The sequence below is a fragment of the Brachyistius frenatus genome, unplaced genomic scaffold, assembly GCF_029030835.1.
Source record: "Brachyistius frenatus isolate BFR_SWC_R1_liver_20210118 unplaced genomic scaffold, ASM2903083v1 Contig_8, whole genome shotgun sequence".
NCBI classification, from domain to species: domain Eukaryota; kingdom Metazoa; phylum Chordata; class Actinopteri; family Embiotocidae; genus Brachyistius; species Brachyistius frenatus.
This window is the reverse complement of record NW_027210607.1, coordinates 3,652,501-3,760,177: the sequence shown is the minus strand read 5'-3', so window position 1 is coordinate 3,760,177 and position 107,677 is coordinate 3,652,501. Positions and strand designations below refer to the sequence as shown.

General features: G+C 41.7%; 7 protein-coding genes across 12 annotated transcripts in view; 5 read left to right on the top strand and 2 right to left on the bottom strand.

The window, feature by feature from the left end:
- The first annotated feature begins 9,002 nt into the window (after positions 1-9,002).
- LOC138615919 (protein SPMIP7) lies at positions 9,003-23,613 on the top strand. The gene is made up of 10 exons (XM_069689799.1): positions 9,003-9,420; positions 15,710-15,807; positions 17,415-17,497; positions 17,913-18,051; positions 18,458-18,477; positions 19,111-19,203; positions 19,274-19,315; positions 19,784-19,891; positions 20,222-20,317; positions 22,782-23,613. The coding sequence occupies exons 1-10, from the start codon at positions 9,003-9,005 to the stop codon at positions 22,930-22,932; spliced, it is 1,248 nt and encodes a 415-aa protein (XP_069545900.1). The 3' UTR covers positions 22,933-23,613.
- Positions 23,614-28,184: 4,571 nt separating this feature from the next.
- On the top strand, positions 28,185-45,418 carry ikzf1 (IKAROS family zinc finger 1 (Ikaros)). Of its 5 annotated transcripts, none has more exons than XM_069689890.1 (8): positions 28,185-28,316; positions 32,654-32,707; positions 32,877-32,990; positions 39,197-39,469; positions 40,997-41,164; positions 42,716-42,841; positions 43,302-43,433; positions 43,884-45,418. In XM_069689890.1, exons 2-8 carry the CDS (start codon positions 32,668-32,670, stop codon positions 44,585-44,587), a joined length of 1,557 nt encoding a protein of 518 aa, XP_069545991.1. In that variant the 5' UTR covers positions 28,185-28,316; positions 32,654-32,667; the 3' UTR covers positions 44,588-45,418. The 5 variants fall into 5 exon arrangements, with proteins under 5 accessions (XP_069545991.1, XP_069545990.1, XP_069545992.1 ...); XM_069689889.1 differs by having other exon boundaries at positions 43,299-43,433; XM_069689891.1 differs by lacking the exon at positions 43,302-43,433.
- A 4,398-nt stretch (positions 45,419-49,816) lies between these two features.
- On the bottom strand, positions 49,817-53,284 carry fignl1 (fidgetin-like 1). Of its 2 annotated transcripts, none has more exons than XM_069689779.1 (2): positions 53,223-53,284; positions 49,817-52,442 (listed from the first exon to the last, which is right to left on the bottom strand). In XM_069689779.1, the coding sequence occupies exon 2, from the start codon at positions 52,423-52,425 to the stop codon at positions 50,497-50,499; it is 1,929 nt and encodes a 642-aa protein (XP_069545880.1). In that variant the 5' UTR covers positions 52,426-52,442; positions 53,223-53,284; the 3' UTR covers positions 49,817-50,496. The 2 variants fall into 2 exon arrangements, with proteins under 2 accessions (XP_069545880.1, XP_069545879.1); XM_069689778.1 differs by lacking the exon at positions 53,223-53,284 and adding an exon at positions 53,141-53,221.
- Positions 53,285-54,045: 761 nt separating this feature from the next.
- ttl (tubulin tyrosine ligase) lies at positions 54,046-61,337 on the top strand. Its single transcript, XM_069689888.1, has 7 exons — positions 54,046-54,866; positions 55,109-55,187; positions 55,325-55,557; positions 55,913-56,048; positions 56,154-56,423; positions 57,550-57,693; positions 58,052-61,337. Exons 1-7 carry the CDS (start codon positions 54,698-54,700, stop codon positions 58,248-58,250), a joined length of 1,230 nt encoding a protein of 409 aa, XP_069545989.1. The 5' UTR covers positions 54,046-54,697; the 3' UTR covers positions 58,251-61,337.
- Positions 61,338-63,989: 2,652 nt separating this feature from the next.
- On the top strand, positions 63,990-72,040 carry polr1b (RNA polymerase I subunit B). The gene is made up of 15 exons (XM_069689925.1): positions 63,990-64,511; positions 65,768-65,935; positions 66,037-66,183; positions 66,277-66,409; positions 66,521-66,657; positions 66,930-67,153; positions 67,248-67,419; positions 68,128-68,299; positions 68,390-68,671; positions 68,779-68,912; positions 69,730-69,900; positions 69,989-70,145; positions 70,225-70,421; positions 70,508-70,758; positions 70,899-72,040. The coding sequence occupies exons 1-15, from the start codon at positions 64,335-64,337 to the stop codon at positions 71,779-71,781; spliced, it is 3,405 nt and encodes a 1,134-aa protein (XP_069546026.1). The 5' UTR covers positions 63,990-64,334; the 3' UTR covers positions 71,782-72,040.
- A 5-nt stretch (positions 72,041-72,045) lies between these two features.
- Positions 72,046-75,050, bottom strand: nanp (N-acetylneuraminic acid phosphatase). The gene is made up of 2 exons (XM_069689922.1): positions 74,946-75,050; positions 72,046-73,497 (listed from the first exon to the last, which is right to left on the bottom strand). The coding sequence occupies exons 1-2, from the start codon at positions 75,033-75,035 to the stop codon at positions 72,856-72,858; spliced, it is 732 nt and encodes a 243-aa protein (XP_069546023.1). The 5' UTR covers positions 75,036-75,050; the 3' UTR covers positions 72,046-72,855.
- Positions 75,051-105,539: 30,489 nt separating this feature from the next.
- Positions 105,540-107,677, top strand: part of cyp1b1 (cytochrome P450, family 1, subfamily B, polypeptide 1) — a 3,752-nt gene continuing 1,614 nt past the window's right edge. The window contains exons 1-3 of the mRNA XM_069689887.1: positions 105,540-105,793; positions 105,935-106,939; positions 107,538-107,677. The exon at positions 107,538-107,677 is cut by the window's right edge and continues 1,614 nt beyond it. Coding sequence (XP_069545988.1) covers positions 105,945-106,939; positions 107,538-107,677 — 1,135 coding nt within the window. The 5' untranslated portion in view covers positions 105,540-105,793; positions 105,935-105,944. The remainder of the gene's footprint in view (positions 105,794-105,934; positions 106,940-107,537) is intronic.

Sequence of the window (107,677 nt, the reverse complement as noted above, 5' to 3'; positions counted from 1 at the left end):
CGATGACTCACCATGGCCAGTTGAGGCGCGGGGTGATATTATGAGATGAGATAAATACCATCCTGTTTGTTTTTTTCCTTGTAGAAAACTTAAAAATATGTAATTTTGATCACCATTGATGATTTTTCAAGGTTTAATCAAAGCCAGGAGGGAGACTTTTATCACCTTGAAGTCGACAGAAATGGTAAATGAACTGCTTTTGTACGACACTTTTTTTGTACTTAACAATTAAAATGTTTCCCTCTTATTGAGCCATTCATACACCAGAGCAGCCAGAGGAGAAACTCCGGGTTCAATGTCTTTCCCAAGGACATGCCTGCATGTGGACCAAACCCCAACCCTGCAGCTCTCCACCGCTCTACCACCTGAGCTACAGTTGCTCCAAACACACTATGTTCATACATTGAGCAGGTCAGGCCTGAAGAGAAAGCCCGGACGGGGCCCACCTACAACCTCACATTACAGCAACAGTCCATTTGATGAGCTCTTGCTCGACTGATGACTTTAATTTTTGTTTTTGTTATTGTTGCCATTGTTGTTGTTGCGGTGGTATTTGCCCAACATTGGCAAATACATTTTCCACTTTCGCCAGTTGCACACTAAAATCAAATTTCACACTGCGCTCAATAAATAAATTGTGGTCTATCTCCACTGGAAATAACACAGAGATCCTCTCCAAGAAAGTCGCCCTGGACCGAAATCAACAGGAGCATTGCTCCAAAAAAAATAGCACTTTACCACTTTAATTATTATTGGGGAGGTTAAAAAATTATTCATACAATATGCTCAAATGGGACTCAAAATAATGTTCAACAGGTAGTTGTCTTGTTTAACTGGTGTCCAACTTTCAGATCCAAAATCTTTATGAAAGCCTTCATTTTGTTTTATGGTATGTAAGTCTTTACCATTATTTGGAGTCGATGACATTACAAATCACACAGATAAAAGGATAAATAAGTAGATGTTAGCATGCTATCCTTGATTTTGCAGAATTTTGATGACAGTAACCTTGAAAATGTAGATTTATATGTGTATGTTTTGTGCTAAGTGATCAAGAGATCATTTAGAAGCAGGATTGAAGCATGACGATGACCGTGCTGGGGTGCATGAACCTGCCAGCAAAAACCTGTGCTCAGAAATGTTGGAACAACCAAACGTCATTTGTTTACTATTTGTATTTGGGTATTTCTTACTGTGCTGAATAATCTATCTTTGGTATGTTCGAACTATTGAGCAAAAGCAAAAAAAAAAAAAAATGTGGTCATCTCTTCGTATCGATACTATGTTGTAAAAAAAAATTACAATTAATGTTATCTTATTTTAATTTGAATCTCAGCCTGTATAGCTGTATAAATGGGTCTATATTTGTCAAACACCAATGCATTTTAGAGGTCACGACTTAGAGACTCACCATATGTTGAGTCATAGTCAGAAAAAAACTAAAAGCCTAATAACTAAGACAAACTGACTTTATTTTTCCATGAGTCACGTGTTTTATCAGTATAGCCTTTTGCATTTCAAACCCGGTCGTCCCTTCTGGATATCTTTGTCAGCCAAGTCTTTCAAGAAAAACATGTAATGAATTTACTACACTCACTTGTGGGAAATGCTGTGAATATTTCCAATTTCTCCAAAAGCTGCTTAATAAAGTCCTCTAATGCACGAGTTGAATTTGTAAAGCCTCCTTCAGTTGTTTTTTTTTAACTGATAATAAGCCTCCTTTTGTTGTTTTATTGAATTATTATGTCACAATGCAATGCAAAATAGGAAAACAGTGATTTCATCAACATGCCAGCACCGGCTCCTCTTTAAAGCTCCGAATAAAGATGCAGTTTGATTGAAGCTTTAGAACAAACCACTTCAGTGACAAATTCAATCAAAAGTTTTGAAAGCACCAGTTTACTTTCATAATTTCTGTGACACGAGCTTGAGCACAAGTCAGTGGCCCTTTCTGTCTGCAATCTCATCAAATGCATTAAAAGCTCTTTGAGACCACGATTTGACCACAAGGTGAAAATGTTCCAGGAGCCCATAAAACAATTGTTCAGAGTGCAGGTTTCCTGCCTGCATCTCTGCCAGCCGGTGTTGTGAACTTTGATAAACGATATCTCCAGAAAGCAGCTCATTCAGCTCATGCTATCTCATGTAACACAGAGAAAGTCACTTTCCCATAATGATGCAGTAATCTACCCTCATGGACTCGTCACTCATTAGAAGTGAATAATTACATAGGACTGTGTTTTTTTGTTGCACATTTATCCTTGCAACAGGAGGATCTAGATGATAGCTGAAAGTTATGAATATTTAATGTCACATTTGCGTTTATTTCAATTTCAGAGGGAGCACTGAGCTTTTAACCAGAATCACTTTAAATAAAAGAAGGCTTATTATCTGTAAGTGCATTTAGGCTTTCTGCTTAATATGGGACTGTTATCAACAGCGTGGTTCATTAGTAGATTTCTGATTCTTCTTTCAGAGAGCCAGGACGTTTGAATGTCTGCTGTGAGAATACAGAGTAAATTCAAGCCTTCTGTTTCTCGGATAGCGAATTTATTCCTCCAGATTTCTCTGTCCTGAACATTAATTTCACTGGACAGCTGCTAAATGCTGGTAAAATGCTTTGAGGATTCTATTTGCACCTTCTGAAATGATTTCTAAGCACATCACCTCAAATCCATTAAATCCAGCTTTGAATCTCTTGACACTTCTGCGAGTCATCCTTGGAGCCACATGTAACATTCCCCTGTGATTACAACGCCCCTTGATCAATCTCAGTGAATCACTTCATGATTGAGCGCCTGAGTCTCCAGAGTCTAGGGCCTGAAATTGTCCTTTATAGATTCAGTATTATATCTCCAGCTCTCCTCCTCTGCCATTAGCTGGATATTCACATTTTCAATTTCACCTTTCTGCCTGGTCTTGCCTCCAGATGAGGGTGACAATCACCAACGCCATGTTCAATTGCCTTCCCATTCATACATCTGCGCCACACATCTCGCATGGTGACAGATATGTTTCAATTAACTACTACCAGGTCTTATAAAGACATCATGCGGGAACAAACACAAACCTTGGCTTTGTCTTAGAGTTAAGAAGCAATCTAAGCCTGGGGACAAGCAAATCTCCTACTTTCACGTTATGACAGGGAGTGGACAGGCGGCTGCGGGTTCAATCTGGCCCTATCCATCACGAGCTGTTATAGGCCAGGGAGCTGAGTGATAGGCCTTTAGAGCATCTTGGAGGACACCGTTTCAGCATTTCATCCACAACAGGCAGCCTTCGTCAATGTGACCTGCTTGCTGAACACTTTTGAAGGGTGGGTTCAATTGAGGAGCGCACCGCTGAGCCACGCACATCTGCATAAGTTGCTGTCAGACTGGAGATAGTATTGTGGATTGTTGGGTTATCATAAAGGAAGCAGCTTTTGTCTCGGCCCCGTGGAATACTAAGTGTTTGCATTTGCAACACAGCATTCATCCAGAGGTGTTCTTTTATTTTCCTCGGCCCTTGTATGGTAATTCATCATCCAGGTCTTGATACATGCTGCCAGTGTGCCCGGTGAATGTATTACCACTGGCTCACATGCTGCTGTAGGTTCCCTTAGGATATTTTGTTGTATATACAGTATGAAAACTATAAGGATGTCTGACCTCAATGCAAACAACCCTGCAGAATTTGTCTTTTGCTTTTCTGCCTTTCAAAAAAGAACATTAAAATTTCAACCTGACAGAGTGGAAATGGAGATTCAGACTGTGGGCGACCACTCAGTGGCTTCTTTACTCTGTTTAAGTTTCTAAAGCAGGTAATTTCACCTTGGTCAGGGGGAATGGAAACAGCCTAGGTAGGTGGGTAATGTGTTGTAGGTTTAATAATGGAAACTGTAGTCTCGAGGGACAAGTCCATCTTTCTGAACAACAGAGGAAGTCCATTACCTTCAGTGTGTATTTGTCTAATGCAACGTCTTATTTGAAATTGAAAATCAGAGATGTGTCACTAGGCACGGATCAAAAGCAGAGGTGGAGTGGTGACCTGTGCGTCACATTTAAACACCTTAAAGAAGAGCAAAAATATCCCTGTCATAGGTATGAAACAGCCTTCTGTATGACGTACGTCCATGTCCCTAAAAGAAGCACTAAAGTACCTCATCATCATCATCATCACTACCTTCATCATCACTACCTGTCATGTGTTCATTTCATTTTAAAGCTGAGGTTAAGTAATAGTGCAAGAAGTGGATATTGACAACATGCCCTTTTCATACAATTATCTTTTGTTTATTAACTTAGCATTTCGACCACTCTTACTTTGCGTTGCACAGCAGAACTAGCCTTAAATTTGCCTCTAGCTTGCAAAGTAAACTGTTTATCAGTTTTAGCCAACTTAGCAATTACTTAGCAAGTTAGTTCAAGTTTTCATTCATGGCTTTAAGTTATTTTACTTGTTTACTCACACCACATGTCGCAGAGCTGCAGAAACTGGAACTGGCAGTAAGGAAAATAAACCCAGTGGAAGTGAATGTTTTTATGTTCAGTATCACATTCATGAAGCTGCTGCACTTTAGCTAAAAACAAAGGCGTTCCCTTTCTGTCGTCCAAAGTTCATATTCCTGTCGTGCCGAGTTCTGCCAGCCTGCTGAGAACTGCATGCACCTCGGAGACCACAACAGCGACAAGGAACACTATCAGGCATTGTAAGGATTTGGCAAAGTAGTAGGCCTACTGTTTAAAAATGAAGTATCTTCTTTGTCGGGTTCTTTACGTAATGTTAAATTGTGCTGTTACATTTTTTTGTCTCCCATCAAACTTGGAGTTGAAGAGTCATACTGAGAGTTAAGGGGTGCATGCATTTTTGAGCAGGACAGATTGTAGCTGGTGGCAGTGCATCCCCTGTTATTTCAACTTAGGTCATTACAAAATGTAATGCAGTCACCATTAGTTGTTTGTTTTTTTGCTTCTGATTTATGTCAATGAGTGAACTAAACTCATTGTAAAATATTGAAAAATAATTGGAGAGGGATAATCGTGATCCCAATTCTATGCAAAAAAAAAAAAGATTCTCATTTTATCTAGAAGTGTGTGGCCTTAATCTGATGGAACAAACTAGACTTTCGAGACGACCGGTGTTTGAGTCTGTAAGAAAGCGCCATAGATTTAACTTGAGTAGTAACTTGCATGACCATCTTACTGTACTTACAGTACATAAAATCATGTATTTTACCCCAACCCATGATCTTTACCTAACCCTAATCATGAGGTCAGGCCCTCGGCAAAACCATAACACTGATGCAGGATCCTCTAGTGGACTAAAGTGTCTAGTGTGTAATCCACACTTTGGCGTGCTATCCGGTTGTACTCTGCTATGGTGTTCTGAGGTTGCCGCCTATTGTAATTGGAAGCTTATTGGTTCTTGCGGCAATAAACCTAGTAAAGAGCAGCATCACGACATTTTGAACACAAATATGTGGATATATTTTTACTATCACATTCATTATATATTTTCTATCTAGTTGAGCTACCCCACAATCACGACAGATGCCCACATGGGGCACAAACACCTTTATCGTTAGCTGGTTGGTAATCATCTGAGTGTTTTTCTATTTACTGGATATTTGTTTCCATGCATATTAAACAGTTCAAAATAGTTCATTTATAATAGTTACAAATATGTCTAACCGGAGTCATTTGCCTAATTATTTTTTTGTTGATTACTTTTGTTGTTCAAAAACATTCATCTTTGCATCATTATGTCTCCCTTTCACACTTAATAGTCCTCCATTTTAGGAAGCTCATGGGTGTGCTTCCTGGTAAACTAATTTGTTACTGTAATGATGTGACTGAGTCACCTATGTCAGTGACTGAATAGTTCTGTTTTTTTTTTTTCCACCAGTTATTTCCTGTGCAGCCCCAGCCTTCTTTCAAAACAGGGTCGGCCGTGTTATCCCAACTTACTCATGATTTACAGCTGCTTGTATATCTGCTGTAGTCAACGTATTCATCACTGAAAGTGACATTGCACTATGCTGACTCTCCCCTGGGGAATGTTAACATTAAGCATCATGCTCATGCAGCATCAAGATAGCCCGGAGAGTTCTCTGCGGGGGAGGAGTGTGTGTGAAAACTTCCATATTAAAAGCATTATAAGGAGCAGATTTTTCACTCCCACCTCCCTCATGAAAAATGTACAGCGGCATATTCATTACTTCATTGAGCTAACTGAGTGTGACAAGCGGAGAGCTGCAACAACCGAAGGCAGGGAAGCAGCGCTACAATAAAGCCTTAGGCCACTCTCTGAGGACATGGCTACCCCCGCCGCTTGTGGGAGCTTCATCTCTGCACTCTGTGTGGATTTTTCCAAGTGGTTGAGGGTGCCTGCCGCACAGAGCATGAGACAGAGTTCACTTCAGTCGGTTTGCCCTCTAATCCAATGCATGCATGCATGGTGAACGCGCAGTAATCAATTCACTGCCTTTACAGTGTGATGAAAATGGTCAATGAGCTATGACTTAGCTATAGAATGCTATAAATATGGTCATGCATTTTCATCAGTTTACAAAACATACGGACATAATCCCAGCACTGGATGCTTTAAGCATCAAATGTTGATGAGGCTCATTGTATGAACACTATTGCATAGCATGCATACAAAGAGGTGGCTGGCTATAGGTATGACTTTCATGAGAAATGGCCCTACCGGCATCCACAGGCACCTAATGCATCAAAGCTTTACACAGAAATAATATGCAATCATTAATATCTGTCAGTCATCTGGTCCCATTTTTCTGTTTAATTGTGTTGCAGCTCTGTTCTTGCAGTGATGAAAGATGCTGTCCCTTAATATTTTGGAGCATCCTCTCCACTCTGGGATGATCTATTCCCTGAGCCGCATCACCTCCCAGCCCTGGCTGTCTGATCCCGAGGTGTCAGACTGGGTCACCCTCAGCCCTGCTGTCTGATTAACAAAAATGATGCCCTGCCCACAGCAGCATCAGCCCATATTGTCTTCAGACAACCAACACGACAATTGTGACTTTGCTTTGATGACCCTCTGCAGCAAAAGCAGCAGCAGCACCAACAACAACGCCTCTTAATCCAAAGCAACAGTTTCTCTCAGATGAATGCAGCCGACACAAATTAGTGGCTGCAGCACTATAGCACTGGGTCTGGCACCATGGGCAAAGAGGGGAGATTTAAATAATTTCTAAGTCTGTGGAGGAGTCTAGAGAATGGCAGACAAGCTGACTAATAACACAGGATTCAGTAACAAGGGCTGCTCCGATGGTAATGACTCCTCACTCCAGAAATATCTGATTCCCTGCGAAAAGTACAGTCATCTCAGACTAAGGTTGGTATTTAAAATCCCGCAATAACGGAAAAAAATAAATACCTGGAATAATTGGGATACAGAGAACTGCGGGAACACAATATGATATATGAGGATTTATAGGTATGGGAATAATTAATGGACTCCAAATGCAATAAATCTTGTGGACCTATGTAACCCCATTCATTAGAAATGTGTGGAAATACCGAGCACAAGCTCATGAGATGTGAGTCTGATGCAACATATGCTACTTTTCTTTTCAGTCAGGAGAGTGATTTCAAAAGAAGGAGCCCACATTAGATCTCACAAGTGTCATTTGTGCTCTCCTTTTGTAGAGGAACATTGTGTGGGAGTCGGGCATATTCACCACTCAGTTATCAGAATTACTCTAATTAGGCTATTTTTAACACATCCTTTTCAACAGCTCTTGGGTGTTTACATTTGCTAATGACAGCCTGAGTAAAAATCATCTATCAGTAAGCATCACCATCATCGCCACTGACACATTTACATGAATTCTCTCTCAAGAAAAATGCTACCCAGCAAGGCTGCTTTCCCTATTTAAATATAAAGCATGCACATGTAGCTGCAGGATGCGCACCTATGTATTTATGTGGCATATTTATATTTTCACAATATATTTCAAACAACCTCAGCAGACTAATTAAAAGGCACTTGGTATTTCTGTTTTTTTTGTTGTTTTTTTGCTCCACTGAATATAAGACAGCTCTTTCAAGCTGGCACATTCACCAGATTAAACCCTTTGTAAAAACACTTTATGCCTCTATGTGATTTACATAATTTTCATTTAGTTTACTGTCAACTTTAAAAACATAGCTTACATTTGAAGTTCCTCAGTCAACTAACAGCACTTGGGGGCTGAGAAAGCAGCTTGTTTCGTCTGCACGCACACACAGTAAAATCATTCTATTAGTCCTGCAGGGACCTCAGGCCAACTCAGTTTTATGGTTATGGTCACCTTGTTGTACCATAATAGTATTTTTAAACTCATAATGTATCATCATAATATTACAACTGAGATGTGTATTTTTATGCCGTGATATTTTTGGTCTGTCATTTGAATTTATGAGGTACAGGGCTGCACGCACAGGCCTGTTTCTAATGGTTCCATCCGACAATACAGGCTCTATTCCGCCATCTAGCGGTCATATTTAGGAAACGCTATTAAAAATAGAAAATAACTCCCAACCCATCACAAGAAGGAATGTAGTATTCTCTCAGGAGAATCACCAAAACACATTTGTGTGGAGTAATTTTCCGAGGACAACAGTCGCCCCTGACGACAGATAAAATATTTTTATTTGGCCAGTGTGATAAATTGATTGTTGTAGGATGACAAAAAAGATAGCAGCTTAGAGGAAACACGATTAATTGTGAATGCTCCCCTGAGGTGAATCAGCACTGTGTGGTGTGCAGAATAGAAACCAGGGGATGTTTACGGGAACTAGGGGATGTTTACGGGAACTTTGTTCTCCATGACTGTAACAAATCCAGAATAAATGTTGTGTTCAGGTACGCGGAGCTGCGCCTACACAGCCAGGTCATGTGGCCTCTCTGCATGTCAGTAATTTGATCTCAGCAGAAAACACAGACGGTTTCTGAGCAACGAGCGCTCACTGCATAGACACACAGTCGCTCTGCGAGCTTCTCCAAAGGCAGCGATGACTGCAATTTTGGATCCCAACAAGCCGTTCTCCGCAGAGCTGCATGTCATCAGGCGGCTGAGCTCCAGTCTGCACCGTGGTGGTGGTAGAGATGGACTACAAACTGGACGTGCAGGTTCTACGAGACTTCACCCCCCTGCCGGGCATGTCGCCCTGGCTCCGTTACGAGATGACGTCCCCCTGTTGGACCCTTGCTGTGGTCAGCTCAGTGCTGGAGCTCAGGTGGACTTGGGGGTCAAAGGTCGACAGAAATTCATAGATTTCCATCATGTGGCGTCTGCTCTGTGGGTCCCTCCAGGTTTCAGAGACAGGCCTCAAACAGCCCCAAACCCCACCGTCTGTGTCGACTTGAGGGAGGACAAGGCCTGGAACTCCAGGAGGATCCCAGATGCAGCCGTCAGAGCGAGACTCAACGGTAAAACACTACAATCTCTTGTTCTTTAGGTCAGAGCAATGAAAATGGATAGTCAATCTACTGTAGAGTAGTCAATGCTGTCAGACTCGGCACCAATACAACTGTATTTGTGGGGCATAAGGTTACAGCGAGGAGGCACAAACTGCTGCTCAACAGCTCAATCCATCATGCAAATGCTTGACAACATGAGTTTGTATCCACAACCAACAGTCCAACTCCAAACCATGCTGCAAGTGTTTCTTTCACTTTCACCACACACACGCACGCACTGCACATGAATCATTGGGACACTATTTGAAATAGACTACATGGGCAACTCTAGTCCTTCCAAAATAAACTGAGACAGACCGAAAAGTAATTTCACATTTTGCAGCCAAGGCTGTTATCTTACAGTAAATAAAGAATCATGGCTTACCTTTAGAAGAGCTGCAGGCTTCTAGTGTTTGTACTGAACCGCCAGTGAATGTTGTCCCCCATCAGAGAAACGTAGTTTGTACCACTACTAAAAGGTCCAGTTGGTTCAGCTTTGAGAGGGACTTAAATCACAAATGCCCTACTGAGTGGATTGTTGTGGATGGGCCAAAACGTGGATGCATGTTATAAAGCAGTCAGTACTCTGGGTATCACCGTCACGTGTCTGTGGTACTTTGTTGAAGTCCAGTTGTCCAGTTCTGAAAGAGTGTTCTGCACACTCACAAAGGCATCCGATGTCCGAACTGATGACCTCAGTTGGAGCTTCCCATGGTGTCGGTATAAGGTATAATGATTTCATTTTCATTTCTGTTTGCCATTCAGGCTTTATTGCAATTGAATCCTTATAAAATGTCCAAAAAATTTAATTGGAGCCATGTTTATTTGAGGACTTTGCTGTTCGCTATGCCTGCTGTCTTAGTTAGCTTTAAGAAGGACAACTGTTGCACGGATGGTATTTATTAAAAGTTAATTTGGTTGTACATGTTCATGTTGCATTAATTTCTCTTTTAAGAAATTATCACAAACAATCTGTCACATAACAAACCTGGGGCATCTTGTAATCACAAGTAGGAGTGCTTGCTAATTGGTGTCTTCTTTGGTCAAAATACTGAATAATTCATACTGGTGGTCTTGTGCTCTGTTGAGTACTTAAAGGCAACAGGATTTATACACAATTCACAGACACTGGGAAAGTTCCAATTCAATTCAACTTTATTTATATAGCACCAAATCACAACATAGGTTATTTCATGGCACTTAACACATTAAAGTCCTGACAGCAAGACTTTACAATATTATACAGAGAAACCCAACAATTCAATAATTCCCACATAAGCTAAGGGGGAAAAAAAAACCCTCCTCTTTAGGGGAGAAAAAGCTCCAACAGAGGGAAGAAAAACTCCCTTTAACAGGAAGAAACCTCCGACAGAACCAGGCTCAGGGGTGGGCGGCCATCTGCCTTGACCAGTTGGGGTGAGAGGAGAGCAGAGAGAGAAAAGGACAGCATAGAGATAGAAGAGAAAAACTGTTGGTGGAGACGACAAGCGCAGGGCAGAGACATGCAGCTCCTTGACGAGACATCTGGAAAAGAAAGAAGAGAAACTATGTGAGCGAGGGAACTGAATGGAGACAACAGACAATAAGCAAAAACTATGGGAGAGAAAAAGATGGTGAGGTATGAGTCAGTTAAAGAGTAGGAGGAAAGAAAAGAAGCTCAGCATGTAACGAGGTCCCCCAGCAGCCTCGGCCTATAACAGCATAACTAAGGGTTGGTTCAGGTCTACCTGAGCCAGCCCTAACTATAGGCTTTATCAAAAAGGAACGTTTTGAGTCTAATCTTAAAGCTAGAGAGGGTTTCTGCCCCTCAAACACAAACTGGGAGTTGGTTCCACAGGAGAGGAGCCTGAAAACTGAAGTTCTCTGCCTCCCATTCTACTTCTGTAAACTCTAGGAACCACAAGTAGACCAGCGTACTGAGAGAGAAGTGCTCTGCTAGGATTATATGGTTCTATAAGATCTCTGAGATATGATGGAGCCTGGTCATGTCCGGCTTTGTAAGTCATCAAGAGAATTTTAAATTATATTCTTGATTTCACAGGAAGCCAGTGAAGAGAAGCTAAAACTGGAGAAATGTGATCTCTCGCTAAATCCCGTCAGTACTCTTGCTGCAGCATTTTGGATCAGCTGCAGGATTTTTAATGAGTAATTTGGACATCTTAACAGCAAGGAATTACAATAATCTAGTCTAGAAGTAACAAACGCATGAATGAGTTTTTCTGCGTCACGCTGAGGAAGGATTTTCCTGATTTTATTAATATTACGTAGATGAAAGAAGGCAGTTCTGGAGATTTTCTTTATATGGTGTCTAAAGGACAAATCCTCATCAAATATGACTCCAAGGTTCCTCACAGTTTTGCTGGAGGCCAAGACAACGTCATCTAGAGTAACTAAGTGATTACAGAAAGATTTTCTGAGGTGTTTAGGACCAAGTACAATAACTTCTGTTTTGTCTGAATTTAGAAGCAGGAAGTTTTTGGTCATCCAGGCCTTTATGTCTTTTAGACATTCTTCAAGTTTTACTAACTGTTTCATCTGGTTTTATAGAAAGATATAGCTGAGTGCCATCTGCATAACAATGGAAGTTAATGCAGTGCTTCCTGATGACATCTCCTAATGGAAGCATGTACAAAGTAAAAAGTATTGGGCCTAACACTTAGCCTTGTGGAACTCCATAAGTAACTCTTGTTTGCCTGGAAGATTCATTGTTGACATGGACAAACTGGAATCTATCTGATAAGTAGGATTTGAACCAGTCTAATGCAGTTCCTTTAATCCTTGTAATGTCTTCTAATCTCTGTAATAAGATCGTATGATCAATCGTATCAAAAGCAGCACTGAGGTCCAGAAGAACAAGTACAGAGACAAGTCCATTATCTGAGGCTAACAAAAGGTCGTTAGTAACTTTCACCAGAGCTGTTTCTGTGCTATGATGAACTCTGAAACCTGACTGAAAATCTTCAAACAGATCATTCCTTTGTAAATGATCACAAAGTTGATTTGCAACAACTTTTTCAAAGATTTTAGAAATAAAGGTCAGGTTGGAAATTGGTCTGTAGTTTCCTAAAACAGCTGGATCAAGAGTCGGCTTTTTAAGTAAAGGTTTAATTACAGCCACTTTAAAAGCCTGCGGTACATAGCCAGTTACAATAGATAGATTGATCTGATCTAATATGGAAGTATTAATTAAAGGGAAGACGTCCTTAAAAAGTTTAGTTGGGATGGGATCTAACAGACAGCTAGTGGATCCAGATGAAGAAATAATTCTAGTTAACTCAGAGAACTCAACAGGAGAGAAATGTTCCAAGTTTACATCTGGTCCTACAGTTGCTTCCAGGGTTGCTGTACTTAACATCACATCAGTGATGGTGGCAGGGAAGGTCTGCCCGATTCTCTCCCTAATAGTAAGAATTTTATTAGTAAAGAAGTTGATGAAGTCATTACTGCTGAGAGCTGAAGGAACAGAGGGCTCAACAGAACTGTGACTCTTTGTCAGCCTGCTACAGTGCTGAAAAGAAACCTGGGGTTGTTCTTGTTGTCCTCTATTAATGATGAATAGTATAAAGTCCTGGCCTTACAAAGAGTTTTCTTGTATAATATTAGACTATCCTTCCAGGCCAGGTGAAATTCTTCTAAATTAGTGGAACGCCATTTCCTTTCCAGCTTTCTAGTCGCCTGCCTAGCAGAGCGTAGTTCTGAGTTGTACCACGGAGACGCCTCCTCTGGTTCATTACTCTCTTCTTCAGAGGGGCGACATCATCTAGAGTTGTAGCAGAGATACTGCAGTGTTTTCTACCAGATGATCCACTTGTGTGGGACTAAGATCAACGTAGATGTCTTCCACTGCTTTAACACACGGCATTGAAGAGAATAAGCATGTAACTGCTTCCTTAAACTTGGCCACTGCATCATCTGACAGACATCTACTGTAGTGGGATTTATTCCCACATGCTGTGTAGTCTATTAATGTAACTTCAGATGTTAATAAGAAGTGGTCCGACAAAACAGGGTTTTGAGGAAATACAATTACATTTTCAGTTTCCATGCCATACGACAGAACCAGATGGAGGGTGTGGTTACCACAGTGACGGGGTTTATTTACATTCTGAGAAACGCCTATAGAATCTAATAATGAGCTGAAAGTAGAACTGAGGCTATCGTTGTCCACGTCAACATGAGTGTTAAAGTCTCCCACTATCATCACTTTATCTGAACTCAGCACTAAATCTGATCAAAAGTCAGAGAATTCAGTTAGAAACTCTGAATAAGGACCAGGTGGGCGATAAACAACAAGTATAATTGGTTTCTGTGCTTTCCAGTTTGGGTGTGAGAGACTAAGAGTCAAACTCTCAAATGATTTATAACTAAGTTTCAGCTTTGGATTAATTGATAAACTTGAGTGGAAGATTGCTGCCACTCCTCCTCCTCGGCCTGAATCTCTAGGAATATGATCATTAATATGACTGGGAGGAGTTGCTTCATTAATACTAACATATTCTTCCTGCTTCAGCCAAGTCTCTGTGAGACAGAGTAAATCAATCTAATGATCAGTTATCAAGTCATTTACTAACAAAGATTTAGACCAGAGAGATCTGATATTTAATAGTCCGCTTTTAATTGTCAGATTTTTTTGATCCATTAATTTGGTAGGATACATTTTTATTACATTTTTATTAATACATCTCTTCTTGAGTTTTTTAAATATAGGTGGTCTGGGTACAGACACAACCTCTACAGGATGTTGAATGTTTTGGGTGAGTTACAGCTCTAAAGAAGCTGCAGAGGAGCTGTAAGACTGCAACTCTGTGTCCTGGCCTCAACCCTGGATGTCAGGTTTTAGGGCTGTTAAGAGACATGGCCATGTTTCTAGAAAGAAGAGCTGCACCATCCAAAGTAGGATGGATGCCGTCTCTCCGGATCAGACCAGGTTTTCCCCAGAAACTATTCCAGTTGTCAATGAAGCCCACATTGTTAGTGGGACATCACCTCGACAACCAGCGGTGAAGTGAAGACGTACGGCTAAACATGTCATCACTAGTCCGGTTAGGAAGGGGTCCAGAGAAAACTACGGAGACCGACATTGTTTTTTTAAAGTTGCACACAGATTCAACATTAACTTTAGTGATCTCCGATTGGTGTAACCGGGTGTCGTTACTGCCGACGTTAATAACAATCTGACTGTATTTACGATTAGCCTTAGTCAGCAGTTTTAGGTTTGATTCAATTTCGCCCACTCTGGCCCCGGGAAGACATCTGACTCTGGCCCCGAGAAGACATCTGACTCTGGCCCCGGGAAGACATCCGACTCTGTCCCCGGGAAGACATCCGACTCTGTCCCCGGGAAGACATCCGACTCTGTCCCCGGGAAGACATCTGACTCTGGTCCCGGGAAGACATCTGACTCTGTCCCCGGGAAGACATTTGACTCTGTCCCCTGGAAGACATCTGTCTCTGGCCCCGAGAAGACATCTGTCTCTGGCCGCTGGTTTCACTAACTTCACGTTAAATAGAGTCTCCGATAACCAGAGTTGGTTTCTCAGCGGGTGTTTTGCCGAGTGGGGAAAATCGTTTGGAGACGTGAACCGTGGGCTTCTTCTTGGGACGAGGCCTCCTTCGCCCTGCCACCCGGCCGCCCGGCTGTCCGGGTGCTGCGGGGGACCGGCTGACTAAGAGCCTGTAGCCCTGGGCTGGTTATTTAGCATGGTGCACAGCTGTGATTCTAATTCTATGATCCTGGCCTCCAGAGCCCTAACTACACTACATTTATTACAGGTAGCATTATCATTAAGGGAGGCAGGGTCGTAACTAAACATGTCACACACAGAGCAGGAAAAACAAGAAGAGGTGGAGGGAGAGAGGGACGCCATTGCTAACTGCTAAGCTAGCAGTACCAAAACACCAAGTTAAGTGAACGTTGGTCAAAGTTTTAACAGTAGAATTGCTCAAGAAGAGCAAACGTGAGTTTTAATTTGAGATTAGAAGAAGTGTGGAGAGAGTTAAGATGCGTATAATTCAGGAAGAGAAGCTGAAATAGCAGAGAGAAGTAACACAATGTTTGTAGACAGGAAGTGACGCAATACGCTCAGCGTGACGTCAGACGAGAGGTCTCCTCTCAGTACCACTGTTTCAGCAGGGACCCTTGGCTGATTTCTGCCCCGGGGCCTCCTCCCAGTCTAATTTGACTTCAGAGCAGTTACTGCTGTGGATAGTTCAGTTTTCTGGTGTCTCAGAGATGAAGTTGTTGTCGTGTCATCCTAAGGGTCAACTAATCCTGTTAAGATTCAATCAGACTCAGTGAAGACACCAACTGGAGGGACGACGTACGGCAGTCTTCCTGATAAACATGCCGGACCACAGGTGGGTGACAACTAAGCCGCTTTCCTACCGAAGTGCACTGTGGTGTCCTCAGTTTGCTTGTTTTGAGGGAATGAGAAATTGAACACACATTAAATATTTCATTCATTTTTCCTGTTTAACTATGTGAGTTCATAAACACTCATTGATTTATAGACCTAATCTGCTTCAGTTCAAGCAGATTAGGTCTATAAATCAACACTGCAAATATTTTGGTTGAACCAATACTGCTGGCTTGGTTTCCAGACAAAGTAGTTATTGTCACACTTCCTCACATCACTGGCGAATTCATCACTTCCCTATCATAGCACGAGCACATATTAAATATGCAACAGTAATTCATAGAAGCATATCTCCCTTTGGGTTTCAGCACACGTGTTTAAAGCCTCTCATTAGTCTACTATTATGTGGGCAGGTGTTCACTTTGAGAACATAATCTTGCTTTATTATTTTTGTTTGAGAATCTGCTACTTGAAGTAATCATACTTACGTTGACATATATTAATGAGGAAAAGGAGAAGCTTTGCAGCACTCAGTTAAGTGTTGTCTAGTGGATGCAGGCTTGATTGATGCCTGTATTTAAGCAGTGTGAAGTGTGGGAGGAGAGTGGTGAACATGCTGCTGCTTGCTGATGTATAAAAACATCAAATTGTCTGATTGATTCATTCAGGTTTTGACTTAAGAGTGTATATCTGGATTTGTTTCTCTTTAGTCATTTAGACAACATCCTGATGTTTTGTGCTTTTAGACACACCAGCAGCATTGGCTTTAAAGATGGTAATTTCAGTCTGTTGGTTTCAGGCCAAAAGATCTCTAACTGTTGAATGGATTCCCATAAAATTTTATTTCAAACATTATTGTTCCCTATAGGATGAACTGTAATAATAATTCTGTGATAACCTGTGGTTTTATCTAGCGGCAGTATTATGTGATACTTTTTATTTAACCAAATACCTGCAAAACAAATGGCCTTCCCATCAGCTTCAGCTGTGCTGTGTTTAGTGATAACATGCCAACAATTGTTAGTAGCAAATGCGAACATGTTAATGCATTTAGTGGTAAACAAAGGGGACATATACCGTACACGCTATTTGGCTTTTTAGCATGTTAGCCACTGAGTTCAAAACATGGCTGTTTGCCAACCTGCAGCCTTGTAAAGCTGCTGGCATGGCATAAGTCTACCTCACTATGCATTTACATTCACTGCATGAATTTGAGCTAAGATAATGTTGTGCAGATTGTATCAAATATGGAGTCATTACAGATCTGCAAGTACCAGAGGTAATTTGTAAAGCTCATTGGGCTGGTGTTAGAGGCATTAGGCTGTTTATATTACAAGTTAATGGGGTACTTAACCATGTGGGATTTTAAGTGATGCTTCATTTGCACATGGATTTTTAATAATTTGCTGCTTACAAAAATCATACTCATGGAGTAAACACGCATAAGCTTCTTCTCGAAAAAGTACACATAAAGTAAGAAGGAAATCAACACAAATGATTTAAACATATTGATCTGCTTTTTTTTTTTTATAAGGTGGGCAAAAGATAAAACCATTGTCTAAATAATACGTCCATAGTATGATTTTTTTTTTTTTTTTTTTTTTTAAGGATGCCTTCGCTTCTCATTTGAGGCTGTGGACAGATGACCCACCAGCAGTTCACCGCTTCAGATACACTTCTGCAACACAGAGGTCAGTACACAGTGACCTTTAATTATTTCCTTTCAGTGTATTAAAGCTAACCAAAGCTCACCTCCCTCATGATCTGTTATATAAAGTCCACACGCAGCGTATTTTTGAGTTGAGGGTTATTGGGAGTGAATAGGTTGGATTTTGCGCTCCAGTGATGTCATCAGGGACCAATATATCCTCTTGTTGTGTTAACTGCTGCTCAATGAAATAATGCTGATGAAGTGCAACTTTGCTTCAAGCCTCGTGTAAGATTCAGCTCCCCTGTTAATAAGCTGTAGAATATACTTTGCACAATGAAGGAGGCTTTTAAAGATTTCAAATGGGAGCAAATGATCTTCGGGAATCAAGTTAATCAATTGCACTGAAGGCCCTCGGCTCACGGTTTCATGGCCAGAATTTTCCCATTTGTTTGCAGGAGTTATGAGGAAGTTGGTTGGGATATGAAGTTACCCCGGCGCTTGAAGGCACCAGAAACGACTCTGGAGAGATCAGCGGACCCAGTTCGTGAACGTCCCTCACCGAGGCGCTACGACAGCCGAGCTCAGCTGTGGCAGGTGAGCCATAGCAGACAAACAATGACTAAACACTGCCAAGGCTGGAGCTCAGTTGTTGTCTTTTCACCAGCTGTCGGCTCCAGGAGGTTTATACCTGTTCCCACAACTGACTGACGGAAATTAGTGTTGGTTCTGATTTCAGATGATTTCTGTTAAAAAACACCAGCTGAGCCAGACGGCCTCATCCTGCTGACCAAACCTCGGTTATCTTGTCCCTGTTGTCTTTAGCCATCACATGGACTGCTGATGATCAGCTGTGGTCCTGAATCCACTGTGGTCCTCCTCTGGGACTGTCACTGTTGCTGCTTTTGCAGTCACGACCAGCACTAGTTACAATTTATGATTATTTTGAAGCCTCAATTTTTTGGATTTCAGCTCCTGTTCTTGTAATTTTTATGTTTTTCAGTCAGTCAGCAACCGTCGTCAGTGACTCAACGTTAAAATGATGTTTGAAGATGCATCCACAGAAACAGTAAATCAGCAAGTGGAGCTTCAGAACTCAGCCGACACCTCACAGAACCACACTGGGCTAATCTGCCCACTCAGCCGTGACACTGCACAAATCCCTCACACTCTCTCTCTTTCTCTCTCTGTGTTTTTTTTCACCGTATTGATCCAGTTTGAGAAGCTCTCCACCTGGAAATGTCACGCTTGCTTCCCTTGTCCTGTCAGAAATTCACCAGTTAGCCTTTTGTACTGGGTGACATGTTCCTTCAGTACAATGAACATGTGCACTTTAGTTTATTATGAGTCAATCCCACATGCACCAACCTGATGCTGTTACTCACAAACCGTGTATTAATCCACAGCTGGACGTCCCAACAGGCACACTTTGTTGTTTTTTGTCTGTTAATGGGATTAGTTACAAACAGGAAGACTGTTACAACACTTGTCCTTTGATGTCTTCAAACAACGGGGTTAAGATTTCAGATGATGAAACACTGAATGCCACACTCATCAGTGATTGAGGTTTTTGAGTTTATAGTTTTCCAACATTAACATTGTCACACATCTACCAAAGACTGTGTTTATGTTGTAGGTGATAAATTCTGCTTAAAGACTTGTTGTTACTGTCCTCTCCAAGTCTGTGGGAGTTGAGTGGAACAGACGACAGCTTCGATCAAGGAACGATGCCAAGAAGCCCATATCATTGTAAGTTTTAAGCAATCAGTGAAAACTCGACTTGTCCTGGAGTTTAAAGCAACTTGGTTGTTTTTTTCAGCTGCAGTGGATGTCCGAGATCCGGTCAAATCCCTCTGTACACGTGAGTACAGATGTCTTGCATGTAGTTCTGTGCAAATGTTTCAGGCACTTTGGATGTTTAGTCAGTCCCATGTTTATTTTGCTGCATGACGATGACCTCAGACATTCAACCAGAGTCATAAAGAACCATCTTCAAAGATAGGACGAAAGAGTCTAGCAACACGTACTGTAGTACGGCCCCCACAGAGCGTTAATCTCAACATCATGGAGTCAGTGTGGGACATCGTGAAGACACAGAAGACAGTGAGACATCTTAAATCCACAGAGGAACTGTGGAAAGTTCTGTTTACTGAGCGTTGTACGAAGATAATTGACAAATTATTCTTATTTTTGAATGCGTTCTTCAGCGCCTAAACCTTTTGACCAGTACTGTGTGTATCAGCATGACTTCATGAAACCAGTTCCCAAGCCTGTTCTCTGAGAGCTGACCTTTGACCTGCTGCGTGTGTGGTTTCTCGTGTATTTGCAGCGGGACGATTGGCTCAGAAAACATGGATAACATTGACAACCGGGATGAAGACTTTGACCCTCTGACCCTGAAGAGGAGCATCGTGCCTCCGTACACACCAACAGCACGGTGACATACACCTCTATCACACACACACACACACACACACACACACACACACACACACACACACACACACACACACACACACACACACACACACACACACACACACACACACACACACACACACACACACACTGTGGATTCACTGCGGTTCCTCTGGGGCTTTCTTTCTTCAGCATGAAATTTATTTTACCCGTAAGCTATTTTTTTAATACACTCAGTCACAGATTCTGAAAGAGTGGGTATCTTTGAAATTCCTCTCACGGTGGGATAGTCAGCCTCCTGTAACAGATTCTGATATATATATTTTGTAAACTTATTTTTCTGTGCCAGCCGAAGCACCATCCCCGGCTACACTGGCAAGGCAGCCTATAACTCTGCTGCTGCTGCAGTCTGTGTCGCGGGGTCCCGTCCTGCAGGCTCCTCTGGGTGAGTCTTAACTCGGCTTCAGTTTGTATGAAGCCATTTTAAAGTGTTTGCTCAATCATTATTTTGACATTCAAAGAGTCAGAACAAAATAATCTTATTTTTGCAATTTTATTTTATAGAACAGAATATATGTTTTTATCTCATCATCTAGAAAAATCTGTCAACCTACAAAGAAAATGGAATTGTCCTCAAACTTACTTTTTTTAACTTTATGTTTTGAAAAGTATTTTCTTTTATCAACTGTAGCACACTGAGCTTTCTTTCTCCCACCAGGCCTCCTATATCCAAAATAAAAAAAATATTAAAATGAGTTTTAGACATAGAACAATTGTAACAAATGTCCACTGGAGGGCAATCTAATGCACTCCATTGACATCAGGTTTGATCTGACTTCACCAAACAGATGTTCTCAGATTAGAAAAATGAACTCAGAAATAATGGTAAACCTGTCTGAGCAAACCAATAATTTAAATGTTGACTAGTTATTTTAACAAGAATATCAATCATATTTACTCTATTTGACTTTTTAAAGAAAAGAAGCTAAGTAGTCCTTTTTCTAAGAGTACAACCTGCTTTACATTCTCTGCTCAACATGGGGAAGGTGTGGTCTATCTGGGAATTATACTGAAAATTAGAAAAATTTGCAGTGTTCATTGTCATTGGTAAATGGGCAAATAAGAGAAATACCGTGTCAAAGCATGATTAGACATAATGAATAATTATTGTTTTTTAATGTTCTTTATTTGATCTTTTCTTCTTTGTGCTATTACGTATTTAAGTGGCATTGCTTTAAAGCTTTGTAGGTATTTGCATCAGCTAACTATACCTCCTTTTTGCATGAGTGGGCTGGTGAGATACAACTCAATGGTCAGTTGGAAAAGGCTGCAGTAATTGGAAATGTTCAAAAAGAGTTTAAAAAACAAAACAATGGATGGCATTCCTGAAGAGAGACAGACAGGAAATACAAAGACTTGAAAAATTGATAAGAAAATGTCAAGAAGGTTCATTTCAGGCCAAAATTATTTCCCCTCCTCCTAAAACACTGAGTTCACAAACAATGATTCATACAGATTCTTCCAATCTCCACGACATTTGCAGTAGCTTACAATTTTTTTTAATTACTGCAGTTTTTCTGCAATAAATATACTTTATAGAAGCTATGCTGAAGGCATTACGAAACACATTGAGCCTTTCTAAATACAACTTTTTTCTGCCAACACAAATAACTCCTCATTTACAGTCAGCTCTTCCTCCTTTCCTCTCCTCATCAAAATAAACCACATAGTGGCTGACTGGAAAAAGGACAAAACTTGAAGTGAAAGGGTTTATGGGGAATGTGGTCTTAGTGTGGGAATTAGGCTACCAAATTTACATGTGGTCATCCACTCATCCACACAAATTATTATAAAAGCATTTAAAAACACTATTTCTTAGCGGGTGTGACCTATATGTTTTATATCACAGCCACAGTTTGTAAAGCTATGTCAGTTTTAAGACTCTTTTTTTCATTTTAAATTTTGTATTAAGTTTAAGCCCATCTATCTTTGAATTAAAAAAAATAAAATAAAAAAATTTCAATTAAAATGTTTCCACCTATTTGTCATGTGCGGTATTCTTATTATTACTGAAAGTGGTTACATGTGACTGTCTTTATTAGGTGTAGAAAAAAAAAATCATAATTTCCTTTCTTCCGCTTTCAATTTTCACCAATTCCTGCCATTTTGCTTAAAAAAGAAAGAAAAAAAAAGGCACATAAAACGCCACAGACTGCATCACTATTTTTGAAGAAAGGCGATGCAAAATCCAGCATTTTTTATTTCAACAATCACAAAAAAATCTGCTGAAGGGACTGAATATTGTTTCTGAGGAACTGCTACTGAAAAGCAACGAAAAATGATTCCTTTCCGAAAAACAAGTCTAAAAGTGTTTCAACAGTCAGTACAACAATGACAAGTTCTTTCACATATCTCGCTGTGTAGAGCAAACATGGCTGCCCTCTGGGAGTGTTGGCTGTCTGTTAGGGAGGCGTAAACCTGTTTCCTAGTTGGGCCCCAGTTTAGCAAACTTTACCGGCTTTTGGAGCAAGCATCTCCAGATGGCTGAATCCAGAGCAGCTCGTGGTAATGGTGGTTTTTCACAACCCAGATCCATTTTCCTGGTGCCCGACGCCCCCTGAGATCTGTTTCCTCTGCTGATTAGGCTGGCCTCCCATATTTTTTTCCCCAAACCAGAAAAAAGACAAGCACTTGGATTGATTAACTGTCTGGTGCAACGGTCAGACGTCGCCGGGATTTTTTTCTTGCCAGAGCTCAGTCATTACACAAGTGGCTATGGGTATTTTTTATGTGTCAGTCTGAAGCAGTCTTAGTTATTTGGTGTTTCACTATGAAGATTAGAGTTTGGTTCTTAAATCTAAAATGATGTATAAATTAATGACTAATTCATGATTAATTAATTCTCACAGGGCAATCGAAGAATCGGGGAGTTCTGCGTTTGGTCACGTGGCGCCCCTGTCCCGAATGGTGACCCCTACGTCCCCCCACAACCCCTTCCTGAGACCTGTGCTTCCTGCCTCACACACCAACACACGGGGAGACATTAGACAAAGCAGATGAGAAAGTTTTGAAGGTGCCAGCTTCCTATTTATGCCATCCAATCTGTTTATATGAATACGTCTATAATGATGTGATGTCAGTGACTGATTCGGAGAGAGTTGGAGAATAATGAGATCCCCCATTATCATAATTTCCCTGATTTAGATGAGTGGTTTTCTAACTCTGGGTAGTGAGCTTTTGCATTGTCCTCTTAAACATTTGCTCTCTCGCTCACTCACTCATTTACTGTGTGCGTGTGCGTGTGCGCGTGCGCGTGTGTGTGCGTGTCAGCCCACACACTGTTCCTGTCATGAAGGACAAAGAGAGGGACAAAAGGAGAAAATACAGAAGGAAAGTAAGGATTCTCTGCTCTAATGTTTCATATTTAACAGTATAAAAACTATAAAACATTTTGATATTGTAGCTCATTTGCTCAGGAAGTATTACACATTAAATACAGTGTGCAGTCTGCACCACACGCAGCGTTTAGAGGTGTTAGTTTTCTGTATGTGAATGTAATGCAAACATGATTATGAGATATCTGCCAGCTTTGGCTTTATGTCTGTGGTTTGTGCAGCTTCACGCTTATACAGGAAATAGGGATGAGCTACTTTTCCTGTTTCTCTTCATCTATAGTTTGTTTAGATTTACATTTCACAACGTTTTGTACTTGAACAAACTGCTGCTTTTGTGAGCAGTGAAGATTTGGTAAAGCACCCATCTGAATTATTTTTCATTCACTGCCATTATTCGAGGCACTGTAGTATCTTAGTCTTGTACTTCTGTTAAGTTTGAGGATTCAAGAGATAGATTTAAAAAAAGGAATGTTTAAATGTTTTTGATATCTTGTATGGACCAAACTCCAAAAAGAAGTGGATAGATCCTTCATTTCCCACAATGATGTTTGGTAGCAACTTTCATTAAACACCATGAAGACTATTTTTTACACTTTGCGAAGCTCCTTCGAGCCACAGAAGACTCCTGTTTTCTCCGGCTCTATAACACTCCTCATAAAAACCCTCATAAAGGTGAAATCTGTTACAGTTGCACAGTACTCAGAGAAGAAGTAATAACATTACTTCACTTGTTAGCAAAAGTAAGTTGTTACTTCGATCTTGCTGTAGAGCCAAGCTGCATCAGTGGTGTCATCTATAGCTGCAATAGTTTTTTTTTTGGTCATGCTAATTATGTGGTGAAAATCTGATATTGTAACAGCCTTAATTCACACAAACCTCCAACTCCAACAAATTTGGATGTTAACCGCCGTCCCACAACTCAAGCCGCTGCTCCAGTCTAACATGTCCCACATTACGTCCCTTTCTCCACTGAACACAGACAGAAACAACTATTATTAACCCTCCATCAAACTGCTCATCAGACAGAGCAGACGTTGACTCCTCAAGTAGCTTTATTGTTAACCTAATAGAGCCTTACTGGGTTTAGTAACTAATGTAATAATGGATTGCAGTCTGTTATACTAGGGGATCGTATTACCATAATGTGTCTCTGCCAACATGTTGAATTCCATCTTTCACTTCTGAGTTTTTAATCACACCAACGTACTGTGTACTGTACATTTGTTCAGATTTATCATTTCCTCTGCACTGTACTGTAATGAATCTCGAGAAAGCACCCTTCCTCTTGGCTTCATATCAGCCAACAGCTCTGTTAGTGATTGACGTCCACCAACCACCAATTCATGTGCTCGACGAACTTGACTTTAAAGGATCAGTGTGCAGGATTTAGTGGCATTTAATGGTGGGTTTATAGACTGCAACCAACTGAACACCTTACCCTCCTCTTCCAAACATGTGAGAGAATATACGGTGGACAAAGAACTAAAATAAAACCTGTGACAGGTCCTCTCTAGAGCCAGTGCTTGGTTTGTCCCTTCTGGGCTACTGCAGAAACATAACGGAGGCAACATGGTGACTCGGAGGAAGTATCATATGCAGATATGAAGGGCTTATTCTAAGATTTAAAAAAAAAAAAAAACGCAATCGTTAGTTTCAGGTGATAATACACTAATTAAGATATGAAGATTATATTTCATTTCTTTCAATTGAGCCCCATTAATCCTGCACACCAAACTTTTCAGCACATCATCAAATGATGGAGGTACCAGACTTTGCAAAGCTTTTTCAAAAATAATTTGTGATCAATTTATGACTTTTAAAGATTTTTAAAAATTAGGAAAATCATTTCACACTTTAGGGAATGTGGTTGTTCACTTTTCTTGTGAAGACTAAGACAATTACATAGATTCCCGTAACTGCTTAGATTAACTCACCATAACCACTGAAAACACTGTAAAACATCTTGCCTGACTTTGTCCATAGAAAACAGAATCCACCCACCAGCATCTGTAAAGCTTCGTGTGACAATCTGCAGCCTGTTTCGTTGTTTACCCGTTAGCCGTATTTACACTAAAAATAAAATAAGCTAATCCTCTGTGGACCGTTTTGCACTTATTTACCATACATATAGGAGAGTGGTATCAATCTTGTCGACTGCCTCTCTGAATTAAAGCCCCCAAAACTATCCTAGAGCCCAAGTAGCAATGTTTGTTGTTGCGTTTAAGATTAATATAACTGAGTGAGCCTTCTCATAGAAATAATAGCTCTTTGTTAAAAAAGCACCCATCTCCTCCTCCGCCCCAGATTTTCCAGCCTGTGGTCCGAATCTCATCATTGGGTCCTTTTCAAAACAGCCTCACAAACATCATGATTGATTCAGCCCCTATCCTCCAGGATCTCTCAATGCCTGCCTGGGCTCGAGATTAATTTCCTTTTCCTCATCTTAATTTTTACTCATCGCCTCTCCATAAAAAGGCTAAATGTCAAGCATGCCTGACTCCTTCTAGTGACACGTCTATTCCAGCAGATAATTACCATAAGGAAATTGATGCTTTAGTGTGCAGAGGGGAATTTAATTTACTCTGACATCCTCACAGCATAATGCATTCCTAAAGAAAGAGAGTTTCTCAGTTTGCAATTGACTTTTTAGATAAATTGGACTATTTAATGTGATTATCAGTCTTGAACGTCTTTGACTTATTAAGGTGTTGAAACCAATTAAGGGTTACATGCTGCTCGTGCTTCCAAATGTGAAACAGTGAATACTGCTTAAAGATCCATGAAATAAGAACCAGCTGCAGCCCATTGTTCGCTAGTCAACCGGCTACATTACCTGATGATGTTTTGGGACTTGCAAGGTAATGATATTAATTACAGCAACATGGCTTGCTTGAGGTTGTGGATTAACCAGAAGGAGCAGAGGCTGGCTTGATTTGTAGATCACGGTCTATACATGTATAATTTTAAATGCTGCAGAATTATAACAATCTTATAAAACCCTGATGTTTGTGGCTGTTTCTATGACAAGTCATATTTTTTTCCATTTAGTGAAAGTCAGATGTTTGGATGATAATCAGCAACTCAGCCAGCAGTGAGTATTGATCCCACTTCTGCAGGAACATCTTTAAACTCTTGAATCATTGTCCTTAACAGTATTTTGCCCCAGTGAGTGTATCTGCTGTGTCATTCAATGTGTATCTGTGGGTCATGGAAGATCACAGTCATGACGCGACACCCTTGCCAATAACGCTGAGTCACACTTGAGTCCATGCATTCCCTCTGCGTGGCCTCGGGATTCACCCATTCCTGCTGCTTTTTCATACCTACGTGTGTCAGACAACTGGCCTGGACCGTGAGGCTTTGAGGAAGTCGGCGAGCGTTGCAGCAATCCTCACACTGGCCGTGAAGACACTGCAGGCCACAGCGCTCCTGCTCAGAGTTCCTCCTTTTGCAACCAACTGCCTGAATGTTGTGCTTCTTAGGAGATAAGGGCAGCCTCCCACGAAAGGTGACTCAGCAATCCAGCGCACACGGCCTCTCCTGAGATAAGAGCTCCATTCGGGGCCCGAGGACAGCGGGATTCTGGGAAAAACAGTCACAAGCAGAGAAAACAGTGAATTGGAGGCACCACTTAAACTCCTGCAACTTAATCAACTGTATGTACGCTGCTGGAAGGAAGAAGCTCCGCCATTATTCTATGAAGTTCAAGTTGAACTACAGTAATTAAAGTAAAAGATCCCCTCCATCACATTCATATGAGACATTAATGGCAGGACATATCTGAAAATGAGTTCTTTCTTAGTCATACCACAAGTGTCACTCATTACTTATTTAGAATTTCCATCAATATTAATCCACAATTTATATTTCTTTTAATAAATTCAATTGGGGCATGTTCTATACATTTGCTGGAGAGACTGACACACTAATTGGCTTAATAAAAAAAAACCTAAAGTAGTTATGAAGTATCATAAGAGGCTCTGCAGAGGGATGCGGGGCTGCTGCAGTAGTTGAGTTCATCACTAGAAGTGATGCCTGAAGGAAAGAAGACTGATTGGAAAATGCAGACAGTAAACTTCATGTTTGCTTATGGTTTATTTTAATGTCTTTCAAGTCACTTCTGAGCAGTGTTGAATTTAGATGATTGGCTTTGCGTCCTAAATATCTCATTTAAAAGTTGCAGTTATGGCAGCTTCTTAAACTATCATATCTCTAAAGGGTTTGAGGCCAGTGGCACAGTATTTGTGTGTAAACTCCTGTGCACAAAACCAGAGGAAAAAAAACCCACGTCAGTTATTTAATGGCTCTCTGCCTGACGATCTTCTTCAGGACTGAACTCATAACTCTGGGGATGCTCTCTGTGTATGTGCATCTTAAAACAAAAAGTAATAAAGAGTCAGATCTAGAGGAAAAATAAACTATTTGCTGAGGACACCACCAGTGCACTGTGATGAGGCAGGACAGGAGGCTTCGACAGCGAAGGGACCAAAGAGAAAAGAGTGAAGTCAAATGGATGAAACATTAAAGAGAAAAAAAAACCTCATTACATGGGAACGAAAACACTTGTGTTAATTTCATGGACTACTTCAGCGTGCCAGAACAGGTGACAGAAGGGGAGCTGTCCAATATGCAAGTGAGGAGTCCCCCCCACACACACACACCCCCAAACCCCCAACCCCCAGTCAGCTTCCTCGGTGTGAATGAAATAAATAAACAATGAATGGTCCACTCTCCTCGCTCGCCTCATCCCATCTCATGCATGGCTGCCAGTAATGGTCTACTGGGTGTCAGCTTTTATTGGCACGGCACAAAGCAAGTGCCAAGGTTTTCGGTGGCTCGACTCCCCGCTGCAGACTGTGGATAAAAGCAAGCAAAATGCCTCAGCCGAGCTCAGAGACCTAGTCATGTTGGGCTGGAACGAGGAAGTGCAGTGGAGAGGGGAGGGACTCAGGGCGCAGCTCCATGGGGCCGCCGCGGCGCTGCGACCTTCTGCACATGGAGCCGGGGAGAGTTGGAAGAACTTCATACTGCAAACTCAAGGAATAGCAGGTAAAGTGACTTCCACCGCGCTTTTCAGCTCCACACTCATCTCTAAGGCTAGGTCAAGACCTCTAAACCGAGCTCGTATGCGCGCAAGATTTTTAGGAAACATTTGCGCCTGACTGGAAAAGACTCCTTGTAGTTTCGGTGCAGGTGCGCCGCAGCATCAAAATCCCGTTTGGTGCGCGTAATCTGCTGGCAGGGCATTTAACGGATCAACTAACAAGGGTATATTCAAAAATTAATTACGGCGAAATAGAGTAATTTTACCGTCTTACTTCTTCCGGTCGGTAATTTAAGGGAAGTTGTGGAAATGTTCCCCATTTTCCATGTGTCTTTTTCTTTTGGGAAAATATGGATAAATGATATCCCAATCACTTTGATTTCAATGAAAATGTGAAATTAATTTCAAAGACTTCCTATATTACGCGTGCGTCATTTTAACCCGTTTCACTGTTTTTCCTGTCCCGTTATAGCACCTGTTGCAACGGATGTGCGCACTTGTGTGTGTAAACTTCAGATAATGCCGCACACTCCAGAGTTTAATAAAATATTTAACAACACATTTTCATGAAAACATTTTTACTTTTTGATGAAGACACAAATTTGTTTACAGTGAAAAAAATGAAACCGTATGTAAAAATATTTGAGCGCTGCTTCAACAGGAAATAACTGCGCACCGAATAGTTGTATCTAAATAGCCTGTTTTCAGCTAAATGAATAATCGACCAATCTGATAATTTTCCATACCGTTAAAGTTTGTGTTCACCTGTTCACAGTCTCACTTAGTTGTTACACGTCTGTGTGAAGAGACGGAGAAATTCAGATGTAGGCTGGACTGATGAAACTTTTTACACTGCTCACACTGAAAGTTGTTCATCAACGCCCAGACCAAAAAAAAAAAAAAAAAAAAAAAAAAAAAAAATACTGTCAAACTGTTGAAGAAATAAATTGTTTTTTGTTTTTTTTAACATAAAACCTTAAATTCCTAGTGGCAAACTAATTACATAATATTTTACGCCTTGTTTGCATTTGCTCAAATTAACAATAATTTTAACTCAATCATAACTGTAACTATCTTTAAAGTGTGATGTAATGTCAGTGAGTTTGTCATTTATTTGTTCAAATCTTCAACTGTTTGACAGCACCTGCATTTGATATCATCTGTATATTTTTAATAAGTATAAATGCTTTTAACTATATTTTCAAACAAAGTGCTGTTCTTCTATAAGTTTGAAACATTGAAAATAACTTTATTACCTTTACTAATAATGTAATTTCACTAATATCAGACATAACATAATAAACGCAAACTAACACCTGCCAAAAAGTGAAAAAAAAGAGTTTGATTTCAGATGTTATAATGCGTAAATGAACCCCAGTACCTGCACAAATAGGACTTTTTCATTGCTGAGTTGGAAAGAGAAGTGCTGAAAGTCAGTCTGCAGATAGACATCTTTCTTGTCAGTCGAAACAGAAGTAAAGGAGGGGGAAGGGAGGGGTGGGGGCAGAGGAAGACAGACAGTTATTAAAATGATTGTACTGTGTGAATAGCAGAGTAGTGAAGTGTGTCAAATGCAAATGAAGGAAACTTCTCTCCAGAGCACCTTTTACTCTCCCCCTCGACCCCCTCCATATAGACTCCCAGAAACACATCTGCAAACAGTGTGTGCCCACTTCCACCCATACATTTCATGAATCGCCGATGACAATCTCTATATGAACAAAAGTGAGCATGCACCACATCGCTCGGCAGTGTAGGACAATTTCCTCTCCCTAATGGTCGATAAGAGGGCGCCCACAGCTTCATTACTTCTCATAAAACCCACGGGAGTCACAATTATTAATCCAGATATTTTCATTAATCGTCACTAAGTTTGCCTGAAGAGGAAACTTTTAGTGTGCGACTAGAAAGGATTAGAATTAAGGTCCTTTTTTTTTCATGCATCAGTGATGTCAGGTTTAGTGTGCAATAAATTATTCTATTTATGATATAACACTGCTATTTAAAGGGTTTAAATGTTTAATTGCTACCAAACATCTCATTACTCATAGGAACATATATAAAAATACAAATGCTAAATACAAAATGTTATTATTGATTTTTAATGTTTAATTGTTCCATTAAAGGTAGCAGAAGTGTTAAAGTAAGATAACTTTAACTTAAACTTTCAAAAGATGTCTTTTATTACGTCCTTTATTTCTATACGTGAGTGTTGATCCATGTATTCTAGTATTTCCAGTTTATTTTAAATAAGCATTATGTCAATTTTATCTACACACACACATGCAGCAGCGTTTAAGCTTTCTCCTGAGTATCCACACTTTGCTGGCGTGGTCCTCAGTATCTGTTAACGGTTGCGTTGTTTCTAATCCCCACCCTGCTCCCTGGTGTAGCTGTGCACCTCGCTATGAGCAGACGCCTCTATCCCCCCCAGCGCCCCCCCCTCCCCCCGACCCCACCACCATCCTCCCAAACACACACACAAACACAGACACATGAGGACGACCGAGAATTCTGTCAACCCACAAGCCTCTTCCTGCCTCTCCTCACATGACGTGTCGCGACCAAAACTGTTCCAGCCGCCCCGCGCGCTGTGTCAAAAGTCCTCTACGAATTCCATCTCAAAGATTCCACCTGCCCCTAGCTCGTATACTCACACACGCCAACGCACACACACACACAGTTCATTTCAGTTTGACGCGATTAAATTTACAATGAGCACCTGGTTTTTATCAAAAAACATATTTTCAAAACACGATTTATCACATAATACATGAGGCACAGAAATTAAAAGTTGAGGTACAAATAAAACTATATACAAAAAGTGTTTAAAATAGGACAGAAGTGTCAGTAACACGTAGAAAATACAAGCAGCATGAAACTAGTATCACTTTGTGCTTGAACAGAACAGCCACTTCCTGAATGTTCTCCACGCACTTTACTTTCCACATGCCTCTGCAAGTGGGTTGTGGCTGAATGTAGGAACTCTCTTTTCTTTTCTTTTTGTGTATTTCTGTCAAAGCCCCCCCGCCAACACATCCGTGTTTCCCTTTGCACCATCTGCCCAGAAAAAAAGGGCACATGAGAATATACCTCCCTCTGCCCCCGACCTCCAAACTCCAGATGCTGAAGAACGGCGCTGCAGAGTCGCAGCTCGGCACAGTAACACGCAACACCCCTGTGTTGTGCTGAACAAATCATCTGCACAAGTGACCTTTGCCCCCCCTTCTTCCCCCCCCCCCCCCCTTACACTTGCATCCTGGGCGTCTGCAGGCCGCCGAGTTCCCTGACTTCACTCCGCAGAACGCTGTGCGTTGCGACATAGCGGCCCGGTCGCTTCCCACTATTTGTTCCAAATGTGTGGAGCCATCTGTCAGTAAAACAGGAAGGCCTAGGTTCCCCTTCTCCCTTGGGCTCGTTTCGCTATTTTCGGGAGCTTCACTTCTCCCTGTGTGGCTGCTTGGACTGGGCAGCGGCCCCACTGAGGGCTTCTTGAAGTGGCGGAGCTGGGGCTGAGGCTGTCGGGCCCATCTGCTGCAGGCTTGAGGGCCATCCATTATTAATGGGGCCACGAGCATTGGTGACTCCTCAGATAGTCAGCCCTGGCCGGAGGATCGCTTCTGGACTCGACTGCCTCGTCTTGCTGAAAAAAAATTAATAAATAAGGAGAAGTTCTCTGTCCTTCGGCCTGCTTTTCTGCCTCTTTTCTTTCTCTGCACCTTCCTGCTGCTTTTGCTCCTCTGACTTCTTGCCCTCTCATTGCTATCTACTTCTCTGCCACCATATCTCGCTGCCTCCCTCTCTTCTTCTCTCTCTTTCACTCCCTCTCTTTGTTTCTGATTGTGGCTTGCATGTGTCTGCGCTCAGGCCGCGGGCTCAGCGATGCATGCTCAGTAAATTAGAGAGAACACGAGCGCCGATCAGCTGGGTACGGCAAACACCCGCATCCTCGGTGACCTGGGGCCAGTTAATTTTCTGCTTAATTTTGCGGCAGTCAGTTTGCATTTTTGGATGATTACGTGGCAGGAAATTAACAATAAATAACAAATGTGGTCTGAAAGCCCATTCCCAGCAACCCGCGGGCCCCATCAGCCGGAGCCAAGCCACTCTCCAAGCTCAGTCTCCCTGTCAGACTTGTAATGAAAATGTCTGTAATGCTTTGTAATGTAATGTGGGGGACAGTGGTGTGTCTGCGGCTGTGACAACAGTGATCTCACTGAGGTGACGGAGTCACGCCGAGAAGTACACCCTTTACTCCACTTGCGCTTTTTATAATGTTGTTTCCTCAGCCTACACTTGATTAAACTTATACACATCTACATCTCCATCTCTCTCCCATTAGAGTACCTGCACCGCATGGAGACGGAGGAGGCCCAGGAAATGGCCCAGATGCCAGGTAAAAGCTCACATACTGCATGATTGAGCCGTAGAGAGCACAAAGTAGATACAATAGGCCAACACGCAGCCTCTTACACAAGGCGGAGGTAATTCTGCTCCTCCTGAATGAATCGTGGCGAGGGGTTGCGTGGTGAGTGACGGCTGTTTGCTGGTGTGTGTCTCCCCAGGCAGGGACAGCCCCCCCGCCAACGAAGTGTCCGAGGAGGCAGAGGAGCCCATGGCGGTCCCTGAGGACCTGTCAGCCAGCTCCGCCCACCAGCAGAACAACAGAGGGGACAAAGGTATGAGGCAACTACCCACCAAACACACCCACATCCAGTCAGATCATCACTGATGCTTGTGTAAATTGTGTTAATTTGAGCGTGTGGTAGCTACATCAGGTCGAGTCTATCCCATGAAGCAGCAATCAAAAGGAATCCAAACTACTACAGAGCCTTCATTCCCAAAGCATCCAAATCAGTGTAAAACGGTTAAATGAAAGTCATGTCCGGATCAAAAACCTAACATATATATTAAAAAAGCATAAAGCATGTTTTTTTATAACTTAGTCCCATGCACATCCAGTGGGAGATATTTGCCGTTTCAAATCCCTTGGAAAAATTAATTTAAAGCTGTGAAGAGACACATTTAGGTCATTGGCAGGAAAGGTAAAAAAAGAAAAAAAAGAAAATCCCTTTGATCCATGGCATGTCATTAATAAGCCGAATCTTAAGGAATAGCTAATGTGGCCTTGATTTGAGTTTGCAAACAGCAAGCCAGGGAATATTATGGTGAAAATAAGGATGAAGTGAGCTGGAGGGACTCACAGCTGGAGGGACTCACAGCGGCGGCGCGTATTTATCTCATGTCTCCGAACATTGGTGGTTATTGAGAACAGGAAAGGCTCACTGGCTTCACATGACAGCAAGATGAATCGGACGTAATCAGTTAAATGATGGAGGCATAGATTGGTATCACTTTGAAGCACATCGTACCCACTTTTCAAAATATTAGGGACCATCACAGTTTCCGAGATGCTCTAAGACGAAATGAATCCAGGAGAGACCTTCATTTATAGATTTAACTTAGGACATCATTACACGTCACAAAAGTCAAACAAATAGGAAGTACAGATATAAAGTATCAGTTAAATTTAAGGAAAATTTTCAGTTAATGATTCAAAAGAGGTGCAATTATAGAATTTTTTTGTATTTCATAGTGAAAAAAAAAGAAAAGCTTTATGTCTCTAATTTAGCCATCCTATCAGTGTTTTTCCACCTATCCAGATAACGGAAAAGATTAGCAGCACACAGTCAAAAATAAGATGTGAGAGGAAACTGAAATAGGATGTGTAAGAGTTTCCTAAGAAGAACTTGCCATCAGACAGTTTCAACACTCCTGGAGAGATAAAGAGTTCAGGAACAAGGCCAAGCTCAGAGAGATCAGCGCATCACGACACCGCATAGGTCACACACCTGCACACACACACACACACACACACACACACACACACACACACACACACACACACACACACACACACACACACACACACACACACACACACACACACACACACACACACACACACACACACACACAAAGGTGCTCACTTCGATGTTACTGCTGTAGAGCTGCGACGGCATCTAAACAATTAAAACCAGTTAGGAAACATGTGTAGAGCCATGTTTGAGCTGAGGAAATGATAAAGTGGACTGACTTTCACTGGAAGCTTGTAAAGAGCGTAAAGAGGGCTCAGCTTGCAGCCTGCATGTATGACTATATGTAGTATATGTGAGTTTCTGTTCATTCCCCTCACGTGTGTGTGTGTGTGTGTGTGTGTGTGTGTGTGTGTGTGTGTGTGTGTGTGTGTGTGTGTGTGTGTGTGTGTGTGTGTGTGTGTGTGTGTGTGTGTGTGTGTGTGTGTGTGTGTGTGTGTCTATATAGGGACAGAGAAAAAGAAGAGAAGTGCAAGTATCTGGTACATCTATGCATGGCTGCCTCTGTGATAAAAGCCTGAACGAGTTATAATTATCACCCAGGATCATGTGTTACTCAGTTCTCTTTCTTGAAAAAATAAAAAAAACAGGGGGACTAAATGTGGGACACGGGGCCTTAAAGTATCGAAAGCTCAAAACCTCAAAACCCACGTTGTTTCCTGTTGCAAATAAGTCCTCACAGCCTGGGATCATCACTGTTGGTGCACATTCACAATGCTACTCTGAGAGGACTCTGAGCAGAGGAGAGGTTTATATGTCAAAGTGTCATCCACAATTTTCGGTCTCAATGTCGAGTGATTTAACACCCCCCCAAAAACAATATTGCTGTGTGAAGAGGAGATATATTCTGTTAAAGTCACAAGGATGTAAAATTACCCCTCACAACATCCCGGAGATATGATTTCTCTTTCACTTTCCGTGATTGAGACGGAGCCGCTGCTATTTCAGACAGTTGAGACTGAGCTGTCTAGTTCCTGAAAACATGGAGGCGAGTTACAGAAAAGAAATGAAAAAAAAACTGCGTGAGGGGAAAAGCAGGCTTTTTTTGGTGTTCCTGCAAGTTGTGTTGAGTGTGTTGCTGGCGCGGTTTAACACATGTGGTTCCACTACCTTGCACTCAGGGTTATTTTCAGGCAGTGAGAGCAGCACAAGTCAGTAACAGGAACCTCCAGCAGGCTCCCTGCGTTTCCCCGCTGCACAACTCACACGTTTGCTATGCTGCTTCCTATTAACTATTAATCTCCGTTACTATAACTACTTAATTTGCGTCTTTTCGAGCCTCTTATTAGTTGGTCGCTTCTCCCAGTGTTTGTCATTTCTCCATTCTCTGCCACAGCATGTGTTATCCCTTTGTTCTGTAACGGGGAGATTACTTCCACACATCAGGTTATAATCTTTTTATTGAGACCTGCTTTGTTTGTCTACTACATGATCTGACACCTGCTTCCCAAAACCAGCAAATCAGGATGTGTGATAATGACAATCATGATATAAAGTAAAAGCCTTCTTCCTACTCCCGATTTAGTCACAACTTCCCCAAATCCATGAGAAGTGGGTGGCAGCGCAGCGTTCATGGTTCCCTTCAGTTTAGCCGATAACCTGAAAGTCTTGTTAATGTTAAATGACAAGAAACCAACATAAAGATTTGATGTATTGCTTTGTTCTAAACTTTTAGTTTCCTGACAGTATAGTCCTGTTTTAGTGTTTATTCCTGGATCAGTTCTATATTTACATTTGCAGAGAAATCTACAGAAAAGTTCAATTAAAACATGTATTAATTTACATAAAAATATCAAGTACATTAATATTAAAAGGAAAAAGTTATTTTGCCACAAAATTGTGGTGGTCAGAAGTTTTGTGGCTAAAACATTAAATTAGAGCAAGCTCAACAAATGAAACTAACTTGATGCCTCCTGCACACAGTTACATCATCATTTAAGTGCTGATATCTGAAAAAAAAAAACCTTGGTGGTTGTAGTGAGAACGTTGTACATGTTTTTCAACACATGCAACATGGAGCCTGACTGTGGTTACTGTGCAGCTTGTAAGTCTCTTTTACATTTAAAATATGAAATGAGTGAGTAGGATACGTTCACAACTGGACTCAGCTTCTCAAAATGTTACAAAAGGTGTCAACATGTCTTCAGTTATTTTTCCTTTGGCACGAGGGAATATGCAAAGATTTTAAAAAAAGCTAAAGTAGCCAATTTAAAAAAAAAAAAAGAACTAAAACTGCAGCTTGAATAAGAGAAAATGTCATATTGACTTACCTGAACCTGAATGTGAAAGTGTGCACAAACAGTGAGCCAGCAGAGAAGTTTAAAGAGTTACCTTTACTGGACAACAGCTGATATTGTCATCTTATAGTAACCATACATTGGTAAAATAAATAGCAGATTAATGGTTACAATAGATAAAGCAACACAAACTGATAGATCGCTATAATAAATGTAAAATGGTTAATGTTTAGATTAGTTAAATGGTTCACATTTATTGATGAATTTTAGAAAACTAATTTCAAGATAGATTAGTTATGTAAAAGTAACTAGATAAAAAAAAAAAACTGATTAAGGTTATAATGATGAGTTGAAAATTGTGGATAAAAGGTTGAAATAGATTACGTTAGCCGAAAACAAATGAATGGTTCAAATTGTTAGCTAAATTAATGGATGACGAAATCATCCATTAAATAATGTTTGCTGTGTGACAGATAAATAGTTAAAAGGCCAATTAAAAGGATAACAGTTACAGTAGTTAACTAAAAAATGACAGAAAAAACGTGAAATAGTTAAAAGTATAAATAGGAAGTGAAAAAGCAAAAGTAATGACAAATGGTTGAAATATTGAATTAAAAGTAATGAATAAATCGTCCAAATTAATAGTTAAACTTTAGGGAAAACATTTAAAATATTTTTGCTTAAATAGATTAATGGTTAAAATAAACATTGTTGAGAGCTGCTGTATCTCTCGATGCCTTTAAAACTAGAAAACCTCGTCAGGGAAACGTTTCAACATATATTTAACATTCATTGTTACCGTCGTGGCACTCTCAAGACATTTTGGATGCATGTGTGGTATGTTTGTCAATTTAACACACAGTTCTGTAACATAACTCATCATCAGTATTACACCTAGAGGTTTTATTTTAAATAGAGAAGCATTTTTTTTCCTTCGTATGCACAGCTGGTGTCTCTCTTATCTCATCTCAGCTTGTCCAAAAAAATTCAACAGTCGAACAGATGAGCAGATTGTTTGTCATGAAAAAGAACATTTTTAAAATTGTGTGGAGATGAACGATTGGCTGGTGTGACTTTGATCGGAAAAGCGATCATCCACGTCTACACATCTACAACTACCCAGTTGTCTCTCTTCTTCCCGCCGTCTATGGCAAACATACAACAGGGGAGTTCTTCTCCCTCCGTGACTCTCGGTGAAAACAGACCTGTTTCAGTTACAGGCTGTTTTACAATTCCTTTCCCAGCTTCCCTTTCTGTCACTTCTCCATAATTCTTGGTATTTCAGTTAGACAGGCCCGGTTTCTAAAGCTTCCCCTTTTCCATAGATTCCTATATTTCATGATTTCCACTTCTTCCTCTTCTGTTGTACAAACAGAGGTAGAGGCGTGTGGAAATCAGGCTGCCACGGTGACATGCAAACCACAGGCTGGTAGCTGTGGGACATGCATGATCGGTCAGTTCTCTTAAATATTTCTAAAGATCTCTGGTGGGAAAAGAAAGGAGCTGGCAGTTCATGGCATGGGACACTTTTCTTTTCTGACCACTTTGGGAACATCAAAATAACATTCGAGACATTTTTCTGTTTCATAAACGTTAGTTAACATTCATCACTCATGCAGTATTTTCTTTCTGTATTTAAAAAAAAAAAAAAAAAGGTAAAAATGTCAAAAACGTAATTAAGCCGCCTGGAAATGAAGCTGACAGTGAAAAGGCCGCGTGTGAGTGAGTGTTTGTGTTCGTCTGTGTTCATCGCACTCTGCCGCTCTGACAGATACCGCGCTCGTCCCTAGTTTCACACTGCTTCCTGTGTCTCTGCTTCCTGTTTATGTTGCTGTCATTCGCTTCACCAAAGCGTGATTGTGATGATCGGTGTGTTTCTACATCTCATCACATGCTATCCACCTGTATATCCGTTTAAAGTATTCAACGCCGCTTTAACCAAAACAAATAGTCGAGCATAACTTTTAAATGTGCAGCTGCTGTTTGTTGAGTTTTTTAAGGCTGAATTAAGAAAAATAAAATAGGAGGCTAACGTTTTTGAAGTTTTGATGCAGCGTCCCGCTTCACATGAAGATGTCACAATGTGCACTAAAGGAGATTTGTCATTACAAAGCCATTGTCATCCTTCCCATTGTATAATGCTGTTTCAGTGTTATTACATACAGTGTCTATCCCAACAGAAGAGTTAAGAAATGAACCACACTGAATTAATTAAGGACACATTTTATCATACTGACAAAATAAGTCATTTTTCTCAGCTGCAAATCACAGTTTGTGTGCATCGTCATAGTCTTTATATGAGCGTGTAACTGATTTGGGTACGTAACATCTCTTCTGCAGGTTAAAAAAATAGGAATCTGCAAGTGAGACAAAACAAAAGTACAAATAAATATGGGACAAATGAAGATAAATGAGTAAAAAGGCTGAACAATAAGAGAGAAAAATGTAATTACCGAAATTCGATTTAATCACTGAAACAACAGAACTTGGTCAGGTAAAGTGTGCATAAAATTAGCAGCAATACTAAATAATAGACAGAATTACAAAATAACTTTTAGAAATTATATGTCTAAAAAGATTTATTTATGAGATATTAATTCACTGAGAGGACAGTGAGGCTTCAGCACAATACTAGAACAACTGTTCTCATGTCACAGTATCAATATTACTCTGATAAACTGCCCATCATCTTTAGTATTTAACATCATGACAGAAGCATGCTCGTATATTCTAAACCGTGGCCCCCCCACCCCTCCTTGCCCTCTTTTCCAGCCTGTAACATTAAAGTTGAGGCTCGCAGTGATGAGGAGAGTGGGCTGGCCTGTGACATGAATGGCGTGGAGGAGGAGGAGGAGTGCGCGGAAGACTTGCGCGTGATCGATTCCTCGGGGGCCAAGGTGAACGGCTCACAGCCGAGCCCCGAAGCCAAGGCCTTCTCCTCGGCCGGTGGTATCCGGCTGCCCAACGGGAAGCTCAAGTGCGATATCTGCGGGATAGTTTGCATTGGCCCCAATGTGTTGATGGTGCACAAGCGAAGCCACACCGGTAAGCCGCCTGCATCACTTCTTGCCCTTCCTTTGCACCCATGTTCACTGTTCGTATGAGAGGATGGACGAGAGAAAGGTGTCTGTTTGATGTATTTCTTTAGACTTGAAAAGCCCGAAAATAAATTGTTGTCCCCGACTGTTTTTTACACTAACACAAGCAGTATCTAGTAGCTTTGTGTCCTCTTTGAATACACTCAAACATTAGTGATAGATTCTTAGAAATAAACTTGCAGTCTCCCTTATACTCTCTTGTAGCTGTAGTTAATAGCACGCCTGCATTTGGCTGTATGCGCGCAGACCCTCCTTTCGTGCGTGAAATAGACTTTAAATATACCATTAGCATTCATTAATGTTCATCTAAAGGTCTCTGAATTACCACATGACAAGCTGATCAAGTTATTGTGCGATAAAGTAGCAAAGACAAACTTGGTCCAAAAACAAAAAAAACAAAAAACATGCCTCAGTTGAGAAACAGGATATCTGTTGCAATTAAATGGGATCTTCATGAAGCTACAATTATCTGACTATTAAAAGTTTTTCAAAATTCAAAATTGATATTCTATTGTAATGGAGCCAAACCAGTGGTGGGGAACATTTGTGAAAAAGGCACTTAACTGTCAAGCTTTAGAAACTAATGAAACTCAAAATGGAAGAAAGGAACACTAGACTAATGTAAATGCAAAAGAAAGTACAATAAAAGATATAATGAAGTGCCTCCTATTTAAATAGAAAATATTCTGTGGTGAGTCTTTGCTCCTGAAATGCATTTTTAATGAATTTCCTTTTTTATATATTTTTGCTGCTTCACTGGTGACTCTTATTTTATGGGGGGGGCCTTTGAAAAAAAAAGCCACATTAAAACGTTCTCACAGAATGCCACAACACTCGGAGAGACTGGATATTGGTTTATTCCAGAAGCGCTGATCAGGAAGACTGGCTCTCAACACAAAGTGTTTCCTTCGCTTTATTCAAATGAGGCTGAATTTGCATTGTGATGTGCCGCTCTTATTTTAGAGACGAAGAAGAGGAAAAAATGAGATTTTCAGATCAAATTGACCTAGGCAATGGTGCATTACGGAACTGGCAGGCTGAGTCTGAAAGGCTCTTGTTCGATCAGAGCGGCAGAAGTCGGTGGGGCAGGGGGAGCATGGAGAGATGGAGTGTCACTCTGCTGTGAAACCCTCCCACCGGCTGCTGGATCGCTCTCCGCCCCGGAGACGCTCCATCATCCAGCTTGTTCTGGCGCTCGGCGTGCTTGTAGTGCAGTGACCCCGCATTCCCGCTGCAGCCCGCTCGCTCATCCGCAGAGAACAAGACGGTGTGCTTTTATTGTTGTCAGTGGAGGCATCAAACAGAGTCAGATCAGTCTAATCAAGAAGAAACAACAAAATTATAAACTGATAAACATATAAAACCGGGTGCCATTGAAACATACAAATATTCTGTTTACAGTTTGCTGTCCTGTGTGTTTTTTCTGCACCTTTGCAGTAACGTGTGTGTCTTGTGTGTCTGCTCTCGTCCTCAGGAGAACGTCCGTTCCAGTGCAGCCAGTGCGGCGCCTCTTTCACCCAGAAGGGCAACCTGCTGCGTCACATCAAGCTGCATTCGGGGGAGAAGCCCTTCAAGTGTCACCTGTGCAGCTACGCCTGTCGCAGGAGGGACGCCCTCAGCGGCCATCTACGCACCCACTCGGGTCAGTACACAGCGAACACCCATATTAGTTCGAGGAACGCGGTTGGAAGCTTTCACAAAAGGCACGACAACTGCAGCGCGCGCAGCGAGACCTCAGAGTTATATAAGGGGAAGTTGACAGGGTGTTGATATGGTGTCACTTTTTGTTTTTTGCAAACGCTTTGCAGAAGTATGTGTTAATGAAATTTGGGTGTAAACAGTGCACTTGCTCTGAACAGTGAAATGCATATCATTTTTAAACTTGCATTAAGGTGCACATTGAGCTGCATTCACACAAAAATAGTGTGATGATAATTAAAGCATCACAATCTGGATAAAAGATCATTTGTCTGAACTACTTTTTGCCTCCACATCCTGGTGTGCACGCAGTAGAGGTGAATTCAATCAAAAGTAAAGCTGCTTGGAAAGTACCAGAGGCTTACAAACAGGGGTGGACTATGCAAATGATATTTAGGACAGGAGCACTATTTATGTTATTAATATGATTCTTATTATGTCACATGAATATACTTGTTATTGTCAACAAATCCCATGAAAAGATTTAAACTAACAGCCTGTCACTCAATTCCTCTGACTTCCCTCCTGACTGTGATCCTCAGCTCACTGGTTCCTTTGTTCAATAATGGTTTGAAAAGTTTCACTTATTAAAACAGATTTTTATCAATCATGTCTCCTTTAAAGAACATGTTTCATGTTGGACACCCGTGTAACTCTACAGCTCAGAGGAGTAAGCTGTGGTAATTGTTCAGGCCCAGTGTTGTAACCAGAAAGCTCCTCAAACAATTCTGACCAGACATCATTAGTATTTTTATTATTCATATGTACGTTTTTCATATTTCATTTATTCCATGGTTCATTTATATTTCAAATTTACACCACAACCGTTGATTCTTCTCTGTAAGGTCACATATAAGTTTCTGCTGAGGAAATATTCAATCCCTTGTTTTGTTTTTATTCTATTTTGTAAGTGGGAGAGAAATTACCCACCATGATACACTTTTTAAAAAATCTGGAATGTAAACTCAGCCACAATTATCTCCCAAATTGAGGACATGACCTCAGCAGTGTCTACAACAGACTCCTGCCATCCCAAAACACAGAGAAGGACCTCCCATAGACAGGGTTCATACAAATTGAGTCAAATATTCTGAAAAGTTACAGAAAAGTTGTAAAAAATGTATTGGTGAGAATGTGTAGTGATCACATGTCAATCAAAGAGTGGGCAGTACTACAGTCAGGTCCTTTTGTCAGTGACGTTTCTATAGGTGGTGCTCTTCCTCTGATCTCTGTTCACGCTTTCTACCGAGTCTCTCCTCTTCTACTTATTCCAGTTAAAGTGTGAATGTAACATCCATCCCCTCCTGTGGTTATCCAGGAAGTAGAAACCTGACATGTAAAACAGCAGATTAACTAAAGGCTATATAGTTGTTGTTGTTTTTTTTTTTTTTTTTTTAAATGAATTTAAACATGTCATGTGTCACTTTGATATCCGCCCTGACATCAAATATTGCACGGCTCTGTTTACACTCCTGTCATGACATTTGTCTTGCAGTTGGAAAGCCCCACAAGTGCGCTTACTGTGGGCGGAGCTACAAGCAGCGCAGCTCTCTCGAGGAGCACAAGGAGCGGTGTCACAACTACCTCCAGTGCATGGGGCTGCAGAACAGCATCTACACAGGTTGGTGCCTCTCGAGACGCGCACTTAACTTTCACACAAATCCAACGACCTACTTCACATCGAGCGCGGGACTGTGAGCACACAACAGCAGCGTAGATTGCTGACTGTGTTGCTAAGTGCACCAACAAAAAAAAGGTCAAGTTACTGTCATTTCTTTAGGTATCCAAAACATCTGCAGAGCTGATCACGTTGTTAGTATGAAATTCTGTTTTTTTATCCATATGTACTATGCAGTCATAAATTGATATTTTATATGTATTGTCATCTTTAAAGCTCTGCATTAAAACTTAGAGACACATCATCTGCCGTCATCTGTGAGCATGAACAAACTCTGTATTTATAGACCAAGTGCTTCACACGTGTCAGAAAACCCCATCAGGCATGTGTCATCACTTTAAATGAGACAAACTCTGAATTACTTTGACTCTGAAATCTACTTCTCTGTCTTGCTTTCCAGTAGTAAAGGAAGAAAGCAACCAGAATGAGCAGAGGGAAGACTTAAGCCAGACGGGATCTGACAGAGCCTTGGTGCTAGACAGACTAGCTAATAATGTAGCCAAACGTAAGAGCACTATGCCACAGAAGTTTGTTGGTAAGGGCTCCAATCTGCTTCCTTTTGTGTGAATACAATGTCGCTACTTTTTGCTGAAAGAAATACATGTAACATGCTGCACCTACGAGAGCTGCATACCTGAAGCTGCAATGTGATTTATGCTGGTTAGGTTTGTTTTCAGCTTTGCCACGCTGGCTCTGCACAGTGCATGCAGTACAGCCGGATCAGGGACTTGAATTTAATTGTTATCAGAAAAAACTGTTTTAATATTTACTATTATTTTTCTGTGCATTCATTTAACATTAAATCTTCATATTAAAATAGGGAGAAAAATAAAGTGTTAAGAGGCAAAGGAAATTATAATGATAAAGATCAACAACAACGGCGAGTTATTTTAAATCAGCTAGAGAGGCTCAGTGTGATGACAGGATGCAGGTGAAAGTGTGTCAGTAAACTGCGACCCTCACTCGGCTCTTCTGTCTCCCTCAGGAGACAAACGTCTGTCCGACCTCTCTTACGACGGCGGAGCAGGCGAGCTGATTCAGCCCCACGTCATCGACCAGGCCATCAACAGCGCCATCAGCTACCTGGGGGCCGAGTCGCTGCGGCCCCTGGTCCAGACGTCTCCGGCCTCCTCCTCCGACGTGGCTCTCGGCTCCATGTACTCCCTCCACAAGCCGCCGACAGAGGGCCACGTGGGGACGGGCTTGTCGGCCAAAGACAGTGCGGCGGAGAACCTGCTGCTGCTCTCCAACTCCAAGTCGGTGTCCAGCGAGAAGGACGGCTCGCCCAGCCAAAGCGGCCAGGACTCCACGGACACCGAGAGCAACAACGGGGACCGTCCGGGCGGAGCGGCCACGGGTCTCATCTACCTGACCAACCACATCACCTCCGGGGTGAGGAACGGCGTGCTGCCGCTGGTGAAGGAGGAGCAGCAGAGGCAGTACGAAGCCATCCGGGCCAGCATGGAGATGGCCTCCGAGGGCTTCAAAGTGGTGACGGCAGACGGGGAGCAGGTGAAGGCCCACCGCTGCGAACACTGCCGCGTCCTCTTCCTGGACCACGTCATGTACACCATCCACATGGGCTGCCACGGCTTCAGAGACCCCTTCGAGTGCAACCTCTGCGGTCACCGGAGTCAAGATCGATACGAGTTCTCCTCTCATATTACACGAGGGGAGCATCGCTACTGAGCCCCCCCAACAGACATGCACCTGCAATAAACGCATAGAAATACAAAATGTAAAATACACCGTTGATGTCTGTGTGTTGTGTTTTTATACCAGGCATGCATGTTTGTTGACCACAGATAAATGTATACAACTATTAAACTTTTTTTTTTTTTTTTTTCATTCGTTCTTGCTCAAAAAGAAAACCTTTTTTTTTTAATTTTTTTAAAGGAAACAAAATATTAAAAACAATACAGTTGTTTCCCTCCTAATGAAGCCTGTATTTACAGTTGCCATAAATATGAAATGTAAAAATGTGTTCTTTCTTTTGTGAAAAACAGTTAGAAACTTTGTTTTCTAGATTTAAAATAAGATTTACATCCATCCTTGTACCAACATCTGTTCTGAATAACAGAAAAAAAGATTCCCTCCGCAGGCGACGCCATCGTAACATTAAATACAATCAGTAAAAACTTCTCAATCTGTGTAGAGAAATCCACCGTTCTGTCTGAGGCCTGAACCTGCTCTTCTGTTTGTAAAAACCCACATTATTATTTATAAGAACATTTCCACGCCTGTCTGTTTTTGTATTTATTACAGTGATCGATGTTTGTCTCATAGAGTAGTGAAAGCTGGATCTTTTTCTGTTCAACTGTACTAAATGTGTATGAGGTGATCCATGACTGCTGCTGGAAGCTAGTTTTTCGTGTTATCAGAAGAAAATGTTATCCTGGACTTTTTGTTTTATACCTGAAGGCTAAGAATTGTTTGACTCATGAAATGAAAGTTGACCTCACTGGAAGGGAGCTTTATGCTTGCAAAATATCAATAAAGGATATTTTATATATGCACACAGAGTGGGGAAGTGTTTTGTCTTTCAAATGATGGACAAAGAAAAAACACTGATTGAAGAAAAGGATATTGTTTAACGAATGGAGGCAGCTACTTGGAATTATCTCTATATTTATATGTATGTTTATATGGCAAGAGTTTAATTTAGTGAACTACATTAACCCCCTGTCAAAGAATATGGAAATGTCTACAGTAAAGTGTTTGAAGTCTGTAGTAAATTAGGGTCACACTTAAGAAAGTGATTCTTGGATTTAACAGAAAGTTTCCACCATTTTTACCTTCTTTACTTTCTCAGACTTGCTGAAATAATTAAGTTTACGTGTCATTCAAGATGCTCAGCTCTACCTGTCAAAGAAAAGCCGAGAAAGAGGGAATGACTGGCATATGTGCAAACAAACACTGAGCACACTATAAGACAATTAAGAGTGAGACGAGGGCGAACACACACATCTCCACACACCGTACAATTAAGAACCGATATGTGGTTGCAAAGTGAAAAAAAAAAAAAAAAAAAGGCACATTTTATTCAAATATTCATTTCTTCTTCAGTGGTTTGTGGAAATAAAATGGTTTTTTTTCCTTATTATCTAATAAACTACCAGGAGGCCAACATACAGACCACACTGGGATCCTTGTGTTAAAGAGCTGGTAGCCAAGCAGGACACACAAAAAATGCTGTGCATGAGTGTGGAGACCCTTCACACACACACACACACACACACACACACACACACACACACACACACACACACACACACACACACACACACACACATACAAAAGCATGCATGGACATATGCCGCGTCCAAGAACCTGAAGAGTCCGGATGGGCCTCAGAGGCAGCAGCAGCGAGCTGGGACGGAGAGGATCAGCCACTGGAGCAGAAGGCCGGGGCCGGGGCTCTGAGGGCCAGGCTGTCTGGAGAGGCTCGGTCGGACCGGGCAGAGGAGCTCGGTGGCGTTGTCGCGGAGGCAGCCGCGTCCAGATGGCTGCTGTGTGATTTAGCAGAAACGGGAAGCAGCTGTGGCCAGCGCTGAGCCCCCCCCACACCCACACACACACACACACACACACACACACACACACACACACACACACACACACACACACACTTGACTGGGACCCAACAAGGGAGGAAGGGCATTTGCATGAGAGGGATAATTTGGCCAACCAAATCTGGCCCTGTCTGAATCCCAAATCTCACTTCCCCTTTCAGCCCTGCTGACTGAAATACTCCTTCAAGAGGCAGATTTACCCGATTCCAGTTGTGGGGTTAACGGCATCCAACAAGACGGTAGTGCTCAATATTAGCACACTTCACAGGACTGTGTCCCATTAATGGGACTCACAGGAATTAACTCACAGGAGACTTGGTTAATCTGGTCCTGTTTCTTTATTGCCTCTGTTTGTTTTTCTTCAAGTGGAAGTCTATTCAGGAACGTAAACTGATCATTTTAAAAATATTTCTTATTAGAAGAGTGACTGGAAAACTAGATACACTTGAATTAATGAAGGTCTATGATCTTAGACCAAGTGATGGAAAGTAGACTAATTAAACTTCTACCACACTTCATCTCCACCACTTTTATTTTACAGTTCCTTCTCAGATTAAGATGTTACATTAAATATTTTCGATCACAATATCAAAGAAGTGCTATCCAACCGGTCTGGCTCGTGACAGCTTACAATAAAGCAGTATGCGATTGGACCCCGTCACATTTCAGATGTCTGCGAGTTAACATTTCTACAAAAGACTCATTTCTCGTTTTCTTGTCGTATGCCAGTCAGTCCACCAGTTGATTGTGTTGAGAGCATTTTCACTCCTGAAAGTCTGGACCAAGATCTGGACTGAGGTTCATGTTTCAGTCACACTGTTGATCCCGTTTGTTTTTTGCGAGCACACTAAAGAACTTGACATACATCCCCACACATGAAGGCCCCATCCTCTCAGAAAATAAGTGAAAAGTTTTGGCATTTTTATGCATTTTTTTAAGCTGAGTATTGATTTCTGACGAGGTCAGTTCAAAAGTGGCCAGCAGAACGACAGGTGTGCACAAACTCAGGACGCCGTGAGATCCGATCTGCTCAGGCCACATTCGGAGGTGGTCTGGGACGCATGTGTCCTTGACCCAAGTCACATTTTTCCTCTCCTGGGCGTAAAATGAAAGTTGCCTTAGGTTTGGGCAAACATTACATTGTGTAAGTAATTTGGTTACATTACTTAAAAGAAATCAACAACGATTTCACGGATTCAAACACGGCTCTCCAGAGTGAAAGTCCTGAGATTGTTCTATATTTAGCCACCACCAACCTTGAATTTGCTAAGAGGCAACCATACTCAGGCCTTATCACCTTTGTACTCTGTCGCTGACCTCCCTTCTTTAATCCTCTTTTCACGCTTAGGTGAGGCAAAACGTGACGCTGGCGGCATCCTCCAGTACATTGATGTGTGTCCCACAGCTGTTCATTTAAATATGAAAGACCTGAACTTTAAATACTAATTTGGACTTTTATTTGGAGATACTTTTACTTCAGTAAATGTTCTTACATCAGCACTTCATGTATGCCTGAACATACCTGAACAATCTGATAACATTACCAAACAGACAGCTTACAGCACTTCTAATAAATCCTCACAAGAGGTTCAGGTTATACCGTTTTAAATTAATTCAAAATGTCAGCATTCAAGATATGAATAAGAAGCTTTGAGAATAGGCAGGAATGACCTTACAGTATGATGTGTGTGTTTGTGACCACTCAACGCCCCAGATGTGAGCACGGCTGCACAGCCGCAGACAAATTGAGCTACAAGCTCACACCATATGGCAGCGTCTTCAGTTCATACTCACTGGGCTCTATAGATCCCATCAGCACCAGAGGAATTCTGTGCATCTGTCCCGGTCCAGCTGTGAGGAGTCCCCGTGTTCGGAGCGGCCCGCGGGGGAGCTTGTGTGACTACTTTCACTGCTGGCTAATTCAACAAAGTTTCAACACAGTGGCCAACCACACCAGTCTGAAATATTTATCAGGGACTTGACAAAAAGATGAAAAATAAATGAAAGTCTTTTTTCATGGTCTTCCAGATTTTCTAAGATTTGTTCATTAAATTTATATGAGAATTTCATTTCATGTGTGCACAACCTATAATCGTCTCGGTCAGTGGTAGAGGATGTGTGAGCAGTGAGGCGTTCAGCTTGAAAAACACCATGTTAAAAATCTGATGACCAAACTACCTCTTGGTAAAGGACTCTTCAGTGTGTGCGTGTGCGTGCGTGTGCGCGCGTGTGTGTGTGTGTGTGTGTGTGTGTGTGTGTGTGTGTGTGTGTGTGTGTGTGTGCGCGCGTGTGTGTGCGCACGTGTTCGCGTGTGTGTGTGTGTCTCAGATCCACTGACACTGACAGCAGTAAAAAATAACTGGACAAATAGTCTCCATCAAATCTTAACCCTGAAGTCTATGTATAAAGATCATCGCTGAAACAACGGTGCACATGCTTATTGTGTGATGAAGGGGATGTATTGCAGTAACAGATTTTCCTGTTGAGTCTTAATCACCAACAGGAAGGGAGGCAAAGACTTCTTTTTTTTAACACGAGACCCAGGATACTTTCTCTGTGTTGCCCAACTTCCGCGGATATAATAAGCACAAACCAACATCAGGAACATTTCAGGACGATGAGACTCCATGACAAGCGGCCTCACCCGCTCAATAATCCTTCGAGGACTATGTGGTACTTTTTAACTGCCACTTTTTGTAAATTGATGTATTGATATGATTCCTTAACTCTAAGTAATTTTGGTTTTATTGTCTCTATTTGCCGCTCAATTTATGTGAGCTACCTGAGTTTCCCCCCATGAGGTTGAAGTGATCACACTGCCCTCTGTGGAGCAGATGGGAAGGAGGATCAGGAGCAGAAATGTCACGAAACACTGGGGAGGTTTAGACCTTTTTTTTTACCTACAAACATCCGGCTTTACAACACCTCAGCCAGGGACTCATGACCTGGACAGCTGCTTGTCCCGCTCCTCTCCTGTCTCTGATCTCCGTCTCCTCATTCGGTTGGACTGTGCATCAGCTCAGTCATGACTTCCAGGACTTTAAGGAACTCTGTTTACTTTTTCATCTATTTGTTTATTGATGGATTGATTTTTAGTAATCCTTCTGTTCTCAGCCCTGTTATTGAAATATTACCATGACTTTTGTTGGTTGTTTATTTTAATTGTTAATTTATTTATGTCTTTTAACTGTATTTTTATATATATATGGTCTACTGGATAAATGGATGAATAAGGCCTCTATCAATTTATCTAAGTATCGATTTAAGTATCTCTCTCTGTACCCATCCATCCATCCACTTACTGCTTGTATTTCAATTATGACACATAAACAAACTTTTGCAGATATGAGAGTTTTATTATAAATACAATTCAGGCCATGCAATCAACTGAAACAAACTCAACTAATGACAAAAGGTTAAGTCTTTACCTGCTGGACATGAAACAGGTGAGAATAACTCTGGAAAAGAATGATAAACATACTGAATGTTCATCCTTGAAGTGTTGCAAAAAAAAAAAAGGATGCAAATTGCTAGAAAGTTCTCCGCTTCCGTCTGGAACACAGTTATGTTTCCACCAAATCACAAAGCAACAGGAGAATCAGTGTGAACAAAAAAACAACGTGGCCATTACAAACGCCTGAAAGTCATTCGGATGCAGACTGTGGTGAGAACAAACGGTCTCAGCATGAGTGTACGGCTGCGTCACACACACACACACACACACACCTCTCTAAGCTCCATCGGGCTGAACAGAAGGAGGGATGTTAATGGGTCACAAAATATCCATCTGATCGTGTAGATTAACTGTGTCATTTAAAACAAACTGTTGGACACACACCAGGTGGGCAAATTAATAGAAACACCGGCTCGGTGTAATGAAATCTAACACATATCTCTGCATTTAGAGACGATAGTGCTTCTGTTAGTTTGTCCACCCACTCGATGTGCTTTGTGTGGAATAAAGAGCATGTTTAAGATCTTTAGAAGTATTTTCTTGAACAGCAGAAGATGACGAATGAGCCAAGTTTAACGTCCACATCCGAAGGTCTTATTCCACTCTTCATACAGCTCCAGGTCCTTCGCTGACACACTGGGTCGTACAGTCCTCAGGGCCTCCTGGAAGTCGCCGTAGAGGATTGGTCGCACCTGATCTGCAGTGATTGTGGCGATGTCACTGAGCTGGATGCTGCGTATGGGCCCCAGCGCTGCCTCTCGACACAGCTGAGTCATGTCGGCCCCGGAGAAGCCCCCCGTGGCCGTCACCACGCTCTCCAGCTCCTGCTCTCTCAGCTGGTTCTTCTCCCGGGCCATGAGGTTCGTCACTATCTGCCGTCGGGCGGCCGCCTCGGGCAGCGGGATGTACAAGCGTTTTGCCAGGCGTCGGCGGGCGGCCTCGTCGATCTCCTGGGGCCGGTTGGTGGCTCCCACCACCAGGATGCGGTCCTCATCTGCCGTGGCAGCCCCGTCCAGCTGAACCAGGAACTCTGTCTTGATCCTGCGTGATGAGTCGTGCTCCCCGTCTGTCCTCTGCGACAGCAGGGAGTCGATTTCATCAATGAAAATGACAGCAGGCTGGTGGCAGCGGGCGATGGCAAACAGGGCTCGCACCATTTTCTCTCCTTCGCCCACCCACTTGGATGTGAGTGATGAAGCGCTGATGCTGAAGAAGGTGGCACCTGATTGACAAGCAATACATTTTCCTATCAGAGTTTTCCCAGTGCCCGGGGGTCCAAACAGCAGGATGCCTTTGGGGGGACCACGGAGGCCTATAAAGATGTCGGGTCGCAGCATGGGCCAAACCACAATCTCCTTTATGGTGGTCTTGGCGAACTCCAGGCCTGCGATGTCGTCCCAGGCAACAGGAGGCCCGTGGTCCATGATCTCGCTCATGATCAGCTCGACGATCTTCGGCTCAAAGTTTTTCAGCCGCTCGTCCAGGATTTGAGGCTCCTGATTGGAATTACCACTTTCTTCCTCTTCCTGTCGCGGGATGGGTGACACAAATTTAGAAAAAGCACCTCGAGGCCTGTTAGCACCCAGAGACTTCTTCACAGTGGCGGCCATGCCAGGTGTCGGCCCTCTCTGGGGCTGATGGGATTGTTTTTTCTGCTGGTCCACGATGAACTGCTCTCGAGCCGTTTTGAAGTTGCTCCCGGCTCGCGGGTCAGCGGCACCTTGACCTCCGTGGTGCCCCCTGCCTCCGTCACCTCCGTCTGGACTGTAGAAATTCTTCCGCTTGCACTGATTGGAAGTGGGAAAGAAAGAGGACTGATGGTTCTGTGTGGCCCCTGCAGGGCCCGGGTTTACCTGTGGAACTAAAGGATGACTGAACACAGACTGTGGCCGGGCCGGAAGTCGGGAGAATAAATTTGGATTCCCCGAGACCCCATCAGAGCCTCGCGGCCTCTCGTCAGGAATATTTGCAGGATTACTGGCAGTGTTGTTGACCTCTGATTTCGGCTGCGGTGGTCCTCCAGCTTTAAACAATGCAGCCTCTGACCTGACGCCGGTAAAGGGAGCAGAGAGGGAGCTGCCTCTGCTCTCATGTCCCACAGGTACGTTAACATCTGCTGGTGCCACTCGGAAACCCCCCCCCGCTGTTCTCGCCTGAATCATCTTCTGCACGCTGGGCAGCTCCAGCACACTCTCCATGGTGAGGGACGACTCCCATTTGTCGCTGTGGTTCCTCTGACTGCGGGCCAGATGGAGCGCGCTCTCCGCATAGTTGTTCAGGCCGGTGCGGGGGTCGTCCGAGTCCAGCACTGCGGCGTAGCGCTCCGAGTAGGTCCTGAGCAGGCTGGCCATGCCGGCCTGAGAGAGCTGGGAGTTTGCCCATGCATACTGAATGGAGAGGATGTGGGCCCGGTAGGCATCGGCCGTCTGTTCAGGTGTGCAGTTGCCAGATGAAATGTCAAAGGACCTCCTCTGCCATTCGTCCAGGTGTGCGCCACTCATGCCTGGCCTGCTCCAGCCTGGTGAAGGAGAGGGGACCAGAGTTATTAAAAATACATGACCTCAGTGAGAGCCAAGGATCACATCACTCCTGACCCATACACACAGGAAGTTAGCGCTCATTGCATCACATTCAGCAGTACGTATTTACATTTGACACCAGGACCCTGCAGCGATTCAGTATTGCACTTGCGTAGTGTTCAGGGACTCCGAAGAACAGATTAAAATAAAGCACAATCACAATTCAAACAGCAGAGGCTGAAATATTGTGTCCTTTGTGGCAGAATTATGGGTCAATCTTTCGTCGTTGTCTCCTCCTCTGCCTGGAAAATGAACGTTTTTAACGTCACCCTTCAGTTTTGAAAGCAGGCTTTGTTATTCTCCATGAACCAGATGATATACTACCTCTATACAAAAAGCTTACTTTGACTAAACTCCTCCAGACCACGGAGAACAAAACAACTGCCTCCAAGTTACGAGTAGTTACTAATTACTACGTTTACTCGTAAAAGTTAATTATCAAGTTTAATGGATATGTGGCTTTACTACAGAGACTTTCACCACAAACGCTGCTGCACTGTTCCTTTAACTTCAGGTTCTCCTCCAGCTGACTGCCTCCATCACGTCCTCTATGGACCGGACCTGCTTAATTTGCTTACTAACAACACCCGGCAGCCCACAACGAGCCACGGCACTGAGTGTGAGGGACGTCACTTACTATCAGTGGTATCTTCTTATTATATTATGACAAAATAAAAAGGTGCCCCGCCGCTAACAACTTCAGCAGACTCAATGTTTACTTGTTGGAAGTTTAACTCGCCGTGTAGATCAGCGCCTTTTCCCGCCACCGGTTTCTTCTTCCTGCCGACTTCCTGTCTCGTTCCGATTCGGTATCAGAAAACCTACATTAGTGCCTTTTCAGCAGGGCGTTTATAAAATACAGGAAAACCGGCGCAAACAACTCATAATTATCTCTTTTAAATTAAGCTCGTTGACGTAAGATAAAAGCATCGTAACAATGAGGAAGAAAAACCGAAGCAAAAAACCGTTTTGAACATATTGGGACGGGGCACAAGAAGGGAGTGCTCCATTTATTCTCCGGCTCCGCCCAGTAACCGGTCAACGTCTATTAGTGTGGTATTATAACACTTCATAAAAAAACAACGTCTTGATAAATATGAGTGAATTATAAAGAACTGGACTTTCATACACAGTGGGGACCTTTTTCTTGAGTTTAGACCGCAGACTGTAGGTTTAAACGTTTCATTTCTCCGGACGGAGGTTGCAACGGGACTCAGGTTGTGCTTGCTGACACTGAGGTCGACACCGCCCTCTTGTGGGCAAAACACGCGAAACAATTACAGGTACGAAATGGTCACTGTCCCGCGCTGTATTCTGGGAAATGTAGTTCTCACAATATTAAAAAAATCCAATCAAACACTGAATTCGAGAGAAATAATTTGAAGAAAGTAAACTCACATGTACATTGTATTTAAAGGTGTGTGTGTTTGGAGTTATGGCGTATAAGAAACGATTCAACGTCAACTATCCGTGATATCAGAGAAGACGTAAACTACATTAACCACAACCGGGGAGCTTCGTGTTCGTGCCGTCGACAGTGGATGACAGCGGCTGCTGCTCAGCTCCGGAGAATAAAGCACACGCCGCCGCCGCCGGTGGGAGAATAGACTGTGTTTGTGATGCTGTGCAGCTAACAATTCAATTGTTTCACGCAGCCCACTGTTTACTACTACTGTCGCTGTCTCTGAGGACGGGGACCGGAAGACTTCCCGTGGACAACAGCTCGCAGGGGTCGCAGACCGTTAGCTGAAGCGTTAGCTCAACCGGAGACGCGATGTTCGTGAACCCAGACGGGACCGGGAGCCGGTAGGAGGTCGGTCGGTCGGTCGGTCACACCCTGGTCTGGGGACGCTGGAGGAACCCTGAGCGCCGAGGTCTATGATGCTGCAGTCATTCACATGTAATGGTGTTTTCTGTAAATACGTGTTAACCCCAGACTGCTGAATCGGAGCCTCGGAGCAGCAGTTTGAGTGGCTATGACTGACTCCTCCTCATCATCATCTTCATCATCATCATGGCACGGCCGGAGGAGATAACCCTGATCAGTCTGTCTGCTGCAGTGACAACCAGACAGCCGCACAAATAGCTATTTACACTTATTTAGCCGCTGAATCGTTATATATATAATTTTTATTATTATTATTATTATTTTTTTTTTATATGATACACTTCCCTTTGTAGTCTATGTGGCGCGATGAATACCCCGATGTACACTTTTGTTACCCGGGACGACAACAGCACTGTTTATGCGGAAGTTTCCAAAATCCTTCTCTCAACTGGACAATGGAAGAGGCTGAAGAGAGACAACCCCAGATTCAACCTGATGCTCGGGGAACGGAACAGATTGCCCTTCGGACGTCTGGGTAAATGATGTTTGTTTGTTTGTTTGTTTGTTTGTGTGTGCTGTGTTTGGTGTCCGCCCACTCGGGATGAGACTGCAGGGCTGCATCCTGTGGGAACACTGACTCTCTCATTTAAGATGTGCAGTCTGGCCTGTGTGTGTGTGTGTGTGTGTGTGTGTGTGTGTGTGTGTGTGTGTGTGTGTGTGTGTGTGTGTGTGTGTGTGGATGTTTGATTTGATCATTTCCTCACTCTGACTTTCCAGGACATGAACCAGGACTGGTGCAGCTGGTGAATTACTACAGAGGGGCAGACAAGCTGTGCAGGAAGGCCTCCTTGGTCAAGTGTGTATCTGTTTCTTCAATGGAAAATCTATAAATGTCTTGTGATGCCTTCATTTCATGTCACTAATTCACTCGTCTGTGAGTAAATTATTCAGGTGGGGATTGCATTAGCTGATCATTTCCTTCTTTTCCATTAGGTTAATAAAGACCAGCCCAGAGCTGTCCGACTCCAGTAACTGGTTTCCAGAGTCCTACATCATCTATCCCACTAACTTCAAAACGCCTGTGGCTCCAGCTACCAACGGCATCAGCCATCTGAAGAGCAACCCCAAGACAGATGAGCGGGAAGTTTTCTTGGCCTCCTATCATGCTAAAAAGGAAAGTGGGGAGGGTACGGTGTGGATAGCCAAGTCCTCCGCCGGAGCTAAAGGTAAAATCTTGTATCCATTTTTTCGACCGTTTAAATACTTGTCGGCCTCAGCCGGTCATTTTCCTTTTCATTTCTGCTTAGATCATTATCATAAAACATGACATGTTTTCTGGTTGTGAAAAGTCAAGCTTTGTAAAATGCAATAGTTTCCCTTGTTTAATACTGTTTAATGCCACCTACTGCTTGTATTATTTACCAGGACTAGGACAGACAGACAGTTGCTCAGAGCCGCATGTCAGGTTGCCTTTAACTTTCTCCTGAAGAATCGAACTGGAAGCTGACTTCAGTGTTGTGTCCTAAACTGAGGATGTGGCCTCAGTGGCAGCTCAACACATGTATGTTTTTGTTGCAACAGGTGCTGGTATTTTGATATCCCACGATGCTAATCAGCTGCTGGAGTACATTGACAATCAGGGACAAGTTCATGTTATTCAGAAGTACCTGGAGAAGCCGCTGCTGCTGGAGCCGGGACATCGGAAGTTTGACATCAGGCAGGTGTTTTTTTTAATGCAGAAGCAAACCCTACAGAGAAGCTGCTGGTGCATCTGGACTTTGTAACTTAGCTCTTTCTGTTGTGCTGCTGCTGCTGCTGCTAGGAGCTGGGTGGTGGTGGACCATCAGTATAACATCTATTTATACCGGGAGGGCGTGCTGCGGACCTCCTCGGAGCCCTACAACAGCTCGGACCTCCAGGACACGACCAGCCACCTGACCAACCACTGCATCCAGAAGGAGCAGTCGCAGAACTACGGCCGGTACGAGGAGGGGAACGAGATGTTCTTCGACGAGTTCAGACTGTACCTGCTGAACACTCACAACGTCACCCTGGAGGCCTCCATATTACCTCAGATCAAGCAGATCATAAAGTAGGTCTTCATCGGTTGTGTTGCTGATTTTATTTTTAGATCTCACCAAAGAAAAAGGAGAGCGTTGCTTTCTAATATCAAACTGAACGCACTGAAAGGCATCGCGCTTTTCAGATTGAAAGATCAGTCTGTGTTCCACCGCAAATAGAAAGAGGAGCATATTTATTTTACAGAAAAAAAACTGTAAGATCAGTCCTTGTAGACATTTTAAATAAACAACATATTCTTCTTTACTTTAAATTAGTTGGGCAGTACATTTCACTCCTCTAGATAGCTGGATACAAACAAACTGCGTTGTAGTTTGAGGACTTTTGGTGAATATGAAAACCGCTGATTTCAGTTTGTAAATACATGAGAAGTTTTCTGCTGCACGCCAAAAAGAATATCCTGATAATTGTGGGACTTTTATGGGACTCTTGAGGAAAAATAAAATAAAACAAAACCAAACATAACCCAGTTTCAGCAGTAATTACTAGTTTGCTCGCTTTCGGTTTACGTTTAGGACCACACAGGTAATTTTACGCCTTCGGTCCAGACTGAAATGTCTCAACAGCTTTGATGAATTGCTGTGAGATGTTGGACAGACGTTTGAATCCTGCTATCTTTGGGGATCCCCTGAGTTTTCCTTTAGTGCCGCGATGAGGTTAATATTGATGGATGATGGTGAAATATCTTTAGATTAGACCCTGAGATGAAAGTTGTTGCAGCTCTCTTAACTAATTTAGCATCATTATCAGGATTGATAATATCAAATTTTCTCCGTTACTTTGGTTTATTGTCAAATACCTGAAAAGCTCATGAGCTTCCCTGTAAGCTCAGCTGCATTTGGTGTTTGATACTAATTAGCAGATGCTGTCTCATATCTTAATGTAAGTCGCTGAGTTGCTACTGATGTTTATTAAGTACCTCCTATCATCATTTACAGGGAGAAGACCTGAGCAGGAAGCATTTTTACTTTTCATTATCCTTTCTAGAAGACAGTAGAAGTCTGCTCATTTCAACAATGACCTCACCCCTGAAATGTGTTCCTCGTTAAGTGCGTCGTGTCGGATGTGATATGAAGTTGTCCTTGTTTTGGTTTTAACAGCCAGGTGATCTGAGACGATTTTTGTGTCTGGTTTCACAGGAGCTGTCTGACGTGTATTGAGCCTGCAATCAGCACCAAGCACCTGTCCTACCAGAGCTTCCAGCTCTTTGGGTTCGACTTCATGGTGGACGAGAGCTTCAAAGTTTGGCTCATTGAGATCAATGGCGCTCCAGCCTGCGCACAGTCAGTACCACTTATGATCAAATGTTCCTTTCTCAGCATCAGTTGTGTCTGTCTTTACCACAGTTATTTTTCCATTTAGAAATATGTAAAGATTTCACATCGAACTAACGATAACAGCTGCAGAACAGACTGTTTATTTCAAGTAATTCTACTTCCGGGTGCAGTATCATAACTATGGCAACCAATTTGGATAAGATAAAAAAAAAAAAGAAAAGAGGATTGCCACCCGGGTGATCAGATCTGATCTGAACATTTGTAAAATATAATGTGGACAGTCTATCAAGAAGATCAGATTCTGAAATGTAAAAAAATCAGATTCACATACATGAACACCTCTACTGTCCTTTTCCTCCTCCAGGAAACTATATCCAGAACTTTGTCAAGGTATTGTGGATGTGGCCATTTCCAGCGTCTTCACCCTGAGCAGCGGCAGCGACTCCTCATCTGCCTCCTCTTCACCCTACTCCTCCTCCCCCTCCTCCATGTTCACCACCAACTCCTGCTCCTCCCCCAAACTGAGAGGGCCTCTTCACGTGGGTCCTTTCACCCGACTGTGAGCACACGCACAAAGGCCCCCCCTCGTCTCTTTGTGCGCTATAAGCTTCTTCCACGCTCTGTCCTCACTCCCGAACCGCAACCGAGAAGTAGCACACGTGGAATTCCCCATAATTCACGAGGGAATTCACTGAAGTGCAGAAGTGATCTCTGCTCTGCTTGATTATGCATATTACGAATGTGAGGATGGCGATGAAGTGTTCCTGTAAACGTCCTGTGAGTTTCTGAGTGAGGACAGACCTCCTTCCATCCTCCCTCAGCTCCACCTCCAGTGTCTCCCCGAGCAGCTGAACGGAGGTGGGAAGGATGCAGAGACGCTCCACCCGAGACTGTAGTGCCTTACATTTCCAACCACGCTCCCTTAAAAAGACTGCCAGTTAGCTTGCTCTGTTATAGTGACTCGTACTTGTTCTATAAGCCTTTGCACTGTTGCTCATGAAAAAAAAATAAAAAAAATCAGCGCGGTCGAAATCAGTCCACAAAAAACAGTATTAAACTTGACATGTGAGATCTTAGGGAACGTGAGGAGTTTTGAGTGCTGTTTTCTCATCAGACACGGTTCTTGTTTATTCAACCACTTTTGTTTAAATTTTTTTTTTATTGCTTCACCATGACCAATTAGTTTGAATGAGGAGGGCTAACAGTGATCAAGAAGCTGTTTAAACATTATCATGACTAATATACTAACCTTATGTGTCTGATGAGCCAAACATTCAAGATGTCAAGGTTTGCCTTGAACGATAACATTCCTCCTCACTTGACCATGTGGACGCGACATATTATTTACATTCAAGGCAGCTGGGTGCCACAAGTGAGCAGGGAGACCGTCTCCCAAGAAAAGCCAGGTTTAAGTCCGTCCCTACAAACTCCGCTCACCTCACGGTAGCAGAGAGGAAAGAGGGAAACGAGAGCTCCCAAAAGTTCTTCTGCTACGAGCAAATTTTTAGTGAATTACTTCAGAAAAGAGCATGTTTGTGTGACAGCATGTAGCATACAAGCCCCCCCAACAGCACCGTCTGCTGAGAAGAACTGCCGTGAAGTCTATGTTTTGTTTCTGATGTATGAAAAACCCGACTGTCATTGTGAAGTGTTGTGTGGGTTTTGTTCCTGAACTGTTGATATGAAAGTAGAGTAGACTGTACAGAGTGTCTTTTTGGTTGTTCAAAGCGTTTAAAGACCCCTTGAAATGAAACTGACTCGCCACTATAAAGCATAACAAAGCAGAGGAAGGCTAAAATATCCAACTCCACGCTTCACACACTGGTCTGTAAAACATGCCGTCATTACCAAAGAAAAGTCAGTAGCGCCGAGTGCGTCCGAGCACACGGTGCTTTCTACACTCTTCGTTTCACATTTAGCAGCGTTGCGTTTTATCTTCTTTTTTTTTTGTCTTGTTTCACAGGGTCCTTAAATATTTGCCGTTTCTTTGTAACTAAATCTCTTTAGTAGACGACACCTTTAGAGGTGTATCTATCCAACATGACTCGCGTCAGCGCTATTTTATGTTTGTTAGAAATGTTTGTTAGGTCTAGTTTTTCCCTCCTCGGATAGCTTGAAATGTCTGACGGCCGCACATCGAGGAGACAAATGCCGCGTTTCATCTGCACTTCAAATTATGTCTTTGTATGTGGTTTTAGTTGGAGCCCGACCGATACTGGAGTTTTGGGGCTGATGCCGAGATTAGAGACTCAAGAAAATTCTGATATTGGCCGATATTCTTTAAATATATTCTGTAGGTACAGTATAAATTAACTCGTGTTTTGCAATGACTCATCAAATGATGTTGTAAAACATTTTGACACTTGTGTCAAAATCGTGTAATTGGGACAGGCTTTGAAACAGTTTGCATCAGTGCACTGAAGCAGTAAACTACACTGGGAATTTAATTATTATAAATAACTATATAAAGAAAAACACTGATAGGGCAATTTCTAATTCACCCCAATCATCATTCTCTTCATTATGTTCTGTAAAAAGAGTTTTCATATCAGCCAACATGTGTGCTGATACTTGTGCACGTGTATCGAGGTCAATATATATCGTTCGGGCTTCAGTTTTGGAGGATGTGTGTCATCGTGTCATAATTTTGTGTTCTTTTAACCTCCGTTCAGACATGCGAGACTTCGCTTGCCATGTTGCGTGTAACATAAGTTAAGGGAAACCGTCAGCATTTATTTGTTTTGTTTTTATCACTGTTTACAAGAAGACTCTGAAGAATGAAGGGGGTGTAAGTGGCTGAATGTCAGAGATGGACTAATTCCCGGGATGTCCTAATCCCAGTCTCTGAGGACACGAGATGAAAGAGCCGTGCAGGTTGATTCATGTTTGAACGTTTGAGAGGAAGTTAATGAAAGTAGTAAATGGGTTTGTCTTAAAAACAAACTATCGGTATTGTTTTCGAATTCAATTTGTAGGGAAACGTCCATCAAAGGGAAGGGTGCCTTAGAGGGAATTGCATATTGATTTAAAAAAAAAAAAAAAAAAAAGCAATGGACCTCCAGTATTTAAAAGCACCTTCATTTCTTTGTACTGTGGTGAACAGGCCTCATTCATTACAAGACCTCTGTTCAATTCAATGATGTCATGCTCTCTTATCCAGAGTTTCTTTGCACATCAGATCATGTTTTTCTCATGTATTTTATATTTCTACGTCCTCATCTTTACCAAAGATAAAAATTCTGATGTATTTTCTGTGTCACTAATGTTTTGTAGTTGCTGGAATCTGGTCGATCGATTGGCAAACACTACAAACTCGGAGGGATGTGTGCTGTGTTTTTGTTAGGTGATGTTTTATCCGAACTCTTGCATGAACATTTGTCTTATCAGAAACAATATTAGTAGAATAAAAACATATTACTATCATCAAGCCTCTGTCCTTCATCCAAAATGTTGGGGTGTATCTCTAATACATATTTCTGGCTTTGAAGCAACACTGCACAAGCTGAGGGACACCTGTTTTTCCTGGACTGTGAATGCAGCTCACTTTTGTGACTGTGGGTAACATTCAGAATATGCAGGGTCACTGAAACATGTAGACTTTGATCTAATGATACAAAAACCCTGGAATAAAAGTGCACTTTTTATTTCTGGACTGGTTTAATTCTGTGGTGGTCTGAGGCTGGACTTTGATAGGTCAGTTACTGTATTTAAACCATTTTTTTATTGAAATTTCAAAAAATAATTAGTTGAACAACTCAAATCAGTTGAAGAGAAAGAAGAGAGGAAGAAGCTTTTGGTTCTTGTAAAAAAAAATACATTTGTTTGGGATTAATGTATCTTCTTTCATTTTTGTTTACAAGTCACCATTATTTCAATGATTGAATTTACTACTTATTAACTTTTCGGGTAATCATATGGTCTCCGTAATTCAATAATTGACATCATTGATAAAGGAATTTAATATTTTTTCCTGAAAAAACCCAAAACATAAATGATTACTTATGCTAATTGTTTAATTGTTGTCAGCTGTTTCATTGCTATACTGTTCTTGTTTTTAAAAAATATTTATACCATAGGTTACACTTTTTAAAGGCTTATTCCACCCAAATACTACTTTTTGTCCCGCAATTCCAAAGAATTCAAACAATGTGCATGTCTGTGTGTTACGTCCTCAGTGAAGATGTAAAATATGTTCCATTATAAATTGGTGCTTAAAGTTTCAACGTTATTTGTGAATAATAAGTCCCCGGGAGGCTGAGGCTGGAGGATCGTTGGAGCTCAGGAGCTCTGCGCTGCAGCGGACTGTGCCGATCGGGTGTCCGCGCTAAGCTCGGTATCGATATGGTTCTCCTGGGGGAGCCCGGGACCACCAGGTCGTCTAAGGAGGGGTGCACCGGTCCAGGTCGGAAACGGAGCAGGTCAAAGCCCCCGTGCCGCTCAGTAGTGGGATCGCGCCTGTGAATAGACGCCGTAGTGCAGCCTGAGGAATACAGCGGGACCCAGTCTTTTATACTCTTCTACAAACTACTGGGACAACACACACCATCAAACACCAACACTTTACATCTTCCAGCACCTTCAACACTCATTATCGAGCTTCTCTTTTCCATTAAAACCGCTGCTGTATGTTGGTCCAACAGCGCCTCCACCTGGAGGACAGGAGCAACGACACCAGTCACACCATCACTGCTGCTTCACTCATGTCGGCCTGTATTATACATTATCACTGATCTGTAATGAAGCCATTAGTCAACACTTTAAAACTAAGACAGCACTGGGATTGTTTATTCCTCAGGATGCGTGTGAAGGTTTTTCCTGAAGAAATTTGTAAAGTTTTAAAGACTCATTCAGCCCAAATATTATGTCAGGCCATTTAATTTGGTTGCTATAGTTACATATCAGTTTGTGTAATCACCTTAATTATCTCATTATCAGGTAAAAAAAAAAAGATGGAATAATGTGCTTTGGCCTTTACAGTCTCTAGATCTCAAGCAGATATTTGAGTCTGAAAGTTTATCATCTAATCAGTTGATTTTATTCATAATTATTTGACTGTATATTCATTTATTCTTTAGCATTTCTGTGCTTCTATAAAGTCCGATGTTTTAATGGCCTTCAAACCACCTTGTATAACATCTTGTATGAGGGACTTGTTTCGGTTAATGAGGGCCTTGTATGAGGATTGTTTGGTTGCTTGAGTTGCTTTTGATGAGGTTCTTTATCTTTTAATAAAAGCAGGTGAGACCTGATTCTCCTCTGATACACCTCGTTGGAAGATTTTGACTTGTTTCCATTATAATAGTATTTTTATCAACAACCTGCCAATTTAATACGTGTGGTTTTAAGTTAGAAGACAAGAAGACAGACACAAGGACGACTCTGTATACTTCATATATATATATATATATACACACGCATATATACTGCAATATTACATGTTGTTAAAGTATTGAAATCTCCTATCTGGCATTAAAACAGTATATGTGTGTGATATAGCCTACTGTAAGTGTCACAGCCTCATTGAGGACCTAAAACATTGAAATATGTTCCATCTTACAATCTTGTTACTGACTGATGTCTGCAGGATTCAACGTTATAAAGTTTCAACGTTATTTGTGAACAATCTGTAAAGTTGTTCAGTCAATGATCAGCCTTCAACACTTCACCTGCAGGATTTCTTTACGTCGCCAGATGCCGCTGGCGCGTGCTCCCTCATGACGTCACATTAATAAAAGCACAAACTCGGTATGAATGAAGAGCTCCTTCGCCGGGTGCGGTGGCGCGCGCCTGTAATCCAAGTCCCCGGGAGGCTGAGGCTGGAGGATCGTTGGAGCTCAGGAGCTCTGCGCTGCAGCGGACTGTGCCGATCGGGTGTCCGCGCTAAGCTCGGTATCGATATGGTTCTCCTGGGGGAGCCCGGGACCACCAGGTCGTCTAAGGAGGGGTGCACCGGTCCAGGTCGGAAACGGAGCAGGTCAAAGCCCCCGTGCCGCTCAGTAGTGGGATCGCGCCTGTGAATAGACGCCGTAGTGCAGCCTGAGGAATACAGCGGGACCCAGTCTTTTATACTCTTCTACAAACTACTGGGACAACACACACCATCAAACACCAACACTTTACATCTTCCAGCACCTTCAACACTCATTATCGAGCTTCTCTTTTCCATTAAAACCGCTGCTGTATGTTGGTCCAACAGCGCCTCCACCTGGAGGACAGGAGCAATGGTACTTATTATTTAATTAATTCTATGGAATAACTTATTTTTTTGATAAGTTTAAACAACTCGTAAAAACTTTATGTTAAATAATTTGGTTGTCTTTTTTTGTGTTTTATATTTCTAATAAGTTTAAATCCATCACAGTAGTTGCATAATCACCTTTAGCAGTTTTACTTTGAAACTAATCAGAGCACACGTCGATTAAAATGAAGAATTCTACATTTCTCAATATGCAGAATATACAGCGGCTATTATGACGTAAGAAATACACAACAGAAATGTTAACGGACACCACCAGATGGCGCTGACAGCATCAAAAGAGATGCATCCTGCAGTTAAACCAGCATTAAAGCAGCAGAAGAAGACTTCCTTTCCGGTGTAAGTGATATGCACTTCCCGTGTCAGTGTGCCCATGTGGTAAACAAGCACCATGGACTTTTCAATGAAGTGGAGTAAAATGCCCAAAGCTCCGAGTCTGAAGAACCTGACGGAGGGAAGGTTTGGCGAGCTGAAGGACACGCAGCACGCTGCTGTCCAGGACCTGACCAAAGCTCACATCGAGTCCTTTGACCAGGCGATGACCGACGGGCTGACCCGCCTCGTGCAGGTCAGTCAAACTCTCTCTTCACGAAGTTGTCAACAATATAAGAAGTATTCAAGTAATGATAATACTCCAATGTTAAGTTAAAGTCCTGCTTTTTAAACTTAAGCAAAACGTGTACATATTGTCAACAAAGTGTATTTAAAGTAAGCAAAAGTGCACACTCTGCAGTAAATGCTCCTTGTCAGTGTTTTATACCATATGTGATGTTTTTAAAAAAAATTAATATTACTATTGAATTTATGTGCGTTTTAATGCTGTTGTCTTGTGCTTATTTGAACTACTTTATGCACTGCTGTTCAGTTGTATCTACAGTGATGCTTCATATTTCATAAGGTTCTGTGTTTCTGTTTTGTAAGAACCATGTATCTCTGAAAACCTCAGAAAAACAGAGCATCTTCCAGAAAATCCAAGTGGGTTTTGAAATAGTTAATTGACCTTAAAAAGTAGAGGATTTTTCTCAGCCCACAAAAGAACATCTAATCCTTCAGTTTATCAGAAACATTCAAATTCAAAATCACTAAATTTAGATATTCGTAGTTGATACTAGCAGGAACAGTATAACACCTGTCATTTTAAAAGTAACTAAAGATGTCAAACAAATGTAGTGCAGGAACTTGTCCAATATTTGCCTCTGAGATTTAGTGGGGTGGAAGTATACATTTGTATTAAATGGAAATACTCAAGTAAAGTACAAGTACATCAACTTGTACTTAAGTAGATTATAACACTAATATAATAAGGTCATTACTAACCTCCAAGTACAGTGGCTTTTCTTAAAGTTAATGTCAGTTGAGACTCATGTAAGTCATGTTAACTTTTTAAAGTGGACTGCAGTTTGAAAATTAACAGGTAGCATACATTGTACTTATATCTTTAATGTTAAAAGCTCAAAACTTTTTATATTAAATATAATTTTATATTTAATATAAATTGCTTGTCGACCATCTAAGACATTCAGTGAAAGCAAATAAAGGAGTCCCTGCTGCTGCCTTTTCTTTGGTCATTATGTGAACAGCTTTTTTTCACAGCAGCCATTTTCACCTAAAATCCAGAACCACAGGGGAAGCAGGGTGAATGAAGAATGGCTCAAAGTGACCCAGAAAGCACAGCAAACAGACAGGGGAACCAGATGAACGTCTTATTACTGTTATCAATTCCACCTTCACTGTTCCTGCTCTGACAACTCGGTTTAGTTGCAGTCATGCTCGGCCTGCGTCTTCTCTTTGGTAAAGTTTCCTGTAACGTGACGTGTTCCTCAGGCCATCCCGCCGCTGGAGTTCACGTTCAAAAATGAGAGGATCAGCCTCACGTTTGTTGAAGCCGCCATCTTCAACCCGGTGGTGGCCAAAGGGTCCATCTGCAGGGAGATGAAGGTGTTCCCGGCCGAGTGCAGGGGGCGACGATGTTCTTACAGAGGAAAGCTCGTGGTAAGACAAGAATAAACCTGCTTTATTCTTCCAATTCACTGCTGACCTCCTGACATGATGACACATGTGTCAGAGCTTTGATTGGATGCGTGTCCTCTCAGGCAGACGTCAACTGGGCGGTCAACGGAATTCCCAAAGGCGTCATCAAGCAGTCCCTGGGTCACTTGCCAATCATGGTGAGGTCCAAGCTGTGTAACCTGCACGGCATGTCTCCGAAGCAGCTCGTAGAGCACCGTGAGGAGGCAGAGGTGGGTTTGGTAGTTCCTCTGGTAAACTGAGCAGGTATTAATTAATCGCAACCCGGTTACTGATTGTTGTTCAAACTCCATTTAACTACACAGGAAATGGGAGGTTATTTCATCGTGAATGGAATTGAGAAGGTTATCCGTATGCTGATAATGCCGAGAAGGAACTATCCGATCGTCATGTCACGACCCAAGTGGAAGAGCAGGGGTCAGGGGTACACTCAGTATGGTAAATACAACCTTAAAGATAATGTACAGTCACGGTGTAAACGACTCTCACTTAAACAATTAGAGCTGCATGTTTATTAAGATGGACGTCATCATATTTTTCTTCTCACAGGTATTTCTATGCGCTGTGTGAGAGAAGAGCACACAGCAATCAACATGAACCTACATTATCTGGAAAACGGGACTGTGATGCTGAACTTCATCTACCAGAAGGAGCTCTTCTTCCTCCCACTAGGCTTTGCACTGAAGGTATTAATCAGGGTTAACCCTGTTTTCTTTATTTTCAAATCATCACAATGACACCAGTTATTACTGCCAGAAACTGTAAAAATAGAAACTAATGTCAGGGTTTCAAATTTCCAACAGTCCATGAGGTGATCATGTGCACTTCAGGCTGAAACTTGAAATAGTGATATTTCAATTTTCATGATTTATTATAGAACATCTAATAATCAGCAATAGTAAGTATAACTCTTCTGGTGCCGTAATAATAACTGCTTATTTTCTCTTGTGGTCTTCAGGCCCTGGTGGACTTCACAGACTTCCAGATCTACCAGGAGCTGATCAAAGGCCTCGAGGACAATTCCTTCTACAAGACCTGTGCATCGGAGATGCTGCGCATAGTCTCGGAGGAGGGCTGCACCACCCACCGCAAGGTGCTCAACTACCTGGGAGAGCGCTTCAGGGTGAAGATGAACCTTCCTGAGTGGTACACTAACGAGCAGTGTGCCAACTTCCTGCTGAAGTGAGCTCTCAGGACACACGCAGCAACACACTGTAATATGTTTTCTGGTCCGTTTAGTAAAAGGACTTGTTTGTTTGTGTTCTGTTCAAATCAGTGAGTGTGTCTGCATCCACCTGAAGTCCGACGCGGGGAAGTTCTACCTGCTGTGTCTCATGACCCGCAAGCTTTTCGCATTTGCCAAGCATGAGTGCATGGAGGAAAACCCCGACAGCATCATGTGTCAGGAGGTGCTCACTCCTGGTCAGCTCTACCTCATGTTCCTCAAGGCAAGTCTTCTGAAGTTGGGCCCGGGACATACCGCCTGCCTGTGTGGTTGGCTGCTTCCTCACTGTTTGGCTGCGGCTCACTCACGAAAGAATGTGTTAGACATTCAGATGGAGCCTAGACGTCGACAGTACAGTAAAAGTTGTCCGTTTTAAGTAATGTTGCTGGTATGACGTCAGTCTCACTATCAGCAGATCTTTTTCATGTCTATTCTTACTGGAAGCGAAGTGCATCACATGTAAAAGAGGTGAGACAATGAAATTCCAGATGAAGCGCTACAGCAGCGTGACGCAACGCTTTTCTCTCACAGGTGGCGCGTTGCTGCTCTAAACTGTTAACAACAAACATGATCCATCGCGTACGCAGCGTGTCCGAGCCCTCAAACAGTCCGAGCCCTCAAACAGTCCTCACCACTGCTTGTACTTTCTCTTTCTCATGAGCTTGTAAAGATGGAATTATTAGTACTTGGTAAAGCAAACATTAAATTAGTATTGTCATGGATCAGTTTTATCAAACCCTTACAGAAATATTATAGTCATGTTTTTTCCCTTTTATTGAAGAAATCATCTATTTTTTACAACAAACTTTCCACTCTGTGGAAAACTGTATATTGAACTAAAGCAGCACATTTCTGTTCACACATTTGAAATGGCAACATCAAGTTTAATTTTCCATTTAAATCTGAAGTCATAAGTGATTTGTTTTCACAGGAGCGGTTGACTGCATGGTTGGTGTCCGTGAAGCTGGCCTTTGACAAAAGAGCCTGCAATCTGACCGGAAGATTGCTCAATGAAAATGTGATGAAGATGTTCAACATGGGCACCGATTTGACCAAACCTTTTGAGTATCTGCTGGCCACTGGGAACCTCCACTCCAAGACAGGTGCGGCCACCTGAGCTGAGTGTGACTCCATGTTACGGTTCAAAAGTTCAGTTCATCCGTTTAAAACAAATGTCCTCCGTCCTTCCACAGGTCTCGGCATGCTGCAGGACACGGGCCTGTGTGTCGTGGCCGACAAGCTCAACTTCATCCGCTACCTGTCGCACTTCCGCTGCGTGCACAGAGGAGCGGCGTTCGCCAAGATGAGGACCACGTCTGTCCGTAAGCTGCTGCCCGAGTCCTGGGGCTTCCTGTGTCCGGTCCACACTCCGGACGGAGAGCCGTGTGGACTCATGAACCACATGACAGCCAGCTGTGAAATAGTGGCACCCACGCTGGCCACCATGTCGCTGCCCGCTCTGCTCTGTTCACTCGGTGAGCACTAACTCCAGGCAACAATTCTACAAACACACAATGGACCGAAAGGAAGTCTGTAAGTTGAAATGTGTTGTTTAACATCTTCCCTGTCTCTGCTGCCTCAGGTGTTACTCCAGTGGATGGATCTCCTGGCCTCGCCTTTACAGACTGCTACCCTGTGATCCTGGATGGGGCTGTTGTAGGCTGGGTGGAGGCCGATTTAGCTTCAGCTTTGGTCGACTCACTGCGCAGGTTCAAGGTACGTTTACTATAGAAGGCATACAAGGTGCAATAAAAACAGTTGAGAGACTTGGTGTTGCGTGTGAATGCGGTGCACCAGAGTGACGCAGGGAGAAGATATAATCTTCACGAGGAAGGATTTCTAGTTACATTGCTTGATAAACATCAGCTCCTGAGTTACACACATTGTGTGCATGTGCAATTTCACAATGGATCTGAAACTTGAGAAGAGAGCGACCATCAGAATTTGTGTTAAAACTTTTGGGGAACAGAAAGACGTCACAGGGAATCAAATCTGGTGAGAACCTTGTGTGTTTTGAACCCACTGGGAGCAGACATGTTGTCATGCTGGAGAACCAGAGGGCTCCGTGTGGACAGTTTGACCCTGAGGGATGAATTCACAGAGTACAGCCCTGTGAATGAATAAAAACCCACCCGGTTGCTCCGGACGTGACGCGCCTTTTTTGGTCTTGAACGTCCTGCCCCTCTTGAAAGAGGAACACGAGTCACAATACCTCGCCCAGCTGTTTCCTTCATTGCTGTAGACGTTCCGAATCATTCCGTTCTGTTCCGGCCTCCGTTGCCGATTTACAGAGCGGGGCACAAAATCTATGTGAAATAGCGAATGTTCACGTACCAGCAGTCACAAAAACCTGCGTAACCCAGGTGCTGATGTTGCTCCAGCGACGTAACTTGGATTACTTAGTCGGGAAGGTTGCAGCTTCTCCTACTCTGTGCATGTCACGGTGCTGTGATCTCTTCAGTCGCCCCTTGTAAAGTGTCACCCAGCCATATTATTTGTGCGAAAAGCTGATGTTTACAACAAATATTTCCAGGTGCTAAGAGAGAAGAAGGTGCCTTCCTGGACAGAGATTGTTCTGGTTCCTAAAACAGGAAAGGCCAGTTTATATCCCGGCCTGTTCCTCTTCACAACATCGTGCCGCATGGTGCGCCCCGTACAAAATTTGGCTCTGGGCAAGCAAGAGTTGATCGGCACCTTTGAACAGGTACGTGTTGAATTGTAATTTTAAAAAGATGATATGGTGGTTATGAGATTTACAGTATACACCTGACATTTTTTCTGTCTTTTTTCAGCTTTACATCAATGTGGGAATCTTGGAGGAGGAGATTGAAGCAGGAGTAACCACACACCAGGAGCTCTTCCCTCACAGCATGCTCAGTGTGGTGGCAAGCTTCATCCCCTACTCAGACCACAACCAGAGTCCCAGGAACATGTACCAGTGTCAGATGAGTACGTCGCAGGCCACCGTTAACACTCACATACACACGGTGGAGATTGAAATATTTCAGTAACCTCGTTCTCTGTTCAGGTAAGCAGACTATGGGCTTCCCCCTGCACTCGTTCATGGATCGCTCCGACAACAAGCTGTACCGGCTGCAGACCCCTCAGAGCCCGCTGGTCCGGCCCCACATGTACGACCACTACAACCTGGACAACTACCCCAGCGGCACCAACGCCATCGTGGCCGTCATATCCTACACAGGCTACGACATGGAGGACGCGATGGTGAGTAAAACACAACGGTCCTAGTTCCACTCTCCTGACATGAATGAATATACGATATGAGTCCTGACCCACTGCGATTGTTTTAGATTGTGAACAAGTCATCGTGGGAGAGAGGCTTTGCCCACGGAAGCATCTACAAGACGGAGCTGGTGGACCTGGCAGACAAGGTGAGGGGAGAAGACAGCGTGGTGTTTGGGACCAAGCCAGGTGACCCCAAAGTCAGTGACAAGCTGGACGCGGATGGACTTCCTCACATTGGGTCGACACTTCAGTACGGAGACCCGTACTACAGCCACATCAACCTCAACACAGGCCAGGCCTCCGTCACCTTCTACAAGTAAGAGTCAGAATAATGTTCATCATCAGCTCCACACTTTCAATCTGAAATTAAGATTTTATTTTCATCTATACGTCTAAAAAACCAAATTCAGTAACATTGTCGATTTAATTCTGAACTTTTTCCTCTTCTGTTTGTAGGAGCCAGGAGCCCTGTGTTGTCGACAATATAAAGATCTGCAGCAACGACACTGGATCAGGCCATTTTAAACGGGTCTGCATCACCACGCGAGTGCCACGAAACCCCACCATCGGAGACAAGTTCGCCAGCCGCCACGGTCAGAAGGGCATCCTGAGCCGCCTGTGGCCCACAGAGGACATGCCCTTCACCGAGACCGGCATGTCCCCGGACATCCTGTTCAACCCGCACGGCTTCCCCTCTCGCATGACCATCGGGATGCTCATCGAGAGCATGGCCGGCAAGTCGGGCGCCCTGCACGGCCTGAGCCACGACGCCACGCCCTTCACCTTCTCCGATGAGAACTCAGCGCTCGAGTACTTCGGTGAAATGCTCCGGGCGGGAGGCTACAACTACTACGGCACGGAGCGGCTCTACAGCGGACTCAGCGGTCAGGAGCTGGAGGCCGACATCTTCATCGGCGTCGTCTACTACCAGCGGCTCCGTCACATGGTCTCTGACAAATTTCAGGTGAGGACCACGGGAGCACGAGACAAAGTGACCAATCAGCCGGTGGGAGGGAGGAACATCCAGGGAGGCATCCGGTTCGGGGAGATGGAGCGAGACGCCCTGCTGGCTCACGGCTCTTCGTTCTTGCTCCACGACCGGCTCTTCAACTGCTCGGACCGCTCCGTGGCTCAGGTGTGCGTCGACTGTGGCAGCCTCCTCTCGCCTCTGTTAGAGAAACCGCCGCCCTACTGGTCGGCCATGCGCCGCCGCCAGACTGTCTGCACCCTGTGTGGGAAAAGTGACTCCATTGACACGGTGTCCGTTCCTTATGTCTTCCGCTACTTTGTAGCTGAACTCGCTGCAATGAACATCAAAGTCAAATTAGATGTGAAGTGAATTTTACAAGAAGAAAAGTACAGATGCGTAGCTTATATATTAACCGGGCACAATCCAGAGAAAACTGTCAAACTTCTTTTTGTGGGTTTTGTTTTGTTTAAGCCACGATGTAAGAACCGCCAGCTGAGATGTTTTCCCTGTTGAGGGTTTTTTTTATTCATCAAGATTTTGCAAAAAAGATCAACTATGTGAGTATGATGATGTTGAATCTTTTAATGTACAGTCACTCTGAGTGTTGAATAAAACTGGTGTGCTACCACTGCTCTCTTCTTTAAGTGGATTCCGATCCATTAAGAAAAAGTATGACTATAACTAATTAAAAGATAAAGTCCTCAAATAGTATTGGAAACATTTCCTAAAATATCAAAAGAAAGTGTGACTGATATATTACAAGACTGGTGGCACAAGTTAAGGCTGGCTGATAGATATTTTATCATATGATAGAGTAGATTTCATTTACAGTCTTTTCTGGGTTCCAACAGCTACATTACAGTAAAGTTTCATGAACTTAGCAGACTCTGCTCTAGCTCCTCTTCCTCCTCTTCCTCCTCCTTCTGCTTCCCATCATGAGGATCCTTCACTCTGCCACATTCCCTTAAGGAGTTCAGACACCGATGGAGCTTTTGAATCAATACAAGTCGCTTTTTACTGAGGTGGAACTAACTTTACCATCAGTATATCATTTATTTGAATATTTAACAACCTGCTGTGTTTTACAAACGGTTTATGGAAAATAATAATGTGAAGAGCAACTGTAGTTTTCATTCAGAGTAAAAAAATATTTCCTTTTGAAATGTAGTGGAGTATTTAACAAGCTGAAAATAGAAATACTCAAAGTACATGTTTTTAAAAAAAAGAATTGTACTTAAGTTGAGGATCTTCCACCACTTTGTATAATAGTCAATACCCGAGTGTCCTGGCACCAGGCTAGTGTTTAAAATCATTTTAAAATAAAAAAAAGTACCCCTGTTGAAAGCTGAAAAATTATCATGACAGCCATCTTTAAATTAAAAAATACCCACAACATCCCACATGAAACGAAAGTCCTCATCATTCAGTCGTCACCAGTTGTCCTCACTGCAGTTGTGCCAGAATACGCGGCAGGTCCAGCACAGTGGGGATGGTGTAGTCTGGTTTCACTGAACCATCTGACACAACACCCTCTGCACTGCTAATCCAAACCGTGGCTCGTACTCCGGCATTAAAGCCCCCCTGAATATCTGTGTCCAGAGAGTCTCCCACCATAACACAGTCCCGGGCCTCCACCTGCAGCATGTTGAAACATAACGTGAAGATGGAGACGAACGGTTTCTGTTCTGCATGTTCTCCCCCGACCACGATGGCGTCGAAGAACTCCTCACATCTGACGGCCTCCACTTTCTCTCTCTGGGTCTGGGTCTCCCCGTTGGTCACCAGCAGCAGCTGGTATTTGCTGCGCAGCTGTTTCAGAAGGTTGCACACTTCAAGGGACAGACAGAGATGCTGCAGGCGACTGTTTTTCCACAGGTAGTAGCACTGAGCTGCCAGAGAGGGCGTGGAGCGACTGCCTACAGTCTCCTCGAGGCTTTCCTCCCAGTGATGCACACGGACATCATCTATGGATCTGCCAGCTGAGGGGTCAAAGCTCTCATGGAAAAGCTTCTGCTTGAACTTGTCACAGATGCTGCGGACGGTTTCATCATCGAGGCCCAGCGTTGTCTTCAAAAGCTCGCTGGTCTGGAAGGTTCACGCAAAACAGAAAATTGAATTTAGTGGTTTTCTGAAACAGTGCAAACAGTCAATAGTGGGAGAAGCCCGGGGACTGAGGACTCTTTAAGTGAGTCTGGGTTATAGCAACCTGCTACTATGTGTAAACATACATTTCTGATAAATAAATAAATAAAAGTAGGTACAAGTGTTAATAGCAGTCAGATCATTTAAAAAATAATAATAATAATAATAATAAAAAAAAATCACATATTTGATTTTATTTCTGTCAACCAAGCTACTCAAACTCAATCACAAACGGGCCGGATATGAAGTTCACTGGGGTCCGCACAGAATATCTTCTCAATTAATGGCTACAAATAACTCTTAATGTTAATACATATTAATACATTGGATAAACTAACCATGTACTTTTCTTTTATGTTATCAATTTCCGACAGCAAAATACAAGATGAAAACAGTAAAACAGTACAAGTCTGGTTATGATAGTATGAAAACTATTCCAAGCTGACATGAAGGGCTTATAGCTGGTTTACATCCATAATTGTTAAAGTCAAAAACTGTGAAACAGTATCCAGACAGGCATCTTAATGCGGGCCATGGATTATATCAAATGGGCTTTATCCATTGATCCATGTGAGTTTGAGTAGGTCTGTTGTGGACTGTACTTCAAGCCTATATGCCTATTTTCTATGACTATCAACGCCTGATTGTTTTGCAGTAAAAAAGAAAGAAAAAAGATGAGCACTTTTAGGCATTATGCGTTGAAATGATCAAATATGTGCACAGGGTTGCTGGTTACTTAATATAGAGATCATAAACTTTTTCTGGATTCGTGACTTCCTCTAAAACCCCATTCTGCCCTGGAGACAAGTATTCATATCGTGAAAGTAAAGTAATAACTTTACAATGTAAAAACTCCATTACAAATACAAATCCTGCTACTTCAGTAAAAGTGCATTTTAGTAGCAATAAAATACATTTCAAAGATCAAAAGTGTAAATACCCTAATTATAATACAGTGGTATATTATTGATTTGCATGCTTATTGTTAATGCATTAATAGGTAAGCAGCATTTTAATGTTGCAATTTGTCTGTGGAGCAAAGCTGGTTCACTGTGACACAGTCATGGTTGCAGTCGTATCTCAGTCCTACATTTACAATACAACAATGTAAAACGCCCCTCACGGCCACCGTACAAAATGCTATTCAATCGACCAGGAAGTACTGAACACAGCATATGCCCAGTTTTTATTTGAACTGTCGCTTAACTGAGTCATTAAAGCAGCCCGAATCGACCACATTCAATGACATGTTTCTTCATGTTTTTAGAGAAAGTTACCAACAAGTCGACGGTTTTTTTGTTGTTGTTGTTGTTTTTTTTGGCTGGCGTTACAAACTGCCTGCGGGAGTGGACTTCAAATGCCACACGAAACACGTGCAGACTCGACATCACCTGGTGTATCGCCACCGCACCGGCGCGACTCGTTTCAATGAGCGTGTTGTCCAAGTCAAACAGGATCGCCTTCACAGCCGGGTCGTCCATTACGCTGTCACTCCGCGTTCACGCCAAAACAACGCTGGTCGTTTGCGGAAGTACTGCCGGCTGCACAGGGGGCCGACGGGAGTTGTAGTTCCAGTAGATATTTAACACGTGTGACTTTCATCCTCGCGGTGGCGCTATTAGATCAAGATACAAACAATTCCTGCCAGCAGTAAATTCAGCTCTGTACACTATTTCAACCGACCCAGTAAGGAATTAATACCTTAAATTTGGCGCAAACCTTTACTGCGTCACTTAAAGGAAATGCAGCCTAATAACTAGGCCTGCATTTGTAAACAAAACTACAAATGTACAAATGTTACTTTTTCAAATATTTAACCTTAACGTTAATTTAAACAAATGAAAAATCGCAATAAAATTGTCTAAAATAATAATAATAAATAGCCTAGTATTAATCATAAACACTGAAACAATAAAAATCATCACGGGAATATTAAAGTCATTATTGGCTCCAAAATGGAGTTGTTTGCCTTATTGCACTGGGCTTCATGCATCATTTTCCATTGAAACGTTTTCTCTGATTACTACACTTTGTCTGTTTCCTGCTAATTTCTCTACAGAAACTAGGGGATTTTTTTTTTTTTTAGAAAGGTGATGATAATCAAAATGAACGGGAAACCATTAGTGTCAACCTTGACCAAAAATAAATGCCTTGCGTGACAGTGGACTGTGCATATTGCCAATTCGAAACACATATTCCGTGACATAAACTCTTTCAAAATAAAACCAATTCTCATGCAACCTGTCCTTTAACTCTATCTGTCATCTGGCAGTGAGCCAGAGGTTCATACGCAACAGTGTGCAGGCCTGTTGCACGATACTGTACCAAACCTAATCAGAAATCACAACAATACCTTCCCTCATTACCTGAGAGCATTCTGATTTCAGCTCAGGTGTTTGTGTCTTTAAGAGAAAGGTGGCCTCATTATTTCAATCACTAAATTACAAAAATGCCAGAGATAAATTATGAATCAAGAAATGGTGTAAGAGGCCTAACCTGCTATTATCTATCAGAACAAACAACACCTGTTGCTTGCATGCAAAGGATATGCTTGTTCAGATGACAAACATTCAGCAAATAAACTCCAAATGTTTTCTTTTTAAATGCCATGAACTTAAAAGGGGAAGCGAAACATAAACAGTGGATGTATGAAGAGCAAACTCACAAGTGTAAAGATGGAATTTCCCCTCTGATGTGGAGGAGGAGAAGGAGGAGAAGGAGGAGGAGGAGGAGGGAGAGAGAGAGAGAGAGAGAGAGAGAGAGAGAGAGAGAGAGAGAGAGAGAGAGAGAGAGAAAAAGGAGGCAAATTACTTCCCTAACAGTCCTCCTGTGACTCTTCCAAGAAAGTGGGGCCTGGTGTCTTTGTCTGCATGACACCATTCCTCTTTTATCTGCATGGGTGGCCGTGGCTGCACAGAGTCACACGCTATTTCTCAGCTGGGCACGAATCCCCCTTAAAGTGGAATTAAAGTCGTCATTCCTCTTCTTACAACCTCTTCGTAGCAGGAATATAACACCCGAGAATCTTTAATATGTCTTAATTTTCCACTCATCTATGAGGTAATAATGACCCTCCTTCTTTAGATTTGGAGTGTTGTCAGGCCTGGATGGGACCAGTGTAAGCCATAGATACAGGTGAGTCTTCAGGCCATCAGAGGAAGGAGCTTATTAGTTAGGAGTCAGAGGATTTGCCTGCTCTGACTTTTATTGGCCTGTCCTGAGCTCTACGTGACAACAGACATATAATAGGAAGTGTGAAGGTCATCAGATGTGAGGATTCTTTCACACAGAAATAGTTCATCTGCGTCACTCTTGACCAGGTGTCACCAAATTCATTATCTGCGATCATTGAACTGCACTAAATATTTAAAAACTCTTTAGTTTAGTTCTGAGAGATTTGGATCAAATATGCCGGCGATGCTGCTGCGATAACTTGGACTCAGTTGTCCTCTTTGAGGGTGCTTCCCTCAAATCCTGAAACCTTACCTCTGACACACACACACACACACACACACACACACACACACACACACACACACACACACACACACACACACACACACACACACACACACACACACACACACACACACACACACACACATAGATGTGAGATTTTATCATGGGCAGGGGAATGTATGAACTATAGTCTAAATAGAGAAACACTGGTGTGCTTAATGGCAGGTTGGCAACCTGCACGTACACACAAACAAAGACAACATGATCTGGGGCAGGATGGTGCCTCTTCAGGCGGTTATGCAATGCTCTCCACGATCAGGGAGCGATATGCTTTTCTGAGAAGCTAATGTGAATTGTGTGTTTGGGGCCTCCAGCGTTCTCTCACTCGTAAACATTGTGTCAGATCATGAGTTTGATCTGCTTAAGTCACTTGTGCCAATGGTGGCAACTTGGTGAGTCTGAAAAATTATAAATCAACATAAATGATCCATTTTGTTTAGTTTTCGTGGACACTGTGAGTGTTCCCGCTTATGAAAGACCTCCCTTGCCAGGAGCCCCCGTCTCTGTGCTGATACACCTGAGTTCTCCTGACCGGCCACTGAACCAGCGCAGCAGCAGGGAGGGAGGCAAGCTATGTGTGGTCACTGGAGTATAGCACTGAGAACCCAAACCCTGGAGGATCATCTCTCCACCGTCCTGCCCGGGACGATGTGAAGTCAGTATCCACAGTGAAGCATGTGAACTTGTACTACACACACTATGAGGATGAGATTCTTTTTAGACACTCACGTTTTAGGCACTCATGGATGTGGCACCGGTGTCTGAATTTGTTTAGTTGTGAAACAAGTTTGTCATCCATCAAAACTATAAACTGTATCATACAAATACAGTTCTCAAAATCTGAAATTAGTAAGTATTAGTAATGTGAAATTAGTAAATTCTACTGTTGTTTAGTAAACAAAGTATCTTCCAACCTCGCCCTTTTCAATGAAGGCTAAAAACCTTTAAAGAAAGAAAAAATATCTTGGAAAAAAAACTAAAAACAACAACAACTATGAGGTTTGTTACCTTCAAAAACACTAGATTCCACAGTTTCCATAATGCACCTCTATTATTCATAAAGTCTCCCTGCCTCTTTCCACCTCTTCCAAATCCCACACCTCCAATCTTTATCATAGATTTCATTTTGAAACTTTTTTCTTCTCCACGCTGAAGTCATGTCATCAGAGTACTTCAGCTACATAATGCAGGTAAATGAATATATAAAGGAAAGACACAAACTAAAATAAAGGTGAAGAACAACACACCAACAAATGTGCCAAATAACAACACAGTTGGAGGTAAAATGAACTTCAAGAGAACTTTATTATATGCATAGTCATTAAATAAAAAGTCAGAAAGTCAAAATAAAAAGTGTCTTTTCATCTTATAAGTGCAATTTCCATGTCATACTATGGCCTAAATATATCTAAAAGCATTGCGTAATTCATGTTTTGAAAGTAATAACTCAGAAAATGATAATTTTTTTCCCTCTTTTATTTATCAGTCTCTCCTTCCTGCAGCAGGGCCACAGAAAAAAATCCAACAAATTGCTGACAGATTTCTGAAAAATTGTCCTCCTGCTTCACTCACAACTTAACTGCCATCAACTGATCCCTCCGTTCCTGGTTTGTGTTTCAGCGGGAAATAAATCACGTGACATAAATGAATCAGGATGTTAATTCAAACTTAAAAAAAATTGCTGTGTAATTGTGACTTGAAATAATAATAATAATCTATGACTCTTGATTTCTGTCAGAGACCAACAAGTTGCAACAACCTCAGGAGCTCTTTGGCAGTGCTTTGCTGGCATGTCAGTGACAGTAATTATAATGTCCCAAGAGAAGTACATAAACAGCAAAGTCGGATCTGACAGAAATGTCTCTTAAAGACACAATAAACTTCCTTGAAAAGTAATGTTTTTTCTTTTTTTTACTTAAAAATAAAACACTATCATCTTTCAAGGTGTATTTTTAAAGCCAGAAATCTTATTTTAACTCTTAACTTGTGGTGATTTTGGTTAAAGGGACAGTGAAAATGTAGCTCTTTATACTTATTGACACATGTTTTTGTTTTTTTTACAATTTTAGATTACTCAGACCTCCAGCACACTCCATACACACTGATATAACAGAATAGGACTCATGCTGAGGTATGAGTAGCCTGGAGTAAATTGATACGAGCGTGCGTGTGATGGAGCTCCACTAACCCGGAGGAGTTGCACTAGAGCTTCTATATCACGTCACTGTATCCCAGTGGTGCAATTTTCAGGCTGACTGGATGAAGACGAGATGGGACAGGTTGAGACAGCTGACTGGGTGAAGCGGAGGATCAGAGGCTTGATGTTTCGAGGAAAACCACACCACAGACACAACCTGCGACTCGGGTGAACTGTAGCCTGGGAAAACCAATTTAATCTCATATTCTGAGTTCCAACAGTTCTGTAGTAAAAAATGTTAAAGGGTCTTTATAGTTTTTACAGTTTTAATCAATAGGTCTGGAGCTAAATGAATGCTTTATAAGAGCTCGGTTGTTTCGGGACACTGCAGGTTCAAGTGAGGCTAAAAAAATTAAATGAAGATCTAAATTCAACACTAGAAACAAAGTCGACTTCAGAGCCAACAAGCTGTCAGCTGAGTTTTGTCAGTAATCTGCGACTTTTGTTTCCTGTGTCATATTGAAACTCTGACATCATGGGTTTGCACACAACATTTATTCTGGAAAAACCCTTTGTGCCAGGTTATTTTGGAATGTTTCAATCAATTGACAGCAGCTCTGCTCTTTCAAGAAGTCCCGCGATTGCTCAAACAAGGTTTGAAACATGGAGCTTTGAAGTTGAACATAAAGTCTTACAAAATGTCTCAGTTTATATCATAAATGTCTACATGTAAATCAGTGATTTTCATCAATGTTGTAACCCAAATCTCAGGGATAATATGACAACTGACATTAAGCACGCTAAGAAATGTTATGCAATACAAAACAATTTTTTTCTTGCTTTCCTTAATTATTGTTAATTTTCTGTGAATTATTGGATATTCTATTGGAATTTAACCATTCTTTTTATACATTAGCCTAATTTTCACGAGACAAAATTTGAAATGGAGATTATGCTCTGGAGAACTGAGTTAGTTCAGTTAATTGTGTAGGAAACGGATGTCCAGAGGAACCTTCTTGAAAGAACTGCACCAATTTTTGTCATTCAGTGTGTTTATATGCACATTCAAAGTTCAGCTTTGAGTCTTTCTTATTTGGGATGACATTTAGATGGAACATGAGAAACCTGATTCGACAGTGTTCATGTTTCTGATCACGTGTGCGCAGGCGTTTCCTCAACATCTCAGTCACTCATTTCTCTAACAACAAGGATCATTCAGAAATGAAATGAGGCTTCCTGGTTTCCTGGTTTCTATTGGAGTACTCCATCTAACAGAACCAGAATCAGGCCTCATCTAGATTTCTGAAACCAGTGCTCCAGTGTCCTCTCACTTCTCATGTTTTTGTGCAAAATAAAGCAACTTGAAGCAGCCTGATCACCTAACTTAGCATACAGAGTGGAAACAGGAGCAAACAGCTAGCCTGGTTGTGTTTGTCTAACTTCCAGCTGCAGGAGCATCTCTAAAGCTCACAAGTCAATAAATTATTCTATTTGTTTAATCTGTCAAAAAACTAAGAAGTAAAAATGTCAAGTTGTTGTTATGTTTTTTGGGCACACAGTAACAAATGACCGTGAGGTTGCTGGGAAGCAAATGGAGACTCCAGGACGTTACAAAGCCTGTGTGTCCTTCGCCACATAAATTATTCTTTTTCACTACTTTTTAAAATTTCTGAAGCTAAAAAAGTAAACTATTAAAATGTCTCCAGATTTAGCAATCTGACACATTCAACACTATTAAACCTTTTAGAGTTGGTAGAATACACAGATCCATCATCTTCTCTCTTCTTAAATCTTCCTTGCCATCTGCCCCTGGATGTTTCTGCAGCTCTCTGTTAAAGGATGAGAAAACAAACCCAATCAAGTCCCCCCATCCTTGGCCCTCTCTGACTGGATCATTGTGTGCGAAGCTGAAATACAGGGAGTGGAGAGGGCAGACGATATGTAGCTGCTCGACACTTTTCCATCTGAAGGTTTCTATTTTTTTAATTCCGCAGGGAGGAGTGTTCATGACATGACGTGCACAGTGTCAATTGCAGAGGTTTAAAAGAGGCTGTCAGATGGAGGGTCTGGCGTTGACGTGGAGGAGACATGACTCCATATGGATTCTGTGTGTCATTCCCACCTGTCCTTGTATACATGAGGGCTCACTGTGAGATCATCCACCCGTCACCTCCAACATATAACTTTGGCAGAAGAGTCAAGAAGAGGAAAAGTGTTTCCTTTTTCCTCAGAGAATAAAAAAGTGCTTCAAAGCTGACATTTAATAGTCTGTGTTCTTTCTGTTCATTTTGTTTCTCCGTATCTCCACTCTGTGCAAATTTGTGAGATGAAAATCATTTAAATCAATCAAATAAATGATTGTTTATCAGATTGAAAGAAATCCCCTTTACCTACCTCTTATGACCCACTTTTAGTTACATAAATCTTTGCAGGTACAGCTGGTGATAGTTGGAGTAACTCCCATACTGATGAAGATTTTGGTTTCTGTTTATAGTGCCAAATATTTGTGATACAGTTCTGAACATGTTTCTTGTATTGGAGGAACAATTGACCCCTATAAGGATTTATCTGTGCTTTACAGTGTAAGTTTATTAGTTAAATCATAGTTGCGTTTAACAAGATTATGTAGTTAATAATGAGATGGAAGTTGAAATGAAATTCTTAAGAATCTGTGAAAAATGATTGTTCTCCAGATAAACTTAGAAATGGATCCTAACCTCTGACAAACACTGACATCGTGTCAATGTAAATAAATGAAAAAAATTAAAGTGGCACATTATCAGTCATTTATATAAAACTGATGTAAGTTAAGATTGATTCATAAAAGATGTGTCACCTTTGTTAAAAATATCCTTTGCCCTTGATTTGTTTCATGATGTTTTGGGTTTAAATTTGAACAGAAATGACATAATGGCACGCACATGATGCAACAACAGGGTTGTGGTAATTTGGATCATGCATGGAGTTGTGTTTCTTGTGCGTCCTCCGCCTCGGGGAATAGTCTGCCAAAATGTCTTCTTTTAGCGGTGACTATATGGCTTATTCCATTACATAATTGGATCAAGTGGATTTTGTTTCCATGGCAATAAAGCAAGCATTCTCCAAACTGTACGAACCAGTACCATTGCAAACGGGGTACAGTACAGGCTGAGAGTGAAGTTTTATATATATATCTATATATAGATATATAGATATATATCTACAGCACATGAAGGGAAGACACATAGGTAATTTTAAAGATATTCTTTTGTCTAATGCTGGTGAATTACATTCCACAATGAGCACCCTGGAGGTCTTCTAACAGGCCTCTCTCGTGAAGCAGGACACCAGCTGCTGATAAGGGCTGCAGACAGACTCCCCGGGGACACTGATAGCCAGACCCTTCTTTTATCTCACCTGGCTGAGAGGAACGGGGCCTCTGACCCAGCCCGCAGAAGCTCAAGGGAACCTTTGTTGTCAGTATGGCGGCACTGACGGACAAAATAAAGAGGCCTTCTCTGTCCGGCAGGCATAAACCTCCTCCTCTCATCAGTAACATCAGTAACTCTGCTGCTGCACCACAGTTACACCTGTGTGTCTGTCTGTCTGTCCGTAATGGGGGCACAGCTGCAGTGTTTATCTGCTGAGGGAGATCAAATGATCAGCCCTGCTATGGCCCACTGAGTTTGCACATCATAGTATGGTAATAATAATAAACTATTATAGCATGTCGTCCTCGGAGCAGAGTATGCTGAGTCTTAACGGACAGCAGTGGTGGAAGAAGCATCCAGATTCTTTACTTGAGTTAAAGTACCACTGCAACAATGTAAAAATACTCTATTACAAGTAAAAATCATGTGTGAGAAATCCTACTTAAGTAAAAGTACAGAAGTATTAGCAGCAAAACATGTGGTCCCTCTGACTGATTATGTATTACATCATTAGATTATTAATACTCAAGCATCAGTATGGAAGTAAATCTATTTTTCAAAACTGCAAACATCAGGTTAATGTAATCAGGAGGAGAGTAAGCCATATTTGCTGTGTAGATCGTTTGTTTTATTTTGCTATGAATCATTGTTTGCTTTTATATTGATTTTAGCATGGGTGGTTTTATTTGCATTATGGTGTTTTATTTGCATGTTTTTTATAACCTAAGACTTTACCAGGCATACTATTGGACACTACTCTTACCTCAATGAGGCTCTTTTTATCTAAAGGGACCAATCGTGAGTGCTGGCAGTACCCAACTAGCCAACAGCGTCGCAGGAGGGCTGGATCTCCCCTCCCTCCCAGGTGGACACCAGTTACTGGAGCCACTATAAAAGACAAACTAAAACACAAAAGGCAAAGGCAAAGCAAGCAGCACAGCAAGGGGCAGAGAAGGGCACGACAGAGAACCAGGAAAAATGGCCACGGAACGGAGCAGGACGTAAAGATGACAGGTGGTGGTGTCACTAGTGGTTGGAGGAACTCTGGAGAGGACGAGTGACTGAACCAGAAGAGCCAGAAGAAACAACCACACCTGGACTCCCCTCCCGGTGGCAGGCTTTTACCTGGTGTTGAACTCTTTTTCATTTTGTAGTAGTTCCTTTTTCAGCTGGACTTTTAGCTCTTTTTAACCTGTTCTTTTTATTTCACTGGAATTTTAACCTCTTAATTGTGCAGTTATTTTAGGTTTTTAGATTTTAAATAAACAGTTTTTACTATGCTTTAATTATTATCTCCCTGCTGCTCTGCCCCCGATTTGAAAAGAGCCTGTGTTTTTATGGAGACCTAGACTCCTTAAACTAGTTGGCATTGTCAGGCAACTTTTATCTTCTATCTATCTCATTGTCAAGTTTTAGTAAATTATTTAATTTTAAATCCCCTCCCTACGGGGCTATCATTAAGATCTAAAGTTCTGTGACTGCTCTGCTCTGCTCTGCAGACAGTTTGTGTTGCCATGTCTTGTATCTGCTTGATTAATATGATTAATCAATGATTAATGATTAATATGAATATGATTAAGAGAGGACACTGGACTTCTTTTTTTTTTCTTTCTCAAAGTTGTTCTTTGCATTTCAGAACCATTGATCAACTCTTGCTCTGCTCTTTTTGAGAGTTTTTACACAAGAGTGCAAGCCCGTCAATCAGTTTCACTCTTATTTAAATGAAATCTTAAACAAGTGATTTGTGGGATTAGTTCCTCCAAAAACAAAGATTGTAATACTGCAGTATTACAGCCATGGGTCATAGAGCCTAAACCATTTAATTGTATTAAAAATATATCTTCTCCTTGTCCTCCTGCTCCTTCTGATCTTTCTTGTCCAGCTGATCTTTCATGTTGAATGTGAGCTGCTGGAAAGAGAAAGACAGTAAATATTATATTGTACTGAACTGTGAAAAGGTCTGAAACAAGCTGTTAAGATCCAACATGCTGTTGTTGTGAAGTAAAGTGATCAGCTGAGGCAGCGTACCTGAAGCTGGTTGTTCCTGGAGTTGAGGAGTTGGATCTCTTCCTCTTCCTCGTTGGCCTTCTTCCTCCACTCCTCCTGTTTTTTAAACAGTTGATCACAGAGTGGCTCCTTCTCCTTCTCCTGCACTGTCCTCCTCCATCTTTCATCACTGTGAGCCATCTCCCCTTTGAGTCTCGCTTCCAGAGTGTCACAACAGCTCTTCCATTCCTGCTCCCTCCTCTTCATCTCCTTTTCTGCATGGTATTGACATTTGCTTTAGTACGAGCTCTCCGTTTTCTTGTGATCTTTTTGAAGAGCTTAGCTTTCTGTTTGAGTTCTTCTTGGAGAAGTCATGATGTCATTGGAGCAGTCTCATCATGTGTTCTCACTTTCTGACAAGGCTATCAACAGCTGACCACCATCTAATGGATTTTCAACAACAATAAAGTTATTGTAAAAGCACTTGCAAAACATTCCCCTGATATTTTTTGATAGGTTAAAGCACATAAAACGTTTTCCTATTGCTCACAGGGACTCCCTGAAGCATAAAGACTAAAACTACCAGATGGCCTTTTAGCTCAGTTACTGTTCTCAGAAGAAAAAACTAAGTTTATACACAAATCTGTTTTTAGTTTTTGGACTTTTGTTTAATATTAGATTTTTGCTGAGATATTGGATCATTTAAACATTCATTTTAATGAAACCATGTGAGAAGTTTAGAGGGGAAAAAGAAATCACTGTTTGATGGAGCTGTTAACAACTCAGAGACATCTGAAATGTGACCCTGACTATGCACTGCCATTGACGTAGGCCTCAGAAGATAAAAAGGTTGAAAAAAGCTGGTTTAATCTTTAAAGAAAAACATTTGTTTATATTATCCATCGTCTCAAATCTAAATCTGAAAAGTAACTAAAGATGTCAAATAAATGTAGTAGAGTAAAAAGTACAATATTTCCCCCTGAAATGTAGTGCAGTGGAAGTACAAAGTAGCATCACAGAAATACTCAGGTAAAGTCCAAGTACCTAAAAATTATACTTAAGGACAGTTCTTGAGTAAATGTACCTTGTAACTTTCCTCCACAATAGGAAATCATAATGTAGAATGATAAATATATAGGCGTTAATATAAGTAAAACATGACAAGGTGGGAAAGTGTAAAAGCATCTGGAATGTTTTTGAAACATTTTTGACATCACAGAATTTGACCAAGATTAGCATAAATATCTCTGTCAGAATTTGAATTTCTTTCAGCTAAATGTGTTTTTTTTATGGATCACAGCTTTACTATTCTGGTTCACTCTCACCACGCTCATCAGCCTGTTTCAAGCTGCAGCTGTTTTCAGCAACAGAAGCTGATAATCCCTTCTACAAAAGGCAGACAGACATGTCACAGGAGAATGTAGTGTGAATCTAGCATCTGGTGGCTAAATTACAATATAGGAGTTGGTCGACGCCAGCACAGAGCTAAAACCTGACTGAATATTGGACTTGTATTTGTTGATTGCCCACAAACATGACTCCAAATAATTGAAAACATTTCCCTATTTGTGCTGCATATTTCTGTAAGTGACTCCTTGCGAACACATTTGTCCACAACAACTTTATAGAAAGCCAAACCATCAATTGCATATAAAAGTGGATGTAGCTTCCAAATCTGAAAAGTGAGGCCAATGCAAGAGTACCTTGATGTACAATACCACATGGTATCATTTGCTAAAGTCACTCCTTTTATGAGTGACAGTTTGACAGGCCCTAAGGACAGTCAGGTTTCCACTATAGGTCGGTGAGGTGTAGTGTCCTCGGGTTCACAATCAGATCGAGTCAGATCATCCATATATTGTCAAACCTGGAACGAACCTTACCTGACAGTATGTTCCCACCATAAGGATGGTACATTTTTATATTATTTCTTTTTCAAAGATTCTGTTTTTAGATGCCGTTAACTGAGCATTTTCTCCACAGACTACCAGCGGCTAACAGCTTAGCCCTCAGCTAACTTGAATGAGTATGAAACATAGACTGTACATAAAAATGGATGTCAAGTCCAGGCCTAAAAAATGAAGCCAATGTGGAAGTGCAATAATATTTTATACCTATGTATGGTCAGTTGCTATGATATGCAATTATACACATAGATTAGATGCTTCATTAGTATGATGTGTTGAGATGAGCTCTGCCATGACAACATTCAAATGCTGCTCTCATACCTTTAATACTTTAAGTACATTTGGCCGACAGTACTTATGTACTTTTACTTAAGTAAGATTATAAATACAGGAGTTCTGCTTGTAATTGAGTATTTTTTCATTGTTTTATCACTACATAAGTAAACGATGTGAGTATTATTCCTTATCAACCACTGCTATCAACATTAGAGATGAGTGTACTTTCCGAGAATGTGTGTCTGTGTTGGTGTGAATAATGTATAACCTAAGGCTGCATAAAGTACATGTAGGAGATGATTTTAGGATTTAGATCATTTTCCATGACTCAGGAATTGTGAGTCAGCTGTGTAATGATGTGTTGGGACTTGGCTTCCTAAGGGATGCGATGGTGTGCTAGTAAGCTAATGATGACCCGGACGATGGTTATTGCATTATGTTAGTGAGTCAAGAGTAAAGATGTACGCCATGTTAGGAGTGGAGATAATTGTTGGTTCTTATTGCCTAATCCTGCCACTGGATTATGTTTCTCATGACATGTCTGTATAGTATACAGTAAATATGTTTAATGTTTCAGGTTGAAGCCCCACTGCTCTTTCTTTCTGTTGTTGCACCTGCAGACTTGACAGTTTTAACACCAACAAAGCCATTGCAGGTCAATGCTTTCCTGTTTTAACCTGATTTGAGGATGAAACTTTATCCAGAACAGACCACAGGTGAACTCATTTTTTTTTTTCTTTGCTCAAAAGGATCTCGGATGAAGGTTTCCTTGACGACTATTAATCTTAGGATCTTTGAATTCCTCAGATTAGGGCCAACTGCATTTCCTTCTGTATATTGTTTCTGGTGTTTCTGGTCAATCATAATAATCTTCCTGCTTTTGACTTAGAAATTGTAAGAAAAGTAGGTTAAAGTGTAGGGTATAAGATTTCCCCCCATTTCTCTACATCCAAAACCAGGAAGCTTATGAATGGTTTGATAAAAAGAGTCAGACAAAATGGCACCACAGTGTTGTTTACTGTACTGATGGTTATTTTCCAACCAAACATCAAAACTGAGCCAATTGTGCAAACACAATGCCAGCGTTAAAAATAAACATGTGGTAATATCGCATATGCAGGTAGACAATCACTTTTCAGTAAATATGTCAGATGGTGCACGAGGGTGGGCGGGGCATAGAGACCGTGACAAACACTATGTTTTATTTTGTCAACCTCATGCACAAAGTTTCTTCTCTCTTCCACTTGCGGTTCGACTTGAGGTGCATTGCTTAATATCCCGGGGTGAGACAGAGGTTTTGCTTGTAAAAACATACAGTCCATTGTGATTATATTGTTGTATGAAGGTAGAGTCACATCATACTGAAATGAGCTCCACTCAAGGTAATGGAACAATAACAGTATGATGACACAACAATATTGAACATGCAGTACTCCCATCATCGTCCTATTTGATGAACCATTCTGCATTTTGTTATTAACCTTTGACCTTGTGTGTTGCAAGTTCCTCTGGTCTTCTGTTACATTTACGCTGCGTTGGAAGAACGAAGGTGGACGATGTTGACATCAATTAGCAACGAGTAAACAAAGGAAAACAAAGGTGTGTCACAATGTTCGTGGGAAAGTGTTAAATTCAGCACACACATGTGAACACTGAAGAAGAGACTTACACAACACAATGGGAAGCTATCAATGCCGCCATCAGCAGGCTGATAATTACCAAACACCTCTTTCAGTTGTAGTGGAGGATGAGGCCCAGCTCAAGTATCACTGAAAAGACCTCGATCAAAGGGATTACACTCATTTAGTGGCTCTCAGTGAGACACCACAACTTTAGCATTTGGAAATCAAATGTGGCTGAATTATTATTAACAGTGATATCAACCCAGCAGAGTAATAACAGAAGCCAACAAATACTTTCTATGGAGAATAGGAACAGAAGGTACTGTCTCCTCAGGGCACCAGTTTGAAGTCAAGCCAACAAAAACAGCAACATGAAGCAAGAAGACCTATATTTTGGAGAATCTTGATGCTCATCTTGCATAAGAGGCATTATCATGTCCAACTGGGCACAAGCTCAGGAGCCCAAAGAGTCACAAAGTCAATTAAACGAACAAGAGACCCAAAACCAGAACAAATAGATGCCAAATTTGTCAAAACTACTGAGAGCTGCAAAATGACGATAGAGAATTTTAAGCTAATCACAAATAGGCAAACGAAAACAAAAAAATGACCAGAAAGAGATGCACACTGACCACAAAAGAATGCAAAGTCACCAAAAAAAATACTCAAACTGACAACAGAGAGATGCAGAACTGCAGCAAAAAGAGAAAAAACTAAAACAAAAAGACACAAAAGGATCCATAAGAGATTAAAAATGACTGCGAGGAGATGCACAAGTACCAGGAGGAGATGCAGGCAGACCACAAAGAGATGGAAGCGACTTTTGATATATATTTTTTGATTAAACATATAGGTTTACCTAAACCGGAAATGTGGAGCTTTTGTCCCCTCCTTGTGCCACTAAAAACACTGTGTACACATGCTGACCACATGCTACCACAGTCTAAATGGTGGACAAATTATTTTAGCATCACAAGCCCTGCAAAATGACTAACTTTAGCTATCACTGTGCGATCCATCCATTCCAATAATATTTGCATAGGACTAAATAGGAAGTTAGCCAGATCGGCTGGTGGGAGTCCCTGGTGCACGTGCTCTGCCCGTAGAGCATGTCCAGTTTGCATTCATCCAGCGAGAACGGGAGTGTCTCACCAGACACCAGATCTTAAAACTGTACACTGTGAAATACAGAGGCAGGCAGTGGTAGGCTTAACCAGCATTGTGTGAGCCCACTTGATAAGGACTAGAATATAATTCAGGCTCATTTACATGTAAAAGTGGCGCACCATAGGTTGAAGTCATATTTTGTATGAGCATCTGGCCGGGGAGCTCCGAGTGATGCCCCAGTGGGAGCTGGGAAATGTTACTGGGGAGAGGGATGTGTGGGCTAACTTGCTTGAGATGCTGCCACAGCAAGCAGACCCCTGACAAGCGGAAGAAAATGGATGGATGGCACTGGAGTGCTGGGGATCAAACTGTCAACCCCGTAATTATCCCCCGCTACAATCAAAGTAGGCCACCCAAACATTCTTCACAAACGTACCTTAAAACTAGTTTGTTGTGTATAAATTTCCCTCAAAATGAATAAACCTTTGGTCTGATTTTACTCTATGTTCTGATACAAAGATACGACAGAATCACATTCTGCCAAATTAGCCTTAAGTTAATTACTTTAAAATGTAAAGTACAAGACAGACACTGCTGAAAGTTACCATCTAACAGACATTTATAGTGACCGGTGTTTTTTAGCCAGGTGTGAGGAATTCCATTATGGCTTTCACAAAACCCTTGATAGGTTGATACCAGGTCAACGCAGGTCTAAAGTCTCAGTCAGGTCCAAAACTGTTGATGATCTGACTTTCATGCTGAGTCGCTCTTTGAAAAAATGCTCCCTGTAAGCATTTTTCTGTTGGACTGTCACCTCCTGAGGTGCAGAGACAACCCTTCAAGCTCTGTCCCACTGAGCTGAGCTCTTCAGCAAAAATCTTCATATCTATGCAAGCTATCCCTTCCTCTAATGTCACGGACTGTAATTGCAGCTTCTGAAAGATTCTTTATTAGATATTGCGCAGCTCTGTGAAATCCCCCCCTCCCTCGCTTGATCTTTTCGTGAGAAGACGGTACAACAGAGTTGTCGGGGCAGAGCCGCCGCACGTGATGGTTGCACTGTAACAATAACTAGTCGACAGCTCATCTTACCACTGAACAGCCTTGTCTGCTCCCATCTTAAGAACAGCTAGGGCCAAGCCCTGCTCCTCATAAATCATATGCAGCGTAAGGAGCATTTACAAAGCAGGCAGCTCATACTGTTAACAGCAAAAAAACTCAAAAATGCATTTTGTATTTTGATTTAAAAAAAAATAAAAAAAATAAAACTAAACATCTAAACGCTCCTGGTGCTAATTTCAGAGGTGTTCTGAATGTGTTTGGAGCTGCAGAGCAAATCTCCCAGCCGGTGTGTTTATGTGCGTACGTGTGTGGTTCCAAGAGTCCGAATATTACAGAGCATCGCGTGCTGCTGCCGCTGCAACCTTGTCCATCTAGTTTGGTGTGTTCCATTCAGCCTGATACACACACTCAATTACCTGGTTACAAACAGGAATGTTAACTTCAAAGAATGTCGATGCCAAAAAAAAAAAAAAAAGCATGCAGGGCAGAACACAGAGAGACTTTTATGAATGGCAAAAACTGTTCTCACATTACCATTCATAAATTTGCCTGAATATACATACATAACAAAGAGAGTCTGGTCTGCAGAGAGAGAATGATACAACAAGCTGCAAAATTGTGAATATAAATGACTTCATGTTTCTTTTTTGGGGGCACTTAACATCTCTCAAGCTAAAACAAGTACACGACAATCTTACAGCTTGCTTAAATTGCAATGTTATTTTTTCCTCCTGAGAAAATTGCAATTCTAATGCACGGTAAATGGTGCATTACTTTGTGAATGCACTCACTAGTTGAATCCATATCACTGTCCATGGGAGTCAATCTAAACACAGAGAGGAAGCCTATGTTCCTCCAGCTTGTAAAAGTTATCTGAGGCTGTCAGTGTACCGCTGAGACAGAAGTAATCCAGATTGACAGGCCGGCCTTACACCTCCCTGCCAGAGTACCAAAGCCATGACAACACTTCTTTTTTTTTTTTTCCCCGAATCTTAAGTCAGAGAAACAAACAGTCCAACACAATCAGAGCAGTGCTTTATGCACCTTGTTAGCACCTTGGCAACCACAGCAGCTGATGTTACTCTGGAGGTGAATACACAGAGGCAGCGTGGGAAACAAAACATCCAAAAAGAGGTTTCTGCTAAACTTGTACTCCGCATCAAACTGTACATGTTTCCACTGAGGCTTTCAAACGAGACTGGCAATCCAGTTTAAAGGCCTCAGTGGAAACATAATCAACAGAAGATCTTTATTATTGAATTAAAACAATCTTAAACGTTCGAGGTCCCTTGGTCAATCCAGACAAGAGGGGGAGACTGAGTCCAACCAAATGGAGACGCACCAACGTGAGGATCTAATTAGAGTTCAGTCTGAGTAATTAGAGCGTGTCGACCGTTAGACACACCCGAGTGTTTGACGACGGGCACCTACACACATTTGACCTCAATTAGACTTGTAAACATTGGTATTGTAGTTTCATCTGGGCCACAGTGACAATCACACACGTGCATTTTGTAAATTAGCCCATGATGAAGACACAAGGATTCTTTTTTAACAATAAAAGGAGAAAGTAAAGAAAAGGAAAATACAATTGGAACATTAGTTCATTTGAATCCAATTTAGTTAAAGCAGCAATCATTTTTTTAAATTTATTTTGGGAGTAGCAAAACAAACACATTACAATGTCAGCATAACGTTGTTATTGCTAACACATTAGCAAACTCTTATCATTTACACATGCAGCAGACACGTTGCAACATAATATTCATTTGTGTTTCTGTCATTCTGAGAAATGTAATGTGAATTCTCATTTGAGCTGTTTTGGTCTCCACCGGCTCAAAGGAAAATAGGAGAATTTTAGCCTCGAAGCTAAGTTCGTCAGGCTGCTGCTTTGGTGCGAGGCCAGCAGAAGCGGGTTACTCAAAACCTCCTCATTAAAAAAAGCTTTTTGTGAATGAGAACCAGAATATTAAAGTATGTGGGCTCTAAAACCAAAACAATGTACTTAAAGATGCTAAAACATGATTTAACTGAAGGGAACTGAGGACTCAGGTGATCATTCTTTGCGTGTTTTTTATTTTATTTTATTTTTTTACCATTTGTCACTCTTTTCACATTAAACCTAATCATTTGATCGATTGTTATTTTTTTTGGTGCAGCTTTTATGTTTGAATTGAAAAATTTCTCTCCGTCCTTTCAAATTAAAGTGAAAAAAAAAAAGAAGATATTTAAGAGCATCGATTGGCAGAATGGTTCACTGCTCACGCTCCCATGTCCCCGAGATCCTTTGCCACTTTTCAGATCGATTGTTCAAGTGTTCCCGGACCCCGTGTCACCTTTATCTGCAACATGTTGAGGAGCTGAGACATTCTGACGATGTTGTGGCAACATGATGCTCGAGAGGTCTGCTGCCACTGTCTCAGTCAGTTTGGAGACTTTTTTGTGTGTGTGTGAGTGCGTGAGACCGTTTCCTCCAAACACAGCAGGGGTCCACCGCGCTTTACCGGTTATTTATTTAGCAGGGGCTCTTTTGTGGTTGGCTGTAGGGGCTATTTCACTACCATTCTCTTATCGCATAAGCTCCCACAACCATCTGGCGCCGAGAGTTTGAGTTTCAACTCCGCTTTGATGCAAATATGCCGAATACATTTTTTTAGGGACTGTCGCTTGATTTGTTTAAGTTGCAGATAATGGGCACCAACATATCAACCAAGTACGACGAATGGACAAATACCTGTCAAGCAAGTTTAACAGCTGCACCTGGAAGCTTTTGTTTTGATGCAAGGCATTTATTCCACCATCATCAGAGAAAGTGTGTCATCCAAAATAAACAAATAAATCTATTTGCATCATTCTCACTCTGCATCACCACTCTCTAATGTGATACAAAGTGACAATCAAAATCTTTTTAGACATTGTGGACTAAAGCCTGATCACACAGCACAAACCATTGTTACGGATAAATCTTGAACTGACATTGATTTCTAAAAGGAAGCTGCTTTTTGCTAAATTGAATACTGTTTTTAAAATTGAATGCAAATATTCTTTAACAAGTTTGATTTAATATATTTAAAATGTATTGAATCACAAATTTAAAATGTCTGTACTGTTTAATTATTAACTGCTTCCCTCGAATGGTCATATATTTTTTTAACCACCTGAAATATAGACAGAACATGTGTTTGTGGTTCTCTTTTAGCTCAGATGATAAGGTATGTTTTGCTGTGCTGCTCTCCGCCCTTCGTTCTCTTTATAGAATCCGATCCGCTGGGACTCGACTTTGTTTTCAGTCTTCAGTGAGGAAGGGGGATGTGGGTGGAGGGGAAGTAGTTTGTTTCCAGTGTGGGTTGAAGCAACACATTACGCAGTGGGATATATTTGTCATCATACAGTAGGTATTTTTTGTTTTTAGTACAAATGAACACCAATTTACCGGCAAGTGTTCTGACTGACCGTCTCTGTTTTTATTAATTTATATGAAACATGCATGAATTTCAAATACACAGCACACGAAAGATTAAAAAAAAAACTGATTTTATTACTGTTCCAGTTACATGTTTATTACAGAAAACATCATATCTGTAGTAATTATTGTCATCAGAACACAAGTTGGACTTTTTAATTAATATTGCAATTTATCAGAAATTCATTAACGTTTTATATGACAGTCAGTTAGCAGAGTCTTTAATTGAATTAGTAAATGGAAACCAATGGAAACCTGAAAGCCTAAAACACAACAACATGGCTTGCATCATTTTGAATTGTGATTTAAGGCTGAGTAATTTGTAGTTAGAGTCAAATACTCGAAATGTTTGGTATGGCCCTTTAACAGAAACTATCCCACTTTACTGATGTTACAGATATTTTGAGGACTGCGCTGATTACAAAAAAAAAGATAAAACACTTAAAGATGACTTCAAGAAGAAATGTTATATATTTTCCTGCATTATGTATAATAATATATATACATAACATATAAATAATATCAAAATAAATACACATTTGCAAATTGCATTACAAAGGGCAGACGCAAGGCAATCAAACCATAACAGTGAAAACCAAAACATAGATCAAACATATAAACAAAGGACAACATACTGTATGTACACATTTATTTCCACAGTATATGCAGAGACAAACATGCACACCTGACATATGTTCACATTTGCCAGATAAAAAAAGGAATCACGGGATAATGACTTTAATATAAAACAGGGCAGCACAATTTGCTTTTTGCCCCTTTTTTATTGGTATGCTCACAAGGACATCAACTTACAACACAAACAATGTGATCATGTTCTTTTAAATGAAAAGTATCTGCTGTAATATCTCAAGTGTGTGTCAATAATCTTATATCAATATATTGTTATTGAAATATAGTTTCAAAACTTTAAACAGTTGAATCCAGTTCATTATGTTCGTACTTGAGTACAATTCTGAATCATAATTTCCTTTTTTTTTTTAATCAGGTGGGACCTTCCTAGATGAGCTAATCAGCCTCCATCTGACACCATTTGATGGGCTGTGAATGATGTATCAGCAGCAACCGCAGGCGAAAAGGAAATACCAACCCCCTATGAAACAATAAGCTAAGAATATACAGTTCAGAGCCCGATTAGACCATAATAGAAACTCTCATGTGGCTCTTTCCTGCTGGACTCATGGACACATGATGTCCTTGATGCATTTTGTATCAGTTCATTAATAAAAAGAGCAGTCCTCAAAATATCTGTAACATCAGTAAAGTGGGATAGTTTCTGTTAAAGGGCCATACCAAACATTTCAAGTATTTGACTCTAACTACAAATTACTCAGCCTTAAATCTCAATTTAAAATTATGCAAGTCATGTTGTTGTGTTTTAGGCTTTCATGTTTCCATTGGTTTCCATTTACTAATTCAATTAAACTGACTAACTGACTAACTGACTGTCATATAAAACATTAATGAATTTCTGATAAATTGCAATATTAATTAAAAAGTCCAACTTGTGTTCTGATGACAATAATTACTACAGACATGATGTTTTCTGTAATAAACATGTAACTGGAACAGTAATAAAAATACATTTGCAAATTTAAAAATATGTATAAAATGCATTTAAATATGGTCAGTAAGAAAGGGGGAAAAGCATAGGCCTAAATCATTTAAAAATGTATAAGGAAATAAAACTTGCAAAATAAGGGTATATTCATTAAAACTCTTTGGTGGTTAAGTTTAATAATTAAGTAATCAATGCTTTTCTAACACAACGTATTAACTTAACAACACATGTTCATGCAATAACCTTCCAATGATGAATATGATCTATGTCAGGATGATGCCAAGGAGCAAAAATATTAATAAAAATCATGAAATCCTCAAACTTAACAAACAGTCAGGCAAATCCAGCCCATCCAAAGTAACCGCAGCTTCATTCATTCATCCCAAATATAACAGCAGGGATTTACAGAAATAAAATAAAGGTGAAATAATAGTGTGACCAGCAGTTAGCAGCTTATATATTGATTGTAATGATATCCTGTATCTTCTTAGTGACTCTGTGAAACTGTGTTGGAACAAAATACAGAAGATGAAGTAGGTTTACTGTGAATTTGTTCCAGTGTTGTTATCCAGGCTACCAAGAACCATCAGAAAGAAAGCTTAGAAGATAGTATGCAGGCTGAAGAACCATGGAAAACATAAAAACAGCTAGAGAGCATCTCTGGAGGGAAGAATAGAGTCCAGTCTGGTATCCTGAGACAGCAACCGAGAATATAATGCAGCAGGTGATGTGAGAGATGACCTTCTGATTATACTCCCATGATTTTCCTGTAAAAACAAAGTCCGACACAGCATCCCTGTTTCTGTGACACTCAGATGCAAAATCGAACAGCAAAAAAAGATTAAAAATAAAACAACAGTCCATTCGATCGTCTCCACGTAAACCAAAGCTCTGCCTGCAACAGTCACTTTCTTGGGCTCCAGGATCGGATCATCACTGTTGTGGCTGAGCATTTTATACACGCTTTGTTTTCACATGACTGGCAAAATATGTCACAGTTTAATGCTTCAGAGGACTGATGCTGGATTTGTTTGGGGTTTACCAGCCATGAAGACACAAACATAAGACAACAATCTGTAAAGTGATACAAAGGCTGAGGGCTTCTGTACAACTGGGACCTCTGCCTACTATAACGACCACTTACTATCACTGCTCTGACTCTTTTTGTGTTGTTTGTATTTGAAATTAAAGGTGAAATCCACAAATTTATACACTGTCAAAACTTGAATAATGTGTTCTGTAGCTCTGGAGGAAGCTTTTATAAGTCTAAGAGAATAACCGTGAAGTTGTCATCATGGTTACTCCGAAATACTAGATAGTCACAACACAAAACCTGTGTACAAACAAGGAGACATCGGCATTACGAGGCATGGAAACTACAATGAAAAACATGCAATTGCATTGAGGGAAATGTAGGATGTTTTTGGAGCTTGGTCCTAGCCCGATGTAGCCAGACCCAAATTGAATGCATGATTACATGAGTCTGGTACCCTCCATAGGGAAAAGCTTGCAGTTGCTCCATCCCACTGGCAGTAGACCTCGGGTTAATTCGGGATTTTTTTTCTGGTCACTGAGTGTTGAAAACTGTTAACTGTCACCAGCCATCCAATCACAGTGAAGGAGAGGCGGGACAAACGCACTTAACTGGTCACTGATTAGCCTCCCTTCAGAGTGGCTGAACAAGTGCTAATACAAACAGTGTATCCAGACTCTAATCACAGCCTGTCAATCAAACAGACACGCCTCCAAAACATAAAACTTTTTGAGGCTTAATATCTAATTATAGATTTTCAGATGCACCGCCAGACCCCATAATGACTTGCGGAAATTTTATTTGACTTTGTATTTCATTAGAGAAGTTGAATGGGAGTCTATGGAGTCAGAACCTTTTTTGGAGTTAGCCCCTAGTGGCCCCCTGGTAGTAATACAGATTAAGGCAATTCTGCATTGGCTTCACTTTTCAGACCCGACAGCATCGTCCACTTTTATATACAGTCTACGGTTTAGCCACGTAGAGTGATGTCACATCACGTCCAACATAGCATGATCCTAACGCTAGTTTGACACAGTTGGATTAGGAATCCTCAGTGGATTTTATCAAGCAGAATGAGTGGAATTTATCTTTGGCCTCTCTGAAGATATTGTCTGGTTAAATCAGTGATTTTTATTTTATGAGAAAATATGTTGGAATCTGTAGTGAGCCATGGTACTTCGGTCTGGCACATGGTGGTACGTGGTCTGAAAGGTTTGTTAACCTCTGGTCTAAGGGCCTCTCCATCCTGAGATCATTAAAGTGTGACTCCTGAGCTTTCTGCTCATCAAAGCTGCCTACTTTCTCTTTCGTAAAACATCGCTGCCTCAGTTCATATGGTAGATAGGAGGTCTGTATGGGACAAGAAGCAGCACTTTGCGTGGCTTCCACCTCTGCAGGCCGCAGCCTATCGTGCATGACTGTCCGTCATCATTATTTTCTTGTAAAAACACCAAAGACAGGCCAGGGGAGGGGGTCGCCGAGGAGAGGCTTAGCTTCCCTTTGAGTGCTACTTCACCTTTGACCTCTCACAGGGGGGAACAGATAAACACAAGGGGGTAGACAACTAAGCTTCAGTGACTTTTAATGACAGACCTGGTTTGGGTTAGAATAGCAACACTGTCATCATGCAGAGACGAGATAAGATTAGGCCTCATCAGGCGGAGGAAGAAGGGGACAGCTGCTGGTGCTACGTTCTCCTCAGCAGTCTTCTGTATGTGTGAGCACAGAGGTGGGTTTCATGTGAAATTAACATCTCCATGTACACAATGCACTAACATCAGATGTGTCTCTAAGGTCACTCGGATCACCGTTTCGTGCACTAAGCAACCATTTAAAAAACGCACAACTGCTCGGAGCAGCGTTTGCTGGACGCAGTTTCAAACTCACAAAGAGCAAAAAAAATTTGTCTTCACTAATTTTTTTTTTTTTTTTTTTATAGCCGAGGTCCTGATCAAACTTGTCATCAACATTCATTTTCACATAATCCTCACTTCATTCCTTTCACACAGTAATCAGCTAAAACAAAACATCCGCGCCTTCATTAAAAGCTATTCACATTCTATTCACTGGTTATTTCCATGGGCTTCTTGTCAGTCTCTTCAATTAGGCCAATAAAAACAAAGACTGACGACAACAGCTGCAAGAATAGAGGCAAGGCTGTTTTTAGTTGGCGTGGAAGTGAAACGCAGTCATGCGGCTGAACACGTAATAAGCCTCCCATTCTTCCCAAAGAAGAACCAACAGTTCAACCGGATTCCGCAGACCCCTGAAAAGGTTTTCCTCCAGTTAGACAAAAAAAACCCGACACGCTCGCCGATTCAGGATTCAAGGGGGAAAATGCCCTTTTAGTGTGACAGTGGAAGGGAGACGCCTTCACGGGCGGCTGACTACGCTTTGGCAAGGGCCTCCATAGCACTTGGCCGGACAAAAAACGACCATACAGATAGAGGTACCTCAATGAGCACTCAGTTAATGTGCAAGGTCATTAGGATACTTGAAACACTCATTAGCATCATTCTCATGAACTTCGATGGAAAGGTCCGTTTTTTTTTCTTCCAGCGAAAAGCAATAGACAGGACTTGTGGACTTCTGGGAAATATTGGGGCGGGAGTTGGGGGGGACTTGTTGTGGAACAGTTTGACATTTGGAGTCACCGGGGTCATTCAGTCGTAATGAGGCGCTCGCGGCCCGACCAAAGTAAAAGAGTTTGCCCCAGCGCTCAACTCTGCCTGACTCATCGCCAAGCCAGATGACAGTTTGGTTTGGTGGTAGTCAGACCAATCACACGGCGGCAGGTTGATTCATCTCTAATGGAAAGTAATTAACAGGACGGGGCCATACAGACAGTCCTGATGCGTGTGTGTGTCTGTCTGCATGTGTGTGTGTGTCTATGCACTTGTTGTACAGATATTTTGCTGTTTGTTAAACGTTAATAAAATGGACAAGCAGTTGACACAATAATTTAAACACCTCATGAAAAAGGACGTTAACCTCATTATAACCATGTAGATCTCTCGTTGTCGCCCGGTATTCATTTCAACTTTGATTTGTCAGTTTGTGGGATTTGTTGTCAGCGTTTTCTGACATATAAAAGTGTTGATGATGGAAAGTCAGAATTTATCAATGTATGCAAACATTTGCTGGTTCAGGGAAATTTCATGTACTGTAAAGCACATATTTAGCCACCTGTGGACAGCAGAACATTCTGTAAACACAACATTAATAGTGCCATTGTGTAAAGTCAATACGTGCCAGCAGCAAATGTAGGCATTGAGGAAATACGGAGACATTAGCAATAATTTGGAGTCCGTCTTTGGGCAACTACCAGATCTGTCTGTTTAGTAGGTCAATAAATGCTCCACTGTTCTCACGAGGTAGTTGTTAACTTTGTCCTACTGCCATTTTGTGCTAGGAAAGTTTATCAGAACGTTTTCTACTAAAACAGCTGCCTGCTGCTTGAAACCAAGTGCCAACCAACCATGGTGTCACCCACTTGTTTGTGAATTGCCATTCTGAAGCCTTGAGTTTGGATTTTGGCTGTCACCATTTTGTTAATCTGACTCAATGTGATTGGGAACCCGAGGACACTATGCCCCGCCCACCTGTAGTGGAAAACTGACTGCCCCACAGGCCTGTCAATCAAACAGACATGTCCTCAAACATACCACTTTTCGAGGCCAAATATCTGATCAGTGATGAAATTATTTTCAGATGGATCCCCAGAAAACGAAATGACACCATAATGACTGACTTTGTATTTCAGAAAGAAGTTATATGGGAGTCTACAGAGCCAGATGTTTTTTGGAGCCGACCCTTTACAGCTCTCGGTGGTATTTTAGTTTAAGGCACTTCCGCATTGGCGTCATTTTTCAGACCTTTAAGCTACATCCCCTTTTATATAAAGTCTATGCTTGAAATCAACTTTGTGAGAGCAAACCAAAGCAGTAAAGTAGCATGCTGTAAAATCAAAACAATGACAGCTTGTAAAGCTGAGGATAGCTGCGGAGCCAAGGGATTTTCTCTGGCTTTGTTACTTCAAGTAACTCCCTTCATTTTCCACACAGTCAATTGATCTGATAACATAGTCATTGATTTGTGCAGCTTAATACAATTTTGCATGTAGTTTTGAGCAAATTTTGAGTATCTGTCGCATTAAAAACTCAAAGTCAAATCAGAGTGTTGACTGCGCACTTTTTAATTTTTTTTTTTTTTATAGCTGACAACTCTCCTATAGAGTCTCTATGTATGATTTAGTTACTTAGGACTAAAGTCATTTTCCACCAAGTGTGTGTTCTACTCTGTTGTGTTTCAGGTCACTGGAAAACTGATCACTGCAATAAAAGGTTAACAAATGGTGGTTTATTTCATGGTTTAACGCTGTTAATTCAATGCATATCTTATTACCTGTGTTTGTCTCTCTTTAAGCAATGCAACATCATGTGAATGTTAATTTGAATAACTATGTCATATGATTAGAAACATGTCACTGTTTCACTATATACTTATGCACACTGTGTATTTATGTCCTTCTTGCAATGGACTTTAGTGCCTCCATTAATGAGAAGGTCTGTCATCCTAATTCTCAAGAATAAAGACTCATTGTTAGAGCTTGATTAAAAAACAACTAAACATATTTATGAAAAAAGTTTATAATTTCTATTTGTCAAATCACAAACTTCTCCTAACATCATCTCCTTGACTCTAGTGAATCTACTTATGTCGTTTCAATGCACGCATGGTTGATAAAACCTCACTGGCACGTCAACATAAAAAACCTGAACCAAACCCAAATGGGTTAGCAGCTCTGTTCTGAGCCTGACAAGCAGACAGAGGTAGACTTGTGCTTAATGAAGCTGTCAGCGTCTTTCCCTTCAGTTGTCACCCCTATGATGAAGCACATGTGCGTGACTGCTCGCCACCTTTGGAATAGCCTTGGGCAGTCCCCTCTGATCCTCTGTTATCCCCACTAGTTCACAGCATTGATTCATGGAGTAAGATAAGCCCCATGAGTGCTTCAGAAGGCGTGCTCCTCTTCCGAGGTCTTGAGCATGCTTCCACTAAAAACAGACATAAATCAACGTAATGGCTGTTTCGTTTGTCATTCCTGCTTGCACATGACATAACTTCCTGATATGGCTTACTTTGATTTCCCCTGAATGAAACTATGCTGTGAATGTGAGAAATGGTGTTGGAATTAGACAAGGCTGCTGCTGTGCCAGGCTGAAACTTTACAATGCAACTGTACCTTTACTGTCTGAGAAAATCATCACCTGCACACACCTTCCTGAGCTCCTCCCTGACCTCCATGCTCACTCACACGCGATGAGCAATTGAGCTGTCAGTCAAGCGAGAAGGGAAACTGGTGTTGAAACCACCGGCAGTGAGGAGCTTAGAGGGCCCAAAGCAGAGGCCACTGTGGGGGCCTGTTTACATTCTGTTCTGCAGGTAATGTCACCTCATGGCACATTTGAGATGTTTATCTAAAACACCCAGATGGAAATAAAATCAAGACGAAAAATTGCAGTAAAAAAAAACAACAAAAAAAACTTTGATTTTATCATAATAAATCTCTGGATGAAATAACAGTGTCAAGTTTCAAATGAAAAAATTACATATCCAAGACTGGAGGTTGTATAGTTTTTTTTAATGTTAATCTTAGATTTTTTTTTTTTCTCTCTCTGAAGGGGAAGAAAGACGTTTCCCAATTTTTATCAAACAAACCAGCATTTTGTATTACCACAATACAAAAAATATTGATTTACTGAAATGAATTCTGTACTATTCTACTTAATTATTATTATTATTTTTAAATCACCACATTAGAACGTGTGCCTAAAAAAAAGACCTATTGAGAAACAAGATGCAATCTTATGACCATGGGATGTTCAGGATCACCAGTTTGACCACTGACCACACACAGAGAGAGAGAGAGAGAGAGAGAGAGAGAGAGAGAGAGAGAGAGATATGTGCGTGTGTGTGTGTGTGTGTGTGTGTGTGTGTGTGTGTGTGTGTGTGTGTGTGTGTGTGTGTGTGTGTGTGTGTGTCAGGTAAATTCCTGAGAGCAGACAATGTATCAATTAAATATTTTGTCTGCTTAAAAGAAAAAAAAAAAGAAAAATATGATTTCTAATTATTTATTTTAAATGATTATTTGTTATATTTGAGGGCTCCTATCAGTAAAAGTATCAGTTTAGTTTCAGTAATTGGAAAAATGTAACTATTAGGTCCCATAAGAGGATTAGAGTGTTTTAGTGAAATACCTTGTGGAATAAAAGGCAGGGTGACCTGCAGGGGTTTGGTCTAATAACTTGGTCCTGCTGGTGAAGGAGTCTGGGACCAGTTCACTTGCTTGTCTCCACCCTCGTGCATCGGCTCATCATTGGAATAAAGGAAGATCACACACTGTCACCTTGTGAGAGGTTCGTCAAGCAGGAGGGGGCTCGACTCAGTAAGTATCTTTGTGCTTTAACATTCATTGTACCTTTAAATACATATACAGTCATTTGAAACGGAGAAAACTGTATCTATAGTGCTGTAATTCATCATTAAATGTGTTTGATTTACATTGACATATATTATATAATTTGCTGCGGCGACGAATAACTGTTCTTTAACAGCCCAGTCACGTGACCATTTTAAATGATTACATGGTCTTACAAATAAACAGCTTGATTAACACCGAAGTTTTTTTTTTTTTCTTTTAAATTAGTCTATTTATAGCTATAATTTTCGATAGCTGAACTATTGCAATCTATGTGAAAATACGATAAGAGGAATGTGCATGGTAAAACTTAAAGCCCAGAATTTTCTCTTAATCATTATGGTATTATTGGTTTTAGAAATCCAAATAGCCAATTCTATCAGGTACAATAAGGTCAGTATTTTATTTTTGCATTAACCAGTCCTCAATATTTCTGTTTTCCTTGGGTTGAACTAACAGAAAGTATAACATCCGGATCCGAATTTATTTAATTTGATTGTATCTTATTTACCTAACAATCAATGGTATAAGTGTGCATGTAGTTCGTGGTCATGGTGAAAGAGCGGCAGCTCAGAGGTGTTCAGGGTGCCAGAGGATCTCCCCTGCGGGTCTGTCTGAGCCGCTGTCTGTGGTGCTGAAGCGGGTCTCTCGAATCTCATCAAATCCCATGCAGAGCAGACGTGAGCCGAAAGGCCTGAGAGATCTGAGACCCAAACACCAGCTGCACACAGGCCAGACAAGGAATCTCAACTAAAAAGCACAAAAACACGTTCTCTAAAACAGGCCTGGATCCCGGACTCTTTAGGGTCCTCGTGCAGCGGAGTGACCGCAGATATGACATGGGAACCATTATTTAGACTTGACCAGCGACTTCTTAATAAAAACAGATAATCTACCTACATTTATTACGTTTTAGTGTCGCCTTCATACTTCCCCCGTGCATTCGGTAATTGAGTATTAAAGGCGAATAACACAGGGTGTGTTGTCCGGCTCTGATGTCCGGCATGTTGTTAATTAGGGAGAATTAATGAGCTACAACACGGGGTTCGCCTCCTCCTGGTGGCTTCACGGGAAAACGCACCCTCAAATAAGATTTTGATAAAATAACTTAATACTGGCACCGCAAACATTACGTCACATGCACTACAGGTGTGGGATGGGAACTGTAGTTGATAGAAATGTATTCTCCAGTTTGCGCCACTCAAATTATAAATGTTCACCTGCAAAATGCTTTCAGTATTGTAGAAACGGTTTTTTTTGGTCATTTGTGTCGCAATCAAAACAAACCGACTCAGAAGCGTCCGTCATCCCAGCTTACAAGTCTTTCAACTCAGAGGATCAAAATAATTGTTTGTATTATATTTTAACGAGACGGAACCATTCCTGAAGTGAGCATGATTAAAGCCATATGGGATCACCTTTAACTAGCTGCGCGCACGTAAAACACCCGCAGCTCTTGTTCTTATTTAAAAAAAACAACAACAAAAAAACACTCAAAAGGTAAAAGAAAAAAAACATAGTTAACTGCGCTTTAAATGTAATATAATCATATGTGAAAGCAGCGGATACAACTTTCTGTGTTTGGACTATAATTCATTTTTGAAAAGTCTGAATTGCGCTGACTCTGCCGTTACAGAATTACCTCAGGCAGCGACGCACCTTCTCACTGCCACTCTGACTTCAAGCTGTGTTTTCTAACACTGCCGAGGAAGCTATAAAAAGATAACATGTATTATTATTATGATTATTATTATTTTTATTTTATTATAAATTTGTTTTAACACATTTTAACAGCATTGACATGTATGATTTAGGTATCACCGTGTTGTAGGCTATCCTTAAATAATACTCCCCTTTCAAATAAAATTAAACAATAATACAAAAGAAAAATAACAATAACAAATTTCATTATTATTGTATGTATTATTGTACTTATTATTAAAGTGTATATAATTTAAAATATTTTAAGTAGTTTATTGTTTAATGTATATGTATAATAGTGCTGTTGTCCTGCTCTTTTGTTCAAAGAAAATCGATTCCCTTCAGTAAGTTAACTTCATCTTTCTAAACTACACACAACTGGCGTTGAGTTTAAAAGCTCCTTTACAAGTCGGACAATACGCATATGAGTAACAGTAGAGGGACGGGGTGGGTGTAAAGGAGGGAGAGAGAGCGCGCACGACAGAGGTGGACACAGGAGGAGGTGATGGTAGGAGGGTGGGGTGACACCCTCTGCAACAAACCTGCCCACTGTAACAAAGCTGGGACGCGCAGAGACACTGACGGGCCGTGATGCTGCGCTGGTTGGGAATACCTGATTCCACTCGGTGCGGTGGGGCTTCAACGCGTGGGCAGGCTGCGGACAGAGAGCACGGAGCGCTCACACACACGGACACACACACGCTGCCTGTGGATGCGCAACAGGATGCACACAGGATGAAGGACTTGATGTCAGGCTGTCTGGGGGAGATGTAGACTAATGACGTAGTATTTTTTTTGGGAGGTTAAAATGTAGTCTGTCCTCTCAGCACCGGTAGAAACATCTGATGTGGGATTTGAAGTTTTTTTGTTTTTTTTTTCTAACAGAAAAAACAATAAATATCTTAGGTGAATCATAAAGGCTGGCATTTTTTTTGATGAACCAAGGACACAAACAGGTATTGAATTACTTTCTCATTCAACTGAATCCTTATTTAAATGTAATTTGATAAAGATGCACCTTATATAGTGTATCATATTTCAAAGTTTTAAAAAGCTAACGTATGCGTTTATTAATGGTGATCCTGTTCCCTCCGCAGGGTCGTTACCATGGATGTGAAACTGATGGGGATTGATCCGGCGATTACCAAAACTCTCTTAGTCGCATGTGTGACTCTGCTGCTCTCCCACCACCTGTGTCGGTGGCTCCGGGAGCGCCCCGTCCCTCGCCCGCCCGGTCCCCTTAGCTGGCCGGTCATCGGGAACGCTGCGCAACTTGGCAAAGCGCCGCACTTGTACTTTACGCGCATGGCGAAAAAGTACGGTGACATCTTCCAGATCAAATTGGGGTCTCGGGCCGTGGTGGTGCTCAACGGAGAGTCCATCAAGCAGGCGCTAATCAAGCAGGGATCCGAATTTGCCGGCAGACCTGACTTCACCTCCTTCCAGTTCGTCTCCAACGGGGACAGCCTCGCGTTTGGCACCTTCACGGACTGGTGGAAGCTGCACCGCAAAATGGCCCACTCCACCGTCCGGACGTTTTCCACGGGGAACCAGAAGACCAAACAGACATTTGAACATCACGTCCTCTGCGAGGTCAAAGAGGTGCTGCAGCTGTTTGTGGGGAGGACGCAGGAGGAGAAATATTTCCAGCCCATGAAGTATCTCGTGGTGTCCACGGCCAACATAATGAGCGCCGTGTGCTTTGGAAAGAGGTACTCTTACGAGGACGAAGAGTTTCTCCAGGTGATTGGCAGGAACTATCAGTTCACCCAGACAGTGGGGGCAGGGAGCGTAGTGGACGTGATGCCCTGGCTCCAGTACTTCCCCAACCCCATCAAATCCATCTTTGACAACTTTAAGAAGCTCAACCTGGAGTTTGGCAATTTCATTCGAGATAAAGTCGTTGAACACAGAAAAACTATCCAGTCCAGCACCATCAGGGACCTTACAGATGCTGTAATAGTGGCGCTGGACCAATTAAGAGACAAAACTGGACTTTCCATTGTGAAAGACTACGTGCTCTCCACAGTTGGGGATATTTTTGGAGCAAGTCAAGACACACTATCAACTGCTCTGCAGTGGATCACCCTTATTCTTGTCAAGTAAGTAAAACTTAAAAAAAAAAACATTTTATGGGGATTTGAAAGCACTGATATAAGCATTATGATGTAAATTATAATGGATGATAATAACACTAGATCATAAATCAGAGTGGCTCCTGATGAGGAAGGAACATGAGGAAGTTCAGTAGCATTTGTGTTACGTAAGAACAACATTGGGAGAGCTGAGGCAGGTAGGTACTGGCAGCATAACATAATATAAGAGCTGAAACTGCACACCGGTGAAAGGGAATGAAATGATGAGTCCTCATTTTATTGTAGAAAACTGCTGGCAGATTTAACATGAGGTCATTTCTAATGTGTTTGATCCAGTCTGTGATGATGCTTTGATCAGTCGGCTGGTGTGATACAACACACCATGACTTGTTTTATAAAGAGAGACCTGTGGTTCTTTTCTCCAACAGTGTCTGAAGTGTTTAAGTTGCAGATGTGGTTCAGTTGATTGCAACAAATTTGTGTCTCTGTCTCATCTAAAGTGGTGCATTTAGTATCAGATAGAGTTCTCTTCAGAGATCGTTAAGAAAGTGAGTTAAAAAAGAGTGTCCTAAATCTTTAAATGTGGGCTCACCTATGAACGCAGGTATCCCGAGATGCAGGTGCGTCTCCAGCAAGAGGTGGACAAGGTGGTGGACCGCAGCCGCATCCCCTCAATCGAGGACCAGCCGCAGCTGCCGTACGTCATGGCCTTCATCTACGAGGTGATGCGCTTCACGAGCTTCG

Bases quoted from the DNA above. Each gene is read 5' to 3' on its own strand.
- ttl (XM_069689888.1), top strand. From the start codon at position 54,698: ATGAATACCCCGATGTACACTTTTGTTACCCGGGACGACAACAGCACT. The intron at 55,188-55,324 runs GTGTGTATCTGT...CTTTTCCATTAG, and splicing joins AGGAAGGCCTCCTTGGTCAA to GTTAATAAAGACCAGCCCAG. The intron at 56,049-56,153 runs GCAGGTGTTTTT...TGCTGCTGCTAG, and splicing joins CATCGGAAGTTTGACATCAG to GAGCTGGGTGGTGGTGGACC.
- ikzf1 (XM_069689889.1), top strand. From the start codon at position 32,668: ATGGAGACGGAGGAGGCCCAGGAAATGGCCCAGATGCCAG. The intron at 32,708-32,876 runs GTAAAAGCTCAC...GTGTCTCCCCAG, and splicing joins GGAAATGGCCCAGATGCCAG to GCAGGGACAGCCCCCCCGCC. The intron at 32,991-39,196 runs GTATGAGGCAAC...CCTCTTTTCCAG, and splicing joins GAACAACAGAGGGGACAAAG to CCTGTAACATTAAAGTTGAG.
- fignl1 (XM_069689779.1), bottom strand. From the start codon at position 52,425: ATGAGTGGCGCACACCTGGACGAATGGCAGAGGAGGTCCTTTGACATT.
- nanp (XM_069689922.1), bottom strand. From the start codon at position 75,035: ATGGACGACCCGGCTGTGAAGGCGATCCTGTTTGACTTGGACAACACG. The intron at 73,498-74,945 runs GTGATGTCGAGT...TGAACCTTCCAG, and splicing joins GTGCGGTGGCGATACACCAG to ACCAGCGAGCTTTTGAAGAC.
- polr1b (XM_069689925.1), top strand. From the start codon at position 64,335: ATGGACTTTTCAATGAAGTGGAGTAAAATGCCCAAAGCTCCGAGTCTG. The intron at 68,913-69,729 runs GTACGTTTACTA...AAATATTTCCAG, and splicing joins ACTCACTGCGCAGGTTCAAG to GTGCTAAGAGAGAAGAAGGT. The intron at 70,422-70,507 runs GTGAGTAAAACA...CGATTGTTTTAG, and splicing joins ACGACATGGAGGACGCGATG to ATTGTGAACAAGTCATCGTG.
- LOC138615919 (XM_069689799.1), top strand. From the start codon at position 9,003: ATGACTGCAATTTTGGATCCCAACAAGCCGTTCTCCGCAGAGCTGCAT. The intron at 19,316-19,783 runs GTGAGTACAGAT...GTGTATTTGCAG, and splicing joins GGTCAAATCCCTCTGTACAC to CGGGACGATTGGCTCAGAAA. The intron at 19,892-20,221 runs GTGACATACACC...TTTCTGTGCCAG, and splicing joins CCGTACACACCAACAGCACG to CCGAAGCACCATCCCCGGCT.